The sequence below is a fragment of the Rhinolophus sinicus genome, chromosome 18 (genome assembly GCF_057876585.1).
Source record: "Rhinolophus sinicus isolate RSI-liver-muscle chromosome 18, RSI-T2T, whole genome shotgun sequence".
NCBI classification, from domain to species: Eukaryota; Metazoa; Chordata; class Mammalia; order Chiroptera; family Rhinolophidae; genus Rhinolophus; species Rhinolophus sinicus.
In genome coordinates, this window is record NC_142518.1 from 115,638,441 (window position 1) to 115,770,086 (window position 131,646).

General features: G+C 48.9%; 6 protein-coding genes across 20 annotated transcripts in view; 4 read left to right on the plus strand and 2 right to left on the minus strand.

Moving 5' to 3' along the window:
* Positions 1-3,172: 3,172 nt before the first annotated feature.
* Positions 3,173-27,661, minus strand: SNX12 (sorting nexin 12). 2 transcript variants are annotated; one of them, XM_074324269.2, is made up of 6 exons: positions 27,504-27,661; positions 26,029-26,170; positions 10,737-11,695; positions 5,912-6,007; positions 5,238-5,362; positions 3,173-4,856 (listed from the first exon to the last, which is right to left on the minus strand). In XM_074324269.2, exons 3-6 carry the CDS (start codon positions 10,887-10,889, stop codon positions 4,754-4,756), a joined length of 477 nt encoding a protein of 158 aa, XP_074180370.1. In that variant the 5' UTR covers positions 10,890-11,695; positions 26,029-26,170; positions 27,504-27,661; the 3' UTR covers positions 3,173-4,753. The 2 variants fall into 2 exon arrangements, with proteins under 2 accessions (XP_074180370.1, XP_019603560.1); XM_019748001.3 differs by having other exon boundaries at positions 10,725-11,695; positions 27,504-27,656.
* A 412-nt stretch (positions 27,662-28,073) lies between these two features.
* On the plus strand, positions 28,074-35,146 carry FOXO4 (forkhead box O4). The gene is made up of 3 exons (XM_019748002.3): positions 28,074-28,943; positions 32,355-33,414; positions 33,734-35,146. Exons 1-3 carry the CDS (start codon positions 28,491-28,493, stop codon positions 33,739-33,741), a joined length of 1,521 nt encoding a protein of 506 aa, XP_019603561.1. The 5' UTR covers positions 28,074-28,490; the 3' UTR covers positions 33,742-35,146.
* A 2,726-nt stretch (positions 35,147-37,872) lies between these two features.
* On the minus strand, positions 37,873-41,476 carry IL2RG (interleukin 2 receptor subunit gamma). Its single transcript, XM_019747917.3, has 8 exons — positions 41,299-41,476; positions 40,927-41,080; positions 40,515-40,699; positions 40,190-40,329; positions 39,635-39,797; positions 38,999-39,095; positions 38,676-38,745; positions 37,873-38,326 (listed from the first exon to the last, which is right to left on the minus strand). Exons 1-8 carry the CDS (start codon positions 41,411-41,413, stop codon positions 38,141-38,143), a joined length of 1,110 nt encoding a protein of 369 aa, XP_019603476.2. The 5' UTR covers positions 41,414-41,476; the 3' UTR covers positions 37,873-38,140.
* Positions 41,477-43,610: 2,134 nt separating this feature from the next.
* On the plus strand, positions 43,611-64,377 carry MED12 (mediator complex subunit 12). Of its 9 annotated transcripts, none has more exons than XM_019747985.3 (46): positions 43,611-43,856; positions 44,376-44,480; positions 44,659-44,850; positions 45,005-45,164; positions 46,212-46,393; positions 46,584-46,694; positions 46,804-47,058; positions 47,432-47,578; positions 47,748-47,847; positions 47,973-48,109; positions 48,498-48,629; positions 48,985-49,111; positions 49,576-49,805; positions 50,157-50,237; positions 50,358-50,528; positions 50,731-50,875; positions 51,042-51,092; positions 51,400-51,518; positions 51,686-51,829; positions 52,235-52,398; positions 52,624-52,755; positions 53,098-53,325; positions 53,479-53,623; positions 53,759-53,879; positions 54,174-54,275; positions 54,382-54,495; positions 54,744-54,919; positions 55,106-55,285; positions 56,266-56,337; positions 56,755-56,921; positions 57,045-57,206; positions 57,458-57,569; positions 57,694-57,783; positions 58,152-58,261; positions 58,448-58,583; positions 58,822-58,983; positions 59,992-60,366; positions 60,560-60,710; positions 60,806-61,011; positions 61,147-61,224; positions 61,317-61,371; positions 61,447-61,534; positions 63,005-63,191; positions 63,481-63,678; positions 63,837-63,918; positions 64,102-64,377. In XM_019747985.3, exons 1-46 carry the CDS (start codon positions 43,758-43,760, stop codon positions 64,143-64,145), a joined length of 6,525 nt encoding a protein of 2,174 aa, XP_019603544.1. In that variant the 5' UTR covers positions 43,611-43,757; the 3' UTR covers positions 64,146-64,377. The 9 variants fall into 9 exon arrangements, with proteins under 9 accessions (XP_019603544.1, XP_019603545.1, XP_019603537.1 ...); XM_019747986.3 differs by having other exon boundaries at positions 56,755-56,888; XM_019747978.3 differs by having other exon boundaries at positions 61,317-61,534.
* A 1,656-nt stretch (positions 64,378-66,033) lies between these two features.
* NLGN3 (neuroligin 3) lies at positions 66,034-86,483 on the plus strand. Of its 3 annotated transcripts, XM_019747932.3 has the most exons (8): positions 66,034-66,166; positions 68,605-69,243; positions 69,883-69,942; positions 73,488-73,547; positions 75,038-75,187; positions 81,010-81,195; positions 83,178-83,967; positions 84,588-86,483. In XM_019747932.3, the coding sequence occupies exons 2-8, from the start codon at positions 68,787-68,789 to the stop codon at positions 85,429-85,431; spliced, it is 2,547 nt and encodes an 848-aa protein (XP_019603491.3). In that variant the 5' UTR covers positions 66,034-66,166; positions 68,605-68,786; the 3' UTR covers positions 85,432-86,483. The 3 variants fall into 3 exon arrangements, with proteins under 3 accessions (XP_019603491.3, XP_019603492.3, XP_019603493.3); XM_019747933.3 differs by lacking the exon at positions 69,883-69,942; XM_019747934.3 differs by lacking the exons at positions 69,883-69,942; positions 73,488-73,547.
* Positions 86,484-125,325: 38,842 nt separating this feature from the next.
* The window catches only part of GJB1 (gap junction protein beta 1), a 6,720-nt gene continuing 399 nt past the window's right edge, over positions 125,326-131,646 (plus strand). Inside the window, exons 1-2 of one of the 4 annotated variants that reach the window (XM_019747943.2) lie at positions 125,326-125,350; positions 130,671-131,646. The exon at positions 130,671-131,646 is cut by the window's right edge and continues 399 nt beyond it. In XM_019747943.2, coding sequence (XP_019603502.1) covers positions 130,687-131,538 — 852 coding nt within the window. In that variant the 5' untranslated portion in view covers positions 125,326-125,350; positions 130,671-130,686 and the 3' untranslated portion in view covers positions 131,539-131,646. Of the gene's footprint in view, positions 125,351-125,690; positions 125,821-128,697; positions 130,039-130,199; positions 130,313-130,670 lie in introns of those variants that run through there. The other 3 variants (XM_019747940.3, XM_074323598.2, XM_019747941.2) reach the window with 3 other exon arrangements.

A 131,646-nucleotide genomic window follows, 5' to 3' on the forward strand; every position in this document is an offset into this window, starting at 1 on the left:
CTTAGTCAAATCTCTTCATTTTATAGTTGAGAAAATAGGCCTGGAGTGGTGAAGCAATTTGCCTGCCTAAGGAGCCCGATACCACAGAGAGCTCCAGAACCCAGCCGGCTATACCAGACCTATTATTCTTTCTACTTCTTTTCAGATCTTCCTGAGTCTTCATTCTGATGACATATTAGGAAATAAGTCTTATAAGTATCAGACACCTCTATATTTAAACTTTAGAAAAACGCACAACAAAATATATATATCCCTCCATGAGCACAGATGATCAAAAGTTGACTGTATTTGGACAAAACACATTGGTATGATAATAGCAGTATATTTTCTTGAAAATATACAAATTTCTGTGAATCTAACAATTTTATTGCTCACTTTAGAACTACTGTTTTATCCAATTTCTGATTGTTCTTCAATTGGCACTACCTCTCAATCCTTTACTTTCAGTTTCTCTATATCAAGTAGTTGGTTATCTACTGTATACAAACACTTAAAACCACCAGAGGAAGTACCTAAAGGAAGCCTGCCTTGATTTAAAGAATCCTTTTGTAATGTCAATAATTACCCCACTTGGTTTGTTTTGTAAGGAATGAGTTTTCTGTTCTCAAAAGCATAGATAGAAAGATAGAGCTAGATAGACAGATGATACAAGGAAGAAAATAAAATTAAAATAGGGAGCAATTTTGTACAAACAAGGCAAAGCAATAATAAGAATGAGGGGTGGGGGTGGTTGGGAAGGGAGTGGCAGAGAACCACAACCTAAATTAGTCACAAAGCGTTTATATTTTAAAAGTGAACTTGAATACTGCCAGGTATAAATGGACTAACAGCCACCTAACCTTCAGGCTATAATTAAAGTGGGGTCCAGTTTTAGATTCCATGACACGTCAGGACCTTGGAGAGATTTCAGAATAATAAAGGTAAATGGGTTCATAATGAGCCAAGTGAGAAAAATTAGAACTATTATTGTGTCTGAGACGACTAGGAGTGACTCAACAGTCCTCAAGGATATGAAGAAATAGCCGTTTCTGTGAGCAGCTGGTCTGGATTCCACAGCAGAAAGTGGTTTTACATAAATTATTACAATATATATTTGAAAATAGAAGTGTTTTGCTTAGGATAGCTCACCCAACAAAAACCCAGAAAGTCTGAATGCTGTCCATCTGTCCCACCCTTTACTTGCTCAAGTTCTTATCTCAAAGAATGGGTCAAAGTATAGATAAGGCATCTTTGGAATGTGAACATTTAGACTTCTGGGTCTGCTACTATGTTCAGAATTCGTTGCTAACCTGTTCCCTAGGTCCCAGTGTAAGGGTGTAAGGTTGAGCGCTTTCACGCTATGGGGAAAGGGAATTAATTAGCAGTAAACACCTAGATGCACGCATGAACTTGAATTCCTCATAAAACTATGTTTTCTCCTCAGTGTTGATGGGTAAAAAGACTTGGATTGAGCGTTCTTTTGGGACCCCATTACTGTGCTAATGGCCAATTTGACTCCAAAGAAAGGGAATTTACCTGATTTTTAAAAAAAAGACTGGACATATAGTTAGATGTGCCTGGATGTCATGCAGGGACTCGCCTCGTGCTCCCTGCACCAGAACGCAGGATGAGGCCTAAAAGGAACACCCACGGAGCCATGGGTAGGGGGTTCATACCACTATGTTCTCGCTGGCGGCTGGGTTGGAGCCACAGGAAGCAGGCTCCATAAGATGCGTGACGGGCCCGTCTGCTTCTCTGCCACCCAACCAACCCACCCACCCCCTAGCTCAGCCACGGGCAGTTATATCAGTGACTAATGGCTAACCGGTTACAGCTGATGGCCAACGAGTCACAGCTGATGGCCATCTACTACCTGAGCCAGCACCTTTCCACATGAGGCTGAGAGCCTGGAAACTGCTCTCTGGGACTCTGTCCCCGCACTGGACCTCTTATTTTGTGCCTAGCATTTTCTCGTCTTGTATAGACATCTCCTGAACTAAGGTGTAAGAAGTAGTAAGGTCATGAAAAAATAGAATGTAATCATGTTTTTATTTGTACCATGACCACCCACCCTGTCCCCAGCCCAGGTTTCAGTAGAAGGCTGGGCACATAGGAGGTTATTAATTAGTACTTGTTAAATGAGGATCATCTCTCCAACATTTTGTTGATATTTTCTTATAGCTGCTTTTCTAGTTATTCTCTCATTATCTAATACTGCTGCCTATGAAGTTTGCATTTCTCTCATGACTCCTCATATCTCACAGAAACATCTATTCTCCCTATCCCGTCAGACATCTTTAGTTATGTAATTCCCGAACTACCCAAACCTTTTTTTTTTTTAAAGAAGGCAAAGCTCACAGTGGCCCATGCGGGGATCGAACTGGCAACCTTGGTATTATCAGCAGCACACTCTAACTCTATGAACAACTGAGCTAACTGGCCACCCCTACCCAAACCTCTTAAAGTCCCCAATTCTACCCCACTCCTCTACTTAACCCAAGTATAGTTAAGTCACCTTAGTTCAGGTTTTGACCATGTCACTTTCCATCCCTTCTTCCCATGCTCAACGACATGATCAAAACTAGTTTTGACTTCCCACGCGACCAGACTCTTCCTTCATCTCATTCCAAACCTCTCCCCAAAACCCACCTTGTGTAGTGAGCCATTTCAGAACACATTGGGCAGGTGAAAATACCCACCCATCGAAAGTTCTGAGTTGACTCACTTTTCTGCCTGCATCAAAGCCATTCGAAAGAAACAGATTTTACCTCAATGGAGGTAAAAAGCCTAGTAAAGAAAGAGTGTTTGTAGGTGGTGTGTGGGTGTCTTGGTACAGGGACGCAAGTGCATACGTTGTTTATGTAACATACAGCACAGGTACACAGACACACACTAAATCCATTCTGCCCAAACTGGCACAAGCTCACAAGCTTACAAGCCAAATCTGCTAAATCCAACGCAAACTGCAGGTACTGAGCCCTACAGCTACTTGCTACAAGTGCATTATCTGTGTGACAAAGTCAACTGCCAGTTGCAAGGACAGGTAAAGAGCACTACAGGCAGCTAGGGTTCTGCTTTCTTTAGAAATTTAAGTGCAAAACTGACTTACCACCTCAGGACATTGACCATGTTGTATGATTTCTTCACAATACCCAGCATATCCTAGACCCTAAAAAGTACAGGACAACAGAGGCGTGCTTCACAGTGGTTTAATATGAACAGAGTTGTATATGACATTGTCTGACAGAAGAATGGTCTGCTGAATCAAAGCCCCGAGTCAGGATATATACACAGCAGAAATGGGGCCTCAGGCTCTCAGCACTTATGCACAATCAAAGAAGGAATCTCTAAAAAAAGTAACAGAGGAGAGAAATCCAAAAGGCAGCAACGACAGCAACGTTGGGGAGGTGGGAAAGGGAGCAGAGCCTCTCTCTAGGGGCTGCTCAGCCCCTGGCACAAGCCAGACTCAGCAGCGGGACCGCTGATCTGGGTCAGGGAACATCAACACTTACGTGGAGTCCAAACCCACATGCTAGTCTGTCCGGTCCTAGTCTGTCCCATGAGGATGTGGTCCTATCAGAATCGGTAATCCTTTGCCCCAAGACCCTGGGTAGAGAACTGCAATCCTTCCATGGGAGGGAGGCTAAGCAGAGCCCCACTTCTGACCTGCCTCCAGAGTTAGCTTGCTCCCATCCTACCACTTGGACCAGGTGACGGGCCCCAGCAAACCAACCACTACCTCCCGGACAAGGCCAGGAAAGTTGGCAGCCTCAAGAAGCTGCCTGAGACTGCAAGGCCTGGGAAATCCATAGCCAGCTGCTAGCCCTAGCTCAGCGCCGGGGACAATGCTGGAGTTCCATGGGAAACATGTGCGGTCAGTCCTGTAACCCCAGGGAGCCCTGCTGTGTGGTTTGCGCATGTGCTTCTGCCCTGTGGCAGCACTAAGTGAGAGGGCGGAAGGGAGAACGGAAGTACCTAGAAAGCAACCCAGTCCCACCTTCAGGGAGCTGCCCCCAGCCCTCAAGCCACCAACTGCAAAGCTAACCATAGGTAGCCAGGGCTTGGGGAGGGGGAACTGCAGGCTCAGACTGACTCACCTGCTGGGAGCCCTACTGCCTTGGGGCTTCCTTCTGACTCGGAGGCAGCCATGACGGGGAGCCCAGAAAACCCACACACCCTGCTCCACATGACAGACTGCTCAGACTCTAGGAGGGTTACTGCCATGAAAAGCATCAAGGGAGAGAGAAAGTAACAAAGGAAAACTCTTGACAAAACTGGGAGCAGGCCTAGAGAAACCAAGAAGAGATTTTGTGTCTCTACCACCCTCCCAAGAAGGAAAAAGTTCATGCAGGTAGGAAAGGCAGGGTTTTTCCCTGCTCATCGTTCCTGGTTAAACCTAAGAGTAAGAAAAATCCCCTGGACTCGCGGCATCGGTTCGTAGCCAAGTGCCTTGCCAGCACCAGGCCCGCCCCCCACCCCCAGCTTTGCCTCCTGGTACGGGTAAACCCCAAGAAACTGCCTTCCAGCACAGTCCTCCCACCCACCCCCCAACCCCAAGCAAAGGGCATCTGCCTGTGGTTTCCCGCCCCTCCTCAGAGAGAAGGACCCCAGCACAGAGCCCACGGTGTAGTCAGGTACCAAGGAATACAATGGTAGACAGCGTGTCAGACCAGGGGATGGGCAGCCGACTTCAGATCAAACAGAGAGAGAGGCTTAGTGTAAAAACCAATGTTATTTCAGCAGGAGAGCAGAGGGCAAGTGGGGAGAGGGGCTCCTACTGGCGCACCTTCCCGGGGACGTAGCTCCTGTCAATGGCCTCCTCCTGCAGGAACATGTGTAGGCAGCGTTCGTTCTGAGCGAGTGGGTGCCCAGCGATTCTGTAAAGAGGTCAACATGGTTAGCAGGAGCATTCGAGATCAAGGGGAACTCGCAGAGGGACGGGGCTATAGACAGAGGAGGAAGGGCAAGGTCAGCCCTGAGGTCCAAGCAAGCAGAGGACATGGGCAGGGCATCACGTCGACGGTGACAAGGCAGCAGAGAAGGCGGCTCAAGAGGCGAGGAGGGAGAGCCCTGGACACACCCAACCTGCAGCACCTTCCCAGCTTCTGCTCAAAGGAGTGGAGTCCGACTGTCCAGTCCACCCATCACACAATCGGCACCACGTCATGTCCCCCATTACGGAAGAGGTGACAGACGAAACACACAGGAGGCCCCTGCCGGGCAAAGGAGCAAGAGCAGCCCCCAGCACCCTGGCTTACTTGTTAATAAACTGTTCGAGGCCCTGCCTCCTTTCTTCGATGAACGACTCCTCAAAGATCCCTTCGTCGCCTCGAAAAGGGAGCTGCCGCTTCAAGGCCTTCCCAGGCAGTGGTGGTACTACAATCTGCAGGCAGACGCAAAATGGCAGCCACTCGGGAGAGCTGACAAGGGAGGTGGGGGTAAAGCCTTGTGCACCTCATTTCCTAAGGCACACGGGCCACAGTCCCACAGCCAGCAACTTGCAAGAACTAACCATAAGAACAGTCAGGACGGCCCCGGGCAAGGGTCAAACCGACTGTTTCTGTGGGAGGATAGGCTCACCATCTCAAAAGACAGGAAGAAACTGCAAACGCTCCTCACTCTCGTTAACACTCCACCACCACCCCAGACCCAAGCTGGGCCTCTCCTCACACTGTACCTCCCATGCTTAGCACCTCAACGAGTTAAGCTGTATGCCTGTACTAGCCACTAAGTCGAGTCATACTTTTTCTTGAACTTACCACCACTTTCAAGTTCCAAAGGTTCTCACCCACACACAATATACTGGGACTTGGTAGGCAGACTGTGCTCGGCCTCTCCGTCGCCTTACAGATTTTATAGATCTGCTCTTATGCCCTGTCAGCCCATGTAGCTGTCCTCCTCCAAGGGGGCCACACCGGGAGCGGAGCCGTACCTTACTATCTCGCTCCAGCTCATTTTTGAGCCATTCAAAGTCACTGTAGCGCCGCCGTACACAGGACTCCTTCAGCTTGAAGATAGGCAGGTTTGTCTACAGGGAAGGAACAAGGAGAGAAGAGACGTGGTAAGGAACGTTCAGCCTGTGGTGGCCGCCTGTCAGAACCACATGGACAGGTCCCAGTGAAGTAGCTCCTACAACCCTTCAAAACACCACCAGGTGAATACCAGTCCTTACCACATCCAGCCTTGTCGCAGTTCATTGAAAGTCACTTGCTGCTTAGAATGCTTCCTACAAATAGACTTGAAGTTGTATGTAAGTATGTATGTACAAGGGTTTTCACTGCATTTTATTATTTGTAGTAATAAATGTCCATCAACAGATAATTGCTTAAATAAATATGGGGCGCTTGTACAGTAGAATACTATTCAACTGTGAAAAGAATGTGAAAGATATATACGTGCCAGTTTAGAAATATATTAAGCATTAAAATCAGAACAGTACAGAATAGCTCGCCTCCATTTGTTTTTCAAAAGGGGTATGTTTATGTGTACATATTTATGAATATTTATGGAAAGGTACTGGTAACAGTGACTGACTTTGGAGAAAAAGATTAGAGAACTGGGAAGAGTGGGAGGGTCACATTTTTCATTGGACAATTTCAGTTTATCATGTGCCTGTATTACATTTTTAATTGAAAAGTGAATTTAAGTTCCCTGTAAAGGAGAGATAAGCGCCTCCAAGGTATGGCTCTCTCTGCTTTTCCTGTCCAAATCCCCTCCATTCTACAAATGCCAGCTCACGTCCCATTTCCTCCAGGAAATCTTTCCCAACAAACACCAGCTTAATTTATTGGTCTCCCTCTCCTCTGACCGCCTATGAGAGTTAGACTGTAGTATTGCCCTGACCACTATTGTTTTATGCATCCTGTTGAGTCTTGCTGCCTAACTAAACTATAATGTCACTGCCATCACTACTTCTGCATCACCCTAGATGCACACTATGCAAGCTACTCAATAAATACTCAGTTGATTCACAGAGGCCCTTTGTATCTGTTTACCCTCTCCTTATCCAGAAAGTGGAGCAGAAATAGCAATTAGGTTAGGTTGGCTTAGCGTAGCTCACTCCCTGATATAAACCAGCCGATTCCCACATCTTAATCACTGATCATTTTCCCAAGACTCTAATGGCAACATGAATCCCCAACAAACAAAAAGCCCTTATCCTCGCTCTTGTCTATGAGTTCTAAACAGAAATGGCTAACCACATGTATTACTGCTGACTGTACTTCCCACCAGCCAATTTGGGAACTAGTCCCTCTCCTTTCTCCACAGCAGGGCAGGAATGGAACCTCTAGGAGCTGTGCTAGAGCTTCACACAGTCCTCTCTACATCACACTTCGTAGTCCTAAAGTCTGGAAAGTGTCTTGTCAGGATCCAAGTCTAAGTCATCAGAAGCCCAATAACTGGTCAACTTACATTAGTTACAATTCTACCTGGGACTGAGGTCCAAGGAATGTCAGTGGGTTGAAGTGGAGTAAGCTACATGTAAAGTAATACTTTATTATCTAAACTGTTCCTTATAATAAGAAACTGAAAACAGTGGTTTCTTCCGAAAGAGGAACCTCTGGAGGGCACAGGGAGGGAGACTTAAATTTTTACAGTATGTCTTTTTTGTACCTTTTGAATTTTGTATACTTGTATGTATTAACTATTCAAGAAAAAGCATTACAGAAAACGTTCTCGGAATCCTGCAAGAAATACATATGTGTATCAAATCGTCACATTGCCCACCTTAAACTTACACAATGTTACATGTCAATTATCTCGCAATAAAGCTGGGGGAAATAATCCTACAAGAAAAAAAGCCCTTCAGTCTCATCTGATTCTAGATTTCCACCACAGTTCATTACAAATACTGTGATCCCCAAACAGTAGAACCTTAACTAGTTGGCTTTTACAGAAGCCAACAGAAGGATCAAGGAAAGAAAAAAATGCTGAGTGGTTTCTTCCAAGACACAAGAAAACCACCCACCGCCATTCTGTAAACTTCCTCCTTTGACTCAGATTATTTCCCTACCCCCACAGGATGCTGACAGTTAATGGCCTTTCATCTCAGCACCTACTGTGTTGCCCTGAAAATAAGACCTAGCTGGACAATCAGCTCCATCTAATGTGTCTTTTGGAGCAAACATTAATGTAAGACCCAGTCTCATTTTACTATAAGACCAGGTATAATACAATATAATACCCAGTCTTATTTTACTATAGGACCAAGTATAATACAATATAATATAATATAATATAATATAATATAATATAATATAATAATGGGTCTTACATTAATTTTTGCTCCAAAACATGCATTAGAGCTGACTGTCCGGCTTGGTCTTATTTTCGGGGAAACACGGTAGCCATCTAAGGAAGGGGGCTACTATGTATTAGGACAGTCTCCCAGCTCCAACCTACAGATCACCTGAGGAAGACAGGATTGTGTAGTACAAGATATAGAGTCCTTGGGCTCTGACTAACACAAAGTCAAGGAAAAGGAGAGAAGAAGCAAAGTTCAAGTCCAAAGGACAACTGACATTTGAAAATTTCCATACACATCATGTGAAGTCACCAGGACACCTCTCCAGACTCCTCATTTCTTGGGGGGGATGGGAGGGGGAGAATTCTTTCCTGAGCAAAATGAAAGAGAACAGCTTCAGAAATAGCTATTGCACAAAGAAAAAAAGTCAAGAGGCGTCTGCTTCTGCTATTCACAATGCCTGACGCCCAAAGCCCATTCTCTGAATCTCATGCTCCCTATAAGGCCTACTGTGACCACTTAAAGCAATTTAAAACTAAACGATTTTCACCAGTTTTTCCGAACATAGTTGAACAAAAGTGTTAAAAGCCTATATAGGTATATCCATGTATGAACATAAACAATACAAATGAACTCCAAACCCACAGAACCAGGAACTGCCACCAGCCCTGTCATCACTATGCAATTGGAAATTGTGGAAAGGACTGATGAAAAGCCTAGTGGGCAGAAAAATTCTGTACGCTTCAGTTTTGCAACTAAGCATAGCCAGAGAGGCTGAAGTGTAGTGGAAAGAGTATGATGGGCTTTGGAGTCAGACAGGCCTGGGTTCAAACCCCAGCCCCGCCACTCATTAGCTTCGTGTACTTGGGCAAGTTCGTGAAACTGGATTCCTCTTCAGTTTCCTACCTGTAAAATGGTATTTTTCTAAGGGTTTAAAAACTAAAACCTGGTTCAGTGCCTGGCACACAGCGGTCACTGTTATCAGAATGCCTGAAGTAGAGCGTGATCTCATTCATAATCCCTAAGGCCCTTGGGTAGTGTCCCCAAAGCCCCCACAGCGGAGTCCTTACACTGAACAAGTTATGGCCAGTCCTCCCCAGGTAATTACATTCTGTACCACTAACTGTTCCCAGCCTTTATGATATTTTGAGGGCTCTAACTTCCATTCTTCCCCAAAGAGATGATTTCAAGTAGTTCTTATCTATGTAGGTGAGTTTTTCTCATTTTTTCCTATTCGCTTTTCTTTCTTCAGTTTGGGCTTTGCCAAACATGGAATTTGGAGGCCATCATTTCGCAATTAGATTTCAATGCCCAGGGAGGAGCACATGCTCTCATTCATTCATTCAAAAATGAAAGCACATACAGTCTTTTAGGTCTTCAAATGCTGTTTGAGCAGCATGCTGTCCACAGAGAATATTCTGGCCCTCTAGTCTGAGAAGAAAACATAAGGAAAATTAGAAAATGGTTCTCAAACTTTTTTGCCCATAACCACTTCGACTGGGCAAGAGAACCTGCAAACCACGTACGCTGTCTGCACATTCCATCCTTGCATTGTGGACTAAGAACTAGAGAATAAAGTCCTCTGAAGTGTACACTGAAGAAGCCACTCCTGGGGCAGTCCTGAAATGTCATATACTAAAGTAACCAGAGACCAGGGTCTAAATCCAAATGGTTAATCTAGGACAGAAAGGGCCAGTGGTCATTCATATACAGCAAACCCAAATGAGAGCCAATAAATACTGAAATAAGCATTCTGGACACTTGGAATCTAAAGGAGAAGCACAGGATGAGAGAGCAGCGACTGACAATTCACCAATCACAGTGGAAGGCCTGGTTTCACAGTGAGACACAGCGTGTGGTACCCGAGAAAACCTAAGCAGAAAACACTTCTCTCCTTCAGATGCTAATTCCACATCAGTCTGGGAAGCACTCAGTCTCCAGGAGACTCCCTTTCTGATTTCGCTCCACCGAGCCCACTGTCTGCCTTTCCTGGAGTCTACCTTCCTTCCCTTTAATCAGGCTTTGCCTAACTCCATCATCCTAGGGAGGGAGACCCCCTCGGAAGAAGCCGGGCCGGGCCTTCCTGGCCTCTTCACAGTGACTTCCCACCACCCAGTTTAGTGAGGGGCCCCGGCGACATCTCGCCTCGGCTTTCCATGCCCCAGCCCTCTCCCCACTTTCCCTTCACTCCTTCTGGTGTGACCACTAGTTCCTTGAATTCCGTCCTCCGATCTTCTCCATCGTCCCCACCCTATCAGGCTTCACTTCTTGCTCACGGGGACTTGTTTGCTCTCACCCGGTCTGATGTCCCCCTCAGGAGTTTTCTGTACCCTCGGCCCACAACCCCGTCTGCAGACCTCTCCCCAAACCTATTCAGCCCCGAACCCCCAAAGGACCCCTTCAAGCGTCTCCACTGTTCGTCGCTCCTGTGGCAACCCCCCGCCCTTCCCGGCCCGTCGCCAGGTCCTCCCTCAGCTGTCTCCCTCACCCCGTGACTCACCCGCATGCGAACCTCATAGGTGGTGAAGCGCGCGCGGCCCACGCCCACCGTCTGTGGATTAAAGATGTCGATCTCCAGGAAGTTACTTGGCGGCCCGTAAGCGTCAGTCAGGTCCTGCGGCTTCGAGTTAAGGCGCCGAGTGTCAGCTACGGCCGTGTCCGACATCTTTCCGAAGGAGAGACCGAGGCCGGGACCGGGGAAGGGGGGGTGGGGGACAGAGGCCGGAGGCAGGAGCGCGCGCGACCCCTCCCGCTTGCAAAATAGCCAGCCAACCTACAGACTGCGGCGCCGCGCACGCGCGCCCACGCACGCACGCACGCGCACGCAGGCGCCCCGGCCTCGGGCCCGGCACCCTGTATAGCGGCCACGCTGACGGCTGGGAGTCCCGTACCACGAGGCCTCATGCAGGCTTCCGGGCGGTGCTTGTGGCTGCCCCGGAGCCTGCATCCCCGTACGTGCCCCCCGTATCCCGGGAAGCACTCCAGCGGGATCCGCCAATCGCTGCTCCTCAACCCAAGAGACTGTCTTACACCGTGTAGCAGTCAGCAGTGGGCACTGCCCTGCGCGCTGGTTCCTACAGCGATAGGCCGAAGCCCCGGGACCTGAATAAGTCAGGGTTTGCGCGAAAACAGAAGAGTGGCCTCCGGAGGGTGAGGTTCCAACAATGGCACTGAGAACCTAGAACGCAGCCCTGCCACTCGTGCCACTGATACTTTTAATTCATTCCATACGCAACTGAGCACTGAGTGAGCATTGTACGGTGCCACGAAAGCAGTGAGGATACCGTAACAAAGATGACTTCTCATTCTCACGTCTTGGGAAAATGTGGGCATATCTTCATCCACGTGTGGCCTCATAAAAGTGAAGCCAAGGTGTACTCAAATCCAGAAAACTGAGGGCATTTACTTCATACCTTCTATCTCGACTCTGCAGAGCTCCATACTTGGCACTACTCTGAGGTTACCTGCAGCCTGTAATGGAGATAGAATATATGTCTGCGTGAGAATGTCTATAGAAACATGAATATATGACTAATTTACACATGGCCCACATGAGAGGTAGTTTTAAGTCATCCTTTTTCCCTCCCCACACCAGCCTTCTGCTAAAAAAAAAAAAAAAGAAACATATATCCCATATCACTGATGGCTGAAATTCTTTCAACAGAGTACAAGGCTCTATAATTTCGGAATTAAGTTATTTAATTCCATATAACCAATATCTACCAAGCAACTACTTATGTGCCAGGCACCATACTAAATACTAAAGCCCTAGATTTGAATAAGAGAGTCACGACCCTCAAGGAGTTAACACTGTAGAAAGAGAGACAGGTACATAAAATGAATATAATGTGACAAATACAAAATAAACGAATGTTCAAAGCAGCACATAGGATATGAATAACTGGAAGAATTAGGGAAGGCTTCCTGGAGGAGAAAACATCTGAGTTTGACAGACGTGAAAACACGTAAAGGACAAATAGGAGAGGAAATGGGGAAATGTAATGTTTTGCAGAGGGAATAACATATGCAAAGTCATCCTGGTAAGATACAGCATGATATTTTTAAGCAATTATCAATTCTGACAGAATATGTAATAGAAGTGCTTAGAGAGACAGGCTGGCTGGAGATGGGCAGATGAAGGTGACCCTTCTATATTAAGCTCTGGCTTTATGATGTAGACCACTGAAGCATCTTCAACAGGAAGAAGCCATGATCAGATCTGTGATTTACAAGGATTATTTTGCAGGCAACGTGGAAGATACATTTGAGTCGAATGTAACTAACCATGACAGTATCGCCAATAACACTTGGAGCCAGGTGGTGTGGTGGGAATGGAGAAAAGGGAAGAGATGGGACTGAGATGGAAGAACTAAAGTAGATAGGACTTGAATCTGATTAGATACAGTGGCAGTATAGTATAGGGCTAAAGAGTGGGAGTGATGCACTTAGGCTGCCTGGGTTTAAAAGCCCTACTTCCTAGTTGTGTAACTGTGACCAAGTTACCCAAACAGTTTCCCTCATCTGTAAAATGGAAATGATAACACTAAAACCTACCTCTGGAGCTTTTGCGAGAATTCAGTGAAATAAAATATGTGCAAATAGTAAAGGTTCAGTAACTATTCGCTATTATTGTTACTTGAGGGGAGAAGGAGGACATTGAAAATGACTCCTAGTTTTTCGATTTTGGTAACTAGGTGGATGCTGGTACCACCAAGCAACATAGGAATTACAGAAAGAAGAGTGACTTTGGGAGGGAAGACAATGAGCTCAGTTTGGAGAAATCTGAGATGTCTGTAGGACATCCAGGTGGAGATGTCCAGCAGGCAGCTGGAAATACTGGCCCGGAGCTCTAGGGTGTGACCAGGGTTAGATAGAGATTTGAGAGTCATCAGCATGTGTGGAAGCAAGAATGTGAAGAGGCAAGCAGAGATTTCAAATTGTTGAAGGCAGGCAGGGTTGCTGAGAGTGTAGATCAGCTCAGTTGGTTGGAGCGTGGTGCTGATGGCACCAAAGTTGCCAGTTCGATCCCTGCGTGGGTCACTGTCAGCTGCACCCTCCTTAAAAAAAAAAAGCAAAACCCTGTGACCTCAAGAAACTTGTAATACTGGTTGTCTCTGGAGAGCAGAACCAGAGAACAGCAGTCAGGGACAGTAGGGAGAATTTGTTTTCATTTTCTTCTCATTTAAGTACTTTTATATTTTAAAAACAGTTTTACTGTTATTGATCAAAACTTTTGACTCAAAAATTTCACTTCCAATAATTTACCCTGAGAAAATAATCAGATACTCACATAAAGATACCTGAATATGGATCTTATCTTTACAAGTAAATAATTGTTCATTTTATACAATGGAATATTTTTGTAGCCACTTTTTTCTCATTTGTGAATTTGTTTATATGAGAAGTCTTACAGAGGAGTACTGGGTTCTCTACTTTACGGACGTTGTATCTCAGTCACTTCCATCATAAAATTCAGTCTCTTGTGTAAATGGCCAAATTCAGGATTCTCCTATGTGTCCATTTAAAATAATGTTCTATGCTCACTGATGTGGAATGATGCCCATACAAAAGTGAAAAAAGCTGGTAAAAATATAATATGATACCATTTGTATTATTGAACATGATATATCCACATACAATAATTTTTAAAGACTAGATGGATATAAATCAACATGTTAGCAGTGGTTACCTCTGTGGTGCGGTTTCAGTTGGATTTTATGTTTTTGTTTAGGATTTTTTAAATAATGAACGTATGTTTTTTTTTAATTAAAGAAATAAAACTATTTCCCTTTGAGAAAAGAAAATTAAAGGACAGGGCCAGGAAGAGAAGCCTGTGGAGGAGAGCAGGAAGGAGTGGTCAAGGAAGGAGAAAGAGAACCAGGAGACAAGAATGAGCTGAAGGGGAGGAATAAAAAATGTTTCCAAACGGAGCAAGTAGGTGGTTAACAGTGTTTTAATACAGTAGAACAGTCAAGTAAGATAAGGCCTGAGTGACGTCCACTAGATTTGACAATGACCTAAATGAGAACAGTTTCAGTAGAGCACTAGAGATAGAACCCAGATGGCAGGACACCGAGAACTAAATCGGGGCAGAAGTGGAAACATTTAGTAGAGACTGTTCTTTTGAGAAGCTTGCCTAAGACAGGAGTGTTGTAGCTAGTGGGCAATGCAGTGTCAAAGAAGGATTTGTTTGTTTGTTAGAGTGTTTACAGCTGGGGGCGGTGGGGGGATTTCATGGAAAGTGAGAAGTTGAATATACAGGTAAGTAAAGGGGTAAGGCTTAAAATCAAATAGCCCTGAGGGAATTGTGCAAGTTAAATTCACAATGAGGTGTGAAGGGTTTTTTTTAAAGAGAAAAATGTGACAGGGTGGAGAGAGGAGAGTAGAGGGTACTGGGCTAATTAAATCCTTTGCAGTAATAACAGTGACAGCTGTTACCAGCTGGTGTGTGCACACACACACACACACACACACACACACACACACACACCTTTTGCTCTTCACGAGAGGCAAAGAGCTTCACAGTTACCAAGTGATATTGGGCAAGGCAGAGTTATCCTTTGTAGCTCAATTATCACACCAAAAAAAAAAAAAAAGAATAGCTGACTCAAATCTCTTGGCAAACAAACAGGTAACATCAGAACTTGATGTGAGCAATGCCCATCTTCCTTGACCACGTTCATCTTTGTCCAAAGGCGTCCAGAGTGAGAAAAAAATCTAAGAGAGAGGTTTAGGATCCTAACATTGGAAGGAATCTCGTTAGTTCATCCTCCTGCCTGCAGGCAATACTGTACCTTAAACAGACAGCTATCCATCTTCCTGCCCTTACATTTTTCCAAAGGAGATTGCACAAGCTCCGACTCAACGACTCAACGTTATGCAACCACACTGACAAGAACTTCTTTCTAGTCTCCATGCCGACTATCCTGCGGAAACGGCAAATCAAAAGCCCCTATAATCTGGGGTGTTTTGTGTTCCTGGGAACAGGGGTCTGGAACTGCAGGGAGGGAGGAAGGGAGGGCGTGAGTGTCAAAGAGGTAATGCAGTGAGGAAAAGCAGAGAGCAGGCTATATTCCAGGGAATGTGGACCCAGACTTTAGCTGCCCTTCTACGGAGCACACTCTCTTTCCGTACCATCAGTGACCTCCCCTTCTTGAAGTTCATCTAAACCCCAATTTCATCTGGCACCTCCGTTGGGCTAGTCTCTACTTTACATCCCTTGTGAGCTGTCCTGTGGTACCCTCCCTATGTTGAGGAAGTGTCCTTTAAATACTCAACTTGTCTACTTCAGTTGGTCATTTGTCCTTATTTTCCTAAAGTGTCTCTGGATCACCTAGGGGTGAGGGGGATCTGGGAAAAAGTGGTGTGGCCTAAGTGTGTGTGTATGCATGTTTATTGGAGGTTGCCACAGACCTAACTCTTTAGCTGACAAGAGGCTGGCCTCCAACTTCCATACAGGTGCTAGTTAATTATATAGTGACTTATCCAGCAATAGTTAGACCTAGAAAGATAATGTTGCAATTAGCCAGCCTTCCTCCCTTAATAATGGCTAACATTCATTGAACAATGACTGGGTGCCAGACACTCTTTTAAGCAGTTTACATTTTTTTACCTCGGTTAATCCTCAAACCCATCTTATGACATCGGTGCTGTTTTTATATCTGCATTTTACTGATGAGGCACAGACAGATCAAGCAACTTGCCCCAAGTCACACAGCTAATAAGCGATAAGCCAGGATCTGAACACGGACAGTCTGGTTTTGGAGCCTAGGTTTTTAAGCTGCCTCTCAAAGAAGATTCTTTTAGCCCTGTATGCCACCATAAAGGGAGTAAGATGGGAAATATATATTAGAAAAGGAAATAGGAGAGAAAGACACCCCCTCAAGAGTGCGTATGGTAGAATTGGGTGGAAGATCACTAAGGACTGCTCAGTAACATTCTCGTGTAAGCCTCCTAGACGTTCTTCCTCTCCTTGGTCTGCAGCCTCAAACCTTTTGTGTTGAATTCTATCTTCTTAACAACTATGAGAACTTCAAGCCTATTTAATTTCAGCCCATCCTTGAAAGCCCAGTGCGGGTCCCACCTCCTCCATAAAAGCTCCATATCCATCCAGCCTACAGTAATCTGTACATTATGTTTGTTGACAGCTTTATTGTCTGCAGTGTTCATCTGGCTCTGACTCGCATTCTTAGGTAGCCTCGTGTGCATTTAAGTCTCATCTTACCAACCATACTGTAACCTCCTGATGGGAAGAGAGTAAGACTTCTATTCCTCTTTCATCTTGCATTGCCCATAATGCCTAGCGTGGTGTATTGCAAATACCAGGCTCTCAGTAAATATTTGTTGGTTGACTGATGGATTGAAAAAGGTCAGAGACTACATCAAATCTTGGTTAACCCCCACATTATGTAGTGAAGAACTATGCACTCAATGTGTACTCAATAAACATTAATAATGATGACAAAATCATTCAAAACGTCTTTATGGGGTTTCTACAGTGTATAGAGAATGGTGCTGTGGGGGCACACGTGAAACAGAAGGCACAGCTTTTCCCTTTGAAGAGCTTCTCTTAGTCTTACTGTTTCAGCGTACACTCTTTTCTCGGAGTTCCTGCTGCCTTTGAAATCAGAACTAGTCATCACGCAATTGTTTTCTCCCCCATTTTGTGAGCTCCTTGAAGGAAATGGCTAGCACTGTGCTGGGAACATAAGAATCACAGAATTGAAAGGGACTTAGCGTTTTCCCTATTGTCAGGCTTCCCACCAATGCAAGGATCCCTTTTGCAACAGCTCTGACCCTGCTCTTGTTTCATTATATGCTCCCAGTACCACAAATAAACTGAAATAGGAATCACAGGATGAAGGGTAGATTCAGGGGCTAGATGATGAGTTGAATTTTGAGTACATGCAGTTTAACACGATTGTTAGGCCAACAGGTATAGACAAACAGCTGAAATTCAAGTCTCAATCTCAGGAGAGAGGTCAGGGCTGAAGATAAAGACTTGGAAGTCTTGGGCGTGGAAGTGGTAGTTGAAACACTAAGATTGAGTAAGACTGCCAAGGACAAGAGAAAAAAGGAGCCAAGGACAAAGTCTCTGAGAATTCCTCTACTTGGAAAATGAGAGATAAAATCAATGAGGTGAAAGAACGGGAAGACAAAGGAATTTTAAGGAGAGGTTGGTCAGAGACAGAGGAGGATGGAGCAAGGAAGTCGAGAGGATAAGAATGAGAAAAAGTTACTTGGTCTGGTGATTGATTAAGAAGTCACACCTCTGATGATCTTGGAGAGAACAGTCTCAGTGAAGAAGAGTCTGTTTTTCCTTACTCCCGTTCCCCCTAATGCCTAGCACAATGCCTGGCTCAATACATATTTATTTGCTGAATAAGTGAATGAATGGATGGACGAATTGTAGTTCCTGCCCCAAAACAAGGAGGTAATGGGGAAAAAGGGGGAAATAAACAAAGTAGCCTTCTTTTTCCTCTGAAGCAAGAAGGGAATATGGGTGATAATACAGAGAAATATTCAGGTGAAAAAGAAAGATGTAGAGGGTTATGATTTGCCCCCAAAATATGAAGTAAGCTCATCTGAGACTCTATCACGGGTTCCATAATATCACAGGTTCCATTCTCGGTTTGATGGAATAAACTCTCAATAGATAACAACTAACAACTATAAACACTGGACAAAATGCGCACACGCACGCACACACACACACACACACACACACACACACCTACGTGAAAGCTCCAGAGAGTGAATAAAAGCAGGAGGGTATTAGAGGGAGGTTGGGACTTGGAATTCAGGATCATCACGGGGTAAGTTTCCCATTTTTATGGCTTTAGCCTGCGGGCAGGCTGCCGTCACTAGCCACACCACTAAAACTGTATTAGGAAACCCTAATCTTTTTAGCCTGAAGAACTAGAGGACAGGGCCTGGAGCAACCACAGTCTCTAGAAAGTGAGGGGATATCTCAGAAAGAGATCCTGAGAAAAGGAGCCCTAAATTATTTCTATAAATTCTTCCCAAGCCTTCTCCTGAACCACGCATGCATTGGGCACAGGCAAATCAGCTTCCATCTAAGACTGAAAGAATGGAACTGAGATTTGAACTGCCACCCATCACAGACAAGGCAGAGTTTTCAGTTTTAATCTAACCAAGTTAATTGCCCACTGAAACAAATACCTCCACACTCTTCAGAGCAATGTAATAGGATCCAAAGTTTCCACAACAATGTCCAGGAAACCCTCTAAAATTATTCAGTATGTGAAGAGTCAGGAAAATGTGACCCACTCTCAAGGGGAAAGACGATGAAGGGAGGCCAACCCTGAGATGATGATGATGCTCAGTGAGGAGAGAAAAACACCCCAGGGATGAATGAAATGATAGGAAACCTCAGCAGAGAAATGGAAAATATAACAAAGAACTAAACGGAAATTCTAGAACTGAAAAACACAATATCTGAAATTTTTAAATAACTGAGAAAAGAGTCAATGAACTCGAATATATAGCAATAAAAAGTACCCAATCTGAAAAAGAGGGAGAAAGGATTGCACAAAATGAACAGAGCCTCACAGACTTGTGGGACAATGTTAGAGGTCTAAAATATGTGTAAATTGAGTCCCTGAAGGGGGAGGAGAATGGGGTCGGAAACATCATTGGAAGAAATAATGGCTGAACACTTCCCGAATGTGGTGAAAGGTATACATTTACAGATTCAAGCTCAGCAAAGCCCAAACAGGATAAATATGAAGAAAACTGCACCTATGTGTAGTACAGTCAAATTGCTGAGAACCAAAGATCAACAGAAAATCCTGAAAGCCGCAAGAACAAAGCAACACATTACAAATAATGATTCAAATAGCAATGGACTTTTCCCAGAAACGATGCTAGAAGACAGCAGAAAAACATCTCCAAATTGCTGGGGAAATAATCACTGTCAACCCAGAATCCTACATTCAATAAAAATATTCTTTAAGAATGAAGGCAAAATAAAGATGTTTTCAGATAAAAGAGGGTCTCTCTCTCATGCTCATAACCTTTATTCATGCTGTTCCCTCTGTCTGGAACAGTCTGGCCTCCAGTCTTCAGCTTGCTAACTCCTATTCATCCTGGTCTAAGTTAGATGCCCCTTTTTGATTGCCTATTGCCCCCCTCCCCGATTTGAGGGCGGCAATTGCCCCACCTATTGCCCCCTCCCTGATTTCCCCAACCTTAGGATTTACCGTGCTGTATGAAATTGCTTGTTTGATTGCTTGTGAAATTCACAAGAGTACAGGCTCCATGAAGGCAAGCATTTCGTTTTTCTTATTGGTGTATTTACAGTGCCTGGCATATAATGGGCACTCAATTAATATTTACTGAATGGAGGAAAGAATTCTGACTCCAACGTGTTTTCTTCTCTCTACTACACCAGGCTGTCATCAGGGAGATGGACATCTTGACACTGCTGTAAGATTCACTACTACTGTACTCTCTTAAACTGTTTGGAGAAATCTATTGTTTTCTGAAAAACTGCAGCTTTCATTGAACTATCATTTTCCTGTGATTACATGGCTAATTACTGTTTGGGGACAATCTACTTAACAGAGATCCTTGGCAATTAATGCTGCGAAAATCCTCATTTTAATACTTCAAGGTAAATGGCTAGCAATATGGAAATGATTAAACTATGGTACAGCAAACTGATAGAATATTAGGTAGGCACTAAAATTATATTTATGAACCTGTGTGACCATTTAAAAACATCCTTACATGTTAAGTGGGGAAAAAATATAAAATTAAACACATAGTGTGATTACAACAATTTTTTTTTGTTTTTAAATCTATGTAGAAGGAAAAAATAATACTGGAAAGAAATGGAGCAAGTTATTAACCGTAGTTTTCACTGGGTGATGGAACTAGGAGTACTTTTAATTTTCTTCTGTATTTTACAATTTTTCTTTAATAAGCATGCATCATTCCTATAGTGGGCAGTGGAGACTTTATTTTTTAAAGGTTTAAAATAGAAGGTCTCAGCATAGGTAGGAGTCCCCTGGTACACCAGAACCATAATCACAAGTAGCACCGGACTGTATTTAAGTCTCTTTTCTCTTTAACTTATATCTTAATGGCCTGATACCGTTTATGGATTAACTGAGTACATGGCTTTGTTGAAGGATGCTGTAAGAATGACCTCAGGAAAATAAGGGGATCAGCAGTGGAAACTGCCAGAGGCGGAGGGAGAAAGAGACTAAGCAGAGAGATCAGACAAAGTAAACATTAAAGAACAGGAAATGGGAGGGGGAGGGAAAGACAAGAGGATAGGTGGTATACTTTCACACAGAGGCGCCCATATGTAAAAGAGGAGCTAGTCATGGATTTTAAGAATGGGCATAGCTAGCATATTTTTCATGTGATTTTATTATTGTCTGTATTAAGTGTGCCTTTGTGCCTCGTGCCTATTTCTCCTAGGGGGCGGGTTGTGTATTTCTTCAGCTCTTATGTGCTGTCATATCTGCCTGATGCTGCCAGAGAAGATCAACTGGACACTAGATCTGGACATTGTGGAGCCTACTCGGGGAGCCAGTTGCATAACCACGTGCCTATCTATGTGAGTTATAGATTTAGCAGGCTATGTGGGACAATGAGGAACCTTCGGAGTGATAAAGGGGATTTGGATGGGGATTCAAGAGTCCCAGAGGCATTAATGGTAAACAAGAAAGCAGATAAGTTTTCTTTGGGTTTAAACCCCATTTATGACACACAACTGGACTAACTGAACAATGCTGGCTCGTAGCCAAGACCGTTTTCATTAGATGCGTATACTATTCTGTTCACTTTGTGTACTACCTCTGTCTCCTTGAAGCTTTTACTGGGCCAGTGGGATGACTGAGAGGGGATTTTAGTTTCTTAAATGTCAAGTGAGGGTGTTGGGATTAGAAACGAATTTCGACACGGTCTGGTTTGAGTACAGTCATTTCCCAGAAAGACAGGCTTTCCAGCAACCTTGTTTTTTCCGTATGACAATCCATCTTTTAACCCTTCGGGAATCCAGGAACAAGGAGACTTAACCTTTAAAAGAAGGACATGTAAAAGGACCAATACAAGATCTTAGCGTCATCTATTGTCTTTAGAGGGTGGGGACAATTGTCTTAGAGCTCCTGATGTCATTTGTAGTATAAAAGACTGTGGCTTCCATTACCCTATGCTAGAGTCTTGCACCATCCAACACAGGAGCCACTAGCCACACGTGACCAAATTTTAATTCATTTAATTGAAATGAAATGAAAACTTCAGCTCCTCAGTTGCCTGGACACATTTCAAATACTCAACAGGCACGTGTGGTTAGTGACTACCGAACTGGACAGTGCAGATAAGGAACGTTTAAATCAGCACAGAAAGTTCTATTGGATAGCACTGTAAATTTAGGATAGTTACCTGGGACAGGCATCTCTGCATCTGCCTGTAAAGTGACTTATTGTTTCTTACTTCAGGTTGTCTCTTTGCATTAATGTGCTCAGAGTGATACGGAGAAGTTGAAGCAGTTAAGCAGACATATTAGCCCGCTGGCCTCCCCTCCCCCGCATACACAGATAAGAATTCTCCTTTAGGGAAAGGCTAAATAAAATGTGCTGTATTCATTAAATGGAATGGAATGCAGCAGTTAAAGGGGATGAACTAGATATATCAATAAGGATAGATCTCAACAACATTTTTGTGTGAAAAAAAGGCCAGTTGCTGCATGTAATCATTTACTGCACACAAAACAACTCTACATTTTTCCTATGTAAGAGTATTTTTTTAAAAAGGTCTGGAAGAACACATACCAAACTCATGACCATGGTAACTTCAGGGACGGGGCGGGGGGCGGGGGGGGGGGAAGGTAAGTGGGAGAAGGGACCAATGGGACTTTCAGCTTTTTTGGCCATGTTCTCAATTTGTAAAGGAAAATATAGTCACATGTTACGTGTGTAATTACAATTATTAAAACAGGACTCAAGTTTACATACACAATATGACTATAAATATGAAAAATTATGGTGGTGGAAAAATACGAGAAGGCCACAAAAACCCTGACGATAGTTGTGTTAGGGGATTGTGGATAACTATTTTGTTCTATTTCTCTGGTTTTGAAAGCGTTTTTGTTTTGTGGCTATAATGTTAATACAATAAAAATTTTTAAATAACAAATGAATCACCTTTATGCCGCTGACATAGTATTATCAGTATGAGGTGTAGTTAAGAGGCAGTTGGCTCTGGTATATAATTAGCGCCAGAAGTAACGGCTTAACATCATTTCTGTAAAAATGTTTAATGGTCCTTGGTGACAGTCTCCAAAATTCAATTTTTCAGTATAAAACCCCGTTCTGCAGCTAATTCCTACTGGCAAGCACCCTGGGACCCTACAGTTCCTAAAACCAGACGTTCCATTGGAATATTTACAAGACTTCTCTGCCTATGCCCAGGCCACGTGACTGCTTATGGGCTTTGAAAGTTGTTCAGATCAAAAATCCCTCCTCTGTGGTGCGGAACTCAGATCCAAAGGCCGTTTGCTTCCTAGGGGAAATGTGGCTTCACCTGCACCCTACCTCCACGGGGATATGAGGTGAACTTCCACGCAGGCAACCATGCTGGTCAGGCTTCTCAACTTTCAAGCCAGAATATTAACCCTGTCACCCAAACACCTGTTCGTCTGGCTTCCAAAACATATGGCTCCTGCCTCAGTCAACAACAGAGCTTACCGACACTTCTGGCCTTCATGAGACAGTAAGTGCAGTCAGTCTCTGAGGTCCTGTCAAAAGCCTGGCTGTGAGAAGACATATTTATGCAATATATTGTAAGGGACGTTCTATCCACCCACTCCTTTAGGTGGCATTTTAAGTTGTGTCTTCAGATCAAGTCAGAACACCAGAAGGTTACGTGCCTGCGCCATATTAGCTCTGCCCCTGCAGAATGCTTTACTGTTACACCCTTGGCTTTCGGCCAGGGTAGTTACAAGAAAGTAATATGAAAATCTCTTCTGTGTGCGTTAGGAGGCTGTTACTGAGGACACTGTCCCTCATGTTAATCCCACAGAGAGACTTCTTATGGAATTTGGTGCCAGCAATGGACCATTAGGTAGCTGTTAAAAATTATAATTCTGGAAGACTAAATATGAAAATGTGTTTATGATATGTTCGTTGAAAAAAACAGAACACAAAATGGCATATAGACTCTAATTGCAGCCATGGAAAATTATTTGTGTCTGTGGACGAGGACTGAAAGCTGATACGGAAAGATGAAAAGTGTATGAGGGCAACAGGATTCGAAATGTTTTGTTTTTTTCCAGACAATTTTGTTTGCTAGAGCCTAGTCTTTTCAATTGGGGGAAAAAGGAATTTCGTGACAGGAAAAATCTGTCTCTCTTGAGGAATTGCTGTGTATTTTTCTTTCTGTTAACAAGAATTGTGGATTTTACTGTGCTCCCCCTTTCCTCTGCCTGCCCCAAAAGGTGAATTTAATTCCCTCTTCCTTGCCATGCTTCTGATGTTCTATTTCTATAATCTTATGAGATTTGTACTCTTTTTTTTTTTGGTAAAGTGCCTCTAATCCCTTCTAGAAAGAGGCAAAACGTAAAGCATTTCCCCCCGTTTAAAAGTTATACACAGTCATAGTAAGTTGGAAAACTATAAGAAAGTTAAAAGAACAAAAGATAACCACTGTTAACACTTTTTGGCATTTCTCCCTATCTTTTCTCAGTGTGTTTTAAACAAGATTATGAGCATTTGCTCTTTTTATGTAATTTTCAGATATGTTTTTATGTATTCGAAACTTTCTGGTAAATATCACGCCAGGAGGACTTGCACACCAGCATCCAATTTATGTGGGTGTGAAGTGAAAGCTCCAGGCTGCCTAAGGACTAAAGGGCAATCTGGGGTCTTGTGTCCCACATGGAAGACCACAGGAGATAGGGTTTTAGAGCTAGCACAGACTTAGAGACCATCTACCACTACATTCTCACTTTACAACCGAAGGCACCAAAGCCGGAGGAGGTGACCTGACTTGTGTAGGCTCTGGAGTCACACTGCCTGGATTTGTCACTCTGCCCCTAACACTTAGTAACTCTGGATCTTAGGCAGGTCCCTTCACAACCTCTCTAAGCTGCATGTTCCTATGTGAAAGGAAAACAGTAACAGCATTTAGCTTGCATACTTATTGTGTGGATTCGTGTAAAGCACTTAGCACAATGCCTAACAAAAAAAAAACTCAAGAAATGTTACTTATTAATACTAGTGTAATTTTATCTTTATGCAACCAGTCAGTGACAGCTAGGGCAAGGACTCAGATCTCCTGACTCAATCTAATGCCTTTTTCACTGCATCGGACTGACTTCCAGGGTCCGGGAAGGACTGAATGTTGCACTGAACTTCACAGTGGTGCCAGCTCAGATATACTTGAGGCTAAGCCTGCCGACTTCAGTCTGGGCTGCACTTGACGTGAAAGCACCTAGCCCGGGGTCTGGAAAATTGTAAGCTTATAAGGAATGTTTACTAACTGAAAAGATGTTTTAAAACAACAACTGAGTTGGGAGGGTGCTACTGGCTTCGAAGAGAAGGACTAGAAATCTTTCACAGAAACACAGAAGGAAGGACTTAGGGAAGAAGGCGACTAAAAATACGTATGTTTAGACACGTCTGTGAAGATCCGGGACAAGTAGAGCGGGTGCTTTCTGAGACTCCTTGAACTTTTTCATTGCTCTGTTTGTTAACCTTCACATCTTTCCATGTAGTTATTAGCAAAAATCCTATGCAAACCCTAGGTGGGGGGGGGGGGAGTGTGTGTTTTTCAGAGCTGGGCAGGGAAGGAAAGAAGTGGGGAAATGTCTATCTTGATTCAAATTAATAAAGCCGGTTTGGCAGCAGGCTTGGGGGGGTGGCACCCAGGTAGAAGAGTGGGTGGTGGCAGCGAAAGAGGCCAGAAGAACCAAAGCCCTTCAGGAGGAAAAAACAAGTGGTGAGTGGGGAGCCAGTTGAGACCATCAACTCTGGGATCGCAACTGGGAAAAAGGCCTGTGCCCCCCATATCCTGCCGTATCTGTTCATAATTTATGACTACAGTGGGTTTCCAGGGGCTCCCTGCTAGACCTCTTCTATTTTCAAAAGCGACCCTGCGAACTCTCTCTCTTGACTAATGTATATTCTAACACTCCGACGGTAATAAGATGAATAACCCTGACCTCTCTAGGTGCATGCTTTAAAGATGTGCTGTTTTCACCCCTCCACCGCTCCTTTAGCTCACCCTCCTAAATCATCTGGTCCTGTGGTTCCTGGGCATTTTTCTCTGTCCGGGTTACAAGGTATACTCTCATCTTAACAGTAAAAGCTCAATAAGCGTTTGTTGATTGCAGAGTTTATCATCTACTTAGGGAGACCAAAATGCCCTCATGCAATGAAAAGCTATGTAACCACAAGCACAAAATTAAAGAATACAAACTGAGTTCACACAGGTTCAGGAGATGCCGAGTAGATAAGTGATCTCTCAGGTCGGACTAGTCGGGGAAAGTTTCCAAGAGCATGTAAGTTTTGAGCACTGAATTGGAAATTTAAGGAGGTGATGGACGTGAGTTGGTGGAAAGGTGGACCTTTCCAAACAAATGCACAAAGGGAGACAATGCAAGATATGATTCAAGCCAGGACAGGTGCCTGCCCCACCCACCCTGCCCTTTCCCTGTCTCAGAGGCTCTGTGTGAACTGCCACCACACCTGTTCAGTTAGCAGAGAGCCCCCTGTGACCTTGTACCCACCAGGTCTCTTCTCTATCAAAGTCACCATTCACGCAGCACTTACCAGGTACTCCAGGCTGTGCTGCGGGAGGAAGAGGCGCTCGCAGGAAATGGCTGCCAGGCATTGTGAACAACTGCGTCCCGTCTCTCTAGTCTGGACCTCAGATAGGAGGAGTACATGGTCCACGACAGATGGAGGACCAATCCTGTTGGAGTAGAAGGAGACAGGAATATGAAGAAGCAACGTGGTCATGTTACCGTGAGCAGACTAGTATCACTTTGAAGGCCCGATGTGCTGCCGCCTCTGAAAAATCCTGCGTTGTATGGAAAGCCTTCCTGACAGGAGGAAGACCTGCTCACCACAGAGCGACACTGCAAATGGTGTAGCACCAGGCGCTCTATAGACACGTTAAATTATAGACCCACCCCCAGGAGCTTGCCGTCTAACAGGAAAATTGGGGCTAGATAGGCAGAACATACACATCACACATTTCTTAAAAAGCTGTCAAATGTACAAGTGCAATGTCATTCAATTCCTGATCCCACTCATTCGACCAACGTTTACTGAATATCTTCCATGTGATCCCAAGTTGAGAAAGGCAGAAAAGGGGATGGTATTTCCAAGAAATCATGTGAAATTCTGACTTGTTGGAACTTAGTGTGCCCAGTGAAAGATGAAGCAAGAAAGGTGGGAAGTGGCCCGACTCTGACGATACCTGCGTACCTTGCTAGGGAGGTTGAACTTTAGCACATAGGCAATGGGGGACATCAAAGGAAGTTTTAAGGAGGGAAACTGTATGATCACATGGCCGTGAAAATGATCCCAGTTCTGCCTCCTAGCTGTGTGACTTTGGGCAAGTCACGACATCTCTTAGCATTAGTGTCTTCGTCTACAACGTGGGGTTAATGGTCGTACCCATCTCACAGGGTTGATTTGAGGAGTAAATGAGCTTGTGTGTAGGTAAGGCAATGGGCCCAGCGTCTGGCATATAATAGGCGCTCCGTACATTTTAGCTGTTATTATCAGGAAGGTTTCTCAGAAAGGTAACTTTCTTGGTAGCACCAAACATACAGTGCAGGGGGGGGGAGGTAAAGACTGATGGCAGGAGGTCTGATTAAGATGACACTGAAATTTAATCCGGTGACAAATCAGATCCTGAAAAGGGATTTGGATGTGGGAAGCTAGAGAGAAGAAAAGGTGAGGGGGGTCTAGCTAGGGAGACTGGGTAGATCAGGACACCCATTTAGCAAATTCAGACCTAAGGGTAGCCAGCGGATAGGGGTGTGGGTGCAGAAACACAGCGATGAGTTCAGTTTGGGACCTGTTGAATGAGAAAGGCAACGCAAAGATGGGAAACTGGAGGACATCAGTATTGAGGGAGAAACCAGAAGAGCCAGTGGAGAAAACTGATTGGTCAGCGGCCACACAGTCAGTTTGAACTGCGTCTGGAGGATGGAGAGAGGTGGGGGTACACTATCATCAGCTAACCTTTGGTTTATGTTAGGCAAGCCTGCCACCCAACTCCCCAACATGCTTACAGCTGTTTTCTCGTCAGTTCTTTGCTTCTTGCTTCTCGGTTTTCTCCCTTTTGTAGAGACCGCGTTGTTGTTTGTTGTTTATTTTCCTTTCGCCCTCTCTTAACTGAGAGGGAAAGTTCTAGCATCTCTCAACACGATCACCTAGGATACCCCGAATCGCAAGGAAGGGGGTGGGGAGGGGGTCAAGAGAGGGGTGGAGAGGGGATGGGAAAGACCATGAAGCAGGACGGGAAATGTAGTCCTCAAGCGTGAGCGATATGGCACGACTGAAAAGAACTCGGTTTCCCAACTGGCTCTCCAGGCGCGTGCGCAGATGGCTGCCCCGGCGAGTGGTAAACAGAGACGCCAGGCGGGGGCTGTAGCTCGGAGCAAAACAAAAGGGAAACCCGGGGGGGCGGGGGGAGGGGGGGTTGGTAGGGGAATTGGAGCGGGAATAGGAGAGGCTGGGGCCGCGGGGACGTGGACCTTCTTAAGAGTGGAGGGAAGGGAAGAGGCGGCGGAGGGGGAGTCAGGGGAGGGGCAAGTGACGCGGGGGAGCGGGGCGTGGGGGAGGGCAGCGATCGGGGTGGAGGAAATTTGGGAGGAGTGTCCGGGGGGCAGAAACTTAAAAGGGGGAGGGAACTGCGGCGAAGGAGACGTTCGGGGATGCGAGCGCAATGTATGAGGGGCTGTGGTGCCTCAGGTTTAAAAGAGCAGGAAGCTGAGTGAGAGAGGTCGGAGGAAAAGTGTCTTCGCTAGGCGGAGGTTACAGGTGGTGTCTCGGCAAGTGCTCTGAGGCTGGAGGCTGGAGGCGCGGAGAGGATCGGAGAGCTGTGTGGAGGGGACAGCTTAGGGGTTAGCGTCCTGGGGCGAGGACGAAGTTGGACTTTCTGAGGACTGGCAGGAATGTGCCTCCCGGCCCTGGGTGCTTCCCCCCTGGGGGGAGGCATCGTGAGGGTCTGTGGCAGGCTCCTCTGAGCGCTGAGCGGCCGAGGTCCACCTCCACGTATGGATCCAGGGCATGAGAATTCAGCCACACAGGCTGCCGTGATCGTACACCTCGATCCCGACTTCGCACCCCAGAGCCGTCCCCGCTCCTGCACCTGGCCCCTTCCGCGACCAGAGCTTGCTCCCCAGCCGTCCGAGCCGCCCGAGGTGGAGCCAGGTCTGGGAGAGAAGGTACACACGGAGGGGCGCTCAGAGCCAACCCTGTTGCCCTCCCGGCTCCCAGAGCCGGCAGGGGGCCCCCAGCCCGGGATCCTGGGGGCCGTAACAGGTCCTCGGAAGGGAGGCTCCCGCCGGAATGCCTGGGGCAATCAGTCATATGCAGAGCTCATCAGCCAGGCCATTGAAAGCGCCCCGGAGAAGCGACTGACACTCGCCCAGATCTACGAGTGGATGGTCCGCACTGTGCCCTACTTCAAGGACAAGGGTGACAGCAACAGCTCAGCAGGATGGAAGGTAACTCCGACCCCCTCCCCTCCCCACCAGTACCCTCTGCCCCGGGCCCCCGACCCTCATTACTGCCATTCGGGGGGCCCCTTTTACACCCACCCTCACCCCAGAGATCCACCTTCCATGGTCAATCAGGCAAACATTTACTTAGGACATAGTATATGCCACGCTCAGTGCTTGATGCTGGACGATCACAGATGAATAAGACACTGTCCTTGCCCTGGAGAAAATTGAATTCCCTGCTCACTGCTCAACACTCCAGGCACAAGTGTTGGCTTGGGCTGCCCCAAACACTTATTCCCACAGAGAAGTCTTTATCCTCTGTGCTGTGTGGATTCTCCAAAGAGTGCAGCCTTCTCTCCTCCCCCACCCTCCCACCCCAACACCTCTTCTCCCGTTCCTGTGGGATGACTTGGAGTCCCTGCTTGTCCCCCAATACCTCAAGGTAGAGGTTCTGTCCCAGAACTCCTCTACCCAAGAAGAGGGAGTGGAGTTGGCAAAAGGTAAGAAGAGTGATGATATTCAGGGGGTAACGTAGCTGATCTTACGCACTAAAAAAAGGGGGGCTGTGAGCTGCTACCTGCCTCAGTGTACCCTGTAATGCCAAGCAACTCCCCCTGGTAAGGGGCTCTCCAGTTTTGGGGGGAGAGCTGTCATTTACTGTTAAGGAATATTAATCATGGGAGAAAAAGGCAGAGGGTTCTGACTTCAGAGCACAGAGAACGTGAGGTAAGGAGCTCGCTAGGTGCTCTGAAAACTTGTCTTGCGAACTATGGGGCTCTAATCATGAAACTGCGGAGCTTCAACCCCTATTAATGTCTTGTATGACCATAGGTGGTGAGATCAGTGCGCCCTTAAGGAAGTACACAGGGTTGAATGAGCAGTCTCCCCCAGGTATAAGAGGTCGAGGGGTCCGTCCGATCTGCTGGGTGGCCAGGAAACAGGACAGCTGACGGAGACCCCTGGCACTATTTCTGGGTAGACTGCCACGCCACAGTCTCAGTTCATAAAGAGCTCCCCTCCTTGGTCCCAGCCTACACAGCTGTTTTTTCTTTTCCTTTAGGTTCATTTTCCAGGGTAGAAGGAATAACCATGAGTTGGTAGTCATGCTGTGGGAGTGTAGTTCCTCCTTATAGTTTACACTTATACGGAGCTTTTTAGTTTACAAAGTGGATTTTTAAATTTTTTTATTCTATTAGTCTTCACAGCAATTCTGAGATTCCACATTTTGCATATTAGGAAAGTAAGGTATAGAAAGGTTAGGAAACTTGCCTAATGTCATTAGAATGAGGACTTGAAGTCAGGCCTACCTATAAATCATATGCTATTGCTGCTCGTCCATGCTGCAACTTCTCTTCACTGGAGTGACGACAAAGCCAGTCAGACGGAGCCTGGGGCCTCGAAGGCCCCCCACGCCACTCCAAGGGGGAACCCTCACGTCTGAACTGGCTTACCTGAGGATGTACCAAGGTTACTACCACCCCACCAGGGGGCGGCACCCACTTAGAACAAGAAAGCTTAGTTCAGGTGGCTTGGGGAGCAATTAGCAGTCATCCCCTTGCAACGGGTAAGAATTATGGGCTCCTAGGGAGCTGACCTCTCCAGGTAGGTGGCTGTACCATGTACTAGTTCTAAGGCTTAAAGAAGACTGGACGAAGAGTTGGGCCTCATGTCTACTGAGTAGTAGGGAAAGGAATGGGCCTTCTCAGTAGACCCAGAGTTAGAGGATGAAAAGACTGCAGATCGTGGTGTAGAAAGTCAGTGTGGTTCTGTTACTAAGATCCCAGGCTGAATGGACAAGTGAAGGAACTAAGAATGTTAACGTAGCCGACTAGCTGAAGTGCCATTACTGCAGGGTCCCCAGGAGGTGGATTCTGGAGCTAGAGAGCCTTGGAATGAGAATCTACTTAACCATCTTTCTCCAGGCAAAGGGTGTCCTTATCTAGAGCACCAGTGGGAAGCACGTGAAGTGATTTGTGACTGTCCATAGCCTCAGCTTCCTGGTTGCTCCAAGCCCTTCTGGGCTCCTGAGTTTCTAAACACTAAAGAGCTCCATGTGGGAGGTCAAATGCCCCTAAGGTTGGAGATCCTGTGCACATATTCCTGAGGCAAGTGGGGAAAGGAGGTAGGGAAAGAGAAGGGAGGTGTTTTTGTGTGTGTTTTTTGGCGGCGGGGGGGGGGGGGGGGGACACAAAAGGGTGGCTTAACCAGCCTGGGGCAATCATTAGAAATAAGTTGCTCTGGGGGCTTAAGAATCTGCCAATCTCCATTCCCGGGGCCCCTGGGAAAAAAAACTTATCTCTAGCAAAATATCAGCAGCAAGGGAGGAAGAGAGAACACATAGCTTCTATTACCCAAGGCACTCGAGAGCCAGCAGTCTCCAGGGGAGCCTTGCCACCACCCGGAGCCACCCACCAATCAGGCAAGCGGGAGCCTGAGTATGTACTGGGAGCTTGGCACTCTGAGGGGGCACTGCTGGGGGGTGCCTGACTGGACGGCAGGATCCGTGTCCTGGGCGCATACACTTGATGCGACTAAATCTGTGAAACTAAACCACACCATGGACATGGGGGAAAATTGTGCGGAACAGATTAAAAATAGTGCACAAGAAATTTGACTGCAAAAGCCAAGCAGGCACTTTATAAAAGAGAGGAGACTTCAGCTCCGTCTGGATAAAGCAGTAGAATTTAGAGAGGGGAGCTTCTTCCCAGGACAAGAAGGGACGGAGGGAGGGAGGGAGAGATGGAAGAATGTGCCTTGTGTATCTGAGGGCCTGTGAGAAGCCTTTCCTGAATGTAGTTGAGGGTGTATGTCCTCGAATTGGGAGAAATCAGAAAACAAGGAATCCTCGAATCCTCTGGAGAGCTGGGGCCCAAATGCCCTGTGAGGAGTTGAGTGCCAGCTGTGCCCAGGTTCCAGCCCCTCAGCCTGTTCAGAGAACTGGCTTGGGACAGGGTGGTTCAGTCCTGGGCTGGTGTTGCGCCACTGTCCCCGAGCCTGCATTCTGAAACTATGGAAGGTTCTTTCCCATCTGAGCCTCGTTCTTGCTAAACCAGAAGCACATCTCCCTGACGCCCCCAGACAGCCCCTCAGACACTTGGGAGGAGCTCAGCGCAGTGAGCTCTTTGCAGGTGGGCGCCCTGCCTCCTCCAATGGGTTGTTATGCCAGTAGTCACTCCGTGCCCCTGGTGCCCCTGGTGCCCCTGTTCGGCAGAGGCGAAGGCCAAGGCGGGACCATGTGTGGTCTTCTCCCCCATCCACCCCTACCTTTGCCCGGTTTACCTTGCATGTGACTAGCTTTGACTCTCCAGGAACACCCCTGCTGTGTCACAGCTTCCTTTCCTACCAGACTGCGCCATGGAGCCCCTCCCCCACACACACCTAACGTCCCTCTCCTGCTGCCTTTGTCCTCTCCAGAACTCCATCCGCCATAACTTGTCCCTGCACAGCAAGTTCATCAAGGTCCACAACGAGGCTACCGGCAAGAGCTCTTGGTGGATGCTGAACCCCGAGGGAGGCAAGAGTGGCAAGGCGCCCCGCCGCCGGGCAGCCTCCATGGATAACAGCAGCAAGCTGCTCCGGGGCCGCAGCAGGGCTCCCAAGAAGAAGCCAGCTGTGCTGCCAGCTCCGCCTGAAGCTGCCACTTCGAAGAGCCCTGTTGGCCCCTTTGCCAAGTGGTCAGGCAGCCCTGGCTCTCGAAACCGCGAGGAAGCCGATGTGTGGACCACCTTCCGTCCACGAAGCAGTTCAAATGCTAGCACTGTCAGCACCCGGCTCTCCCCCATGAGGCCCGAGTCTGAGGTGCTGGCAGAGGAGGAAATGGCAGCCTCAGTCAGCAGCTATGCAGGGGGTGTCCCTCCCACCGTAAAGGAAGGTCTGGAGCTGTTAGATGGGCTCAACCTCGCATCTCCTCACTCCCTTCTATCTCAGAGCAGTCTCTCTGGCTTCTCTTTGCAGCATCCTGGGCTTCCGGGCCCCTTACACACCTACAGCACCTCCCTCTTCAGCCCAGCAGAGGGGCCCCTGTCAGCAGGCGAAGGGTGCTTCTCCAGCTCCCAATCTCTGGAGGCCCTGCTCACCTCTGATACACCACCACCCCCTGCTGATGTCCTCATGACCCAGGTAGACCCCATTCTGTCCCAGGCTCCCACGCTGCTGCTGCTGGGGGGCATGCCTTCCTCCAGTAAGCTCGCCACAGGAGTCGGCCTATATCCCAAGACCCCAGAGGCTCCAGGCCCCAGCAGTCTGGTTCCCTCCCTTTCTATGCTAGCACCACCTCCAGTCATGGCGGATGCTCCCCTCGCCAAGAGCCTAGGGGATCCTATGCTGACACCCCCTACTGATGCTACAAGCCAAGACAAAATGCCTCAGGATCTCGATCTTGACATGTATCTGGAGAACCTGGAGTGTGACATGGATAACATCATCAGTGACCTCATGGATGGGGGTGAGGGACTGGACTTCAACTTCGAGCCAGGTATGGCATCCCTAGTCGCAGGAGCATCTCAGAACCTCCACCCATTCCTGGGTGTCCAGCTAGTTGAGCAAGGGGGAGACTTAGAACAAGGGGTAGATAGAGCTCCTGGGGAATTGGCGGGGAGGGTGTCCCATTAGAGTGGCAGAGCTTCCAGACGGTCCCTCCAGGGCCCCTCAGCCGGGCCCATCCCTTCGAGATGGCACAGGAGAGTTGGGAGGAAGGGCTGTCTCTGTTTTCCTGCAGTGTTGACCATGATGGTGGAAAGTGGGCATGCCCCAGATGAGCCTTTTACCTTGTCCTCCATTTCTTTTTCCCACAGATCCCTGAGCCATGGCTGGAAGCTTTGTCCCCTGCTTCAGAGGTGGAGCCAGGCGTGCCCATATCCACTCTTTACCCTTGACCCCTCCCCGGGAATTTGGTACCCTGCTTTAGAGCTAGGGTGGGGTTTACTCACACGGGTGTTGAGGAAATTATAAAGATAAAGCTGCCCCGTATGGGAACTATGGGGGGAGGGAAAGGGGCTGGGAGAGGGAGGGAGTTTATTCTCACTGTGCCAATTAGGGGGTAAGGCCCCCTCTTGGGAGCCATCCTTGGCTCCCCTCATTCCCACCCCTAAGTTTTGTAGCAGGGGCGGGCAGTGCTGTTGGAAATGTGAAGTCACCAGTGGCCTTACCCTGCCTTTGGGGGCAGGATTTTTTGTAGCATCTTATCTGAGCTGGTCCAGGCTAGGTTGAGCCTGGGGGTTTTATGCAGTGGCCCCTAAGGCCAGTGGGGGGGAGTGGGGACCTGGAAGGGCCAAGGTCTGAGCCCTGGAGTGGCTCACCAGGCCAAATCACCCTTGGAAGTCTGCACATAACAGAAAGGCTTTTTATAAACTTTTAAAGAAATATAAACACAAATATAGAGATTTTTAACCGTGGCAAGGTGCTAGTGATGGGGACAACGCTTTTTTGTTTCTGAAGGCTTTTGTCATAGTCACATGATGGAAACACTACAGATATTACTTGGGGAAGCATGGGGGTACACGGGTGCTGAGCTAGAAAAGGCGTTCCCACGCGCACCGGGTCTAGAACAAGGCCCACGCGCAGAACTAGCTTCATTTCCCTCAGGAAAAAGCTAAGCCAGGCCTCCACATTCTGTCACCTTGTGCCTAGGAGTGTGTGGTGTTGGGGTGCAGCCACACTCTCACATCACTCCTTGTGGGTTGGTGCTATGGTGGGAGAGTGCATTGAACGCCAGGCATTACTTTGTGGCCTGGGAAGGGGGTGGGAGTGGGAAGAGAGGGAGGGAAGGATTTAGGGTGGTAAAGTCAGGCACAGAGACCTCCCTGTTCAAGGCCCCTGACAGCTGTCCCTGCCCTTCTTCCTCTTGCCAGACTCCAGGGGTTGTGTGGAAGTGTGTGTGGTGGCAGGCAGGGGGAGGGGTAGAATAGGGAAGGGGTACTGGGGAGCTTGGCTGATGGTCTGGGAAATGAGCAGGGATGAAGGGGAATGTGGATCAGGTTTACTAGCACCTGCCAGGGAGGCCATCTGGGGCTCCTCCACCCCAGCCCCCAAAGCAGCCCCTCCCTTTCCCCTTGCATTGTCTCCTCCCCCCTCACCCGCCCCTGCTGTGGGTTCCCATCATTTCCTGTGTGAGCGCCTGGCCTACCCTGATTGTATCATGTGCTAGATTGGAGTAGGGAAGTGTGTCAAATCAATAAATGAATAAATCCAATAAATGCCTATACCCAGCTCTGGTTTCTGCTGCCTTACTGCCCACCTCGGACAGGGGGAGGGAAGGGCAAAGGGAAAGAGTTGGCGGGAGGGACTCCCCAGAGGAAGAGATGTGGGGGGGTGGGGGAATTTCTGCTGGCTGAGGTGGCGGGGTGTGGGGGAAAAGGACCATGGGCCACCTAGCCCCAGCAGAATAGGCGGGCTGTCATAGCCCCCCCAAGGGGAGGTATTCTGGTTGGAAAAGCCGCCACCCCCCTACTCTGTCCAGCTGACCCTCAAAGGCTCATTGTACTAGACTTCCCAGTCTTCCTTCACCCAACCCATGTGCTGGCCCCAGCCCTCCCCTGCCCACCCTCGAAGTCTCCTCAGTGCCATGCTGGGAGAAGGAGGCTTTCTTGAAAAAGGAACCTCACATTAAATTCCAGGGATTTCATACCTAGTAGTGCTGCTTTCACTTGGTTACTTTTTATTTAGTCTTTGTCTGTCCCTCTTACCGAGAAAGTCCGCTCTGGTCTTGTAGAACGGACCCTTGCCAGTGGCCCTGTCTTCACCTGATTTGGACTGTAAAAGGAATGGGTCAGTAAGACGAACAGGTCTGTGCAAGGAAGCTTTGTACAAAGCAGGGCCAAAGGCAAGACCAAAGTGGGGAAGGTGAGTCTTGAGCATGGATGTTGGATTTGGAAAGGAAATTCGACCCTGAGGACCCGAGGGGAGGAGTCTCTGGTTGGCTGGTGGGGGAAGGGGGTGTTGGGGCAGACCAGATTTGGGGAGTCTTACTGAAAGTTTCATGGAGGATTCAGCTGAAGCTACTTTCTGGGCAGCTTCTTGCATTTTGAGCGTTTTCAGTCGACTCTTTTCCAGCATGTCACATTGTGTGCGCAAGGCATCTAGAAAGCAGGAAAAGGCACCCACACCTCTGAGGACTGGAGATCTTACCTACCCAGTGCCATACCTCCCATCACTCAAATGGTTACTTGGAGCAAGCGGGCCTAAAGTTAGGCTGAGGAGTGGTCTGAAGATGCCTAAGCTCCAAGAGAAAAGGGTGAAGGGGAAGATGGACATGATGGGGTGCTGAGAGGGAGCTCGACCTCGAAGATGGCTGAGAAGTGGGGGGAAGGTGAGTGACACGTGCACGCTCCACCTGGTTGGAGCTAAACTCCCTCCTAAAGTGGACCTAGACCCTATTCCCCTTTCCCTAGGACTCTATGATCCTACTGGTTGTATTGCAGCAGTCCCACTCTAAATACTCTATCACCAGCTACATACAGCAGTGTCCATGTTCTCCATCATGCTGCTTACCAATCAGCTCGGGTGTTGGAGTCTTCAGGAGTGGCACGAAAGCTAGGTAAGCATTCTGAAGTCGGGTTCCTGTGAACACAGCAGTGTGCTATCCCCAGCCCATCACCCAGTCTCCACCCTTCCAAAGCCCAAGATTTCAGGATCCCAACACTCAACACTACCTTGAGCTGGTGTACCTTATTTCTTCCCCACCGGGTCTGCCTCTAGGGTCAGGTGGGAGGCATGGTATATGTGAACCTAACCCATTGTCACTGAGGCAGTGCCCCTTCTTAGGCTGACTAGACATGGTCAGTGGGATCTGGTTGAGGGTGCCCTGTTTTAAGGACAAAGTCCATAATCCATCCTGAGGGCCTTGCTCTATCTCTGGGGAGTACTCCCAAGCCTCTACCTGGTGCTCCACGCTTCACCCTACAAACGTAGTAGGTGTTTCGAGCTGTAAGGAATTTGGTGGCATATTCTCCAGGGGGCTTCATCAGGAAAAACAACTTCATTGTCCCCGATTCATCACACAAATCGATGGTATCTGGAGGGAGGCCACAGGGTAATTAATTGGAACAGGTAAGGAAGGAGAGCAGGAGCGAAAGGGGCCAGTGATCCTATCCAGAAAGGGTTGGAGGAAGTTGTCGGGATTCAAGGAGCTCTCTTCTTGCCAGCAGAAGGGTTTGGGGGCTAGAGATGACCCTACTACTTCTGACCCTTGGCCATTATTCCCCTCCCCAAATTCCTCACCTGTTTTAGCCAACCCCACTTTACTGCGGGTGTAATGCAGCAACGGGAAGACACAGCAATTGATATTGACCAGAAACAGCTGATTATCTGAGGAGAGATGGGACGAGGCGTGTGGTCCTTCTCTAGTTATGCTGTCCCTGTGATCTCCACTGCCCTCAAACTTTCCCAGCTCCGTGATGCCCCTCACCTCCATGTTTGATGTAGGCGAACATGCTCTCAGATGTCACTCTCCAGACATGTTGAGGGGAGGAGGGGGGGAGGGAATGGGTCCAAGGGGTTGGGGGACTGAAGAAGCGGATGGATCACATTGCCTGAGGGGGTCCAGACTGAGCAGACAGGAGAGAGCTATTGGTAGTAGTGGACAGCCAACGCCCCTAGAGGTGGGGCCTGAGGCTGCAGTTGAGGGATTATGAGGTCAGAGGTGGTATGAGTGACAGAAGGTGGAGTAGAACCTGGGTGAGGTCTGTAAAGGATTTGCTGAGAATGGGGGCAACATGGTAAATCTAACTCTGAACTGGACCCCAGAAGGAGTGCAGGACACCTAGAGAGAAGTAAGTTTCTGGAACAGTAAGAACTCTTTTCTAGTTAATTTGTAGTATTACTACTTCCACAGCAGGAGTCTACTACTCCTTTTGCTACCCTGGGCACCATGCCCCCCACCATTACTGTACCCCACGTTCCCCTTGCTCCCCACCCCAACAACAGACATTCTTGATGATTATGAACAGAAACTTTATTTCTCATTGATTTGGCAACAATTGAAGGATGGATGGAAAGAGGGAGGGAGAAACATGTACAGGTCAAAGGGGCAATTCTCAAGGAGGAGATACTGAATGAGGGGGCGGTCATAGGGGGCACACAATTCAAAACCAGCTACAGGGGGCAAGGCAAACATTGGACCCAAGCTAGTGGGATGAGGGGGAGTTAGTACAGTTTAGGGTTTGGGGCTACAGGACCCTGGGGTTCTGTCAGGGTATCAGGGTTCAGGTCTCAGGTTTCAGGGTATAACATGGGGGAGCCCAGTAGGGGCTACGCTGGCTGCTGGGGGAACCCTCAGGCCCTTCCCCTGGAGCCCCTCCTTTGGGGGGAATCTCACTGACGTGGCAGAACCTTTCGCTGTAGTCTGACTGCAGACTCTCCGCCAATCCCTTAGACACACCACTCCAGGCCTAAAGACAGACATCTCCAGGTTAGGGGTCAATTAGGGCCAGGAAGTAAAAGACCCCGGCTCTGTGCCAAGCGACCTCTCATGACAACATCTGTACCACTGTGATCACAGGAGGAACACAGACTCGCGGGCCCCCGATACTACTGTTTCCATCTGCCTCACCCAATCTATAATCAGTTCTTCTGTGTGTCTCTCTCCGTCTAGCCCATCCCCCAGTTGGTCGGCCACATCCTGACAGTTAGGGCAGGTCCCCCTCTCCTCCCCTCCCCTCAGCCCCTATACTCTGTCCATCTTGCTGACAGGCAGTCAGCAGTTGACAGACTGCAGTGTACCTAGGACCGTGTTCTCACCGAAAAGTTCCCGTGGTATTCAGTAACCAGATCTTCTAGGTTCTTCAGGGTAGGAATTCGGGGCATTGTCCTAGGTGGGGGGACAAAGAGGGAGCAGCAGCACATTGGTGACGCTCTTTTATGACCCTTCTGCCCGCTCCCCCATATTGAAGAAAGAGGTTCCATGTGCTCTGTGCTTGCCTCTTCCTTCGACCACCACGCCCACCTGGGTGACCCCTCATTCCTTACTGTCCTGCCCTCTGCTTCTGGAGACCCTGCAATAACTGTCCTCTACTATTCGCAGCCACTCCCACCTCCTCTTCCTAGGCTTCTGGAAGCCTTACCGTTCCAGCCAGCAGTACACGCAGATGAGGCTAATGACGAGTCCCATGGAACCAAGGGGGATGAAGACGGCCTTCAGTGCAAACAACAGCAGGGTCTCTATGGCGAAGGGGCAAGAAAGAGGGCACCAACATTTGCCGCACCCCCATGACATGCCAACATTGGTGGAGCCCCAACTGGGTGCCAGGCACTGTGCTAAACACTTTCCGTATACTTAATTCTCCCAAATCCTGAGGGGGGGGACCAATTAGTATCTCCATTCAATAGATGAGGAAATACAGTCAAAGAAGTTAGTGATGCGCCCAAGATCAGAGACAGTAGGTGGCAGAGGCAGGTTTAAACCCAAGGTCTGGTTGGTTCCAAAGCCACCTGCAGGCTCCCAGGGAATGCTATAGGGGTAGCTTATACATTCTGTCTCACCTTCGAGCACTCCTTGGTCTCCTTCTCAATCCAGCCCCCTACTCCAACAACACAGCGACCCACCACACCCCTACACAGAAGAACCCTGCTTCCCAGGGGTTAGGGTTGACCAGCGAGGGGACATGGGCCACCAAGTTTGGGAGCTCAGGGGTAGGGAGGTAGAGCCAAAGACAGTGGTGCTAGAAAGGTTGGGGTGCTGGGCTCATGGGCCCCTTTACCGTTTGAAGTATGGTTGCCCCATTTGATCGGGCGGCTCCATTTACTCCAGAGCTGAGAGCTTCCACAGAGTGGGTTATAGCGGCTCCGAACACGGAACGTGTAGCACTTCTGCCCATCCACACTAGGCAGGGTGAAGCTCGGTCTGTGGTCTACTATTTGTTCCTTGGGGAGAAAGAGGGTGAGGAAAAGATGGGTGTCCATGAAAGAAGGGAGAATTAAAACTGCTGTCCCCACCCCGACACCTTCTGGTTCTTCCCACTCCCTCCTTCGTCTCTTGACTACTCAAGCCATACTGCTTCCTTCACTAACTAGAGTCTGATGCCTCTCTCCAGATCCCCTGGAAGGCTTCCTTTTGTTTTCTTGCCTGTCTGGCGTAGGGAAACCTTAATGAAAACTCACTGGTGACAACAGGGAAAGGACTTGGAGGAGGGCAGAGGGTGGGCAGGGAAACTGGAAGGTAGACAACAGGAGCTTGGGGTCAGGCCCTCCGGTTTGGCTGATTGAATCCTTGATCCCCCCTTGCTTGGCCTCAGCTGCTGTCCCCAGTCACTCACAGTCCAGCTGTGGTCCCGGTCACTCTGGTACTGCACCATGTACTCCAAACAGTGGTCCAAGTCTCTGTTGCTCCAGCTCAGCTCCAGCTGGGACTCACTGAGGTTGCGAATCGTTAGGTTCTCTGGAGCCCGGGGGATCACTGGAGACATGTGTGCATGTGTGCTCATTGCCCTGGAGGAAGTGCTCTGATCCCTCCTCCCTTCTCTACCCCGATCCCTCACCTCCTCCTTTCTGCCCAAGCAGCCTTCCGTAAAAGAACCCCTCTCTGTATATACTCCCCTGCCCCACAATATCCCTGGACCCTTGAGCTCCTTTCCAAATTACCCAGATCCTGAAGTTTCAGCTTCGTTGTGGCCTGCCTGCTAGGCTGCCATGGGTCCTGGAGCCGGACAACAAACGTTTCATAGAGATGGATCTCCTCTTTTTGCAACCAACAGCCAGAAGTGATGTCTGAAGAGAATAGATAGTGGCCACACTCCTGGACTTTGTCATAGTCAGAGTTCTTGTACCTAGAGAAGGGTCGGAAGGAAGAGGAATGGTGGGGTGAACTTGGGTACTGTACACATCCCCAGCCCAGCCTCGCATCCTCTGAACTGACGAGTTATAACTTACCCCACGAGGAAACAGTGGGGAGCCTGGGATGCTGGCTACCCTCTTTCTGGGCCCCCATGCAGTCTCTTACATCCAGCCCACCTCCTCTTTCTCCCCTGTGCTATCCCCTCTTCCCTTTTCATACCAATAGTGCAGAGTCAGGTTGGTGGGCTGAGGATCAGAGCTGCTGTTCCAAGTGCAATTCATGTACTCAATATTGAACACAAAACACTGAACCTCTGGGAGAGGCGGGGAGGAAACACTGAGGGTCCCAGGAGGTGTAGAGGTCAGGAAGAAATCTAGGTTGGCAAGAAAATGAAGTGGGGGAGGGGAAGAGAAGAAAGGATGGTCAGAAGAAGAAGCAGTGTGAGGCAGGGAGCCCTTCCCCAGCCTCCCCACAGTACTCTTAAACTCTGTCTGCATCCTTGTCATATCCAGTGGCAGGTTCCAGATTTCTGGAACGGCCCCTTCCCACAGCCTCCCTTCTCACCAACCCGTCCAGTCCCAGGTTTCCCACCAGCTGTGATGTCTTCATTCCCACTGGGTGTGAGGACCGTTGGGGTCAGCCCCACCCCCAGCAGAGGCAGTTGCAGGAATAAGAGGGATCCGAGAGGCAATGGTGGCTTCAACATGGTGCTCGCTCTTCGTTCCCTGGGTGTACTGTGTCAGGAACCTGGGCCCCTCACCCACTGCCCACACATTTCCTTCTGTCATAGCTTCCGGTGGAAAGAACCTTAGAAACCAGGGCTTTACAGTGGGTGTGGCAAATGTGTACTATGACACAGGTCAAGTCTTCTGGGAGATTAGGTATTAATCTAATCTGCGGGTATAACACCACCCCTCTGCGAAGTGTTGTTAAGTACATTGGGTACACAATATTGTCACAGACTCCAGAATCCTTAGGCTACCTATATCCTGGGAAGGATCTGCTCACCACCACCACCACCACTACCACCACCATTCCCAACCACCTTCTCATCAAAATCATTGTATCTCAGGTAGCGGAGCGTCTGAACCTCTTCCCCATCCTGTGCTATGCTCCTTCCTTGGCTCAGGCATCCTGAAACCTCTGTCAAAGCTCTACTGTCTTGGCTGGATGCAAAATACAGTCTTGACTCCTGTGGGCTCATGTCTTTCCTCTGACCTAATGCACACCAGAACATCCACTCTTAGCTCCTGCCTGTGCTGGGTCCCCGTTGAGACTGGTGGGTGAGGAGGTGTGACTTAGAAGTAGATTCTAGAAATGGAGGAACAACAATACTAGCTTCAAACTCCTCATCTTCCCCTAGATCTGCTCCCGGTCTCAGTTGATGGTATCATGACCCTCTCAGTCACCTAGACGGGAAATCTCAAAGTCATCTGCAATTCCTCACTCTCTCTCTCTACCCTGAGAATCCAATCAGCTCTGCTTCTTCTGTGGTGTTTCCCCCCAGCAGCGTCCTCTTTTCCATGACCACAGCCACTGCGCTAAATCAGCCTCTCATTCCCGCTAGTCCAGATTCTTACTAGAACCCACTAACTGGCCTCCCTTTCTAAAGGCCCCCTGCTCTCTCATCCATTCTCCATCCTGTTGCCAGGTTTATCTTCCCCAAAACACAGAGCTGTTTGGAGAGACTATTGACAAAAGTTGTTTATTCAGGAAACATTTGTTGAGCCTTTAATATGTGCCAGGCACCGTGCTTATGTTCATCACTACCACCCCCCCACCCCCCACCCGCTAATTTTCTGCGGCTTAAAATTCCTCAGGGTTAGCTCAAATGCTAATGCCTCCAAGCAGAATGTTTACTGTCCTAAATCAGAATTAATTTGTCTCCCCAATGTGATTCAATAGTATTTTGCTATTGTTATTTTTATTCATTATTTGCTAGTTTTATTATTTTTATTTATGGTTATTTGTTACTTTTATTATAGCACTGTGTCTTCTCTCTAAAAGGCAATACCATCATCCAAAGTATATTGACTCAAGGGTCAAGAAAAAATCCTAGTCTCAGCTCTCTTACTCAGTGGCTGTATAACACCGGTGAGTGAACTTCGACTCTGAAAATCAGCCTACTCATCCCGCAAATGAAAACAATAATCAATAATCCGTAACTCTTGGGGCTGTGTGGGGATTAAAGGAGAGAATGTCGGAAAAGCATCTGACACTTAGTAGGTGTGTCTTTCGCTAGAGCAAGGGTTCTTAGCCTGGAATTCTTGGACACTGAGGGGATGCATCAATGAGCTTCAGGAGTCTAAGGGTCTCCCTGGAAAGTATCTAACATTTTGTACGTCTCTAGGTGCATTTTTCTGGGAAAAGGGCCACAGCTTCCATCAATATCTCAAAGGGATTCTGAATCAAAAAGGGTTCCAAATCTCAGTGCTAGGCCATAAAGACACTGAAGGATTAGATCTGGCCTTTCGGGGGTTTCCACGGTGCTTTCTTATGCCTACATAGGTTCGAATCTTCACAACGTTTATTTGAAGGTAGTATCGGTACACCCACGTTTTCGATGAAGAAACGAGGAGACGAAGAGCGGTTTGTAAGGGGCAGAGTTCCTAACCAATGCAATTCTACGGAGCATCGATTCCAGGCCAAGGACCGATCCCGGCGCCGGGAAGCCAGAGCCAGTCAGCGCCCGGCAGTGAGGCTGCCTCCCGCCTGGCAGGTTCGCATCCCCGCCCAGCGCGCGGCTGGGCGACGTCGCAGAGCTGCTGGCCCCGTGAAATCGATCCCCGGCTTCCAGGGAGAAACGCTCCCGGACGCGGAGCCCCGCCCCACGCCGGCCTGACCCCGCCCCGCCGCGGTTGGTCCTGCCCGACGGTTCCCGGCGTCCCTCGGTCCCCCTCGGTAGTTTCCGGCAGTGATCGGGACTTTCTAACGTGCCCCCTGTTGTCTCTCGGCCGCCGTCCTCGCCCCCGCCGCCCCCCCTTGCGGCTCCCTCTCCCCCTCCCCCCAGCCGGCCGGGCTGGTGCCTCCGGCGCTACGGGCTGGGCAAGATGGCGGCCTTCGGGATCTTGAGCTACGAACACCGGCCCCTGAAGCGGCCGCGGCTGGGGCCTCCCGATGTGTACCCTCAAGATCCCAAACAGAAGGAGGTGCGTTCACAGACCGGGGCTGTGGCGGGGCCGGGGGCCAGTAGTCAGTACCAGAGGAAGCGCCGAGGGGTGGGGGGGCGGGGCGGTCTGGTGAGAGCGAAAGTCCTGAAAGGGGGAAGAGTAAAGTGGGTGCTAGGGAGTGGGACCTGGAGGGCAGGGGGGCGGTTCCTGGGCGTGAATAAGGGACGACGGAGGGGCCCGCTGGAGGCGCCCCCTACACACACTCCCCTCAGAAAGTTGTCTGAGGCAGCTTGGTGAGCCGAGGCTGCTGCCAGCCTGCGAAGGAAGAGTGATGAGAGGAGCGAGCCCTGGCTGATGGGGAATCCGAGTGACTCGGGGGTGGGGGGGTGAGGGTGGGGTCCAAATGGACATGGGGGGGGCCTAGCTCTAAATAACCTATGCTACTCACTGCCCTCCTGCCTCCTTCCCCCTTCGTCCCCTGCCCTCCTCTCCCACCACCATCCCCCCAAAGAAAAAAAGAAAAAAAAACAACGCTAAAATGTCGTTTTCCTGCCTTAGGATGAACTGACGGCCTTGAATGTAAAACAAGGTTTCAATAACCAGCCTGCTGTCTCTGGGGATGAACATGGCAGTGCCAAGAACGTCAACTTCAATCCTGCCAAGGTGAGAAAACCATGCCAGGCTGAAGGAAAAGGCTGGAAGAATCTGAGAAGGAGCGAAGGCCCTGGGTTGCGAAGACTTTATGGGCCGACCTAAGTGATTCTCCTTCATAACCTACTGCCACCACATTGGCGTTGGCCCGTCAGAGGCATGGCCACCTCTCTACTCTTTCTTCCCTCAGATCAGTTCCAACTTCAGCAGCATTATTGCAGAGAAGTTACGTTGTAACACCCTCCCTGACACTGGTCGAAGGAAGCCCCAAGTGAACCAGAAGGACAACTTCTGGCTGGTGACTGCACGATCCCAGAGTGCCATTAACACCTGGTTCACTGACCTGGCTGGCACCAAGCCACTCACACAACTAGCCAAGAAGGTGAGATACTGTTTCCTGTTTTCAGGCCAAGTGTGTGTATGTATGGGGAGGGGGAGCGTGGGTACCAAGTACCCTCCTGTTCTCAGATTAAGCTGCATGAGTGCCAGCTCATGGGGATGAAAGAGGTCTCACAATTTGCGATGCCCATATCCAGGTCCCCATTTTCAGTAAGAAGGAAGAAGTGTTTGGGTACTTAGCCAAATACACAGTACCTGTGATGCGTGCCGCCTGGCTCATTAAGATGACCTGTGCCTACTATGCAGCAATGTCTGAGACCAAGGTTAAGAAGAGACATGTCGTTGACCCCTTCACGGGTGAGTAACTCCTAATACCAGGGGTCCCTCCACTGATCGCCTCGAGGAGTGATAGACCCTTGGATTCATTTTCCTTCCTCATCTATATTCCTTGCTTCTGCTTGTGTGTTGCATTCTCTCAGTAAGCACCGGTATCTTGAGCATCTACCGTATGTGTGTACTGGGCCGTGACGATGGCTGATCCCTAATCCATGCCCTTAGGATGCTTATAGTCTAGTAGGGAATGCCCCGGCATGTGTACGAATCACATCGTGAAATATCAGAAGTAGTAAGTGTCAAAAGAGGAGGCAGAAGCTTCTTTGAGACTTCAGTGGACAGAAATATTGCTTTGTTTTGGGGACACCTGGGGAGGTTTTACGCAGGTGGCATTTGACTAAAGCCTAAGAGGATTGATAGGATTTAGAAGTATAGCAGTCCTCCCTTGTCCCGGGAGGATGTGTTCCAAGACCCTCAGTGGATGCCTAAAACCGTGAATACTACCAAACCCTATATGTACTATGTTTTTTTTCTATACATATGTACCTATGATAAAGTTTAATTTGTAAATTAGACACAGTAAGAGATTGACAATAGTAAGCAATAATAAAATAGAACAATTCCGACAACATACTATAATAAAAGTTTTCTGAATGTGGTATCGCTCTTTCAAAATACTGTACTGTACTCACCCTTCCTGTGATGATGTGACATGATACGATGCCTGCATGATGAAATGGAGTGAGGTGAATGATGTAGGCATTGTGATGTAGCATTAGGCTACAATTGACCTTCTGGTGATGCGTGAGAGGGAGGATCGTCTGCTTTGGGTGATCCTGGACCATAGAGCTATGACAATGTCGATGACTGGATGTCAGGAACAGACAATATCAATGGTTGTGGAAATTTAATACTTTAGGACCGCAGTTGACCACGGGTAACCGAAACCACAGAAAGCAAAACCATGGATACGGGGAACCACTGTATGGTGATTGGGAGTGGGATGGGCGACAGAAGGTGCTCTAAGCAGAGGGACAGTATAAAATAGCCCTTTCCCCATCTTTCCCTTAGAATGGACTCAGATTGTCACCAAGTACTTGTGGGAGCAACTGCAAAAGATGGCTGAGTACTACAGGCCAGGGCCTGTGGGCAGTGGGGGCTGTGGTTCTACTATCGGGCCCTTGCCCCATGATGTAGAGCTGGCAATCCGGCAGTGGGACTACAACGAGAAGCTGGCCATGTTCATGTTCCAGGTAGGAAGTAGGGCCTATCGTGGGGGGCATTGGATTGAGCCTGAGCTCACACTCTGCCAGTAGGGATCGGGGTCAGCCTGCCACTTTGCCCCTGTTGTACTTCTCTTCGTCCTGTCATTGACTCTATCTGCCTCATCACTAAGCATCCCTGGGCCAAACCAATCCTCTTCCCAACCCCTGGTACCCACAGGATGGGATGCTGGACAGGCACGAGTTCCTGACCTGGGTGCTTGAGTGTTTTGAGAAAATCCGACCTGGAGAGGATGAGTTACTTAAGCTGCTGCTGCCTCTGCTGCTTCGAGTAAGGCCTAGGACCTAGGGGAGGGTTGGGGGAGAGGTTCGAGGCTGGGTAAGATGTGAGAGCAGGGTGCCTGGGGTAGAACTGGGGGCTTTGCTTCTTTTCTTCACAGTACTCCGGGGAATTCGTTCAGTCTGCGTACCTCTCCCGCCGCCTTGCCTACTTCTGTACCCGGAGACTGGCCCTGCAACTGGATGGCATGAGCAGTCACTCATCTCATGTTATGTCTGCTCAGTCGACAAGCACACTGCCCACTACCCCTGCTCCTCAGCCCCCAACTAGCAGCGCACCCCCCACACCCTTTAGTGACCTGCTTATGTGCCCTCAGCACCGGCCCCTGGTGTTTGGCCTCAGCTGTATCCTTCAGGTAGGCACTGGGTGGATCCAACGGCACATTGACAGGTGTCCCGATGGGAGTTGGATGCCTGTCCTGGAGAATGGGGGTGATTCATAATTGGAGGGGGAAGTCGGCACCGAGTACTTCCTTGGGAATTGATCACTGCTTCTCATTTGCAGGGTGTTAGTTCCTTTTCTGTTCCTTAGTTCTCTTTCAGGGCTAAATAGTAGGCCCAAAGGCTTTTAGGAGAGTGGGGGCTGGGAGGGGCGCCGAGACAGTATGACGCCACCCCAGAGACAGCATAAGTTTGGATGGGAACTCTAAGGGTGGGGTATAATAGTGGATGGAATTCTGGAGAGATTGCACTGGTACCTGAGTCTGACTTCTGTTTCCTGTCTGGAAGACCATCCTCCTGTGTTGTCCTAGTGCCCTGGTTTGGCACTATTCGCTGACTGATAGCCGAATTAAGACTGGCTCACCACTTGACCACCTGCCTATTGCCCCCTCCAACCTGCCCATGCCAGAGGGCAACAGTGCCTTCACTCAGCAGGTAAGTCAGACTAATCGCATGCCACCCCCAGATTGGCAGGTGAGGCTCCATTAGACATTGTCAGGAATAGTGACTCGGAGTCGGGCAGTGTTCTTTTAGCCTGGGCCCCTGGCCTTTGGCCTGCCTTGGTATACGGACGTCCTTACAATCTTCCTTTCCCATCTCGTAGGTCCGTGCAAAGTTGCGGGAGATTGAGCAGCAGATCAAGGACCGAGGACAGGCAGTCGAGGTTCGCTGGTCTTTTGATAAGTGCCAGGAAGCTACCGCAGGTGGGTTCCAGGGGACGGGTAATAAGAAGGACATTTGCGGGAAGGATGGGTGGTGAGGACACAGGCCTCACCATCGGATGCAGTGGGCTTCTACTTCAGGCCCCTTTGCCACTTTTGCTCCTTAGGCTTCACCATTGGACGGGTGCTCCACACTCTGGAAGTGCTGGACAGCCATAGCTTTGAGCGCTCTGACTTCAGCAACTCTCTTGACTCCCTTTGTAACCGAATCTTTGGATTGGGGCCCAGCAAGGATGGGCATGAGGTAAGCAAGGAGGGGATCTGAAGGAGTGGCAAACACTATGAGAGTGATGATATGTGTGGGGGGCAGGTGTGGAAACCAGGGGTTGTCTCAAGACCATCTTACTGGGGTTGGGTTTTTGAAGACAGGTCCCAGTCTTTAAGAAATGGGAACTTGGTTCTTTGTCTGCAGCCCTTCCTTGCTCACCCCTGTCTTCTTGGGCCTCCAGATCTCGTCAGATGATGTGAGAGTGATGATATGTGTGGGGGGCAGGCGTGGAAACCAGGGGTTGTCTCAAGACCATCTTACTGGGGTTGGGTGTTTGAAGACAGGTCCCAGTCTTTAAGAAATGGGAACTCGGTTCTTTGTCTGCAGCCCTTCCTTGTTCACCCCTGTCTTCTTGGGCCTCCAGATCTCGTCAGATGATGATGCTGTGGTGTCACTGCTGTGTGAATGGGCTGTCAGCTGCAAGCGTTCTGGTCGGCACCGTGCTATGGTGGTAGCCAAGCTGCTGGAGAAGAGACAGGCAGAGATCGAGGCTGAGGTTAGGGGCAGAGAGCAAGCGAAGAGTGCGATTGGCCAGTGGGGCAGTGGCAGCTGGGCATGGAGCCGGACGGAGCTGGTGGTGGGACCAGAGTTGAAGTTGTGAGAATCAAGAAGTGGTAGAGAGCCAACAGGGGAAGTTGAGGACAAAAGGCAAATGTATAACAGAAAGGAGTGGATTGATGTCAGAGCTAGAGTCGCGATGAAGACTTCAGTGGGGAAGCGGTAAAGAACGTGGAGGTCCAAGGGAGGATGCGAGTGGAAAGCTTGGGGTGGTGGTTCCTGCGTTACACACGGAGAAAGGAGCGAAGAAACAGGTAGAAACCAATCCTGCAGTTTGTACTCTCATCTCACAGCGTTGCGGAGAATCAGAAGCCGCCGATGAGAAAGGCTCCATCGCCTCTGGCTCCCTCTCTGCTCCCAGTGCTCCCATTTTTCAGGACGTCCTCCTGCAGTTTCTGGATACACAGGCTCCCATGCTGAGTATGGACCCCTGCCACCCCCTGCTCACCTCGGCCTAGACTCAGTTACCCGTCACTGTCATCAGAGAGCATAATTAAGGGCCTTCTGGTATATATTTCCGTCTTGGGCTCTCTGCAGAATGACTTTTGTTGATAATTCTAGTCATCGGTCATCTTCTAGTTTAACAGAACAGAGAAATAAAGAGAAGACTAAAACCCAGAACGTGCCATCGAAGTACTGTCACATATACTTAGGAGCAGAGATGCTGCATTGTTTAATGAGATGGCGTGGGGGGCAAGAGGTGGGGACCAGCCACACTTCGTCCCCCAGCAGTTTTTGGCTTGGTTTCTTTGTTGTTGGTGGCTCCTCTTCCTGCCCCCCTCGGGTACTCTAGGAGGAGCATGCCTTAAGTGGGTCCCTCTCCCTTCTTGCCCATGTCTTTTGTGCTTTCCTAACTCAACTTTTCTCGTTCCCTCCCCTTCCAGCGGACCCCCGGAGTGAGAGCGAGCGGGTGGAGTTCTTTAACTTGGTCCTACTCTTCTGTGAGCTCATCCGACATGATGTTTTCTCCCACAACATGTACACTTGCACCCTCATCTCCCGAGGGGACCTTGCCTTTGGAGCCCCTGGTCCCCGGCCTCCCTCTCCCTTTGACGACCCTGCCGATGACCAGGAACGCAAGGAGGCCGAGGGCAGCAGCAGTAGCAAGCTGGAGGTGAGTGAGCTTTTCCTGGCCCTCAATAGTTTCCCACCATGCTGCCATCCTCCTCCTGCCAGTCCCCTCCTAATGAGGGTAGTGTGTGCTCAATGCTTCATGTTTACCAGGCACTGGCACGGCATTCCTTTCCATTTGATCCTCAACCGCCCTGTGACGTTCTCTTATCCCCACTTTAAAGCTGAAAGAAACTGAGGCCTGTGGTGGTAAAATGACGGGTCAAGGCTCGGATCCAGGTCCTGTGCTTTTCCCAGCATGGTCTCTCTCCATCTCCCCATCAGCATTTCTGGATGGTGGGTGGGGAGCAGCTGCCTGGGCTAAAGCAAGTCCACTTGTGTTCCGTGCCCTCAGGACCCAGGGCTCTCGGAGTCTATGGACATCGACCCAAGTTCCAGTGTACTCTTCGAGGACATGGAGAAGCCTGACTTCTCAGTAAGTTGGAGCCTGGTGTGGAAGAAGCTGGCTCCGGGCCTCCCCCCCCACCCGCGAAGTTTCTCTGCACCCTCATCCTGTCTGCTTCCTCTGAAGGTTCTGCCCTCTCGCCTTCCTTAGCTGTTCTCCCCGACTATGCCCTGTGAGGGGAAGGGCAGTCCATCCCCCGAGAAAGTAGACATCGACAAGGAGATGAAGCCGCCGCCCAAGGAGAAGCTGGAAGGGACTCTCGGGGTCCTTTACGACCAGCCGCGCCATGTGCAGTATGCCACACACTTTCCCATCCCCCAGGTACTCCCCCCCACCCCCCACCGGGCGACCCTGTGTTTTGAGGCCAGGTTTCTGGTCAAGGACCATGCGGAGGGTCGGAGCTGTTCTAGAGGGTTCGGCGCGCGGGGCAGGGCCGGAGCACTGGGCTGCTGAGGGGCATGGCGCATGCTTTGAAGAGGAGGAAAGAGGTCCTGCCCAGTCTGACGGTGCCGCTGGGGTGCAGGAGGAGTCGTGCAGCCATGAGTGCAACCAGCGCTTGGTCGTACTGTTTGGGGTGGGAAAGCAGCGAGATGATGCCCGTCATGCCATCAAGAAAATCACCAAGGATATCCTGAAGGTTCTCAACCGCAAGGGCACAGCGGAAACTGGTGGGTGTGAGGCTCCTTAAGCAGATCTCCCCCAAAGAGTGCCCTAGTCAGTCTTCCCTTCACCAGCATAGGGCACTCCCAGTCATGTCCCGATAGCCTGTCTCTTGGGGTCCCCTGAGAGCTCTAGTCCTTTTGAAACTTCCCCCCTCGTTCCCCCCCTCTGCAGACCAGCTTGCTCCTATTGTGCCTCTGAATCCTGGAGACCTGACATTCTTAGGTACCTCACAGTAAGCCCCGTGCTGCTCGCCCTCCCTCGCCCTTCCCTCCCTCCCTGTACGCATTCCTCCAAGGTCCACATCGCCTGTGGTCCTCGAAACCTTCGCTTCACTGTCCCTTTCCCTTCATCCCTCGCCCACCCCTTCCTCGGCCCTCCCTTCCCATCTTCCCTTTCCCTTCACTCCGTGCCTCCTGTCCCCCTTCCTTCCCCACCCACCCATAGCCTTCTCTCCATACACCCCTTCCCCACCCCCAGTCAACGAGTTATCTTCCCTGTCCTGACTGGCCCCTTTCAACTGTCCCCTCAGGTGGGGAGGATGGGCAGAAGCGGCGGCGCAACCGGCCTGAAGCCTTCCCCACTGCTGAAGATATCTTTGCTAAGTTCCAGCACCTTTCCCACTATGACCAACACCAGGTCACAGCTCAGGTGTGGCCCACGTCCCGCCCCTTCCCACTCTCGGACCTCCTGTCCTGTTTTCTTTTCCTCATCTTTTCCCTGCCCTAGGGCTCCTGGTCTCATCCCCTTCCACCACCATCCTTTCCTGCTCTTCCCACCTGTCTGCACTCCCATCTCACTCCCACTGCCCTTATCAGGTCTCCCGGAATGTTCTGGAGCAGATCACGAGCTTTGCCCTTGGCATGTCATACCACTTGCCTCTCGTGCAGCATGTGCAGTTCATCTTTGACCTCATGGAATATTCGCTCAGCATCAGTGGCCTCATCGACTTTGCCATTCAGGTGGGGAACTTGGGCTGCCCGGGGTGGGGGAGTTTTGCTGCATAGCGTCCAAAGGACAGGACCGAGGCTGAAGCCAGAGGCACAGACTCTTCAGAGGGGGTGGGGGAGACATCAACTAAGATGGCAGGAACAGAGGCTCCCGTGCCCCCTGGGGAAGCTCAAGAGCTCAAGACTGTCCTCCCACTGTGGAGGTCCTAGAATCGGATCCTGGAGACTGTGTGCGTTGCTGATGCGGCTACTGTCCTTGATAGAATGAATGACAGTAGCCTATGGCAGCATGGCCCTTCCAAACGGAGGCAGCACCAGCAGGCTGGGGCTGGGCCCGGTCGTGGCAGTTTCTTCGCAGGAAGGGGCTTCTACACCGCGTATGGGGCCTCTTCTCATTTCTCACCCCTGCTCTGCTAGCTCCTGAATGAATTGAGTGTCGTCGAAGCTGAGTTGCTTCTCAAATCCTCGGACCTGGTGGGCAGCTACACTACCAGCCTGTGCCTGTGTATCGTGGCTGTCCTGCGACACTATCATGCCTGCCTCATCCTCAACCAGGACCAGATGGCACAGGTCTTTGAGGGGTAAGCGGAGCTTCGAAGTCAGCAAACACACAGGGCTCTGGTGAATGCGGGCGGAAGTGGCCTGCGAAGAGCACACAGGGCTCTCAGCGTGGGGAAGTGTGTACCATTCGGGAGAGGAGGAGAGGGGCGGGTCCAGCCGAGGGACTTGGGTCTGTGTCCAGGCATCTTTGTTGCCCGGCCCCTGCACTCTGCCTCTGGACCCTCCTGACCCTGCCTCCTTGACAGGCTGTGTGGCGTGGTGAAGCATGGCATGAACCGGTCGGATGGGTCCTCTGCGGAACGCTGTATCCTTGCTTATCTCTATGATCTGTACACCTCCTGTAGCCATTTAAAGAGCAAATTTGGGGAGCTGTTCAGGTAAGAGAGGTGGGAGGTTGGGTAGAGAGTGGAACCTTGTCCTGTCTCTTTCCCATTGCCGCCCAACTCGGCAGCCTGCCGTGTCTGGGGCCGTGGGCTTGGTCCCTGAGAACGGGCCTTCTTCCTCGGCCTTGTCTCCAGCCCATCCTGGGGGGCCTACACTCCCCCTCCCTGCCTCCAGAGGCCCCTGTACCTTCTTCTCCCTGGCTTCCTTTCTTGCCCAGTCTACTTTGTCCCTTCTCCATTTCCCTTGTCCCAGGGTCCCACGTTGCTCCCCCTTCCTGAGTATCCCTCTATGTCACCAGCCCGTCCACACTACTGTCTCCTTTCCCCACCCTGCAGTGACTTCTGCTCCAAGGTGAAGAACACCATCTACTGCAACGTGGAGCCCTCAGAATCCAATATGCGCTGGGCGCCCGAGTTCATGATTGACACTCTGGAAAACCCTGCCGCTCACACATTCACGTACACGGGGCTAGGCAAGAGTCTTAGTGAGAACCCTGCTAACCGCTACAGCTTTGTCTGCAATGCCCTTATGCACGTCTGTGTGGGGCACCATGATCCCGATAGGTATGGGGCGTACTGAGTGAGGAGTGGGCACCGCGCTCCGGCCCATATTGGGAGGGATGAAATGCCCGGGAGGTACTGCAGCCTTGGTCATTAACGAGTCTGTGCTTTTGCGGAACAAGGGTTTTCCTGAGGGCGCTTGTACTTTTTCCCCAGGGTGAATGACATCGCAATCCTGTGTGCGGAGCTGACCGGCTACTGCAAGTCCCTGAGCGCAGAATGGCTGGGCGTCCTTAAGGCCTTGTGCTGCTCATCTAACAACGGCACCTGTGGCTTCAATGACCTCCTGTGCAATGTGGATGTGAGACGGGACGGGCTCCTGCTGGGACGCATGGGCCAGTTCCCAGGGCAGGCTGGGAAGGGGCAGACTTCTGGGGACTGGAGCAGGTGCCCTCTGTCCACACTCAGTCACCATGTCTGTCTGCTTTTCCTCCAGGTCAGTGACCTGTCTTTTCACGACTCGCTGGCTACCTTTGTTGCCATCCTTATCGCTCGGCAGTGTTTGCTCCTGGAGGATCTGATCCGCTGTGCTGCCATCCCTTCACTCCTTAATGCTGGTGACCTGGCAACCCAGAAGCCCTAGCATTCCCAGACCCCAAATTTCACTGCACATTCGATGGCCGCACTCCCGGTGTTCAGTGTGGGGCTCCCTGCCATCAGCTTGTGACGCTACAAGGAGCTGCCCTCATACAGCCAAACAGTTGGCGGTTCCACCCCTCCTCTGGCATTATCTTGCCTTTGCTCCTTTTGCCTGAGTTCGGCTCCCCTGTTAGCATCCGCCCCCCCAAACCCATATGCAGCCCGCCTTCATCCTTCATCCTGTCTGATCTGCTCTGTCTTCCTTTTTTCAGCTTGCAGCGAGCAGGACTCTGAGCCAGGAGCCCGGCTTACCTGCCGCATCCTCCTCCACCTTTTCAAGACACCTCAACTCAATCCTTGCCAGTCGGATGGAAGTAAGTGACCCCTTTGGAGCCAGCCAGCAGTAGAAAGAGTGGCTACCGGCCTGCCCCCCCCACCCCAGTTCCCTACTGCTTCCCCTGACTTCAGCTCCCTCCCCAGACAAGCCTACGGTAGGAATCCGCTCCTCCTGTGACCGCCACCTGCTGGCTGCGTCCCAGAACCGCATCGTGGATGGAGCCGTGTTTGCTGTTCTCAAGGCTGTGTTTGTACTTGGTATGGGGGTAGGAAGGGAGTGGGGCCAGAAGTGTGTCTAGGGTGGAGCGCCAGCGAAACTACAAAGGACAGTCTCTCTCTCCCGAAGGTGGTCTCCCTGACCTTTGGGGAGGAGAGCGGGGAGGGAAGTATATTTCTGTCCCATAGGGCAGGATTTGGGGAGCTGCTGCCCTGTGGGTCTGGGCTGGGTCTCCCCACAGTGTTCAGATCTCACTCTGCCCTCCCTATCTCCCGCCCGTGGGCCACAGGGGATGCGGAGCTCAAGGGCTCAGGCTTCACTGTGACAGGAGGGTCAGAAGAACTTCCAGAGGAGGAGGGAGGAGGTGGCAGTGGCGGTCGGAGGCAGGGTGGCCGCACCATCTCTGTGGAGACAGCCAGTCTGGATGTGTATGCCAAGTACGTGCTGCGCAGCATCTGCCAACAGGTCAGTGTCACCTTCCCCCACCCCTCCTGAATGCCTCTCTATAATATCGTCCTGTTTCCAGCCATGAGCACGCCACCTCCCTACCATACATCACGTCCCTCGGCAAGCCCTAGCCCATTGCCCTCGTTCCTGACCTGCCCCTGCCCCTGCTCGCTGCCCCAGTGCCCTGACGACTGGCTTCCTCAGGAATGGGTAGGAGAACGTTGCCTTAAATCGCTGTGTGAGGACAGCAATGACCTCCAAGACCCCGTGCTGAGTAGTGCCCAGGCCCAGCGCCTCATGCAGCTCATCTGCTACCCACATCGACTGCTGGACAGTGAGGATGGCGACAACCCCCAGCGGCAGCGCATTAAGCGGATTCTCCAGGTGGGCCAAGGTGACGGGGGCCATGGAGGGGGCTGTGGGACCTGAGCCTGGGGTGAAACCATGGAACCTTGAGGGAAACAGAGAGGGAGTTAGTAAGACGCTGAACAAGGATGTGGGCAAGAGGTGGTGAGAGAAACGGCTCCAGCAGTGGTTTGGAAGTCAAGGCCAAGCCGTCTGGACTCCAGGATAAACTGCCAGGTGACAGCACAGCCGTCTGGGTGGGGTAGAACTGTTGCTTATCAGTGGGAGGCCTCATTTCTGGCATTTGGGTCATGGCTCAGTAATGGGTACTGAGCATCTCCTGCATATGGAGCGTCTGCTTTGTGCTGGGTACTGTGCTCAGTACTCTGTACACACTCTCATTTAATCTTTCTGATCCTGAGAAGTAGCTATGAGGATCCCTGTTTGACCAGTGAGGAAACTGAGGCTATGACGTTAGATAACTTGCCCAGTCACGCTGCTAGGAAATTGCGTGTCCGTGTGTGAACCCAGATGGAGCCATGCCCTTTCTGCTCCACCTCGCTGCTGCAGACAGTTGGGTAAAGGGTGAGCAAAGAAAGCCATTGAAGGAGAAGCTAAAGGAATGAGGTCTCTTCAGCCCCGAGGAGACAATGCCAAAGAGAGATTAGCTACCAGTGGCCTTGGGGTCTGCAGAGGGCTTTCAGCAGCTGGTGTGAAGTAGGAGGTGCGGGCTTCAACTTGAACATCAACGATTTAGCTCAGGTGTTAAACGGCACTTCCTCACGCTGAGGAATGGGAGGCCCTGCAACCGTAGGCTGAGAACACGTGAAGTCTTTCCTGAACTGCTTTTAAAATAGGATCCATTTGTCAACCATTTGGGATTATTTAGGTATAGTCTTTCCTAAAGCTGGATCCAGAGGGGTACCTTTCAGTATGGGATTTGAGGCTCTGAGAGATCAGGAACTGGCCTCAGGGTGACACGATGATGACTAGCTTGGGGATGGGGGTCTCTGTCACAGAACTTGGACCAGTGGACCATGCGCCAGTCTTCCTTGGAGCTGCAGCTCATGATCAAGCAGACCCCCAACAATGTGAGTGGTGCCTGCTCCATGTGTCGGAGGTGGGCCACCATAGAAGAGCCTTGGTCCTACCTGGGCTTCTTGAGATAAGAGAGCATGGGAAGAGGGCAGATGTGTGGAGCCGATGATAAGGGAACTGGGTTGGGAGTGTTGGGGCTCTCAGCTGTGAGGAAGGTTGGCGGCGATAGTGGTGGTGGAGGCTGTTTCTATGGCCACAACCGCAAGGGGGTTTGTCAAGGAGAAGACAGTGGGGAATTGGAGAAATACGGAGGTGCTGGGGCGCACGACCCCTAACACAGTGGTGTCCCGACCCTCCCATCAACCTCCATGGGTGCCTTCCCATGCCCTCATCTCTCGTCTCCCCTACTATCTGTTTTCCGTCACTGCCAGCTACCCATTTAGCATCCCTGTGCCTTTCCTCCTTCCCAGGAGATGAATTCCCTCTTAGAGAACATTGCCAAAGCCACAATTGAGGTTTTCCAACAGTCAGCAGAGACAGGGTCCTCTTCTGGAAATACTGCAAGCAACATGGCCAGCAGCAGCAAGACCAAGCCCGTGCTCAGGTTGGGTAGACACGTGTTAGGACCCAGGCCCTTGTGAGTTTCTCTGCTGGCCGCCTGGAGATGGGTGTCGGGCATGGCCGTGAGGATCGGGGAGGATGGATTGTCCTAACCGTGCCTGGCTGCTCTGTAACCTGGTGGACTCCATCTGTCCCCCAGCTCTCTAGAGCGCTCTGGTGTCTGGCTGGTGGCCCCTCTCATTGCTAAACTGCCCACCTCAGTCCAGGGGCACGTGCTGAAGGCTGCTGGGGAAGAATTGGAGAAGGGCCAGCACCTGGGCTCTTCTTCCCGCAAAGAACGTGATCGACAGAAGCAGAAGAGGTAAAGCCCCTGTCGGGGGTGGGATTGAGGAGTGGAAAGGAGAGGAAGCGGGCCCAGCCTGGAACGCTTGAGGCACGGGGAGAGGATAAAACCCATGGAAAGGTGGAAAGTCGGAGGGTAAAAGTGAGCACAGTTGAGCAAGGGGCTGGATCTTACAGAGCAGACCCTGGGGCTTGGGCAGTGAGTTGGAAGCTGCCTGGTCTCCAACCCATGGTCCCGTTGTTGTGTTTTTCTGTCCCTCCTGTGTCCAGCATGTCCCTGTTGAGCCAGCAGCCTTTCTTGTCCCTGGTGCTGACGTGTCTGAAAGGGCAGGATGAGCAGCGTGAGGGACTCCTTACATCCCTCTACAGCCAGGTGCACCAGGTACAGGCCTCTGGGCTATGGAGCCGGGCAGGAGGGCAGACAGGATGCAGCCGGGCAGCCACGGGGCACCTTGGAATGGAAACGAGGCTGTCCCTGAGCTGCGCGATACTTGTTTCTGTCTTAGATTGTGAATAATTGGCGAGATGACCAGTACTTGGATGATTGCAAACCTAAGCAGCTCATGCATGAGGCCCTCAAACTGCGGCTCAACCTGGTGAGGAGGAGGAAGGGGTCGGGTGAGGATGGAGGTTCCAGCTTTCTGAGAGGACATGGGGCCCGAAAGTGGTTGAGGAGACTGGACCCTGGCAGGGTCTCTGCCCCCATCCTCCCACATTCTGGCTGGGCCCGAGAAGACCTAGAACCCTGTTTTGCAATGTTGAATGGAATTCAACTCCCATGATTTTATAAGTAAGGGACTGAGGCCCAGAGATGTCAGTTGTTCAGTCACTGGCCCAAGACTACGTAGTGAATCCCGGGTACACCTGGCGCATTGACCACGGGCATCCCAAGTGCACCCCAGCCACGCCCTTCAGCACTGGGCTTCGCCCTGAGCCGTCTGACGGAGCTGTGCTGGCCTGGCAGGTGGGGGGCATGTTTGACACGGTGCAGCGCAGCACACAGCAGACCACGGAGTGGGCGGTGCTTCTCCTGGAGATTATCATCAGCGGCACTGTGGACATGCAGTCCAACAAGTAAAGCATCCCCTCCCTCCGCCTCGGTGCCCATGCTAACCCCCTGCCCCCAGCAGGTGTCTGCAGAGGCCCTGGCTTCCCGACCCGGTCCCGATGCCCTCAGCAGTGCTCTCTGCTTGTGTCCAGCCCAAGGCCTGCGTCCTCACCTCTGCCTTACCCGGTTTTCTCCCTGGCTTCCTGTCATAGCGAGCTCTTCACTACTGTACTGGACATGCTGAGCGTGCTCATCAATGGCACCCTGGCCGCTGACATGTCCAGCATCTCCCAGGGCAGCATGGAGGAGAACAAACGTGCCTACATGAACCTGGTGAAGAAGCTGCGGGTGAGCGGATGAGGCAATGGCGATGCTGGGGAGATGGACTGTGCTTCGCACCACGTCCCCTGACCTTCCAGTGGCTGGCCTGCCTCAGGGCCTTTGCTCTGGCCACAGCCCCCAGCCTTGCCTTTTGCTTTGTTTTGCCTTCGTTGTTTGCACAGCCAGGTTCCGTGCTATCCCCAGACTTCCCGTGCCTCTGGTTCTGTAGCCCTGAACTCTTGTCCCCTTGTCCTTGTGCCTGCAGAAGGAGTTGGGGGAGCGCCAGTCAGACAGTCTGGAAAAGGTTCGCCAGCTGCTGCCGCTGCCCAAGCAGACCCGGGATGTCATCACCTGTGAGCCCCAGGGCTCCCTTATTGACACCAAGGGCAACAAAATTGCTGGCTTTGATTCCATCTTCAAGAAGGAGGCACGTTCCATTGTCTTTCCACCCCGGCCCTGCTTCCCACCCTGACCCCCATCCACAGCTGTCCCCCCTTTGGACAAGCGCCTTTCCTCCATCCAACTTGTAGCTACCATGTTTCCCCCAAAATAAGACTGGGTCTTACATTAATTTTTGCTCCAAAAGACACGTTAGGGCTTATGTTCAGGGGATGTCATCCTGAAAAATCATGCTAGGGCTTATTTTCTAGTTAGGTCTTCTTTTCGGGGAAACGCGGCATAATAGAAAGGATCGTCAGGCTAGGGCATCCATTGGGCTGTGCAGTGACAACTGCCTGTGAGGTGCTCAGCTCATCACTTAACTTTCCTTACATTCTTCCCCCGTCCCTATCTTGGGAGTCTAACCCTCTTTCCTTGGTCCGTCCCTTCACCCCTACCGGCCACTCAGCAATCCTGTCCACCTTTTAACATGCCGCCCATTTCTCAGCACCCCGCCGTCCTCTATCCTCTGCCCCGCCTGCCTCCTGTCCTGCACCCCCCCGCTTTCATGACCGCCCTCATCTCCGCCCCTGCATTTCTCTCCCACACCCCCCGCTCTGCACAGTTGTGTCCTCCCCTGTCTATCGGTGGCATTATTTGTTCAGTAACCGTGTTGTGTGCAGTGGAGGGAGAGGAAAAGAGGGTGCAGGATTTACAATCCAGTCAACCCATGCACGGTACACTGTTTTCATTTTCCTAGGCCTCCTGTGTCTGTCTATCCGCCTGTCTGTGTCTCCGTCTGCCTGCCTCTCACTCTACCTCTCAGTATCTCTCCACCCATCTATTTGCCTCTTTCTCTGCGTGTCTTTAGTCCCGTTTCTGTCTGTCTGCTCCCCCGCCCATCGCTCTGTCTCTGCTGTGTGCACATGTGTGTGTCCGTGTTCATCTATCTTCCCCTCGCCCTGTCCCCTGAACCTTCCCTTGACTTGCCTTGGTTGCCAGTGGGCCATTCCCCTTCCTCCATGTCCTCAAGGTCTGTCTTCTTCTCCCGGAGCAGGGTTTGCAAGTTTCCACCAAACAGAAGATCTCTCCCTGGGATCTTTTTGAGGGCTTGAAGCCATCGGCGCCTCTGTCCTGGGGCTGGTTTGGGACAGTACGGGTGGACCGGCGAGTGGCCCGGGGTGAGGAGCAGCAGCGCCTGCTGCTTTACCACACACACCTGAGGCCCCGGCCACGGGCCTATTATCTGGAGCCGCTGCCACTGCCACCGGAAGATGAGGAGCCCCCTGCTCCCACCCTGCTGGAGCCTGAAAAAAAGGCCCCAGAGCCCCCGAAAGCTGACAAAGCTGGGGCCGCCCCAGCCAGCACTGAGGAGCGCAAGAAGAAGTCCACCAAGGGCAAGAAACGCAGCCAGCCCACCGCCAAGACGGAGGTTTGTGCCGCCGCAGGCTGCTGCTTCCACAGCCTCTGTCTCTCGATGGTCCTGCCCAGGTTCTGGCTTGGGGGCAGGGGGCGCGTTGGGCAGGCTGCCCTTGGCATTATACACATTCAGCATCCAGGCCCTGTTGGGCCTGCCAGCCCGCCTCGGCCCAGCCTCCGCCTGTTCCCCCTCTGCCTTCACACAGGACTATGGAATGGGCCCGGGGCGGAGTGGTCCTTACGGTGTGACGGTACCTCCGGACCTCCTGCACCACGCGAACCCTGGCTCCATCCCACACATTAGCTACAGACCGGGCTCCATAGGCCTGTACACCCAGAATCAGCCACTACCTGCAGGTGAGTGCCCAGCCAGGAAGGAGGGACTTACCTGCACGCCCCTGCCGCCTGGAGGCCCGACGAGCCTGGAGAGCTCAGCCTGCTCCCCTTTCCAGGTGGCCCTCGCGTGGACCCATACCGCCCCGTGCGCTTACCGATGCAGAAGCTGCCGGCCCGGCCACCGTACCCTGGGGTGCTGCCCACAGCCGTGACAGGTGTCATGGGACTGGAACCGTCGCCGTACAAGGCCTCCGTGTACCGACAGCAGCAGCCTGCGGTGCCCCAAGGACAGCGCCTTCGCCAGCAGCTTCAGGCAAAGATAGTGAGAGGGGCCTCCGGGAGAGGGGCATTTGGGGGACACTCGGGATCTTCACAGGATGTGTAGAGTGGGAGACACAGGGAACAAGACGGCGGAAAGTGTTGCCTCAGTCTGAGTTGGTCTCCTTTCCCCCTTTAGCAGAATCAGGGGATGTTGGGCCAGCCATCTGTCCACCAGATGACTCCCACCTCTACCTATGGTTTGCAGACCTCCCAGGTAAGGGCCCGACATGGTGAGGATTGGGGAGCTCGGTGTGAGTTGCTCTACGCGCCCTTGGCCCTGACACCCTCTCTCGTCCTCCCGTCCAGGGCTATACTCCTTATGTTTCTCATGTGGGATTGCAGCAACACACAGGCCCCGCAGGTACCATGGTGCCCCCCAGCTACTCCAGCCAGCCTTACCAGAGCACCCACCCTCCTACCAATCCTACTCTTGTAGATCCCACTCGCCACCTGCAGCAGCGGCCCAGTGGCTATGTGCACCAGCAGGCCCCAAGCTACGGACACGGGCTGAGCTCCACTCAGAGGTACCCTCGGGAGTGGGGGGTCATGAAAACACTGACATACGAAGGAGCATGTGACTGGGGAAAGCCTGTCGGGAGGTGATGGGACGAGTCAGACCTTCTGGAGATGTCCAGAACACTTAGCTAGCCATGTCGCCTATTGCCACAAAAGGCCAGAGCCAGAAGGCATCCTGGTGACCAGTAGTCTCACACCTACTTCCCCAGCATTTCTTCGAGGCCTAGAGAGGGGGAGTCATTCGTATGACCATGATAAGGGGAAATCTGGGGTGCCTAGATGCACTGCACGATCAGGAGTCATCAGGCCGGCATTAGAGCAGCCCACCAGCGGACTGGGCTCAAGAACACACCCTCCTGCTGTGCTGAGCGGCAGGCAAACCTTAGCTGAGACCTTGTGATTGTGGTTTGAGGCTCCCCAGCTTAGGGTGTAGGACCCTGGGGGGTGGAGCTTTCCTTAGACAAAGTCCTTTCCTTAAAAGTGTGGCCAGCGTGATGCTGGGGTGACATGAGGAAAGACACTACAAAAACTCCCAAGTCCCTCAGCACAAAGAATGGTTAGCGGGGGAGATGAGACTTACACATGAGAACACTTAGAGAACGCGCTGAGGGCGGAGTAACCAGGTGTGCACTTGTGTGCTGTGAAGTCAGATGCGGATCCAGAAAAGGTAGGTGTGGCTGCTGTCCTGGTGGGCCTAGTCAGCAGAGAAAGTGTCGTGAAGGAGGTCAGACTGGTGCTGGCCCTGCAGGGATCACTCCAGTTTGGGTATTTGGACAGCAGGAGAAGGAAGGGGTTTGCAGGTAGAGGACATAGCATGAACAGACACGTGGGGACCCAAAGGAGCAGGCTGGCTGGGAGGACCAGTAGGAGAAGAGCTTGGATGGACATAAGACCTGTTGAGGGAGGTAGTGGGGGTAGGCCAGTGCTGGGCAGGGTGGAGAGGGCCGTGGGTGCTCAGTTCACAAGTGACACAGTCCGAGGAAGGGCTCTTCTGGTCTGGAAAGTGACATGGGGAGTTGGGCGTGTGGAGGGATTGGTGTGGAATGCGTGGAGAGCATGCATAGGGAAGGTGCGAGAGGACTTGAGATGGGGCCGGTGGTGTGCACACTGGGGTAAGGAAGGCGGAAGGAGCAGTAGGAATCCATTGTCTTGAAGCCCCTGAAATGTGATCAGGGTCACCACCACCAACAGAAACCTCAGTGAGTGTTTCCAAAATGCCTGTCTTGTACTGAGACTGGTTTGTGTTTTCATAAGAGAAAAATAACTGTACCAAATTGAATAATTCCTAACCGTGAAGGTTAGGAGACGCCAAGATGGGGTATTGTGTTCACCCCTCATCCGCCCAACTAGAAAGCTGTCAGAACCCCAAAGGGCACTCGCGGTTGGTGACAGGGCATGAGTGAAATGAAGTGCCGAAGTATCCTTCCGGGTAGAATCCTGGACATGCCTGCCTCTCCCGGGGCCTTGTGTCTTTGCAGGTTTTCGCAGCAGAGCCTGCAGCAAGCACCCATAATGGGCGCCCTTACCCCACTGGGGGCCCAGGGCGTGCAGGCTGCCGTGCGCTCGGCCTCCATCGTGCCTGAGCAGCAGCCGCAGCCGCAGCCGCAGCCGCAGTCACAACAACAGTACCACATCCGGCAGCAGCAGCAGCAGCAGCTCCTGCGGGTAAGGCCTGGGGAGCCCCGGAGCTGCCCCGCTTCCTCCACGCTGTCGTCCAGACTGACTGTGGCCTTGGTTGGCACGCACTGGCACGTGCTGAGGCTAGGAAGCCAGTCCACCTGGTTTCTGGGGGTCTTGCTGGGACAGAGTTGGGGCTTGTCTGGGGTCCCGGATATTGGGTTTCTGGGTATGCGCTTTTCTCCCTACTGCTGCTTCCCTGCCATCATGCCTCCACCTGGCCACCCCTGCACTCAGCTGCTTTGCTCTCCTTCAAGTATCTGGTGTTTTCTCGCAGCAGCAGCAACAGCAGCAGCAGCAGCAGCAACAGCAGCAGCAGCAACAACAACAACAACAACAGCAGCAGCAGCAGCAACAACAACAACACCAGCAGCAGCAACAACAGCAGCAGCAGCAGCAACAGCAGCCGCAGCAGCAGCAGGCGGCGGCCCCGCCCCAGCCGCAGCCCCAGCCCCAGCCCCAGTCCCAGCCCCAGGTACCTGCAGGCTCGGGGACAGCGTGCATGGGGTGGAGGGGGAGGCAAGGCACTGCACGCAGAAAAGGGGTCAGGACATGAGGATGCACCAGGAAGAGGAAGGTTCCAAGTAGAAGGAAGGTTCCAGTTCAGTATCCCACTTGCCATCTCCACCACAGTTCCAGCGCCAGGGACTTCAGCAGACACAGCAACAGCAACAGACAGCAGCTTTGGTCCGGCAGCTGCAACAACAGCTCTCCAGTAAGCCTGCCTCCCTGCCCAGCACAGCCCCACAGAATGAATGGGGGGGGGGTCAGTGGCCGAGGAGATGGCTTCCGGCCCAGGTTGTGGGGGGAAGCCTTGCACTCCATCCCTTCCCCTGGCACCAGAATGGCTCTCCACATGCTTGGCTTCCTACCCCTGATCCTCTCTGGTTTTTCACAGATACCCAGCCACAGCCCAGCACCAACATATTTGGACGCTACTGAGCCACCTGGAGAAGCGGCTTGTGCACTGGATTTGGCCCCACCCAGTCCTCCGAATCCCCAGTCCCCTTCCCGGGGTAGCACCAGGACTGGCTGGGGCTCTTTCTTCAGGCTCCATTTTGAATGAGTCTTTCGTATTTTTGTTAATGTCAGACATGGAGCTGTTGGGTTTTGTATATTATTTATATAGAGACCCCGGAGCTGTTGCACCCAATACACAGAGCTTCTTTGCAAAGGGCGCCTGTGACTTCTGCATGTGTGGGAAGGGCGGGCCGGTGGGAGCTGAGAGCCTTCATCCTGATCACGTCTCCCTACTTCCCTTGCACCCCCTAAACTTCTCAGTTCGATTTGGATTGCTGTCCTCTCTTCCCTTGTCCAAATGGGCACCGTATTACAGTTTGAGCCCTTAGTCTCTTCTCGAGGCAGCTGACCTCGAGCTAGATCACACAGCTTCTGGGCAGCTTCTCTCCATGGCAGATAGACCATTGGAATGGGGGAGGGGCCGCCACACCAGAGGAAGAATCCATGAACCTCATTCTCCTCCTCCCACCCATCCCACAGGCGTGCGGGGTTTGGAACAAGCTTCAGGGTGGATGGGGTGACACTGCCTACCCTTTTTGCCATGGTGTGTGGCCCTCATCATGCACAGAGCCGTATCCTAGGCTGAGACCTTCCCTGAGAGTCACGTTTCTGGGATGAAAACTGCCCTCCATTAGGAAGTGTCACCATCAAACAGGTGGTGAAACGCTGGTACGGTTCCAGGAAGAGGAGAAAGTAAAAGGAAGCATCCTTTTCTCTCTACTCTGCTGCTGGAACTGCTTGTTTTCACACGACCCACCTTGGCAGTTACCCAGGGTAACTGTTGCTCACTCCCACTTTACAGTAGAGAGAACGCAAAACTGTTGCTCCAGAGCCACTGGGAACTGCACAGGGCCATTCTGAGCCCTCTTGCTTCAGGCTGGGGGCCCGAGACCTGAGGCTCCAGGAGAGCCAGCTGGTTCACTGCAGTGGAGTCTTCTTCCGCTGTGCCAGCTGGGGCTGGAAGAAGGCCAGCCCCAGCCCATGGGTGGGGGGCACAGGTTGACTTTGACAACTTCAGGATAACATCCACGCCGTCGTTACACTAGATGACTGGGAAGGGTCAAGTGTGCCGGTCAACCCAGGAGTGGCAATCCATACCCAACTTACCAAAAATGAAAATAAACTCCCTCTTGGAGGCCCACCAAGTGTGGGACTTAGCAAGTATAAGAGTCGTGCGCTCAAGGAACAGAATTCTCCCTCAGGGCAAAGGCAAACATGACTGCAGCTTTCTCCTGCCCTCTTCTATCCTGACCAACGTTCCAAGGAGTTACAGGGGGAGAGGCATGGCTGCATAAGACACTCAGAGGGGCTTGAGGTGGGGGTGGGGCTCCACAGGTGCACCACACAGAGAACACGGCATTGACAGCCGGATCTGGAGGTCGGGACAGACAAGTGGGACAAACGGTATGCTGGCAGTCTGATGCTCACGCCCCCCCCCCCCCCCAGAAAGGAACGGCATTGACCTTTGGGACAGTGTCACGATGAGGGCAGAGTGCCCACACTGGTGCTGGTGCTAAGGACAGGTGAGGGGTGCTGAATGAGGTGGAGGCCGGTCTTTGTGAATTATGATGGGGCTCCTGCAGGCTGTGCCTCAGTTTCTCCCTTTGTCTCAAGGTCTCGAGCTCCGCAGGTAAAATTTGGACCAGCTGCCCTGGAAGGTCACCTGTTTGTGATTTGAGGGTGTGTGTGTGTGTGTGTGAGACAGCATGGAAGGAATTGGGCCATGCCCCAGGACTTGAGCCATCTCTGGCACAAAAGGAGTTAATGGCAGGGACCGCGCCCCCCGTGTCCGGGCACGCGCAGCGCGCCCCCTCGGTGCGCGGGCACAGCAGCCAGGCTGCCGGAGAGCAGATCTCGGGAATTCGGGTGCGGAGCCCTTGGCCTGGAGGCGATATGGGTGGTCCGCTGCCCGGTTCAGTCGCTCGCAACAGCCCGGGGAACAGGTGAGGCCGCCTGCCCCGGTCTCTCATCCTTTAGCTGCCCGTGCCTTGCCCTGAACCGATCCCCTCCCAATGTCGGGCTCCTCGACTCTCCAGCCAGCGCTTGCCATCCTCCTCAACCCCCTGTTCCCCATCGGCACCCCTGACCCCCGGTCCTCCCCTGCTCCCCTTGCCCCCTCCACGTCCTCGCTGAAGCCCGCATCCTTATCGTGCTCCCGCCCATGGTCCCTCTACTTCCACAGCCCGGCCCGCATGCTCATCAAAATACCCCTAACGAGGGCCCCCCTCCCCCGCAGTGCAGCCCCGTCCCTCTTCCATCACAGCATCTCACAGCCAGGCTCCCTCCCCCACTCTCTGCAGCCCCCCCAACGGAGGCCTTTATCCTATCCTCCCCCATTCCAATGCAGCTCAGTCCCCCAGTTCCATTCCGAGCCCACGTAGCCCCTAATACTGCAGTTCCCAATACCCGTGCATGCCTGCACAATGCCCCTCGCCCAGTACTGCTCCAGCCTAAAAAGTACCCTTAGTTGCCATTCTAATCCCCGGCATTGCCGCCCCCCGCACCCCGTCCTCTCCCAAATTGCAAGCTGGACCAGGATGGAGATCTTGGCCTTGGGGACTCACAGTGGGTCCTAGGGTACAGAGGGCATTTGGGGGTCGGTGGATTTGCCTAGCTCTTCACGGTGGAGGGGCTGCAGGGAATTGACTCAAAGGGGACCAGCATTTGGCGCCGATGGGGTACTGGAGAGGGAGGCATCCAGAAAGGGTTAATGGAATTAGTGGGGAGGGGCAGCACTGAGAGGGTTAATGGTGGGGGGGTTGCTGGCGGGGAAGCCGTGTGAATGAGCGGTCTGTGCCCCAGAGTTGCCATGGAGACGGTGAATGGGGGGATTGTGTGAACTCAGCTGCGGACTATCCCCCCCATACACACACACCCACTCCCTCCTGCCCCACCTCCCTACTCCTACCCCTTCTTTCCCCTGCCCCTCCTCCCCCTATCCGGGTGCATTCTGGGCAGTGTCTGGGATCTAACCTCCCCATACTTTGCTCCCCATTTCCTCTGAGCCCCCACCTCTTTAGTTGCTTTGCCTGCCCTCCCTCCTCTCCCTTCTTCTGCGCTCGCGCGCACGCAGGCGCGCACGCGTGCTCTATCTCTCTGTCTCTCTGTGTGTCTCTCTCTGAGTCTCTCTCTGTCTCTGTCTCTGTCTTTCTCTCTCTGTCTCTCTGTCTCTCTCTGTCTCTCTCTCTCTCACACACACACACACACACACACACACACACACACACACACACACACATTCTCATTCCCCTCTCGTGGTGGCCGATTGCCGGGCGTTCCCAATCTCCCTCCCCCACCCCTTCAGGCAGTTCTTAAAGGAGCAGGCCTGCAATCTTGGAAGGCGGGAGAAATGGAGGAAACTAAATTGTGTGTGTGTGTGTGTGTCCATGCAAGAGCGTCTGTGTGTGCCTGTGGATATATGTTGACTGTATAACTGTGTGTCAGAAGGCTTGTGTGTCTTGATTGTTTTTTCCGTTTCTGCCTCTACCTATGTGTCACCATCATGCTGCATGTATCTGGATATTTAGCTATTTTCTGGGGCAGAATGTGGGACTAGATAAGGGGATCTCTTGGGGTTTCGGACATAGGTCTCTGAGTGAATATCACAGTGCTGTAATCGTGACTTGCTCTCTCTCACTCTTTGAGCCTTTGTGAGTTTATTCCTGTGAGTTTCTGAGTGTGGGTTACTCTGCTGTTTACTTTACACTGGCTGAGCATCAACAATACCTGGGGTGCCAGGCAGAGGGCTTTCTGCCTCAGTTCTGGCACTCCGTGTGAATCAGAGCTAGCCGACAAAAAGGACCAAGGCTGAAGGACCTGGGAGCCGTTAGGGCTGAGGAGAGATGTACAGGAGGGCACGGGAGGGTGTGGGGACTCTGGCAAATGGCAGTCCTGCCCCTGGCCCTCCTGCAGGTGAGGGAGTCTCTCTGGGGGACACTTTGCCTATCTGCTGCTTTCTCTTCTTAGGCCTTAGAGTCCCCGACTGAGGGTCTCCTGCTATGGAGCTCCCTGTGTGCGGTCTCCCGTCTGGGGCTTCATACAGCATGCCCAGAGATGTGAGCTCCATTTGCCGTTCCCCCGCCCCTGCTACCACATGCCACTCTGGCTCCAGCTGGCCCACGTGGGCTCCATTGGCTGAGGAGTTGAAGTTGGGGACTGGAAACTTGCAGTGGCAAGCACTGTCACTGTGTTAGTCCTCTTGGCTTTTCCGACCATGCCCCGGCACACAGAATGGTTCTGACGAGCAGCGGAGATCATCTGTGGGTCTCTGGACCCCAGGACGGGCATGTAGGAGAATAGCCCAGTCCCAGCAAGGCCCCAAAGAGCCACTCCATAGCTGTCCCGACCACCTTGGATGACTTCCACTTCTGTCTTTCCACAGGCCTGCCTGGCCCTGAAGCTGTGGAGCTTGGACGACCTGCCCTCTATGTGCTGGGCACCTGGAGGTGTCCCTTGAGAGCTCAGTTGTGAGGTTCAAGTCGGAGTGGCCATGAAGGGGCTGCCTACTGGGCTGATGCTGTGACCCTGGAGTCTGCCTTTCCTGCCAGTCCCCCTGCCCGGAACATGTGGCTGCGGCTTGGCCCGCCCTCGCTGTCCCCGAGCCCTCAGCCCAGAGTTGGCCGGAGCCTGTGCCTCACCCTGTGGTTCCTCGGCTTGGTGCTGAGGGCCAGTACTCAGGCCCCAGCACCCACAGTCAATACTCACTTTGGGAAGCTAAGGGGTGCCCGGGTACCATTGCCCAGTGAGATCCTGGGGCCTGTGGACCAATACCTGGGGGTGCCCTACGCAGCTCCTCCGATCGGCGAGAAACGCTTCCTGCCCCCTGAACCACCCCCGTCCTGGTCTGGCATCCGGAACGCCACACACTTCCCCCCAGTGTGCCCCCAGAACATCCACACAGCTGTACCTGAAGTCATGCTGCCTGTCTGGTTCACTGCCAACTTGGATATCGTTGCCACGTACATCCAGGAGCCCAATGAAGACTGCCTCTACCTGAATGTCTATGTGCCCACGGAGGATGGTGAGTGCTGTGGCCGGGCACTGTGCCCTCCCTGCCTCCCACCTGCCCTCTTGTGTTCGTGGCTTGCACGTGCTTGTGTGCCCTGCAGCATGCCTCTGTCTGTCTGTGAAAAAGCTTCTAACCATCACTCTGCTTGGCCTTCCCCTTCCTCCTCCCTGTTCTTCCCTCTCCCAGCATTGTCTGAGCTCCCATGTGTGAGCGACACTGTTACCAGGAGGGGCCTGGCAAGGCCTGAGAGCTTTGACAAGTCTAGGGCCAGAGTGCTGGATGGGGGTTCCCTGGGGGAGTATGGGTCACTGCTGGCAGCTGCCCGCGGGAGGATGCTGGCTGCACCAGAGCCCCCTGTTGCCGTGCCACCTGCTCTGAAAGGTGGTCGTTGTGTGTAGCCAAGGGAGCTGGATGTGGGGGACGGGCGGGGGGCGAGCCTGGAGGGCCCTGCTTAGGTGCCTTCTCTTTCACTAGCTGATGCCTCCTCCCGCGGGGGTCACACTAAGGTAAGTGACAGAAACAGGGAGATGGTGGGACAGGCTCTCTGCCATGTGCCACCTGCAGAGCAGCTCTTGGGGCCTGGGGGTTGGGGGGTGCATGCCCCTGGGCAGAGGCCTCCTGTTATTTTTTAGTTTTTTATTCATTTTACAGTAAAGCGGATTTCCAAGGAATGCGCCCGAAAGCCCAACAAGAAAATTTGTAGGAAAGGAGGTAGGTAGCGAGCCGGCGGGGAGGGAGAGAGAGAGAGAGGGAGGTCTGCCTGCCCACCTGCCCTTGTCCCTGAGCACCCAGCCTTCCTTCAAGTAGCCCAGGCTCAGGGGGCGGTCGGTGAGCTCTACCTCATCCAAAGGCAGGACTTGGTGGCCGAAGGCAGTTTCAGAGCAGAAGCAGCAAAGCCATTTCCTCCAGTCTTCCCAGCCCCAAGTTCCACCCTGAAGCGTGTGCCAAAGACAGAGCGGGCGGCCAAGATGGAGCCAGTGGCTCATAGTTCCGTGCTCTTTCCTGGGTTGAAAGTTGTGGACTCAATTGTCCAGCCCTGAAGCTGAGACCAAACTCCTACAAAGGCTTAGTAAGCCCGCCAGTGCATAACTGAGAGAGTCGGGCTAGTCTGCTGGCAGACCTTGGGGGTCTCCAGGGACTCTGGACTAAAGGAGCCACGAAATCCTGCATTTTCAATTGACCCCCTTGCTGGGAGGAATTTGTTCCCCCGGTATAATCATTCTTCCTGTTCGAATAAGACTTGTTGTTTTCTGTAAAGTGCTTTCATTCTTACCTCAGAAAATCCTCCCCACATCTCTGGAAGCTTCTAAGGTGGGCATCGGTGTCCCAATGTTACGGATGAGGAAACGGGCCCAGGGGAATGACTTGCTGCTGCTCAAGGCCCTGTCGCTGGCCTGTGGCAGGGCTGGGACCAAAACCTGGGTCTCTTGACCCTCAGTGCAGAGTTCTTTCCACTGTAGCACGTGAGGCAACTCCCGTCTGCTCATTCCCACCTCCCCAACTCTGAAAGAAATGCTGAAATGTGGATGAGCGAGGCTGAACTGGAAAGAGTAACAGCCTAAGGAACAGGTGGACAGTCATAGCCTGATCCCGGCCACCCTTTGGCAAGCTGGAGCTTTGCTTTCCTTTAAAATCCTAGAGCAGGGTTCCCCCAAGTGGGGCCATCAGGATTCCTGGCAGTGGATGCAGAACCCAGGATCTCTATGTGTGGCATGCGCACTGAGTGTTCCACCACATCCCGCACCCAGGCCAGGACCCCCCACACCGTAGGCGATCAGTAAACACTTGGGTGCGCGAATGAAGAAGCCAGTCTGGGAGCCACAAAGCTTGACTGACTCCCAGCTCCTGATGCTAACTCAGTGAGGCCTTAGGCAAGCCTCCCTCTAAGAACCTGTTTCTGCATCTGCTGCTGGTAGTGGACAGTCTGTCCTTAACACTCCATTAGCCTATCAATGAATTCAGTGAGAAGGTCTCTTAAAGCTGCCGCTAGGGAAGAGGACCTGACCTTAACATTAACCATTTCCTAGGTGGGGTGATCTCCCCAGGGCACCAGTAAGAGCCTAGGGCAGCTGGGTCCAGTCCCCGGAGCTTGGCTGGAGAGCTGACTGTAAGGTCCGTGCTAATACAAACACTTACCAATCGTGATTGTTGACTATGGGCAAGGCCAAGTGCTAGATGCCGTTGGGATGTGGAGGGATATGAATGAGGTAGAGGAAAGACTGAGAAATAACTGAAGGCCTGACCGCTGCTCTGAAGAAGTGCCTAACCTAGTGTTTAGACTCAGCTGGTTTAGCTAGGCCCCATGGGCCAAGCTGGGAAGTGGGTTTCAGACAGTGCAGGGGAGGTCATTTGGCCATTTAGCTGTGCAAATTAGTTCCCTATCCAAGGACCGTTGGCCATTTGGGCCTGAGTTACAAGCCCTGTCTCTTGGAGGAAATTCGTCCCCAGAGGTCGTGAGGGTTGTGTGCGAAGCCTAGGCAGCACTGGCCTGGCTGGGACCCTGTATCACCAGTGTCCGGATGGGGGATGGTGGTCTAGCTGGCCTGGGTGACAGGCACAGCGGCAAGGACATCTGTGTGAGGAAGCTGGGACAATGCACAGCCCAGGGACACTCCTGGGGGGGGCGCTAAACGGACAAATCTTCTAAGTCAGGGCCCCTGGGAAATGAAGGATTTCCTGGGGAAGACATGCCCATCCCCCACCCTCCATCAAGTTGGAGGGAATTCGTGTTTAGAGATGAGTGATTCTTTTCCATCTGTGGGGTCGGGGTGGAGAGGCTGTCCCATGTGTGGATGATGACACCCAATGTCCCACAGGGTCTCTGAGGGCAGTACTGGCAGGTGTGTAGATGGTTGATGCCACTGGAAGTTCAGGAAGCTGGAGGCGTTTTCTGCGCCTTGGGCTGGGCTCTTGCCTTAGTTGAAAAGGCATTTTGAAATATGAGGGCGGTTCCTGTTTTGATTAATAGCTGTAAGGGAATTCATTCATTGGAGCCCAGACCAGCTGAGAAAGAGGGCTGTTTGCTGCCTCCAGGCTGAGAGTATCTGGTGTCCTAGACAGGAGGGTTAAGCCCTGGGTTGCCAGCAGAATAACCTCTGTTTCCACATAGTGCATGGTATCCAGGCTGTAGGTCCCCTTTCTCGTCTCCTTAGAACAGCTTACCCCCGGGTCCTGAATGTCTCTCTTCTCTCCTCTATTCTCTCCTTCCCTTCCCTCCCTTCCCCTTCATGCTCCACCTCTTTTCTCATTTCTTTTTTCCCTTCCCTCTCCCCCATCCCAGAAAGGTGGCATGGTGCAGTGGAAAGACCATGGGCTTTGGAGTCAAGCAGACCTGGGGTTGAATCTCACCTTTAGCACTTTCTAGCTGTGTGATCTTGGGCAAGTTACTTCACCTCTCTGAACCTCAGTTTCCCCATCAGTGAAACAGGAATAAAGATAGTACCTACCTCACTGGGGAGTAAGGATGAAACAGTAAAGCAGAAGTAGAGTCTGGCACCTGGTAAATATTCAGTACATAGTACACGGTAGGAGCTATCACCATTATTCCTCTCTCTCTCTCTCTCTCTCTCTCTCTCTCTCTCTCTCTCTCTCTCTCTCTCCACTCCCCTTTCTCCATTTCCCCTTCCTTCTTTCCCTCCCTCCCTCTCTGGCTCTCTCTAGATCTCAGAACAATGCTTGCTGCTCTCAGGCCTGGTTCCTGTGGGCAGGAACCCCATTTGCCATTAACCAGAGCAAGGAGCCCCAACAAGGAAGACCAGAGGGACAGCTTCATCTCCCATTTTCTCCTGTGGGAATCAGGGTCAGCTGAGGCCCAGGAGCTCAGGGCTCGTCCCCTAATAGCTCACATTCATATGCACATGTGCGGCCAGTGCCACCTGTCACCGTCAGTGCCTGTCCCCACTCTCCAGCTCAGCCTGCCTGTGTACACACGCACAGCCCCTTCCATATGGAAGAAATCCTTTCCCTGAGTGGGCGTCTGGCTCTGTGCCGTGGCACACCTGCCGCTACCTCCTTCCTGCATGGGAAGATAGTTGGCTGAGATGGGCTGTTGGGGACAGGGAGGCGGGACAGAGCGACCAGCACAGCCGGGGCCTCAGCCCACCCATTCCCTCAGTTCTTGCCATCCCTCCTGCCTGTCCTGGGCCCAGACCCAGAGCTGGCTTGCTGGGCCACACTGCAGTCATGCTGTTTTTGAATTCTCTCTCTGTTTTGTTCTCTGTTCTGTGCTGTTGTGTCTCCCCGTGTCTGGTCCCCAGGATCCGGCGCTAAGAAACAGGGCGAGGACTTAGCGGATAATGACGGGGATGAAGATGAAGGTATTTGGGGGCTGCAGGGCGCGGCGGCTGGTGCATGGCACAGAGCCCCTCCCCCTCTCGATGGGGAGAAGCCCCGTCTGTCTGTCTGTCCGTCCGTTGGTGTGTTTCTGTTCCTGTACAAGGCCGTTGGGCTGTTCATCCATCTTTGGCCTGGTTGGCCACTGGGAGTTCCAGGGTGATGGACACGGCTGGCGGGAGCAGGGGACCACAAGCAGAGCCACGGGAGGGCATCCTCCTCGCCCCGGTGCCCACCCCCATTCTCAGTCCTCCAGTAGCAGCGGCACTGCCTGCCGGGGACAGCTTCCTCTAGCATCTTCTGTGGTTCACGAGCACCTGTCCCTACTGAGCAGCAGGGAGCGTGGAGAGAAAGCAGCACTGAGGGAGGGCGAGGAGACTGGCTCCTGAGGAGCGAGACACTGACAGCCAAAGGCGCTGGAGAACAGCGCCCCCTACAACCTCCCCAGCCTTCTCCCAGAAATAGAGAGATGGCCTCAGGGCCAGGGGCGGCCGTAGCTTATAGGTTGAGGACTGGGCCACAGGACCGCGGGCTGAAACTTAAGGCTGAGGCCAGGACACCAAAGTCAGTAGATCCGTGGGTGATGGTTGAAGTTGTCTTCCTTCGTCCTTGGGAAAACAGGTCGTGTTTGCTGGGCAGCAGAGAGCATTCCCTTCTATCTCTCCCCCTCCCCCGCCGCCCCTGGAGGGGCCACACAGCTCAGGGGCCCAGTGGTGGCTGCCTGGGCTGGGGAGCAGCCACTTTCAGGTCCCTCGTTGAATGGCCTTTGGGAGGCTCCGTCTTCATCTTAATGCTGCCTGGGGGCAGGCTCTCTCATTCTTAGTTCTGCCCCTTTCCTCTTTTCCACATCCCTAGTGGCTCCAGTTAAGTCTGCCTGATGCCCGAGGACAATGGGGTAAATGAGGACATGGCTGAGGAACCTCATCACTAAGGCGCCCCCCCCCATCTGTGCCATTCACTCCCCTTTCCCCACATTCTCCCTTGTTCTCTCCCTGTGCTACTCCTTACTCCCGCCCCTCTTGTCTCTGTCTGCACTGGGGGGCCAGCTGCTGCCAATGGCCGTATTTCTATGTAACTGGTGTAGTCTTGGGGGTTCCAGGGCTCCCCAGCCCCTGCTCTCTAAAGCCATAACAGGTCCCAGGACTCCTGGGCGCCCAGGGCAGGGACTCACTTGATCCAGCTAAGGGACCAGCCCTTCCTCTTCCTCCTGCCCCTGCCCCTGCCCCCAGGGCCCAGCCATGGCCTCCCCAGACCTAGCTGTCTCAGGTACACCTGGCTGCTGGGAGGCACTGGAAGCCAGTCTTTAAAGACACCACTGAAGTCTCTGGCTGATGCCCCATGAGTCCTGCCCTCACAGATGGCGGTGGTGTCCTGGCACCTGGAATAGCTTTGCTGCCCACACCCCCAAAGGCTGGCGGGGGTGGGGGAGGAAGGGCATCCTACCCAGCATGTGTCTCACCCCTTTTCCTTACAGACATCCGGGACAGTGGCGCTAAGCCCGTCATGGTCTACATCCATGGAGGCTCTTACATGGAAGGGACAGGCAACATGATTGATGGCAGCGTCCTCGCCAGTTATGGCAACGTCATCGTCATCACCCTCAACTATCGGGTTGGGGTGTTAGGTATGGTTCCCTGCTATGCCCCTACACGGACCCTGCTGCTCAAGGAGGGAGTTAAGAAGCAGTGGCCTTTTGTCTGTAGCTGTTGCTAAGGACCATAGTCAAATGTTGTTATCCCATGGCCCCTACCCAAGTGAGGGGAGCTCCCTGAGTCCCCAGGCCCTTTCCTGGAACGTTTAGACGCCACTGGAAATTCCATTTAAACTTCACACCTTCTCTTAGATCTCTACTTCCAGGCCTTTGCTTGGCTGAGCCTTGTAGGCGCCTGTCCTCAGCCCTACCCACCCACCCGCACATCCACAGGTATTCATTCCTTCCAGCCAGTCACACGTGCACACATCCACGCTGCCCGCATCCACCCGTAGGTACCATTATGTCTCACTCACCGCCCACAAGCACACACACATCTGCACACACGTGTAGACCACACTACATACACACATCCCCCCAGCCCTCCATATACACTCCACACAGGTAGCATCCCCCACACACATCCACGTGCCCATACACCTCTCTATACTTCATATCTCCCCCCATCTACACAGATTTCCCCCCCTTCCCCCCCACACTCATTCCCATATACCTCTCCGTCCATATTGCTATATACACACTGCACCATATATGTGTGTGCTTATTATATACCCCATATATGTGCTCTACATAGACACACGCCCTGCACACCCACAAGCACACACAAACCCCACACGTATACACCTTAAATGTATATCAGTATTTCTTCTACGTGTCCCCATATCCCCTGCACACCCCCTTCCTCATCTAACGCCCACACACACACGTATGTCCCTCACCTTCCCTGCATAAACACAAGCCAACATTCCCCCTTCACATACACAAATACTACACACACACCGTATCCCTGCTTCCATATCTACATACACACATCCCCTCACTTATACACACACCCATACCCCCTACACATACACCCACACGCACACGTACACACACAACTCTGCATCCATGTATCCAACACACGCGTATGTCCACGTCCCCCACCCTACCCCACATATCCCCACATGCTCATCCATGCACATACACCTCTACTCACCCCACTCTCATGCACACCCCACACTTACACATCCATGTACACACACACACGACTTCTGTTCTCTCCATGTGTGCATCTTCATACACGCACACATACTCTCACACTACACACTCATTTCCCAAACACCTCTTCATACACACACACGTGCCCTTCCCCAACATACTCGTCCACACGCTTATTTCAGCAACTTAGGCTGCCACTCTACCCTGCACCTTCCTTGGTGACTGCAAATGCCTACGAGTGGTCAAGGGCTTGAGTTAAACAAGTGCCTCCGAGACGGTGACTAAGCACCCTTTCAGGTGCTCACCCAGACTTCGGGGCTCACATGCAGTGGCAGGAAGAAACCACTTCTTGCCAGTGGGGGTCCAGTGGGGGTCAAGGCAATTTGTCAGGTCTGTGGGCCTGGGTGCTGAACAAGGAAGTAGGCATGGCTTCCTCCAGGCCAGTCACCTGAGAGGACCTTACTCTAATTGGCTTTTAAGTACATTGCTTTGCCAGTTCTAACCCCGAGGCCCTGGTGCTGCGTTTCACTCGTGGTGCGGTTACGTACGCAGAAAGGCAAACAAAACCTCTTGACTCACCCCTAACACTGTGTGCGACAGCAAGACACCTTTGTCGGGTCCAGACTGGAGAAGTGATAGTCCCTGAGAAAAGTGGAGCCTGTGCCCCCTTCACTGCCATCTGGCTATCGGCTATGAAGCATATAGGCCATCTCCCCGGTCCCTCAACAGTCTGGGGGGGTGGCTTTCACGGTTCTCCTGCTGCTCCTCTGTCTTTCTGAGCTGCCCCACACATACTGCAAGGCTCTCCTAAGCTGCTCTGTCCTGTTGAGAAAGGGGATCTGAGTCTCTGACAGTAAAAATGGTACCATGCAGGTGGCTGTAAACTCACACAGTAGGGCTGCACAGTTTCTGAAGAGTAATGAATATACAAATGTAATCACACACCGATATACAGGCACATGTATATGGTGGTCAAAGACCAAAAGTAATTTTGCTACTTTATTTTCTTAGAGAGAGTAATAGAAAACATTTAACTCAGCTGCTTTGGAAAATTAGAAACACAAAGCTTCATTTGAGAAGGTGTGTTGGAAAACACAGACAATACGAAGAATATGCTTCTATTCCATATTGTTGGACTGGCTAAGGATGAAGGAAAAGAGGGTGAGAGGAGCCAGGGAAGGAGGGGGGATGTAAGGAAGAGAAGAAAAGGGTGGGGGAGAGAGAAGAGGGCAGGAGTGACAGAGAAAGGAGGCAGAAAAGAGACCGAAGGAGACACTCATGGGATCTGAAGTGTCAGTTGGGGTTCTGGGCTGCACAGAGCTGTTGCTGGTGAGCATGCCCTCTCACATCCTGATTTGCTGACACTTCACAGCCCGTCAGCTGCTCTAAGCCTTAGGTTTCTACATCAGGAGGTCTTAACCTTTGGGGAGTCTTGGACGCCTTTGAGATTCTGATGAAAGCTATGGACTCTCCTCAGAAAACACACTCTCTCTGTGTCTCTCTCTCTCTCCCTCTCTCTAAAAATGATTTCGTGGATCCCACTGAAACTCATCCATGACACTCAGGTCAAGAACCCTCCCCCACTTCACAACCTCCTCCCCTGGGGGCAGAACTGTTATTCTTTGGGCTGAAGCTGTTAATGATCTAATAATATTAGCCAAACCTCAGAAGGTGTCATAAGCTGGGGTCTAGGTCAGAAGTTCGCTACCGCTTCCTGAGCATCCTTCGCTGCCGGCCCTGGAACCCAGATGTAATCAATAGGCCTCTGATTAGATTCTGGGTACATACAAGATGTTTTTGTCTCTTGGCTCCAGATATAGAACATGGGTGTGTCCTGACACTTGAGCTTTTCCTCATTGTAGCTGAGGCTTTTGTCATTTTGGACCTCAATTACAGAAGTCCTCACTTAACATCTTCGAGAGGTTCTGTGACTTGAAGTGAAACGACCGTATAAAGAAACCAACGTTAACCGTAGGCCAGAAACAAAAGTTCCTCCGGCATCTCATCAATGTTATAAGGAAACAACGTTGTTATGCGAGGACCTGCTGTATATGCATTTATTCACCCTCCCTCCCATCAGCTTCTCTGGAGCGCTGAACCCAGATACACAGTTCACTCTAACGTGCTTCTTTAGACATCTTCGGTGATTCATGTATTCGGAGAATAGCACAGGCTAATGCATGGATCCTGTCCAAGGCACAGGGGGAGTTATTACTCGGGAAGCCCCCACTGGGCCTGAGAGCAACAAAAAGAAAGGGATCCAGCAGGAGATAGGATGCGGTTATCCCTGGGGCTGAGGAAGTAGGGCTTTGCCAGCTTCGTTCTGGGTCCCAGATTTTCATCTTATGTTCCTGCTCAGGTACCCTTCAGGCCAACTGAAAATCTGGTAAATGTCGAGCCTTGAGAGACACAGATCTCTGTCTGATTCTGGTACAGTGTGCCAGATTCCCACGTCTTCTGTTGACAGGCAACTTACCATGTACTGCAGTGTAAACTTGGGCCCAGGGAGACTGGCTCAGATCGACTCTGCCAGTCTGTGGAACTTAGTATTTCAGTCCTCATTCTAACGCAGTTTGTGTGGATGGCTGAGGTACGGGGGAGCTAGCAGCGAGTGACTGCCAGGTTCTGTGTGCTTGTAGGGGGTCACGTTTTCTGTATCCCCTCCTGGCCCTGTTGTATGTAGCACTTCAAGCAGGACTCTTGTAGTAGGGGTGGTTGACATGGCATTACCCACGTGCTTCAGTGCCTCTTATCCCAGGCTTCGTGGGATCCGAGGGAGCCAAGAGTGATGGTCGAACCCTCCGCAAAACCCCGTCAGGCCTTTGTTGCTAACCCAGGAAAGTGGTACATGTTGGAGAAATGTACTTCACGACATCCAAGTGCAGGCTCTTCCTGCTGATTTGGACCGAGAACTTGACACATTTCACTGAACGATACCTTCCTTGGCAGAGGCTAAGGCCAAGTCTGCTATTACCTAAATAAGAGAAAAGGGAGAGGAGATGAGGAAGGGGCGGGGGGCCAGGCAGACTAAGAGAAGCACATAGTGACTTTTGCCAGAGGGTCCCAAGGCTTGGACAGCTGGGTTGCAGCTTCAGAGCATGAATGGACCAGGCCAGGGAGAAGCTGGTCCCCTTGTCTAGAGGAACAAGAGCTCCTCCGTTCCTTCTCATTCAGGCGTTCTCTAGTTCCTTCTCATTTCCTCATCAGGAGCCTGGGGCTAAAGAGGGCTTGTGACGAGGTCCTGAGAGGAATAACTAAGTATTTTACATACTTAACAAAGGTAAATTAATAACACACTTGAAGCAGGTGAAATGAACTCTCTTGCAGAAGCTAGAGACAGAAGACCTCGAGAAAGACAGTGAGGTGGTCTTGTGCCTGCCTGAGTCTATTTGAATTCAGCTTTTGCTATGGACTGCCAGAGAGCTCTCTGCGAGCTGAGGGACCCTCCTCAAACATGGCCTCACACAGAGTTGATGCCAGGTGCTGTGCATGAGCTTTTAACTGGGGGGTGAAAAACTAGTGATGCAGGAATGGGTATCCAGTGTGTAGGAACGCCACAACTAGCCACCTGCAAAGAACCCTTCTGAAAGCCTAGGGTGGGAGAAGCTAGAGCCTTCCAAGGAGCCTAAAGATCAGGGAAGAGGGATGAAATGAGGCAGAGCAGGAGCCATCTAAAATGGAAGCAGGGTGGTGGTGGTGGGGAATATAGGACATCTCTGTGGGATAGCCAGCAGGTGGGCAGGAAGGTAGTCTCCATGGCAACAAATCTCCACAGCAGCAAATCCCAGCAGGTGGGTGGGAAGGTAGTCTCCATGGTGACATGGCTCCTCTAGCAAATCCCACTGGGTAGGCGGGAAGACCTGTTTCTGTGGTAACTACTGCACTGACTTCCCCATTTCTCCACCAGACGAAAAAGATGGTCTCACCCAGTGGTTTTCCAACATTAGCAGGCATCAGAATCATATGGAGAGCATGTTAAAAACACTGATTGCTGCCCGCTCCCCCCACCACCAACCCCGCCAGAGTTTCTGATTCAGTAGGTCTTGGAGCAAGGGAAATCAAGACCTATCCTGAGAATGACGGGCAGGGGGCATCCGAGGCCCTGGAGAGAGGTGGAGATGCACTGACTGCTGGGGAAGGGCAAGGAGAGCCTAGGGGTTGTTGCCTCTTGGGATCTTCACTTCCTTCAGAGAGAGGAGGAAAGGGAAAGAGAAGTAGCCATACATTTCCAACGGGCTCAGCATATTACCTAGAGATGCTTATGTTCCTTTCATCCCTGTTACAACCTGTGGGAGTATTTTTATCCCCCTTTTACAGAAGAGGAAACTGTAGCCCAGAGATTTTAAGCAATTTGCCCAAGGCCACGTGGCTAGGAATTGGTGGAGACAGAACTCAAACCAGGGATGAAGCAGGGTCCCTGCTCTTTCCACTCTGTCTTGCCAGGTGCTAAGGTCATGACCTGGATCGGACATCCGGGCAGAGGATGCTGGGTCCTGACCATGTGCAGTTCCTGCTGGTTAAGTCTCCTGACTGGAGGCGTCCCCTTCAAATGTTCTGGAGATCCCTCCTTCCCAACTGGACAATGGGTGGGAGGCAGGGAGTCGATCCTTCTGTGTTGATGATGCTGCGCCTTGCTTTATTCTAGCCAGGTAGAAGGAGCTGTGCTCTGTCCTCACAGCCCCGACTCCTGCTGCCATCATAACCCAAATTGTCCAGCCCTCCGTTTTCGCTGTCCTCATGCCCTTTGTTGAATTCAGGTTTCCTGAGCACTGGCGATCAGGCTGCCAAAGGCAACTATGGACTCCTTGACCAAATTCAGGCCCTCCGTTGGGTGAGCGAGAATATCGCCTTCTTCGGTGGTGATCCCCGCCGTATTACCGTCTTTGGCTCGGGCATCGGCGCATCCTGTGTCAGCCTCCTCACGTTGTCACATCACTCTGAGGGTGAGTAGCTCTGGGGGCAAAATATGAACAAGCAAAGCACTGGCTTCTCAGCCACAGTGCCCAGGGGAGTCAGCCCGCCCTCTTCTACCAGCTCAGTATCCCTTCCGGGAGAAGTGGGAGGGCCATGTTTCTTTAGGGGAGGAGGAATGCCCTCAGTGGGACAGAGGAAAGGAGAGAATGCCATTTAAGTCTCCTTCTGATGTGGCAGTCTTATTTAGGAGAGTAGGAGAAGGACTCGCTCTGAAGGGAGAGTGCTTTTGGGGCAGGGGAATCTCTCGGTTTGGGAAGGACTTGTGACTTCAGGGTAGAGCTCCAGGGTGGAGATTCATTTTTAGGTGTAAGAAACACTCTTCCTCTGCCTTTCTCTCTGAAGTACAAGTCTGTACAAGAGAACTGTCCTTGAGCGAGAGATGGTTCCCAAGTGAGGACCACTAACCTGCGGGGCAGGCTCTCTCTCAGGGATGGCCCCCTATTATCAGCCTCCAAACCTCCTCCGGGATGAACCACACTCTAAGGGAAACTCTCATTTTTAGCCCAAAGGAAAATCTGTGTCCTTGCCATGGGTCCTTGTGTCAGTGATTCTTCCAATGGGCTGAGTAGGCCTTTTTTGGCTCACATGAAATATTCTCGTCACCTCTGGACTATAAAACACATTCCTTCTCTGAGAGGGAAAGGTGCCCTTCTCTGAAGTAAGGAAATCTGTGACAGAGGACATGCTTTTTCATTGAAATCAACCCCATGAGTTAGTGATATTCTCACAGGAAGACTTTCAGTCTCTCTTTGAAGAAGGCCCGTTTCTCTGAGAGAAAAATCACCTTCTCTGACCTAGAAATTCCATCTCTGTCCCTCCTGGGATGACCTTAGAGAGGGAAGACTAAGGTGGGACCTGCACCCCATCTTGGAATGTGTTTTTAGGCGACAGTAATGGGAGCAGGTATCCCTTTTTCCACAAAGGAGGGTGAAGTGACTGGCTACAAGGGTGTCTCTCTAAAAGGGAGTTCCTCTCCAGATTGAGGACTACTCCCCTGGGAGGAAAAGGCCTTTCTTGGAATGGTGCTATCCTCTGTCATAGGGGGCCTGTGTCCCTGGAGGCGTGGCTGCTTTAAAGATTTGTTCTCTCTGTCTTTCTGTAATTGACTCGTGGAGAATAATCTTTCAAAACACTGAGGCTGTCTCTTATGTCATCATCTGTATTTCTCTCCCTCTCTTTCCACCTTTCTCTTAGAGGAATGGAATTGTGTACCTGAGGACCAGATTACCCCTTGGAAATGTTGGGGCCAGGGAAGGAGTGATACCCTTTTTTTCCTAAGGGGAAGAATCATCCACTCTTTGATTTGGGGGACTGAGTCCCCCTCAGCTAGGGGAAAATCTGGATCTGAGGCGTCAGTAGCTTTAGGAAAAGGGAAGTGTCTGCGGGGACTGTGGACTGGGAAAGCACATTTCCTGGAGACTTTCAGACCCCAAGGCCTTTGCCCTCGGTAACCCTTCCCCAAACTCCCAGAATGTGAGGCTCTCTCCTGCCTGCACTTCTCATCTCTCATGAAAAAGACCCCTTTGTGGTGGAAGTGCCAGCTCCCTGGTGGTGTGCTGGCACAGAGCTGGGCCCAGCTGGGCAGGAAGAAGAGGGGAAGACAAGGAGCGATAAAGAGAGGGAGCATAAGGAAGCTGATGTCTGGGACCCAAAGGGTTAATCCTTCCTGGCATTTCCTTAACCCCCAAGTTACCAACCATTGCCCCTGGACAAGGAAGCAAGAAGCAGGCAGGGGACCAGTAGGGAACGGGCCCAGCAACCCCTCCTCTGGTCCTCACCCATCATCCTAGCCAAAAGGGTTGTTCCTCCTTCCCAGCCCATTCAACCCATAGCGCAGCCTCAGTCACAAAGGAATGAAGAGGTGTTTGCTTTGTCCCTCAGAGACAGGCAAGGGAGGCCTGGGCTGTGGGTGACAAGGCAGAGCTGACCTGATGCCGCCTGTCTTCTGTAGGGCTTTTTCAGAGGGCCATCATCCAAAGTGGTTCTGCTCTGTCCAGCTGGGCTGTGAACTACCAACCAGTGAAGTACACCAGCCTACTGGCTGACAAGGTGGGCTGTAATGTTCTAGACACAGTGGATATGGTGGACTGTCTTCGGCAAAAGAGTGCCAAGGAGCTGGTGGAGCAAGACATCCAGCCAGCCCGCTACCATGTGGCCTTTGGCCCTGTGATTGATGGTGATGTCATTCCTGATGACCCTGAGATCCTCATGGAACAGGGTGAGTTCCTCAACTACGACATCATGCTAGGTGTCAACCAGGGCGAGGGCCTCAAGTTCGTGGAAGGGGTGGTAGACCCCGAGGATGGCGTCTCTGGCACTGACTTTGACTACTCAGTCTCCAACTTTGTGGACAATCTGTATGGATATCCCGAGGGTAAGGATACCCTGCGGGAGACCATCAAGTTCATGTACACAGACTGGGCAGACCGTGACAACCCTGAGACCCGCCGTAAAACACTGGTGGCACTCTTCACTGACCACCAGTGGGTGGAGCCCTCGGTGGTGACAGCTGATCTGCACGCCCGCTATGGCTCACCGACTTACTTTTACGCCTTCTATCATCACTGCCAGAGCCTCATGAAGCCTGCTTGGTCTGATGCAGCTCATGGGGACGAAGTACCCTACGTTTTTGGTGTCCCAATGGTGGGCCCCACTGACCTCTTCCCCTGTAACTTCTCCAAGAATGACGTTATGCTCAGCGCTGTTGTCATGACTTACTGGACCAACTTTGCCAAGACCGGGTAAGGAGAAAGTGGGGGTTTTCCTTTAGGACCCCAGCATGTCCTCCCCTCTGCTCCTCTATCTAAACCTCTTCCGTCATCACCCCAAATCTTGCTTGGTAACCCTTTCACCCCCCTCCTTACTTCCTCCCTTCATGCTATTTTGAGTCTTTCATGCCATTTCCTTCCCTCAAAAATTTTGTTGAGGCTCAGAAGTCAGTTAACATTAGGATTGAGCAGGAGTGAGAGTCACTGGCTAGACTGTAAGATTCAAAGTTAGATAATCAGAGGCCATGGGAAGTGGGAAGGACATTCAGAAAGAGCCTTGAAAGCGCTCTTGGGAAAACAGGGCGGCTGAAAAGATTGATAGATGCTCAGTAGCATGTGAGAAAAAGTGTCTCCAGCATGACCTTGCAGGATGGGCACAGGGAAGGATGGGATGGTTACATGACACTGCAGGCAGTAGGTGTTCGAGGCTGGGGAAGAGGAGGAGTATGGACAAAGTGAGGGACCCTGAAAAAGATGGAAACTGGGAAGTTTTGGACTGGGGAGGAGGTTCAGGGGTGGGTGTGAGGGAGAATGCTAGGCCGTTTCCTCATCAAGGTAGAGTGGTGACCCCAGATTTCCATGTGGTATTTCAGGGATCCCAACAAGCCGGTCCCCCAGGACACCAAGTTCATTCACACCAAGGCCAACCGCTTTGAGGAAGTGGCCTGGTCCAAATACAATCCCCGAGACCAGCTCTACCTTCACATCGGGCTGAAACCAAGGGTCCGTGATCATTACCGGGCCACTAAGGTAGCCTTTTGGAAACACCTGGTGCCCCACCTGTACAACCTGCATGACATGTTCCACTATACGTCCACAACCACCAAAGTGCCGCCCCCGGATACCACCCACAGCTCCCATATCACCCGGAGGCCCAACGGCAAGACCTGGAGCACCAAGCGGCCGGCCATTTCCCCTGCCTATAGCAATGAGAATGCCCAAGGGTCCTGGAACGGGGACCAGGATGCAGGGCCGCTCTTGGTGGAGAACCCTCGTGACTACTCCACTGAATTAAGTGTCACCATCGCCGTGGGGGCCTCCCTCCTGTTCCTTAACGTTCTGGCCTTCGCTGCCCTCTACTACCGTAAGGACAAGCGACGTCAGGAGCCCCTGCGGCAGCCTAGCCCTCAGAGGGGAGCCGGGGCCCCCGAATTGGGAGCTGCTCCTGAGGAGGAGCTGGCAGCATTGCAGCTGGGCCCCACTCACCATGAGTGTGAGGCTGGTCCCCCCCATGACACGCTGCGCCTCACTGCACTGCCTGACTACACGCTGACCCTGCGACGCTCCCCTGATGACATCCCACTCATGACTCCCAACACCATCACTATGATCCCCAACTCCCTGGTAGGGCTGCAGACGTTGCACCCCTATAACACCTTTGCCGCGGGGTTCAACAGTACTGGGCTGCCCCACTCACACTCCACTACCAGGGTATAGCTCCAGCCAGAGCACAGCCTGTCTCCTGCTCCCTCCCTCCCAGATCCACAAACACGCGTACCACACACACACACACACACACACACACACATACACACACAGACATATATGTATACGCACGCAACCACACACAACAGACAGCAGACCCACCTGCACAAATATAGACAGATGTGGACACGCACCCGTATGTACAAAAACACAAATAAGGAAGTAAACCTGAACAAACCCTTCAAATGGGGACGCAAAGGAGTCCTGGGGAAACCGAGGACCCGTGGAACAGCCGCTGAAGCCAGCTCCCTGAGCCTGACCACAGACACTCCTGGGGGCCCGAAAGCACCAGCTGGACACCCCCTTGGTGCTCGCCCTCTGCCTCCCTGGGAACTGCACCACCGACCAATGCCAGACTTGGGAGCTTTAAAGAGCAGGGCAGCTCTTTCTCCCCCAGACTTGGTCTTTTTTCTGGGTTTTGTTTTTGTTGATTTTTTAAAAAAAACATTTTTGGAACAAATGCTTCTCCAATCTGTGAGTGCAAAGAGCTCTGGAAGGGAGGGCCCCAGGCCCAGGGCTCTCTGGCTCTGGAACCCCAGTACTCACACGATCTGACCAAGGAACAGGACCCCCAAGAAAGAGACAGATTTGAGCAAGACCGCTGCGTGGAAGGAGGAAGGCGTGACCTCTGGACAGGATTGGAGGGCCATAGGGGAGAACTCTCCAGCCACCTCTGTGTCCCTGTGGGGGGCTGCAGACACCACACAGTAGATTTGGTGAACGAGGTTCTGTGGAGGCCAAGTCATTAGCAGCCCCCGGGTATAATCTGGGTTCCACCTCTTCCCTTGGGGTAATAGAAATTCACCCCATTTTCTTTACGGAGTCTCTTTTGTGTCTGTCATCTCTCTTTCAAAAAGGCATTGTTTTTTGTTGTTGTTGGCTTTTTTTTTTTTTTAAAGAAAAGTTCTTAAAACACTAACGGAAACCCATGGAGTTTGTCCTTTGTAAAAATTTTAAACACAGTGTCTTGATATAAAAATAAAAAATCCAGTTAGCACTCCCAACTCGCCTCCCTTGCACAGGCCTTGCCCCAACAGACTTCTCAGCTGGGTGTGGGCTAGGAATCGCAGCCGGCGCCTGCCTCCTATGCCTTCAAGCTGGTACAAGTCTGGGCTGCGCTCTGCGGGACCCGCACTGAGGCCTCTCCAACCCTGTGCTGCCCTCACCCTGCCCCCCAAGGCTCTGGGTTCCTGAAGCTGAAGCCTTATCTCAACACCTCTGGCCTCCTAATGAAAGGGCAAAAATAACACTTCTGTCGCCACTGCATGCCATCACGGCTGCCCTCATCCTGGACTAGGGGCTGGAAGGAGGTCTGACCTCTAACATGCTGAAATTCTTACTGGCATCTGGATCCAGTGCGCCATCAGGTGTGTGCACTCCCTGGCCTTGGGCGACTCACAGAGCCGGACCCTCTCTCCCGCAGGGATGCTTCTGTCCTGTTCTGAGAAGTCACTGGGGTCCTGGGAGCGGTTTCTCTCTAGGACTGTGATCCGTGGCTCCCTATGAAACCTGGGGCTCCACGGGTTGGCATTGTGGCATGTCATATTCTCAGTGACTTCAAGGACTGAACCAGAAGCCTACTCACCAAGGATGGCGGTTGGGTGGGGCTGCTGACACCTCAGAAATCAGGAATAGAATTCTTCAGAGTGACTCTGACAAAATGAGGGAGATGAACCAATACAACAGGATGGCATGCGGAGGGCATCACGCCTGAGAACTAAACTCCTGGTGTGGTGCATGGCGGGGAGTGTCAGAGTGGGTCACAATTGAATGAGTCCATACTGTAGAACTGGTTTCTCCTCGCTCCCTCCCTTCCTGTCTGCTTTCCAAAACGAATGTGACTACTAGCATATAATAACAAACATAGCATGGAGTTGCTGGGAAGTAATCAGAGTCTGAGTTTTAGAATTAAAAGGAACCTCAAAGTCATCTAGTCCAACCCACTTATTTTACAGTTGGGGAAATGGGCCCAGCAAAGTCCAGTGTCACAGGCAGTGTTAGAAAGAGACCTAGAATGCAGTCCCAAAATATATGACCTTCCCCAGGGTCCTCAGCTTTCCCCACCCTACCTAGCATTGGTTAGGCCTTTTAGAGCATAAATGAGTGCCTTTGGTCAACACACATTTGGCGTATATGGGAAAGCTGGAGAGAAGCAACAATGTGCCAAAGGAGTAGGTGATTTGTTTTAATTTACAAAAGAGGGAGATGATGAGGTAATATTCAATAATTATCAAGCACCTGCTATGTGACAAGTGTGCTATATCATCTTCAAAATTTTAACTCCTAAATAAGGACAGAGCTGAGGGTCTTTTCTTCATTTCTTCTGAGAATAATAGAGGGAAAGATTAAGTTAGACGCAAAAAACAAAACAAAAAACTTCGCTGTGAATAGTAGGTAATCATGGCACTTAGTAAGTCCTCAGTAGCAGTGACCAAATTGAATGAATGAGGAAAACACTGGTGTTCCTCTACCTGAGAACAGAGGACTGGATTGCATGACCTTTGGAGGTCAATTCAGAGTCCTCATTATTATAATCCTGTGATTGCTCCATCTCAGATATTACCAAACAGGGCCTCCTCTTCTGGAGTGTGTGTGTGTGTGTGTGTGTGTGTGTGTGTGTACACCTCCAAATTAGGAGGCTCTCTATTTGGGGAGAATTTAGACATTGCCTCTCCTCGAAGAACTCAAGGTGCTATTACAAAGCCAGCTCCAATCCTAGTTGGGACCCAGCAGTGAGAGATTACAGGTGGTTTTCACAGCCTTGCCAGGGCTGGGTGGAAAAGGTGACCTCCAAGACAGTCAGAACTGGGTCCACATAGCTTGAGTGTTGTCAGCCCCATTGCTGATGACCAGCCCTGAGCCCAGCTACAAAGCCCAGCTCCTTGTCTGCAGAGGAGCTGAGGATATACTGGGGTTTTATTTCACATTGCAAAAATCATTAGTGTCTAGACTGGGTTCAGCCTGTGTTCCTACACTTATCTTGTTTCTATATTAGTCCTTTGGGGACCTGGACGCGGCGATCTGGGACTCTGAACTTGTGGTGCGTGTGAAGGGCCAAAGGTTGGTCACCGTGAAAACGTCCATAGGAAGTGGGTATGGTTTACCAGGACTGTAGGCTGGGCCCTATGCTAATTTATATACTGTGAGGGATAGAAGATACCCCCTTTGGGGTGCATACTATCAGGAAGACAAAAGTGAACTCTGATAAAATGAATGAAATGCATAATCTAGCACATCACTTCAATTGTATGGCCAAGGTTTAAAAGGGCTGGAGAAATTGCAAGAAAAGCTATGAGGGGATTTGGGTGAGTGGCACAGTGGACATTCCCAATTAGGAAAAAAGCCTCAGCCAGAGCAGGGAGCTAGGAAAGTCTAAGCATGCCTGAGGAGCAGTGAGGGACTAACTTGACTGAAGTACAGGGTTCAAGTTAAACGGTTGGGCATCAGATTGGAAAGACAAGTTGTGGAGGTCTTCATAACAGCAGAAGAGTTTGGGTGCTATTGGATGAGTGACAGGACGCTCTGACATCTCCTTTTGCTAATGGTTTTAGAAAGAGAAAACAGAACCTCCTTGGCTCCCCTTTCGTTCCTTCTCTTCTGCAAGGAGAAGGGTTTCCAGAGTAGAAAGGACAGACTGAGCCTCAGAGAGATGCTCCTAAAAGCAGTCTATTCCAGAAGAGCCTGTCGCTGCTCCGAGTAATTCCATGTCCTAGTGCGGGTCAGTGACAGCCCAGGGCACGGTGAGGACTTACAGCTCAAGTTGCAGGACACCTGGAGGTGGCTTTGAAAACCCCACGGAGAGGGTCTGGCCTGCACACTTCAGCTCAGGGACGGGCAAACGGGGCTCCACAGTTTTACAAAAGGGAAGAGATGAAGTCCAGGAATTATAGATCAATAAATTTAATATTGATTGAGGGCAAGAGTCTAGAACAAATGGTTAAAAGGATGGTTGGTAAGCACTTACAAAAGGAAGTGAAGATGGGTTCTGGAAAAACAAATCATTTCACACTCAGCTGGTTTCCTTTGGTGACTGGGTGGGTAGATACAGTGTATCTGGAGTTCAACAAAACACCTCATGATACTTTTGGGACAATATGTAGAAATGTGGGCTGGATAAAGATAAAGGTAGGCAGGTTCTCAACTGGTTGAATGACTACACACAAAAGGCCTCTGTTTTAATGTCACTAGATCAAATTTGAAAATTATACATAGCTGGGAGAGAAAGCCAAAATGACAGATTCAGAATTCACAGAGATGTCAAGAGGCTGGTGTAATGGACTCAGTATAGCAAAATGAAAGGGACAAATATAAAGTCACTTATTTGGATTCGAAAATGTAATAGTACAAGTGTAGGATGTGAGATACGTGGCTTAGAGGGTTTTAAGAGTAAATGTAAGCTCATCATGAACCATGAGTCAAAAGCGTGGTTTGGTTGCTACAGAAAATATTGTGACCTTGGGCTATATTAATAAGAGTATAATGTCCAAAATAAAGGAGGGGATCATCTTGTGCTGCTCTGCATTGGTCAGACCACACCTGAGGCCGTCTGTTCAGTTGCAGGCATCACGCTTCAAAGGAGATGTCAATAAAAGCATATTCGGAGAAAGAGTGGTGAGAATAGTGAAGGGACTGGCAAATCCCAGGAGAAATTTGTCCACTGTCAGCAATTCATTACTGGGCTCATGGGGTAAGAGGAAGCTGTAGATTTCTTCTGTGTATATCTCCAAGGGCTCCAAGATTTCATGGGTGGAAGTTATAGGAAAGCAGACTTTGGTTTGACATAAGGAAAATGCTTTCTTTCTCTCTTTTTTTTATAATGAAAAAAAAATGATAATAAACGTTTCAGCTCATGATTCTAGCCTCTTGAAGTCCTTTTAGAATTTATTACCAACAGTTTCAAAAACAGAGAAACAAATTCCTCCTCTCAACATGCCAATGTCCCCATTTTGCTGTGTTTAGGAAGCCCTTTCTAATGATTAGTGTGCTCCATGAAATTCGAATGGGCTGCCCGGAAAGGTCTCCATCACCACAGGTATTCAAGCAGTGACAACCATCCGTGCAGATGATGCAAAGGCAATAAAAGCATCTAATCAGGAAAATATTTCTGGAGCCTAGGTACAGGTAGGCTGGAGGAGGCAAGACTGGAAGCAGACGTCTTAACTGGTACCTCCAGCCCCCCCCCCCCCATGAATCCCAAAGTTACAGTGTCAAACCAACTTTGATGGTTGCCTCATTCCCCTCCCTTGTGATCTGATGCCTGATTTCCCTTTGCAACCTCCTTGCCAAATACTTATCTTGCCTCTGCTTAAATACCTCCAGTAATGGGAAAATCTTGTCCTTTCAAAGCAGACTATTGCGTAATATTTGGTCGTCTCAGACATTATAAAGTTCTTCCCTAGGTTGAGTCAAAATATGTTTTCCACAGCGCCTGCCCTTTGCTCCTGAGGGTCCCTCTTACAAAGTGAAATAAGGCGACTCCCTCTTCTATATCACAAACCTCCCAGCATTTGAAAACTGGATCCCCAACCACCACTAGCCCCCGTTGATCTGTTCTCCCAGATAAACGGCCCCAAGAGTTCATATTCAAGGAGTTTTAAGCCATCTCACACTCCTGGTCTCTCTCTTCTATCATGCTCCAGGATGCTGATGCCTGTGTTCATGTGTGACGTTCAAGGCGAAAGACAGTCCTCCACTGGGGTCTACTGAGTGGAGAAGAGAGCAGCACCGTCATCTCTCTCTCATTAGCATTTTGGGCAGCTGGCGCCAAAAATAATGAGCTTACAGGCACCCCAAACACCTGAAACCTTTTCATACAGATTGTTAAGTCGTAGCTCTCCTACCTCGCACTTAGACACTTGGTTTTGACAAACTCAACTATGAAACTTTACATTTCATTTTCCTGGTTCATTATGGCCTCTTGGGATCTTCCCGAAACCAGTTTCACGTCATTTTCAAATTTGATCAGGATGCCATCAATGTCCTGCTAATTAAATTATTGGAAGGACTGGGGACCTCCCTGCAGGCTGAAAAGATCCATTAGTCACAGGCTGTGAAGGAACCTTCCTGTCCTGTCTTCACCCCACATTTTCCCTTCTTATCCACAAGGACATCTCACACCAGGACGTCCTTAAACAACATAAGACTGCATGCTGGAATCCTCTTTGGAAATAAGGGGTTGGGGGAGAGAGTAGGGAAGAGAGGAGTGTGACCTTTAGATCTCCTCCCTTTCCCCTGTCCCCACAGTAAGTCCCATGGCTTGTTTCCATGAAGGAGTTTCCAGCCAACAGCTCAGGCATAGAAAGTCACAAGAGCTGAATTTAGGGTCAGAAAACCTGCATTCAGACACATCTCTGCTCTTCCTAGCTGTATGACCTTGGGCAAGATGTTGAACTTCTCTGACCCTGTTTCCTGAGCTGTACAATCTGGATGACAACACCTACCTCACAGGGTTGTTGTGAGGATTAAATGGGAAAATGGATCTGAATGTGCTTTGTAAACTGTAAGGACCCTACAAATGTAAGATATTATTTATTGGATGCCCACTGTGTATAAAAAGATAAATAAGATATGGTCCTTACCCTTGGGGATCTCACAGTTTTGTAGGAGAGATATGCTCACAAATGACTGTAATATAAAGCAGAAGAATAGGACAAATGGCACAAGTTGTTATGGTAATTTGGAAGAGTGGGAGGTCCCTTTAAACTGGGAGAAATCAAGTAAGGCTTCCTGGAGTTCTATCTGCACCTCCACAGGTGGGAGGAATCCGACAGATAGAAATGGCTGAGAGACCACAGCACTCTGAGTGGAGCCTTCGAATGGGAATTCACGGAGTGCGCTGAGGTGCTGCTGGAAGCAGTCCTGTGTGCAGGTAAGAGGCGATGAAGCCAGTCGGCCACACCACAACTTTCACACACATGTTCATCCTCAGCACGCCACGCTAGTGCATTCAGCCCTTCAGAAGGGGACTTGCATTTGAGCTGAGCTTACTAAGTCTCATGTCTGTTATTTTTCCACTGACCTCCTTGAAGTAAAACAGTTCTTCTGGAGGCTGGAGGTATCTGGAAAGATTGCAGGAAAGTCACCTTTTCCCTTATCTGCTGCTGAGAAATCAGTCTTCGGGAAGGGCAGAGGCTATGGCTGCATTTAAATCCTAGGAATCTTCAGCTGGAGATGGCTCTAGCTTAGGGATTCAAATGTTTGCATCGAAAGAGGCTTATCCACCATATCTGAAAGGCTTCTTGTTCTTCAGTTCCATGTGAGGAGCGGGGAGGGAGAGGAAAAGAGTTCAAGGGCTCTCAAGGTCCATTTCCTGCCGGTTTCTTTGAGGTTATGGTTGTAATTTGGCGCCACCTGGTGTCAGAGACAGGCTATGACACACTGGTGTAGCTGCCTCCTTCTTAAGTTTGGAGCACTGTACCTCCGCACAGCATCTGGGGATGGGCTAGCTTCCTGCCACGGTAGAGCAGCCCTTCAGAGGCATTCTGGGGTCTCGGTAACGAAAAAGAAGGGGGAGAAAGGAGAAGTGCTGCTCCAGGCCTCATGGCCATCCTTTCCTCGGTCGCCAAAGCTGTTTGCAGAGTACCCTGGGAGTGTGTGTTTTCCCCCAGGTACTACATGATAGGGTTTGCCATGTCCCCTCCCTTCACCCCCCTCACCCCACAACACTCTCTTACGAAGGCTTGAATATCTGTAGTAAATGATGCAAGATCTCCTTCAGATGTGACCAAGAGAAATTGCTGTGAGCCTCTAGAGTAGCCAAGGGAGTAGCATTAAATGGGTCTGGCTTCCCATGAGTTCAGGTTTAAAGAGATTCCTTCTGAGTGGGCTATAGTGTTCTAGAAGGACTGAGCCCAAACTCCTCAAGGAACCCGTTCCCTAAGGGTACACTTAGGCTTCCTACAGCCCTTCTAAAAGATTAGGGGAGGGAGAACCAGGGCCTCATAAAACAGATGGTGGCCCCTTTCTCTTCAAACCCCATTCCTGAATAGATTCAAAGTGACCGATAAAACTAAGACCAGAGTGGTCTGATGATGCCTCACAACGAGGTAATGTTGGAGGGTAGGTTGAGAGGATGGCTGGAATTGGCATGGCCACTGCTGAGTAAGGACAAGACTGAGCTAGGGAAAAAGCTAATCCCTCTGACACTGCCTCGGTTCTCAGGTCCCCTTGAAGTGCCTCACCCTCTCAGGCAGAGCTTTTTCAGGCTCTTCGGAGTGCTGGTGAATCCTGGGCCAGCTGTCAGTCTTGAGTACAGAAGGTGAGTGGGAGTGTGAAAATGGCTGCAGGGCAAAAGGAAAGCATCAGCCAGGATCCTGAAGTTTATATGCCCTGGCTCTTCCCAGGGGGTGTCAATGGAGGCCCCCTAAACGGATTGGCCAAGAAGTTAGCATATCCCTTCTTATCCTGTAGTTGAGCAACAGCAGGGTTGCACTTTTTAAAAAACTGACATTGGCTAGGAAACTAATGGATAAGAATGAACAAAAGAGCATACAAACAAAAGGATTTAACGGGTTAACTCACATTTCTTATACTATCCTGGATCAACTAAAGTCTAACTGTAGGTAAACTTGTCTGGTGCAATGTACAAGGGCACCCAACCAAGTCCTTTTCGGCCAGGGCAACCTTTCAAAACCGGTCAGAGGTTACACCAAGCTCTCTAGACTTTAGCCTGACAGTTTGGCAGTCCTGACAAAATCAGCTTCCTATGTTGCCTTCTGGCCTGGCACGTGCTGCCCTGTGGTTCTGTAGTCACCCTGGCCCCTGGGCTCCCCCACCCTCTCCTGCTCCCTGAGACAGAAGAGCCCCAGAGAAACTACCCCTTCACATATTGTTTTGATGATGTTTCTTAGGACAGGTGTTCTGACAAATCCAAGTGTGCTTATGAGTTTAATAGGGAAAAAAAATTGTATTCGAGACTGCTTCTGAAAATCTGGATTCTCCGGTGGCCATCTGTACTACTCTCACTAGTATTTCTGTTAGTCCCCGAGAGTGGCCACGTGACCTTGATAGCAAACGCCATCTTCCTAAGAAGCCTGCGTTCACTGCCTCAGACTCCTCTGACGCCTGCTCGCGCTCTGCCTTTTCCGATTTCAAAGCCTTTAGACCGCCCACCGAGACCCCTCTTCCGGTCTGCGAGGCCCTGGAGGCTCTCAGGTCATTTGTGGAACAGATGTGATTGACACCATCTGTGTCTAATGAATGCTTGTCTCCATCCAGATCAGATTACTAGTTCCGCTCTCGTTCCCAGCTTCTTTTTGATGACTCACCCCTCAAATTCTTCGCTCAGTCGCCTTCCTCATACCCGCCCCTCCCGTCCTTTCTCCCTTGGCTCCTAGTTGTCCCCCACCCTTGGGGGAATGGGTTTCGTGAATCCTGTCGCGTATAGTTTTTACAGTGTACTTTAAACATGCAGAAGCAAAAAACACAATTTCCGCACAGGAAAGAGGACGTTCGTTTCCTTATAAGGAGCTTAACCCATCGCTGTTCTTTGAGCTTTCTCTTTCACATGATGGGAGTGGGTGAAGGAGAAACGTCAGCAGGGCTTCTGCCTCTGTTTCCAGCTCCACTGCAAATCCCAGGCAGCTCTGAGTTCCTAGCAAAGGTCAAGCCCCGTTCCAACAGCCCGCCTCACTGAGGGCGGAGTCGACGGAGACGCAATTAGGGCTGAAAGTTTCCAAACATTTCTGTGGGTCTCTTGGGCGTCTGCATGAGGCGCAAATGACAATTTTGCTGGAGACTGCAATCCTGAAGAGGCAACAGACCTTGAGTCATTAAGACTGGGGGAGCAAAAACAAGTAGGGAGCTGAGACTGAACTAAGAAGCTGTCAGTGGCCCCAGTCCATTGAAACAGATGAATGAATGGACTTTCACGCGGGTAAGGGTCATAGCCATGCTGTGCTCAGGCACGACCTCACAGTAGAAGATATATAGTAGGAAGTTGGCAAGTTGACTAAATTTGTCCCCTTTGGGCGCTGGTAGGCTCCGTTGCTCTTGCATGCTCACACAATCAATGCTACTTCTCTGCTATGTCTCAGCTAAAGCCTGTGATTGAAAGTTTCCAGTTCTGCCTAGGTTTAACACTGCCTTCCTTGTATAGGGCTTGTGCACAGAGGACACACAACAGATTCACTGAGCCTGAGTATCATACCAAAGGCTAGAGACTCAGGAACCACCAATCTGCAGGTGCTCTCGGACTCAGGCATGTATTCAGAGGGAGCTTTTGCACTTTGGTATTGTGTCTTTGGGAGAAGAGAGTAGTTTGCAGCTTGGGAACAAAGAAGGTGCTGAGCAATGTAGGCACCTTCCTTTGCTATTCCCTCCGAGCCAGCTCCTCTGCCTCCCTTTGGAGGCCCCTTGGCCAAGTCCCATCCCCAGCTCATTTGCATTGTCCGGGCTTGCCCCTCTGGCCTCTGACAGGAATGTAGCCAATGAACAGGAAAGAGGCGGCATGCTTTCTGCCCCTGCTGGGGTGAAGAGTTAGTAAGTGGAGACACAAATCCTCTCTGGTCCCTGCTTCAACTTCCACCTCCTCTCCTTCACCTCCACCACAAACAATTCGGAAGCATTTCTCTGTCCCAGGCTCTGTCTGTCCTCATTAGTTTACACACAATCCTTGCCCTGAAAATCAGAAGCAACAGACTGAGTGAAACCAAAAATGCAGAAAGCACATAGACATGGGGGTCAGTGGGCTAATGTGTAAAATGTGTAAGCCAGAGATGCTCACATCAGTGACGCATCTGGGGGTCTGCAATTTGGGGTGAAGGCAGCAGGAAAAATGCATGTAATTGCGATGGAAAGTGGGGGTGGGCAATTGTGGGAGTTTTAGATCTAGGCCTATTGAGACAAGCAAAGCTATTGGCTCGCAACTGCAAAGGATTCCTGAAGGAGGTGGGATTTCAGAAATAGCTGAGTGACAGAACCAAATGGCCGTGAGATATTTGCATCTGAGGTGGGAGTGGAATTAGCAGATGGAGTAGACTTTGATCAGGAAAGCTTGAACAAGCAGTGACTGTTATTCCTTCTCCGCCTCCCCTCTCAACGTACATGTGTTGGGTGCCGACTCTGCCCTAGATACTGGCAATGTAAAAATAGTAATGAGACCAAATAGTTATTGTGTATTTACCATGTGCCAGGTACTATGTTAAGCCCATGGTCTTATTTAAATCTCACATTGACCTTATAATATAGGTATCATTATCATACCCATTTTGCAGATGAGCCAACTCTGGTTCAAAGAGATGAAGTGACTTGCCCTAAGATCACACAACTGGATATAAGTGGAAGAGGTGAGATTTGAACCTAGTCACTTAGAGTCTAGAGCCCATGAATTTAATCAATATGCTGTACCTAATCATCTAGTTGGGCAATGATAGAAATGGGATGCCTTTGGTGGCAGGGGAAGCTAGAACGGAGAGGGCCAGGGCTTTGAGAGTGGACCAGTGTAAAGCAGGAGATCCCAGAAGCAGCAGCAGAGCCCCCAGCCAGCTATGTAGACAGGCAGGTAGAACAAGCATCTGCCTAACCAGGATGCAGCAGACACTCGGAGGAAGTCCAGACAGGCAGGTGGTTGGCAGCTAGAGTATCTGGCAGCCAGCGACAGAGGCTCTGCCATGGGGCCTGGGCTTCCAGAGCAGAATGCCAAATGTCAAAAGGTCTGGAAGGAGCTAGATGAAGCACTGTTCTTGAGAAGACTGAAGTGCCAGACAGAGCCCCAAGGTAGGGACCCAAGATAGGGGTTTTTGTACAATAAACCAGGAAACAGTCCAGCTATTAGAGCTACGAATCCACTCCATTCATTTACTCTCCCATCTATTCTTTCCACAACATTTTTGAGCTCTCACTGTTGCAAGTGCTATGCTAGGCACTGGGGTAAAACGTAGTTTAGCAGGGAGCCAGACCTGTAAAACAGGTAGCTACAATACGGTGTGATTAGTTCAGAGGCACAAACAGACTATGTGTGTGGAGGGGGGAGGAGACTAACTTTTCTTGGGAGAATTAATAAAGAATATTAACTCTGAGCTGGGTCTTTAAAGAAGAGGAGAAATTTCCAGGCTTTGAATGGTACAGAGGATTTCACGCAGAGGGAATAACATGGGCCAAGGCATAAAGTTTTGAAAGAGTAGCCACATTTGAAGAACAATAAGCAATTCCTACTGGACCATGGGGTACGTTGTAGGAAGAGGTGGGAAGTATGAGTCTGAAGGCCAGATTCTGAAGGATTGTATGGGTGCTGCTATAGACCTTGGACATTCTCCCATAGGGCAAGGAGACAGCTGTTGTCTTTATGTTGGGAAGTGACTGGGTTGCACTGGGGTGTTCTAGAAAGACTACATGGGAAATAGTGCCCAGATGCGTTGCAGACAGGCAGATCACTCAGGAGGTTATTGCAATTGTGCAGGCAAAAAATGATGGGAGCTTGAGCTAAGATAGTGGCAGAGAGGATTACTGCAGGAAAACATTTCTGAGGGGGAGTTGATGAGACTTGGTGATTGATGTGGTGAGTGATGGGGAGAAAGTAGCCACGGACAACTCCAGAGGTTTCTTACTTGACAACTGGGTCTATAGTGACATCATTCACATAGACATTGGGAATCTAAGATGAGGAGTGGGTTTTACAGGAGGAGAAAGGGAGTTCACTTTGAGACATTGAGTTGGAGGTGTCCAGTGGTGTGCTGGTAAAGGTGTAACTACCAGCTCTGGGTGGTGGTGGGAGCCTTGATTTACTGATTTCTGTGGTGTAAATACACCCACTGTGGCCAGTTTAAAGCTACCAACATGATGTCAACCCACTCACAAAATTCTTGAAAATTTAACAGTCTCAGAGACACATGGAAAGGACTGTGCCATGTGGTCTGGGGCACAGGCTTCTTCTAATGGTATTGCTTAAATAATTTTGAGAGCACACCACTGGACTGAGTCAGGATTTTCAGAACTCCAGTGGAGAAGCTAACGGGTTTATAAAACTGCTAACCTAACATCAAGCAGAGCAAGAATTAACTACATGGGACTGAATGAGCACATGAAGGATGATTATGGCTTTTTTTTTTTTAAAAAGGCTGATGGATTTAAGGAACCCCTTTCTCTTTTCTCTTACATTATCTATACTCATAACAATTAGTAGATTATATTTTTGTAAACAGAAATGAAATTCATCTTTTCTCCCTAAATGAGCTCTCTGGAATTTGGAAACTTGTTGAGTATTCTTATTTCCATGGCAATATAATTATTTGCAAAAGTACAATACGAATCTGTCCTCAGTGTAACAGGACACGGTTGGAATCACTGGTTATGTAACTAAGGCCTTGTCTGGAATGTCATATTTGGGAATGATGCCCATTGAATCACATATGACCAGACACTTTTAAGGAACTAAGGGTGACTTTATGGAGCCAACGCTTATAAAACCCTCCTGGAAAAACTGGCCCGGCACCTGGCTTACAGGCACCCAGCCTTCCAGGTGAGGAAGGAAAGTGACTTCCTGGCAGGAAGGCTATTTTGGGGACCTTAAGAAGAGAGGAATTCCCCCAAATCTATAAGTATTGCAGTTGAAATCTGGTGGCAAGTTTTAGACTTGGCTTACTAGCCTCCAGAAGGCTTTCAAAAGTCTAATGTGAGATTCACTATGAAAACTTCCACCAAAGCAAACTTTAAAAGTCCTATGTGGCCAATTATCATTCTTGCTGCATTTATGTAAATAATCATGCCAAATCTAATGACACCAGACTTATTTTGTAAACAGATATCACAAAGATGGAGGTGACTGTAGAGAAAAATTTTATATTTCAGTACAAAACTATAGCACACCTTTGTGGGTTATTAGATTCTAGTCCTGTTCATGATCTACAAGCTGTTTTTCACCTCTTGGTAAACTACATCTTACTTCCTACTTTGCTATCTACCTGTAAATTGGACTGGATCCTGTCATCTTGCACATCTTGTCAGCCCTTACCAGTTTCTAGTTTCCCTCAATATCCGGCTACAACTCTCCAAATTGGCATTTCCAATTTTTCTTCTACCCACCTGACTTGGTGCCACTGAGAACTAAAACCTGACTGCCCAGATCCTGCTTAGGACTCTTGACTTGTGGTTGACCTTCCACACAAGAGCTAAAGAAGCCTCTAAGCTAAAACCAGACAACTTGAGATAAACTTCAAAGGAGTCATCACCACAGAAGATCACATATGGGCAACTTTGTGGGCCACTCAGGAAGTTCACTGGAACACCTACATCTTCCGTGCTCTACTTTAGGAAATAACCAAGCAAACTGCAAACCAGGAAATCCATTGGATTGCCACTGCTGTCCTCACTCCACCATCTAAAGATGCTTCGAGCCAAGCATATGGAAATCTTCTTGGCTAGCTGCCCTTGGACTCATAAACTGGTTTATAATCTGCTCCAACCATTAATCTTTGTTTTTCTTTTGTTTTCATAGAAATTCCCCTCAATAAATTCCTCATGGCTCACACCATCCAACAAATATTCTCTACTACCAAGTCTTAACATATGGTTCAACTGGTCCTTAATGAACCAAAGGTAATGAACCAACGATGAGAAATGGACTGAAATTGTTTAAAGGAAAGAAGAATGTTTCTTCTTTCCTTGAACAAGAGAAGGGACTGGCAAAGTTTCTCTCCATGACCAAACTTTAGTTAGGCTCCAATGAGTCTTCTTTTCAACTAAGTCTCAACGTTGGTCCTCATCCTGTCTTTGGCCTGTCCAGCTTAGCCCGAGCAGAGAATCCGGCTATCATCCTCCCACCCTTGATATCTGATCACCCAAGTTCTTCATCCGCCATCTTTGATGTCTAAGTCCTTGGCCTGCCTTTACCAAGAGTGTTAGGTCAGTTTAGCAAGAATCCTCCATTCTTGACATCCCTTGTCAGTAATTTTACATCTACTGACCCGCTCACTCTGCTCATTGGCTATAAATCTGTATTTGTCCTTGTTTTATTCAGAATTGAGCCCAATCTCTCCCCTATCTTGAAAAAGTCTTTCTTACCATTATATGAGGCAAAATCTGATAAAACTTCAAGAAATAGGCCAGAACAGCTAAAATAGTCAGAGAGATGAAAAACAAGGAATTACAACCAACTTTACTCTAATGAGCAAGGCTATCATTTAGAATTGAATGATAGATAAAGAGCTTCCCAGACAAGAAAAAGCTGAAGGAGTTCATCACCACAAAACCCGCATTACAAGAAACATTAAAGAAACTTCTTTAAGAAGAAGAAATTTTAAAATGTCAATAACTATATACCTATCAGTAATTACTTTAAATGTAAATAGATAAAACGCTTTCATCAAAAGACATAACATGGTTGAATGGATAAGAACACAAGACCCTAACTTATGCTGCCTAGAAGAGACTCATTTCAGATCAAAAGATACACACAGACTTAAAGTAAATTGATGGAAAAAAGTATTTCATACAATTGTAAATGAAAAAACAAAAGCTGGGATAGTAATACTTATACCAGACAAAATAGACTTTAAAACAAAGGCTATAACAAGAGACAAAGAAGGACCCAGTAATCCCACTTCTGGGTAATTATTCAAAGAAAATGAAAACACTAATTTATAAAGATATATGCACAATTATCTTCATTACAACATTATTTACAATAGCCAAGATATGGAAGCAACCTAGGTGTCAACAGATGAATGGATAAAGAAACTGTGATATATATATATATATATATATATATATATATATATATATATATATATATATATATCCAATGGAATATTACTTAGCCATAAATAAGAATGAAATCTTGCCTTTTGCAACAATGTGGATTGACCTACAGTGTATTATGCTAAGTGAAATAAGTCAGACAAAGACAAATACCATATGATTTCACTTATATGTGAAATCTAAAAACCAAAAATGAACAAACAAAGCAGGAGAAACTCATAGATACAGAGAACACACTATTGGTTGCCATATAGGAGAGCTATTGGGGGATATGTTCAAAATGGGAAGGGATTAAGATGAGCAAATTGCCCGTTATAAAAGCAGTCACAGGCATGTAAAGCACAGCATAGGGAATACAGTCAATAATATTGTACAATTATGTATGGTGTCAGGTTGGTACTAAACTTATCAGGGTGATAAGTTTGTAAGTTATATAAATTTCAATTGCCATGTTGTATAACCTGAAACTAATATAATATTGTATTTAAATTATAATTGAAAAAAATAAGAAATAGATGAATCTACTGTTACAGTTGGAGACTTTAACAGCCCTCTATCAGAAACAGATAGATCCAGTAGGCAGAAAATCAGTAAAGACATAGTTGAACTTAACAGCACCATTAATCAGCTGGACAAATTGACATCTACAGACTACAGACTACTTCATCCAAAAGGCAGAATATACATTCTTCTCAAGCTCATGTGGAACATTCACATAGACAACATTCTAGGCTAAAATACGCCTTAACAAATTTAAAAGAATAGCTATTATACACTGTCTGCTTTCAGGCCACAGTGGAATTAAAATAGAAATCAATAACAGAAAGATAACTAAACTAAAAAATCTCTCAACATTTAAAAATATTTTTAGCTAAATGAAAATGAATCCACAACTTATGTAAATGTGTGGGATGAAGCAAAAGCAGTGCTTAGAGGAAATTTTATAGCATTGAATGCCTGTATTAGAAAAGAAAGAAGATCGAAAAATCAATAATTTAAGTTTCCACCTTAGAAAACTAGGGGAAAAAAAGAGCAAATTAAATCCAAAGCAGGCGGAGGAAAAGAAATAATAAGAATTAGAGCAGAAATCAGTGAAATTGGAAACAGAAAGTCAATAAAGAAAATCAATGAAAATAAAGGCAGAGTCTTTGAAAAGATCAATAAAATTGACAAGCCTCTAGACAGCCTAAGAAAAAAAGAGAGAGGACACAAATTACTAATATCAGAAATGAAAGAGGGATCATCAATACAGATCCATGAATATTAAAAGGATAATAAATGAACACCACAAACAACTCTAGGTCCACAAATTTGATAACCTAGATAAAATGGACCGATTTCTTGAGTGACTCAAGCAGTCAAAACTCACACAATAAGAAACAGACAATCTGAATAGGCCTATATCTACTAATGAAATTGAATCAATAACCTTCCAAAACAGAAAGCACCAGACCCAGATGTGTTCATTGGTGAATTCTAACAAACATTACAGGAATAAATTATACCAATTCTCTACAATCCCTTTCAGAAGCTAGAAGCAAAGGCAATACTTCTTAACTCATTCTATGAGGTCAGCATTACTCAAATACCAAAACCAGAAAAGACATTACAAAAAAAGAAAAATGCAGACCAATATGTCTCATGAACATAGATGCAAAAATCCTCAACAAACTATGAGCAATTCACCTCTAACCATGTATAAAAAGAATTTACACCATGCCCAAGTGGGGTTTTATCCCAAGTATGCAAGGCTGATACAATATTCGAAAATCAATTGATGTCATCAATCACATCAACAGTCTAAAAGAGAAAAAAAACGACATGATCGTATCAATAGGTGCAGAAAAAGCATTTGATAAAATCCTACACCCATTCATGACAAAAACTCTTAGTAAACTGGGAATAGAAGGAAACTTCCTCTACTTGATAAATAACATCTCCAAAAAACCTACAGTTAACATCACACTTAATGGTGAGAAACTTGAAGCTTTCCCACTAAGATCAGGAACAAGGCAAGGATTTTCCCTTACTACTCCTTTCCAACGTTGTACTAGAAGTTCTAGCTAATATGATAAGAAAAGGAAAGAAATGTTTTATAGATTAGGAAGGAAGAAATAAAACTCTTTGTTTGCAAATGACATGATCATCTATGTAGAAAATCAAAAAGAATTGATTAAAAAAAAAACACAAAACACCTCTTGGAACTAATAAGCTACTATAGCAAAGTTGCAGGATACAAGGTTAATATACAAAAGTCAATCACTTTCCTAAATACCAGTAATGAACAAATGGAATCTAAAATAAATAAATAAATAAATAAATAAATAAATAAATAAATAAATACCATTTACAGTAGCACACCCAAAAATGAAATACTTAGATGTAAATCTAACAAGATATGTACAAGATATATGTGAAGAAAATGACAAAACTCTGATGAACAAAAGCAAAGAACTAAATAAATGGAGAGATGCACCATGTGCATGGACTTGAAGACTCAATATTGTCAAGATGTCAATTCTTCCCAAATTGATCTACAGATTCAAAGCAACCCCAATCAAAATCTCAGGAAGTTATTTTGTGGGTATTGGCAAACTGGTTCTAAAGTTTATATGGAGAGGCTCAGAATGACCTACACAATACTAAGAGAGAACAAAATTGGAGACTGACATTACCCAACATCAAGACTTTCTCTAAAACTACAGTAATCAAGACAAAATAATAGACAAAGAGATCAATTTGAATAGAATAGAAAGCCCAGAAATAGACCCATATAAGTATGGTCAACTGATCTTTGACAAAGAAGCAAAGGCAACACAATGGGGCAAACAGTATTTTCAACAAATGGTGCTGGAACAACTGGACATCCACATGCAAAAAAAAAAAAAAAAAATGAATCTAGAAACAGACCTTACACCCTTCACAAAAAATTAACTCAAAACAGATCATAGATCTGCATGTAAAATGCAAAAACTATAAAACTCCTAGGAGATAACATAGGAGAAAACCTAAATGACCTTGGGTATGACAATTACTTTTTAGATACAACACCAAAGGCAAAATACATGAAAGAAAGAATTGATAAGTTTAAAATTAAAATGAGAAACTTCTGCTCTGTGAAAGACGATGTCAAGAGAATGAGACCACAAGCTACAGACCAGGAGGAAATATTTGCAGAATACACATCTGATAAAGGACTGTTACCCAAAATATAGAAAGAACTCTTAAATCTCAACAATAAGGTCATAAAAATGGCGGACTGAGGTGAGCCTCTGTAAAGCTCCCCTGGAATTTACAACAAATTGAACAACTATAACTCCACAAAGGACTCCCTGCGCAGCAGAAAGGCAAGATGAAGAGCGCACTACTGAAATCATCTAAAAGTGGGCAAATTGCAGGAGCAGGGGAGGAGGGATGGGAGAAGTGCAGAGACGGGGCCGTGGGGGCACAGGACGCAGACCTAACTCGGTGCTCTGAGCTCGCTGCATCCCAGAACTACCGCAGCTGCGGGAGAGGGAAGAACTCGGACTGCTAGGGCTCCGCCAGGGCTCCACAGGGCTGAGGGGACAGCATATAACACGGCTGAACCCAACGCTCACGGCAGAGACCTCGGAGAAAAGACTGAAGGAAGACGGCTGAAAACGGTGGTTTAAGCCCACACTGCTGAGCAGAGAACAGAAGCCTTACCCACTGAGACTAGCCGCCCCCTCTCAACCCTCCCAGAGCTCGCCCCACCACCACGTGCCCAGTGCTAGAAGCAGAACAGTAGCAGTGTCAGATCAAAAGAACAGAATATTTGCGGCCCCGAGAACTGTGATCCACAGACACAGATTCGCAGCCCAACTAGTTCCGGCAAAGGGGAGGGAGCTGTGGAAGCAGGACCGGCTGTGATGGTGTTCGCTGCCATTGCTCTGGGCCACCTCTCACAACCCACCCCACCCGTGTCCCCACCTATCTGGGCGTATCCCTGCAGGAGAAAACAGAGCTGCTGAATCACATGGGCTCTGAATCCGGTGCAGGAAGAGCTTTGGAACTTCAGAAGCTCTCCACATCCCCCCACAGAGGTGGCGCCCCATGACCCAGGTGATAAGTTCACAGAGGAGAAGCCCACCTTCCAGGGCATCCCCCCATTGTGTGAGAAGCCGGAATAATGCAGAGAAAATATAACACTACAGTGTGAGAGAGAATAAAAGGCTGCAGTCGGAGAGGAACTAAAACATTCTACCAACATGTACAGGAAAACAAAAGAAAGACTTCTTTCTATCAACCTGTTGCAGAACCCAGTCCTGTAGATATCTAGGAAGAGAAATAATAAATCATTAATTGCCATGAATAACCAAGGTAACAAGACAGCTCAGGAAGAAAATGAAAAGTCTCCAGGAAATGGACTTAAAGACATGGAAATATGTGACTTAAATGACAGAGGATTCAAGATTGCAGTTCTTAAAAATCTCAACGAGATGCAAGAAAACACAGAAAGGCAGTTTAATGAACTCAGAAACACAATCAAAGAACAAAATGAACATTTTACCAAAGAGATTGAAATTTCAAAAAAGAACTAAATAGAATTTCTGGAGGTTAAGAACTCAATAGAAGAAATTAAGAATGAAATAGCCAGCTTAGGTAGTAGAGTTGACAAGATGGAGAAAAGAATCAGTGACATCAAAGATAGAAATCTGGAAATGACATGGATGGAAGAAGAAAGAGACTTGGGACTTAAAAGAAATGAAAGAACTCTACAAGAACTTTCTGACTCCATCAGAAAGAGCAATATAAGAATAATGGGCATACCAGCAGGAGAAGAAAGAGAGAAGGGAACAGAGAATATATTAAAACAAATAGTCGATGAGAACTTCCCAAACTTGTGGACAGAACTGGATCCTCGAATCCAAGAAGCAAATAGAACATCTAATTACTTAAATCCCAACAGGCCTTCTCCAAGGCACATTGTATTGAAGCTGTCAAAAATTAACAACAAAGAAAGAATCCTCAAGGCAGCCAGCAAAAAGAAGACGGTAACCTACAAAGGAAAGCCCATTAGATTATCATTAGATTTTTCAGCAGAAACTCTACAAGCCAGGAGGGAGTGGAACCAAATATTCAAACTATTGAAAGAGAGAAACCATGAGCCAAGAATAATATATCCAGCAAAGATATCCTTTAGATATGAAGGAGGAATAAAACCTTTCCAGACATACAGAAGCTGAGGAAATTTTCTAACATACAACCTGCACTACAAAAAATACTGAAGGAGGCTATTCGACCAGCATAAATAAGGATAATTTGTGACAACGAAAACATAAAAGGGGGGAGAGAAAAGGCCTGAGCTGGAATATGGGAATGGAGAAAGTAAGCATGCTGAAGAAAATGGAATACTGTAAGTATGACACTTTCTTTTACATAAACTTAATGGTAACCACTAAAAGAAAAAATCCAGAACTGAAATATATAATGTAATAAAAGAAGAAACAGAGGGGGAAATCATAGAATACCACCACACAGAAATAATAGACAACAACAAAAAGGCAAAGAAACAATGGAGACACAGTGTTACCAGAAAACTAAAGATAGAATGATATGAAATCCTCACATATCAAGAATCACCCTAAATGTAAATGGACTGAACTCATCAATAAAAAGACCCAGAGTAGCAGATTGGATGAAAAAACTAAACCCAACCATATGCTGTCTCCAAGAGACACATCTCAGCTACAAGGACAAGCATAGACTCAAAGTGAAAGGGTGGAAATTGACACTCCAAGCAAATGGTACCCAGAGAAAATCAGGTGTATCCATAATGATATCAGATGAAACAGACTTCAAGGTGAAAAAGATAACAAGAGATAAAGATGGACATTTCATAATGGTGAAGGGGACTGTACAACAAGAAGACATAACAGTCAGCAATATTTATCCCCCAATCAGGGAGCACCAAAATATACCCAGCAACTACTAACAGAACTAAAGGGAGAAATTGACCAAAACACAATTATAGTAGGGGACCTAAATATATCATTGACAGCTATGGATAGATCATCCAAACAGAAAATAAATAATGAAATAGCAGCCCTAAATGACACATTAGATGAAATGGACATAATTGACATTTATAGAGCACTTCATCCTAGAACATCAGACTGCATTTTTGCTAGTGTACATGGAACATTCTCAAGGATAGACCATATATTGGGACATAAAATCAGTCTCAACAAATTTAAGAAGATTGAAATCATATCATGCATATTCTCTGATCACAAGGCTTTGAAATTGGATATCAACTGCAAAAAGAAAGCAGGAAAAACCACAAATATGTGGAGATTAAACAACATACTTTTAAAGAATGACTGAGTCAAAGGAAAAATAAGAGGAGAGATCAAAAGATACATAGAAACAAATGACAATGAAAATACATCCTACCAAAATTTTAGGGATGCAGCAAAAGCAGTTTTAAGAGGGAAATTTATATCATTACAGGCCTATCTCAAGAAATAAGAAAAATCCCAGATAAATAACCTCACATTACACCTAAAAAGAACTAAAAAAGAAGAACAAATGAAACCCAAGTTCAGCAGATGAAAGCAAATAATGAAAATCAGAGCAGAACTAAATGAAATAGAGAACAAAAACATAACAGAAAAATTAGTGTGACAAAGAGCTGGTTCTTTGAAAAGATTAATAAAATTGACAAACCCTTGGCTAGACTCACTAAGATAAAAAGAGAAAAGACACTAATAAACAAAATCAGAAATGAAAGAAGGAAAGTTATCACGGATGCCACAGAAATACAAAGGATCATCCAAGAATACTATGAAGGACTATATGCCACCAAATTCAATAACCTAGAAGAAATGGACAAGTTCTTAGAAACATATAGCCTTCCAAGGCTGAACCATGAAGAACTGGAAAATCTAAACAGACCGACCACCAGTAAGGAAATTGAATCAGTCATGCGAAACCTTCCCAAAAGCAAAAGTCCGGGACCAGATGGCTTCACTAGTGAATTCTACCAAGCCTTCAAAGAAGATCTAATACCTGTCCTACTCAAACTCTTCCAAAAAATTGAAGAAGAGAGAGTACTCCCTAACTCATTTTACAAGGCCAACATTACCCTGATACCAAAACCTGGTAAGGATAACACAAAAAAAGAAAACCACAGACCAATATCTCTGATGAATACAGATGCAAAAATCCTAAACAAAATTCTAGAACATCGAATGCAACAATGCATTAAAAAGATTATTCATCACGACCAAGTGGGGTTCATCTCAGGGGCACAAGGATGGTTCAGCATACACAAATCCATCAATGTGATACATCACATAAACAAAATAAAGGACAAAAATCATATGATTATATCAATTGACGCAGAAAAAGCGTTTGACAAGATACGACATCCATTTATGATTAAGACACTTAATAAAATAGGTATAGAAGGAAAATACCTTAGCATAATAAAGGCCATGTATGACAAACCCTCAGCTAATCTCATAATTAACAGTGAAAAACTGAAGCCCTTTGCTTAACATTCAGGAACACAACAGGGCTGTCCCCTATCACCTCTGCTTTTCAACATAGTGTTGGAAGTCCTCACCAGAGCACTCAGGCAAGAGAAAGAAATAAAAGGCATCCAAATTGGGAATGAAGAAGTTAAACTGTCACTCTTTGCAGACGACATGATGCTATATATAGAAAACCCTAAAGACTCCACCAAAAAGCGATTAGAAACAATCTATGAATACAGTAAAGTTACTGGCTACAAAATCAACATACATAAGTCCATTGCATTCCTATATACTAACAATGAAATCTCAGAAAAAGAAATTAAAAAAAAATTCCTGTTGCAATTGCAAGAAAAAGAATAAACTACCTAGGAATAAACTTAACCAAGGATGTGAAAGACCTGCATGCTGAAAACTTTAAGACATTTTTGAAAGAAATTGAAGACACAAAGAAATGGTAAGACATTCCATGTTCGTGGATTGGAAGAATCAACATAGTTAAAGTGGCCATATTACCCAAAGCAATATACAGATTTAATACAATCCCCACCAAAATCCCAATGGCATTTTTTAGAGAGACAGAACAAAAAATCATCAGATTTGTATGGAACCACAAAAGACCCCAAATAGCCAAAGCAATCTTAAGAAAAAATAACAATTCTGGAGGTATCACATTCCCTGACTTTGGCTTGTACTACAGGGCAACAATAATCAAAACAGCATGGTATTGGCAGAAAAAGAGACACACAGACCAATGGAATAGAATTGAGAACCCAGAAATAAACCCACATAAATATGGACAGATGATTTTTGACAAAGAAGCAAAAAACATACAATGGAGAAAAGACAGCCTCTTCAACAAATGGTGCTGGGAGAATTGGATAGCCACGTGCAAAAGAATGAAATTGGGCTGCTATCTGTCACCCTGTACCAAAATTAATTCAAAATTGATCAAAGTCCTAAGCATAAGACCTGAAACAATAAACTGCATAGAAGAAAACATAGGTACTAAACTTATGGATCTTGGGTTCAAAGAGCATTTTTGAATTTGACTCCAAAGGCAAGGGAAGTAAAAGCTAAAATAAATGAATGGGACTATATAAAACTTAAAATCTTCTGCACAGCAAAAGAAACCATCGACAAAATAAAGAGGCAACCAACTGAATGGGAGAAGATTTTTGCAAACAGTGCCTCCGATAAGGGACTAATATCCAAAATATACAAGGAGCTCATGAAACTCAACACCAAAAAAGCAAACAACCCAATTGAAAAATGGGCAGAGGATCTGAAGAGACATTTCTCCAAAGAGGACATACAAATGGCCAATAGACATATGAAAAAATGCTCAACATCACTAATCATCAGAGAAATGCAAATAAAAACCACAATGAGATATCACCTCACCCCAGTCAGAATGGCTATCATCAACAAGACAAATAGTAACAAGTGTTGGAGAGGCTGTGGAGAAAAAGGAGCCCTCATACACTGTTGGTGGGAATGCAGACTGGTGCAGCCGTTATGGAAGGCAGTGTGGAGGTTCCTCAAAGAATTACGAATAGAATTGCCATATGACCCAGCAATCCCTCTCCTGGGTATCTACCCAAAAAATCTGAAAACATTTAGAGATAAAGACACGTGTGCTCCAATGTTCATTGCACTTGATTATGGTGGCCAAGACATGGAAACAACCAAAATGTCCTTTGATAGATGAACGGACAAATAAGTTGTGGTATATATACACACTGGAATACTATTCGGCAGTAAGAAAAGATGAAATAGTACCATTGTGACAATATGGATGGATCTTGAGATTATTATGCTAAGTGAAATAAGTCAGACAGAAAAAGTCGAGAACCATACGATTTCACTGATATGTGGTATATAAAACTGAGAACAACAAAAGAACAAGACAAACAAATGAAGGAAGAAAAGCTCATAGACATAGACAATAGTTTAGTGGTTACCAGAGGGTAAGGGGGGTGGGGGGTGGGAGATGAGGGTAAGGGGGATCAAATATATGGTGATGGAAGGAGAACTGACTCTGGGTGGTGAACACACAATGGGATTTATAGATGATGTAATACAGAATTGTACACCTGAAATCTATGTAATTTTACTAACAACTGTCACCCCAATAAACTTAAAAACAACAACTCAATAATAAGAAAACAAACAACCTGGTTTAAAGATGAGCTAAAGAACTTAACAGACACCTCATGAAAGATCTACAAATGGCAAATAAGCATCTGAAAAGATGCTCCACATCATATGCCATCAGAGAAATGCAAATTAAAACAGCAACGAGTTACCACTGCAAACTTATTAGAATGCTCAATATCCGAACATTGACAACAACAAATGCTAGTGAGGATATGGAGCAACAGGAACTCTCATTTGTTGCTGATGGGCATACAAAATGGAAGACAGTCTGGTTGTTTCTTACAAAACTAAACATACTCTTACCATACGATCCAGAAATGTCACTCCTTGGTATTTACCCAAAGGAGTTGAAAACTTATGTCTACTCAAAAATGTGTACATAAGTATTTATAGCATCTTTATTCATAATTGCCAAAACTTGGAAGCAACCAAGATGTCCTTCAGTAGGTGAGTGGATAAAAAGAACTGTAGTAATTTCAAACAGTGGAATATTATTCATTGCTAAAAAGAAATGAGCTATCGAACCATAAAAAGACAAGGAGGCACCTTAAATGCATATGACTAAGTGAAAGGAGCCAATCTGAATAGGCTGCATACGGTATGATTCGAACTGTATAACATTCTGGAAAGAGTAAAACTATGTAGACAATAAAAAGATCAGTGTTGCCAGGGGGTGTGGGTTGGGGAAGGGATAAATAGGCAGAGCACAGAATATTTTTAAATTTGAATCAAGGAAATGTTTATTGAAGGATAATACGTAGGTTGTAGAATCACTTGCTTAAATTTTGGTAACTGAGACTTTAAATGAAATATAAAAATCACAAAATATTGTAGACCACCTTGCGGTTAATAAATGCAAATGCCTTCGAGGGCTTCAGTTGCATTTCAAAGGGCAATGTTTCGCTTTTGAAGTCTTCTTACCATTTTTAGGAATGAATGTATAATTTCTCAGTGGGACTGTTTATTTCTTTTAAAATTTTTATTTCATTTTTTAATGAAAAACACTTTCAATGACAGTGGACATACAATATTATATTAGTTTCAGGTGTGCAGCGTAGTGATTAGACATTTACATGACTTGTGAAGTGATCATCCCAATAAGTCTAGTGCCCCTAGTACAGAGGATTTTTAGCACAGTGTCATACAAAACCTATTTTGTATGATACTCTAATGGTGGCCATATGTCATTATACGTTTGTCCAAACCCATAGAAGGTACAACACCAAAAGTGAAGCCTCATGTAAACTAGGGACTTTGACTGATAATGATGTGTCAGTGTAGGTTCATTGATTGTAACAAATGTACCACTCTGGTAGGAGATGGTGATAACGAGGGAAGCTATGCATGTGTGGGGGCAGAGGTATGTGGGAAGAAATCTCTGTGCCTTCCTCTCCGTTTTGCTGTGATCCTAAAGCTGCTCTGAAAAAAAGTATGAAGTCTTTTACAAATGTTAACCATCGGCTGCCAGTATGAGCTGACTCCAGCATACCAACAGAGGTTTCTGAGGGACACCCAGGAGATTCTTAGTAGAAGGCCACTGGAAGCACAGGTCTCGAACTAGCAAAGTTGAGCTGCTCTGCTCTTGCCTCAGTCCTTGTCCTGACCCAGCTCTTCCTGCCCTTTCCTAGAGCCCAGCAAGTCAGGATCAGAAATCCACCCTCCACAAACCTGTTGGGTTGTACTATAATGTTTTCTGTAACTCAGTGCAAGAGTATCTTGCTAGACTCTCCCATGACACAGTTTAGTGCAGTTCTCACATGAGTACTCTGGTAACATTTCCCAAACTTTAATCATTCAAGAATCAGCTTCCCAGTGTTTACAATATCCATGTGACCACCTGTACTATTATTTACTTAACATTTTTCTTTAAATTGCCTTTAAATCAACTCCTCCTCCCTTTTGTACTTTTGCTTCTTCCCAAACAACAAGAGTTAAATTCACCCTAAAAGACAAACAGACAAAAAATATGAGGAAGACTTTACTCTGGAGACAAACATAAGTTTCTCTCAAGGAATTCAACATAGTCAGCTTGGAACGGGTTGCCATTTCTTGAATTGAGCCCCTGGTGAAGTGGTGGACATGCAGTTAGGAGCCCTCTTGTTGAAAAATTCGTAAATTTGAACCCCACTTGGTGTCATGAGATTCCTATCAGGCTGGAGATCAATTAAGAGAAAACATTGGGGGCGGACAGGTAGCTCAGTCGGTTAGAGCATGAGCTCTGGGCAACTGGGCTGCTGGTTCGATTTCTACATGGGCCAGTGAGCTGCGCCCTCCACAACTAGATTGAAGACAATGAGCTGCCACTGAGCACCTGGGCGGCCGGATGGCTCAGTTGGTTAGAGCTTGAGCTCTCAACCACAAGGTTGCTGGTTCGAGAAAAAAAAGAATCTACATTTGCCATGCCACCTCACTAAGGGCACATGTTCATTGCTTGGGAACAGTGGTGTGTGGGGAGGGGGAAGGCAAAATCTGGACTATTTAAACATTTTTCTCTATATATAGAGAAATATATAGATGAATTCATTATATATTGAGATGAATTCATTCATTTCAGTTTACTGTGCTTATGATGGACACCACAATATCCACAAATGGTCACTGTCTGATACACTCCTAGGGGTGCCCAGCAACTTGGCCCTTTACCATAATGTATAAATGGATGAAAATATTTTCCCAGATGGGAGGTGAAGACTATTGATATATTAATCTACTGACCTTACACAGATTCCAGGAGAGGCGTGGGGCAATCTGCAGATAAATAGATGTTCACAGTGAGATTAGCCAGAAGGGGCTGGAAGGGTGGAGGTGGGAAGGAACTATCAAAACCTGAAATAGAACCATAGGAGTCATCAACATAGATATGGTACTTGAAATCATGAGAGCCAAGTAAATCACTCAACAAGAGTCTTGGAGTTAGAAGACAACTGAGGCTAGAATTCTGGGGAATGTTGTGGAATGAGGACGAAAATCATGAGCGTGATATCATGGAAATTAAAGGTGGGCAAATTTTCTAGAAGTGAAATTTGTTCATGGTATGAAACACTACTGAGAAGTTCCCTCTGGCTTTTCCAATATGGAAGTCACTTATGAACATAATAGAAACATGTTTAGCAGATGGGTGGGGCAGAGGCCAGATTGCAGTGAATTATGACGGGAGATAAGGAAGTGGTGACAGTGAGTGAGAACTATTTTTTTTCCTGAAAACCAGAATCTGAGCATTTCCTTTAAAAGTAGCAAGACCAGGGGCCGGCCCGGTGGCTCAGGCAGTTAGAGCTCCGTGCTCCTAACTCCGAAGGCTGCCGGTTCGATTCCCACATGGGCCAGTGGGCTCTCAATCACAAGGTTGCCAGTTCAATTCCTCGAGTCCCGCAAGGGATGGTGGGCTCTGCCCCCTGCAACTAAGATTGAACACGGCACCTTGAGCTGAGCTGCCTCCCGGATGGCTCAGTTATTGGTTGGAGCGCGGGCTCTCAACCACAAGGTTGCCAGTTCAATTCCTCGACTCCCGCAAGTGATGGTGGGCAGCGCCCCCTGCAACTAAAAAATTGAACACGGCACCTTGAGCTGAGCTGCCGCTGAGCTCCCGGATGGCTCAGTTGGTTGGAGCCTGTCCTCTCAACCACAAGGTTGCCGGTTCGACTCCCGCAAGGGATGGTGGGCTGTGCCCCCTGCAACTAGCAACGGCAACTGGACCTGGAGCTGAGCTGTGCCCTCCACAACTAAGACTGCAAGAACAACAACTTGAAGCTGAACAGAACCCTCCACAACTAAGATTGAAAGGACAACAATTTGACCATTGTTCCCCAATAAAATCCTGTTCCCCTTCCCCAATAAAATCTTTAAAAAAAAAAAAAAAAAAAAAGTAGCAAGACCAGTTACCATATATTAAATAACAAATGTACAGAAGGTGAGTATTAAAATTTCTTTCAATTCCAGCAAACATTTTTTGGGCACCTCGGGTGATAGAAATTATGTCCCCTCCTCTGTGCTCTCAGACCTCCATGTCTGTCTCCTACGACATTGTCAGTATCACAGCTTCTTCTTCATGTCCCTAACACCCAAGGAGCCCAATAAATGTACCTTTATTGACAGAGGAAATGACATTAGAACTGGGATTGGAAAGATGAGTGGAAGTTCTCCCGGTGAAGGGTAGGGAAAGCATTCCAGGTAGAGGGACACATAAGCAAAGGCTTGCAAATGTAAATGTCTCTGTCATATTTAGGGATCACTAGTGGTTCCGTGCAGATGAAGTGCAGGATGAGACTGTGAAGGGGATCTTTTAGCCATGTTAACGAATTTGGACTTTAATGTAGGTAATCGGAAGCCTTTGGTGTTTTTGTTTTTCATATTTTGTGTTTTTCAATTATTTATTTATTTTTTTAAGCTAGAATGGTTACACATCCAGAATTAGAGGGGCAAGACTGCAAGGCAAGTGGGGAGACCAATTGAGAGACTTCCATCATTGTCCAAGTATGAGGGGATGAGAGGCTGTTCTAAGAGAGAGAAAGGTAAGCTGTTGGAAGAGAATGAAACAGAAATAGAGAAGTAAGGCAGTTGAGCTGATTTGGGAAATAAAGATGATGACTTGATTTTAGATTGATTATAGTGAAATTGTTAAGCTCTTGCGCTCTGGAATCAGGAAGAATCCTGGCTGTGCAACCTCCCAGTTGTGGGACCTTAGACACCTTAATTAACAGCTCAGCCTCACCTTTCTCATCAGCAAAATGGGGGTAATAAAATACCTATCCTAGTTATAGGACAGAACAGAATAAGTCCTCAATAAATGTTAGCTATTGTTTTTAATATTATTATTATTTTTACTGCAAGCTAAATTTCAGTGACTGATGGAAATGTCCAACATGCAGTTGGAAGCATGAATTAAAATGCAAAAGGAAGGTGTGAACTAGAGGTTTCTGATTCACCTTACAGATATCAGTTCATATTGGAGACTGGCTGAACCTCTGCAAAGGGCAGACAATGGAATTTTGCAGAATATTCACACCTACAAGTGATAGGAGAAAGGGTACACAAAATTAGTGCCATGAGAGGAAGGGAGAGGGCCTTACCTTGGAGAGGATTTTTAAATTAGTAAATGCAGTTGCTTCATCTAAGTCCTCAGTCCCTGACACCTCTGCAGTATTGGATGCAAGTGACCTCATAAAGCCTTCTTTTAGAAATGTTCTTCAGTTTCCATGGCATTCAATTCTCTTCTATCTTCTCTGATTATGCTTAGGATGTCTCAGCTGAAAGCTTTATAGTTTACTCACTCCAACCCCCTCATTTTACAAATGATGAGACTAAAGAGCCAGAAAGTGGAAGCTTGTTCAAGGTTCACAATCAGTTGTTCCTTCCTTGTCTTTTTTCCCTCCCTTTCTCACTTCCCACGGTTCTTTGCTCTTTGCTCTCCTATACACACGTCCTCTTTCTCTAAACTCATCTGTTTGCATAGCTCCTGGGCTTGCCTTTAGGTTTTTGATTGCCACATTGAACTCTCCCACCCATGCCTCTCTCCAAAGCTGCTGTCCCACCCTTCCCACAGTTAGCGAGGTGCTCCACTGACACCTCACACTCAGCGCGTGTGAAGCATCACTTTTCTCCACAAGGCGAGCATCCCTCTTTGACTCCACTAGCCTATTAACGGCTCCTCCGTTCTCCTAGTCAGCTCATCCCTTCCCAAATCTGGTCGATTCGTCCTATATAAATGTCCACATCATGCAGGAGTTACGCACACAGCCTCTAGGAACAAGACTGCCAGGGAACAAATCCTGGTTCTGTGATCTTGGGCAAGTGACTTAGTCTGAACCAGGGGCCACCAGAGCTGGAAGAGGTCTTACAGATACTTATGTCTCCAATTTCACCTTTTTTTAAGAAGAGAAAATTGTCACCTCCTACCTATCTTGCAGCCTCTGGTCTCGCTCCTCCCTAGTTCACCCCACCAAGTTAATCTCCCTAAAGCATCATTTCCATTAAAATTCCCCTCATTGAAAAGCTTTTAGTGGTTCCTCTGTTTTCCTTGAATAGTTCATGCACTTTCATGCCCTGTTGATTTTTTATATATTGTTCTCTCAACTTTGAGAGTCTTTACTTTGGTTTTCATCCTGTCGGATTCTTACTCATCTGTCAAGGCCCAAATCATACATATGTCCTAGTGCATGGAGACTTCTCAGATTCCCCTAGTCAGTATTAACCTCTATGATAATATATGCAGCGAGAGTTGCTATCATAGGTAAGTATTTCATGATGTTCCCACAACTTATTGCTTCTACCTCTGTTTAGCCCTTAATTTCACTGACTTTATGTTAGAGCTGTTTATTTAGACAACTGGTAAGACTTGTCTTGTTCGTCTTCGCATCTTCCATGACCCCTGACAGAGCTTTTGGCAAGCGATAGTACTTCCCCAAAATGTATTGAAATGAAATGAAAGCTCTGGAGCCAAGTCTTCAGACATTGCCTCGTTAGTAGTTCAGCAAGACCAAGTCCTGTTGCTGAACGTGGAGTAACACGTTGAGAGGAGAGAAATCTGGGAAACCTTACTGGCAAATCTTTGGAGCACACTCAGTCATCTTCAACCATACAGTTTGCTTGAGGGTGATAAGGTAGGAAAGGCAACACAACTCAGGAAAATTTCTTCTCCACACATTCTGTATAACAAGCTGAAGTCAGTGCAGACCTGTTGTCCCCAGCTAGTGGATTGCAAGTAGCTGGAGAGAGCAGGGCTAAAGAGATGGAAGCGGAAGCTCTTTGGAGCCATTTGTAAAAGGAGGCTACTGTGACCTAGGGATTCTTGACTGTATCATTTCCCTTGGAAGAGTAGTAACTGTGATGGGTGATGCGGACCAAGGAGGCCAACACGTGTAACACACATTTCTGGTCTCTCAGTAGTAGGGTCTGTTGCAGGCCATTTTGGACAAGCTTTCACCTAAGGCTGCTCTGCAGATCATTCCAATCCTGGAAGTGGTGCCTGGGGTATGGCCAAGTTAAAAGATGACTGCATTCTAATGTTGACAGCTTAAGGAGAGTTTGAAGGGCTCAAGTTCATTTATCTGTTGACCATGTTCATTCATTTATTGAATTGTCATGCATGCAACTTTTTCTCAACAACTACTATGTGCCAGGCACATAGGTACTCATGTAGAAATGAAGGGTCCCTGCCCTTCAAAAATATTATTTTAATAGAGGAGACACACAAGGAAGCAGATCATATGGTGAGCTCTGATGAGTGCTATCACAGACATACACAGTGCAGAAACCAAAGGAGAGAGAAAAAGCAAGGACTAAAACCCAAACTCTAAAACTTAGCACAAAGGGTCACTGGCTACCTCTCACCACTCCTTAGCCCTTGAATGTAAAGGGTAGACTATCTGATCTGAGTCTCAAAGAATGAAGATGACTTGGTAAAGAAATGTGAAAAAGGTGTTATAGGCATATTTAATCCCAAAGGCAGTGAGGAGCCAATGAAAGATTTTAAGCAAGGGAGTGACATGGTCAGATACACATTTTATTTTTATTTTTTTAATTGTGGAAGGGAAACAGGACTCTATTGGGGAACAGTGTGTACTTCTAGGACTTTTTCCAGGTCAAGTTGTTGTCCTTTCAATCTCAGTTGTAGAGGGCGCAGCTCAACTCCAGGTCCAGTTGCCATTGTTAGTTGCAGGGGGCGCTGCCCACCATCCCTTGTGGGAGTCAAACTGGCAACCTTGTGGTTGAGAGCCCACTGGCCCATGTGGGAATCGAACCAGCAGCCTTTGGCGTTAGGAGCACGGAGTTCCAACCACCTGACCCACTGGGCAAGCCCCAGATATACATTTTAGAAAGACCACTCTGAAGAAAGTTTGGAGAATGGGTTGGAAGAGGCCATGAATAGAGGTAGGATGACAGTGAGGAAATTGGTTTACTAATCCAATTGTAAACTTATTGGAGTCTGTACTAGGGCAGTGCAAATGGACAAGGAAGGAAGAGAGGAGTTGGAAGATATGGGGAAGTTAAGCCTACAGGGTTTAGTTATTTATTGAATACGGAGTGGTAGGAGGATGAGCAAGATGGAGAAGTTAATGACAACTCCCCAGATTCTTTGCTTGGGTAATTGGGGGGATATGCCATTCAATGGGATAAGAGAACACTGGGGAGTGGGTTTGGGAGCAGAAAAAATGAGAAGGGTGTGTGTGTGTGTGTGTGTGTGTGTGTGTGTGTGTGTGTGTGTGTGTTTGGAGACCAGGAGTGAAGTCTGGCTTCAAGATACAGATTTGGAACTAGCAGTGGTTGAAGCTGTGGGAGCGGAAGACACTGCTGTTGTAGAGTTTGAAAAGTGGTTAGGAGCAAATGGAATGGAACGCTGAGGAATATCAACATTTAAGGGGCAGAGTGAGAGGAAAGCATAAGAGAGAGAGCTAAGAGACCTGCAGAGAGATGAGACCTGTAGAGAAAAGTGTAACAGAAATTAAATGAGACTGGAAAAAAAATAAAGAAGACAATGTAGCCATTTAAAACCCTGTTTTAGACAAATATTTAATGACATTTTAAAATGGTCATGATCTGATGGCAAGTGAAAGAGGATATAAAATAAAATGTATTGCAGAGAACAGATTGGTGGTTGCCAGAGGTGGTGGGCAAAATAGGTGAAGGGGGTCGAAAGGTACAAACTTCCAGTTATCAAATAAGTCGTGGGATGTAATGTACAACATGGTAAGTACAGTTACTGATACTGTATTGCATATTTGAATGTTGCTAAGAGAGTAGATGTTAGAAGTTCTCATAGAAAAAAAATTCTGTAACTATGTATGGTGACAGGTGTTAACTAGACTTAGTGTGGTGATCATTTCACAGTATATACAAATATTGAATCGTGTTGTGCAGCTGGAAGTAATATAATGTTCAATAATGTAATAATGTTCATAACGTCATATATGTCAATTATGCCTCAATGAAAATAATATGTATCATATGATGACAATTTTATTTTAAATGTATATTTATATCTTTTCATTGAAAAACGACTGTAAGTTTTCACACCTGTTAGTAATGATTATCTCTGGGTGGTCGTGTTACAGACTATTTTTATTTTCATCCTTATGATTTTTTTTGGGTATTTTTGCTTGTCCATAAACAACATGCATTACCTGTGTAATCAGCAAGCATAAAAATTAATATTAAAAGGAAAAAATCAAAGGGGAAGAAAATTTTAGAAGGTGGGAGTGGTCAACTGGATCAAAACTTCAGAGTCAGTAAGACTCGTTCTGAGAGGTCCACTGGAATTAGCAATAAAGTGACCTTGGTGAAAATTATTTCAGTGTAGTCGGAAGTAGTGGCAGAAACCAGACTAGAGTGCAACTGAAGAGCGAATGGGAGATGAAAAAGTGCAGGCAGCAAGTGTACAAATGTCTTCCAAAATACTTGGTAAGAAGGAAAAGAGGTAGGGCAGAAGCCCAGTGTAAGATAGCATCCATCTTGAGAATCCCGCAGTATGTATGGTGGCTCTGAGCATCCTGATGAGAGGTAGGTTATGAAGGCCTCTGACATTCAGATTTTCAGTGTAAGGGGTACAGCCTAGGGTGGGATTGGAAGCAGCAGCCAACTCAGAGAATCAACATCAGAAATTGCTGTTCTGGGCTCAGAGACAAACTTATCATCATTAACACTGAGCAAAGCACTCTAATGCTACATAATACAGAGTGTGGGTTCATCCCCAAAAGCTTGTGATGAGGATGAAATAGTTGCAGACGTTCTTGTGACTCATGTGATAGCAACAGTCAGGGCTTCTTATCAAGGTGTGTAGCTCGGTTCCATAGACAATCTTGTTCTCTAGGAATAACGCCAAACCTCCGTGCATTCTCTGGCTTAACCCAACCCCGACTGTGACATGAAACCTCAGCAGCGAGAAAGAGCAGTTCATGTTTATTTTAAAGCACGAAGTCAGATTCAGAAATCAATAACTGTTTGACATTCTGAAAAGCACCCTCATGCTGGCAAATCTTATGCCACTGAACCCCCATTTCCTAGGAGAAAATGAGGTAGCTCCATTATCTTTGTCTTTTATAGGAGAAAAACAACCAAAATGGAGGCCTTTTCAGAGGAGCTGAAGCTCTTAGTTTATATCTGAAGCAGAGGCCCCATGGATTGCGGAATCCTTATCCTGGATGTGTCTGCTTCTGGGGCGAGCAGATGGAGGAGGATCCTAGGAGAGGGTTTCGCTTGAGGAGGCCCAGGGCAGCAAAGCCAGAGAGGAGAACAGTAATCTTTATTTTTATTTATTTATTTTTTTTCCTATTTTATTTTATTAAATTTATTGGAGAACAGTAATCTTTAAACAAAAGGCAAGGTGAGGATGGAAAGAGACAAAAGGACACAGCACGTTTGTCTAGGAGGCTTGGCAGCACAATTGTCCAGGTGTAAGGAATACATGAAGGAGAGTAGGTTAGTTAGAATGAAGGCTGCGAAGGATGACGATATATTAGAGCTCCCCTTTCTATATGGTAACAAGAGCCTGTTGCAGGAAGTGATTTGGCAGTTTAAAGAAGGTATATAGGGCTAGATCCTATCTTCCCCTACACACACACACACACACACACACACACACACACACACACACACACACTGCCGTATTGCCTGGGGCTGGAGCTGAGTCGGCTCTGTGGAAGGCACAGGAGTTAAGGTTGCACTCAAGCTCTTATGGGTGCCCCTTTGGCCCATAGTTGTCTCTCTGGACCAGGAGCTGGAGTCCGCATTGGTGTGTCTGTCCAGGAATCCGTGTAGCACATACTGTAGCTCCCTGTCTCCAATAGGATGGATAGATGTGTGTGGACAGGGAAGCGGGGGACTTCAGACAGAAGGCAGTGGCGTTGATGATTTCAGGGATCTGAATGGGCCTAGGAGTCGGTCCTCTAATTTGCAGTCAGGTTAGCTGGGCAGGTGCAGTGGGAGAAAAACTGCCTGGGTTTCCTACCTGGACAGCCCACCATCCGTCCTATGAGCAGTGCTTGTCCACAGAAGCCTTGGCTCGTCAGCACCCTGGCACTGCCCAAGGTATTGACGTGATGGTGGGTGCAAGGTGGTTCCGAGAAGGAGCAGGGGAAGTGCTTCTGGTTACTGAGGCCCGGGATTCTGCGTGAGGCATTCACGGTGTTGTTGCTGGCAAACCTGGCTGACAGAGGGAAGGGAGAGGAGTCCAAAGATGAGACAGAAAGGGTGAGCAGCAAGGCGTCTATTTAGGGCCTGGTTTACATGTTTCATTGGATACTCAGCTTGAGGGGTGGGTGATAGACCAGTAGATTTCTGTTTGGAGGACCTACAGAAAGAGCCTATGAAAAAATCTTCTGCATATACAATATGATTTCACTGATGGGTGTGCATATAAAGAAAGAAAACTGGAAGGAAAGTACTAAACTATTAGCAGCTTAATGGGCTTGTCAGTTTGGCTGCCCAAACTTGGACAGTTAGCAAAAAAAGCTAAATTCTTCTGTGTCCTTTTCACTTCACCCTTCAGTCTTAGCACTTGGCTCCATTTTTCTGGCTACAACCTGGCCTCCTCCGTGATTCCTCACCCCTACCATGCCTCTTCTGGTCCCCTTGGGTAAAAATCCAGGATTGGATTTAACCTGGGAACTCACTACCTCTGTGCCACTCCTGAGACGCTACAGTGCCCAAGGTGACATTAAAACGGTCACCCAAATTTCCAATTTCCCATTTTCCCCTTGGCTACCTGGTGTAGTGAAAGGATGTCGAACTTGCCAGAATCTTTTGCAAGCATACCCTCTGTTGGTGTAGTGATCAGACAGCGGTGAAATATAGTACCAGTCCTCAAACCCCAGGAAATCTATAAGTTCCAAGAAACACCACCTTTAGATTTTCCTCTTGGTAGGAGTACCATCCTGACTATGTGGGGTTGCTTTGGGAATATTTCATACAATTGTGTTTTGGGGGAGAGGGGTGCTGAAACAGCTTTGCTTTTGTTCCCCACCCCATACTGTCCTTTCCCTAGCAGCCTTTACTGGGAACAGTTTGCACAGCCTGAGCTGGGGTGGGGCCTTTTGAAATATTCTGCAGATTTTCAGCGTTTCCCATGTCCTTAATCCTATAGATCCATTTGAGAAGAGTTTTTGCCTGTGTGTCTTAAACAACATTTCTGTTGGAAGCTGTCCCCTTTGATTTCTAAGCCATACAGCAATGCTGTCTCATTGATCAAAGCCATACAAAATGCCACATTTTGTTTGGTAATGAAGCCCAGGGACAGGCTGGATGATGGAGTCCACATGCGACCCAGTGCCGTGAGGTCACGAGCAGAGCTCCCACCAGCTGATTGATTCTGTCGATGAAGTTCCTGGTGAGATGCTTCCTCCAGCAAGAGTCCTGGTCCTGGCTGGAGCAGGAATGGGGGAAGTCCTTGTTGCGGGTGATGTTTGAGCCATACCAGAGACAGCAGGCTTACGTCTGTGGCCTCTTATCTTGTATGTTTCAAGATCTAATGAAAATCTCCCTAAGTGAATCCAAGGAAATAAGCAGGCTGATGTAAAATTTTCAAATGTTCCCCCAGTACATCTGTTGTAGGAAGAAAGTTTGCTTAGAATTCAAGGCAGAAGTTGATTTTAGAGGCTTCCCAAGAGCAAATGGATTTCCAGTCCTAAGTGTAGTAGTTTTCCTTCTCCCCACTCCATTCTCCTCCCGTCTTTCCCCTGCTGTGTCCTCCCTTCTCTCTCCTGCCCCTTCCTCTCTCTCGCTTGTGGCGGTACCCCATCCAGAAGATGTGTTCAAGTAGCAGTAAAGAAGTGGACTCTGGCAACCGTTTTTTTACAGCTACAGACTGCTCACATAAACTTCCTGTAGCCTAGAACTACAAGCACTGTCAAGAAACTGTGCCAGAACTGCAAGGAACAATGAGTACATACTATGCTGACCTGCAGTTTCCCTTCCGAGGAGCTCTCTCTTCTGGTCAAACACAGCTCTCTCTTCTCGTCAAACAGGTCTGCCCACCATTCCCTAAACACATCTCACAGCTTCCTGTCACCTGGACGGCTTGGCCTTCCATCTCTGCCTGTTCCATTAAAACTACCCCCCTCTCCTCCGTCTGAATGTTTCCTGGCACCTCATACTTACAGATGGCATTTAGGATATACGCCTTGTTGCAGGTACTAAGGCACATGTCTCATTTCTCCCGCTAGTTTAGAACCATCTAGAGTCAGAAACCAGTTCTTACGCAGATTCTCAATGGGACCTGTAGAGCTCATCAGCTGTGATGTAGTGAGCCTGGGTTCAAATCTAGCTTTGTTACTTATTAGCTGGGTGACCTCAGTTATGTACCTTGACCTCTGTGTGTCTTAATTCCCCTGTAACGTGGAATATTTAAAATGCCTACTGCATAGGGTTATTTTGAGGCTAAAACAAAGTAATACTTGCAAAGTTACTTTGTATGTTGCCTTTCATGGATTAAGTACACAAGAAATTCTCCTCCTCTTTAGCCAGTCCGACCCGTACACTCAGCAGGAATTGCCAAATGCCAGGGAATGCCATTCAGCCTTTCCCCATGGTGTCTAGCTCAGGTTTGCCTTATACCAGATTTACCAGGCACTCACAAAAGGAATTCCTTACCTGACTTTAAATGCCCTTCTTACTCTGAGCGTCTTGCTGACTGACACTGTCTTCCACAGCCACCCAACACAGTCCTGCTTCCTTTCTGTCTCCCATACATGCTCTGCTCATTCCTACCTCTGTGCCTTTGCTCACACTATTCCTCCTCCCTGGAATGCTGGCCCTACCCTTCCACTTTCCTACCCCTGACATCACTTACTTCTCCATTCAAGCTTCACCTCCTCTAGGAAGCCTTCCCTGATTACTTCAGTTTACTCTCATCTTCCCCTTCTTCAAACTCCCTCCACAGTCAGAGTCATAACTACATAACTAAATATACACTGATATTTTTCATGGTAACTTCTTGAGTCTTGGTCTTGTCTCCTCAGGAAGTTGACAAATTCTTTAAGAATAGTTGGGATATTTTCCCCTCTTCTGCCACCTGTCCCCAGCATGTATCCAGTACTGAGTACCCAGCAGGTGTCCAGTAAAGACTTATCAATTGATGTATCCATATGGCCGGGTTTGGCCAAGGGAAGCCGAGTCTCTGGCTCTCTGGCAGTGAGCTTGGGCTGGGGTGGAGAGCAGAAGGCAAAGGAGCGGTTTCTGCTGACTTCACTTATTTCTTTGCTGCCAGTCAGGTCATAGAATTAGCAGGGTCTTCAGGTAGGCCTTCCTTCAAACTGGACTGACCTCACGGTTAATGGTTGACATTCTCTGTTTACCTTAATGATTGCCAAGATCTGTTCCTGCACATGATACACTTTGCAGTCCAATGGCCTTGGCCCCGAGACTAGAATGCAATTTTTGAAGAGGTTTTAGGGTTCTGGGATGGGATTGGAAATACTTTGGTCCATCTCCAGCCACTCAAGACGTGGACAGTAAGCAGAGAGGCAAAGAGCACCCTGGTGTCGCCATGTGGGGGAAGCAGTGTCTTCCCTCACCTCAACCTCAAGATGCCAGTAAGCACTGCCCATGGCTTTTTCCCTCCCCAGAGTCATATGGTTTTAGAGGCTGGGTGCTCTAAGTGATGGAAGGGAGCGCAGGTGCCCACACCTTGGCCAGGGGGTGGGGGAAGGCTAAGAGCTGTTGATGAGCCCAGGTCCAGTTCAGTCTCCCAGGTGAGATGGACTAAACATGGGCACATGGGTGACAGTGATGACCCTCTCCATCTAGAACAGTACAGTAACTCCAGGCTGTGCGACCTGTCTCTCCAAACCCATTGGGAGCTCAGGGGATCAATCTTCTTTACTAATTGTGTGTGGGAGGAGGTGGGGCTGGTTAATGTTTGTCTGGTTCCTCTTGGGCTGTGGGCCATATCTGGTTCTGGCCCTGGACTCTTTGTCCCTCCCCTGGGCTGGGCTGACAGTACCTACTGGCATAGTGCAGACATGCTTGCAGACATTCTCCAGGAAAGCGCAGCGCCAGTCAGGTGAGGCAGCTGGGGGTTGGGGGAGGTGGACCAGCAGAACGCTGGTGTGGCACAGGGGGGCAGAAATGGGGGCTGGGGAGACGCCCGGGTCCTGCTTTCCCTTGGCCTCAGCATTCAGCCACTTAGATCCCTTCTGTGCTTCCCTCTGAGCTGGGGTGAGGCCCATCCTGCCAGGTGCCAGGCTTCCTTAGCCTCTCTTTCTAGCCCCCAACTCTTATCATCTTTCCAGTCTCCAAGTTGCTTCTCCCCTCAGTCTTTTTTCCCCAGCCAAGGATTCCCCTCGTCCCCACAGGGCCCAATTCTCAGGAGGACTTGGGGGCCCCCTAGGCATAGGGAGTCCAAGTTTATCCCCTTAGGAAATTTCCTGCCATACAGGGTTAGAGTTCAGTGGGAGCATGGGGCACCAACATGGGGGCTGCGGGCGGATGAATACAGTGCCCTGAGTGGGCACAGAGGGCCGGCCAACAGGGCTGAGATTTGGGAGCATGCATGTTTGTTTTCATGAGGGAACTTGGAGTAAGTGATGATTTGGGGATCTACAGGAGGGGTGGACTTCCAGCTGTTTGAAAGTTGTTCCAGCTGTTAGGAATAGCATGGCCAGAGTACATGGACTTACAAAATGACATGAGGGAAGGAGAGTAGAGAGAAAAAAACAGAGGTTTGAAGGGATAGACTATGGATGAGGATGCAGCAGAGCAATGGGGAAGGGACCCAGGCTTTGGTGAGGGCTCCACATGAGCCCCAATCGGAACTCCAGCACTTGCTTACCAGCTGTGTGATGAGTTACACAGCTTCTTTGAGCCTCTCTTGCCTTAGCTGTGAACCGAACACAGTAATCCACAGCTTGAGGACTGTTGTGAGGATGACAGTTAATGAACCTAGAGCTGTAGCACACAGGAAGCATTCCATAAGTGGTGGCAACATGAAGTCACTGATGGAGGAGTAAGAAGGTGTAGGGCGAACAGTAAAGGAGCTAACATTAGTGGGAGTTGCAAGGAAAGACCATGGCCAAGCGAGAAAAGCAGAAAATGGGAATGAGCTTCACCAGCCCTGAGTCAAGCCTGGCCACAGAATATATATGGCAGGGTAGAGGGGACAAGTGTGATGACCATGGAAGGGGCTGTGGGACCACAGGATTGAGGCATGGAAGAGAAGCAGGGAAGAGGAAGAGGGCTGGAGGAGATGGGCCTTACCCATGCCAAACTGATGAAGGCAGCCCAAAACTCAGAAGGAAATATCAAAGAAAGCCCCTTGTCCGCTCCTGGCCACAGGCTGCTTGTGAGAGGGAGCATGCAGTCTGAGGCTGAGTGTAACCTCATCCATCCCAGCCAAGCCCCTCTTCCCCAAACCAAAAAACAGAAGAATTTCCTGTAGATGGAAGGCAGGACAGTACAGGTGGGGGGCCAGAAGGAAAGAGACGGATTTGATGAATATGTATGCGTGTGTGTGTGTGTGTGTGTGTGTGTGTGTGTGTGTGTGTATGCACGTGCGCAGGCACCTGCACATGCACACACATGTGGGAAGGAGTGTAAGTTTTGGAGTCCTGGGCCTGGTCTCAGAATGCAAAGTCCTTAAAGGAAGAGAGGCCGCCAAAGGCAGTGCAATGTACAAAAGCTTTGAGGTCAGAGGAAAATAAGTTTGAAACTTGACTCTGGCATTTAGCAGCACAGCAGCTGCCACTGAGGCAAGTTATTTAACTTCTCTGAGACTCAACTTCCTTGTCTGAAAAATGGGGATAATATTACAGGGCAGTTCTAAGGATGAAGGGCCATGTCTCGATTTTGAACTGTGATTGAGTGCTTGAGCAAATCTGAATCCAAGGACAAGGCCATAGACAGAGAAATCCTGTCTAATTAAACATGAGGGCAAAACATACCTGGAGCCGCACAGAGCATATCAATACCTGGACTTTAACCCAAAGTCACAAAAACGGTTTGGATTTCAAAATCAGGTCACGCCCCGGGATGTTTTTAAAATGAAACCCTTGCCGTATTCATGTTGACATAGGGATCAGCTCTCCTTCCAAACGTGAGAACCAAACTTAGGATCCCAGTGCCCACACAAGGGTCCTTAGGGGCCCCCAAGGGAGCTACTGGCTATGACTCAGAGGGCTATAAGAACCTAGAAACTGAGGGGTGACCAGGCTGTCTGGGGGGCCCCCCTGAGGGGCAGAGAGAAGAGAACAGCTGAAGCTTGCTTGAGTTTGAGGAACCAGTGTAAAAAAGCTAAGGAAGGGAAAACAGAGCCAATCAGGAGGCAGCAGAAAGCCCTGGGAAGAAAGGAGAGGAAAAGAGTTGTCACTTGATAGGAAAGGGGAGAAGGGACTACAGGAGAATAAAAGCCAGACCAGGTTTGAATTTCCCTATTTCTAAAAACACAGAAAGAAAAATTCTAATTCCAGCCCAGGCAGTAGAGCTTAGGGGAAAAAGTCTGGGTTGTGACGTCAACTTGGCCTGGCTCAAATCCCAAGCTCAGTCACGTACTGACTGCGTAAACTTTGTAACCCTTGTAGAAATCCCTTCACCTCTCCTTACCTCAGTTTCCCAATCTGTGACATGAGGATTAGAAAGAACACCTACCTCATGAGGTTCTGAGTTTTATGTGACGTAGTGCGTGTGCAAGGACCTGGTATGGAACAGGTGCTCAGTAAATGATTATTTGTAATACTGCTCTGTGAGCACGTGTCTTTGAATCTAACGTCTCACCAGATGAAGCATTTCTTTCCTGCTAAGAGTGGTGTCTCCTGTAGCAGCTCCGCCTTCAGAATCCCGGACTTGGGAGAAAGGACATTTGTGTCCTGGTTTAGGCCCACAGCATGAACTCACTAAGCCTTTTTTTTTTTTTTTTAAGTTAAATGGAGAAACCTTGTTCAGAGAAGTAATCTATGTGCCATGGACTGTCCCTTCATCCTCTAGTTTCTTTCACCCCATTCCCCAACTTTTCCGGTTGCTAATACGCCAGCCACCCCTTCCCCCCTGCAACAGGCAAGTCCTACCCGTCCAGGACTGTGTGTTCTCCTCACATCCAGTTCCCTGCTTCAAGCATGGTCTGCTCACAACTTCGTGGCAGAAGTGGTGGGTGGTAGGGGGAGGCCTTCTTGCCTGCCTAAGGGATAGAGGGGAATTTCTTCCCTAGAGCACTGGCAAGCTCAGAAACCATGAGGCTACAATGTACACTTGACATTGGGGGCAGGACAGCAAGGGGACGATCTGTTCTATCTCAGTGGGACACTATAGGTCAACAAAAGCATTGGGAAATAATGCTAGGGGACATTGGGTTTGGCAGCCCAGTCAGTCCCCCAAAGCAACATTGTTTTCCTCTTTCTGATAAGGCTCTGTGAGCGTCAGCTGTGATGGTAGAGATGGGCTAAGAACTTTTGCATTTGCTTCATTGAACCTCACAACCACCCTGGGTCTTCACAGTGGTTATAGATGAGCAAGCAGGCTCAGAGAAGTTCAGTCATTAGCCCAAGGGCGCATTGGGGGTAGCACCAGAATTCAAAGCCAAAGCTGTGTGACTCTTACCTATTCCATCTCCTAACTTTCTGTTTTCTTGCTTAACTCTTCCTTTCTCCTTTTGGCTTGTGTTTGCCATGTGCCCACCTGGCCACCCTCTGTATGGGTTCCCTTTGCTGAAGCTCAAGGTCGGGATTTGCTCCATGACACTGGAGTTGCGACGTAATCACAGGTCAATAGCGTCCATGTTGCTTGCGCTTTTATGGGGAACACGAGCCTTGGCTTTTGTTGGCAGCATCTGCAGAAGCACAAGGAATATACTGTGGAAAGGGCTTCGGCTGCTGCTTCAGATCTAACACTTCCGAGCTGTGTGACCTTGAGTGAGTGAACTTATCTGAGCTGCAGCTTCCTCATCTGCAAAGACCAGGGTGATAGTCCTTAGAGGCTGGCTAAGTGGGTCAAAAGAAAGAATGTATGAGAAAATGCCTAATGTGGTTCCTGGCTTGATAAATATGAGCTCTCTTTCCTCCCCTCTAGCTCACCCATACCCCGGAGTGGATCTAAGCCTAGGAAAAATCATGCGGACCATAAGTTTCTAGTAGGGGCATGGAGAAGGGCTTTGGCCCAGGCCTTCCTGGTCCCCTCAGACCCCCTCTTCTATGCACCTGTCTTTGTTCCATTTACCCCACCCCGCCCGCCGTGGCCATTCTTCTGGTGGGACTGTGGGGCGGGTGCGGCGATGGACCGGGCGGGCACAGAACAGGTGGGTGCAGGCTGGGTGTCCGGCGCTGGGACACAAGTGCTCTGTGTGTAGGGTGGGCGGAAGTCAGGGCGTTTGATCTGAATTCTAAAGGGCGTTGTTCAGAGCCCCACAAAGCTCCCATTGTGCAGACACTGGGTATAAAGCAGCATATGACTCCCCAGCACCGGGCGGCGATGAATTGGGACGCAGGCGCGGACCTAGGGACGACTCCCCCGGCAGACATGAGACCATAGGGGACCTGTCTGGGTGGCCTCAGGGATAGGCGCTCCCCAAGGTAACGGGCTTTGTTGGGTTTGCCCCAGGTCCGGCGTTAAGGAGCTGGGGGATGGGGAGCTCAAGAGGATGGCTGAAGGCAGAACAAGACGGGCCTGGCAAAAACGGGGCTGGCGAGGAAAGAATGTTGGATGAAAGCAAAGAAGGGAGATGATGGGGCTCCGGGAGGTCAAGTCAAGTGAGGGAGGAGGAAGAGGAGGAGGAGGAGGAGAGGCCAGCAAGGGAGACGGGGTGATGAGGAAAGCCATGAGTATCCTTCGTCCTTTCTTGTCACTGGCTCTTGGAAGGGCTGATTAGGCCGTCAGCCGGTGTCCCGGGGCCTGGCCTTGTGCCCCAGGTTTGTGGCTCATGTCTTGCAGGTGTGAATGAGGCAGGATGAACTGGACAGGCTTGTACACGTTGCTCAGTGGTGTGAACCGGCATTCTACTGCCATTGGCCGAGTATGGCTGTCGGTCATCTTCATTTTCCGAATCATGGTGCTGGTGGTGGCTGCAGAGAGCGTGTGGGGTGACGAGAAGTCCTCGTTCATCTGCAACACCCTGCAGCCTGGCTGCAACAGCGTGTGCTACGACCACTTTTTCCCCATTTCCCACGTGCGGCTGTGGTCTCTGCAGCTCATCTTGGTTTCCACCCCAGCGCTCCTCGTGGCCATGCACGTGGCTCACCAGCAGCACATAGAAAAGAAAATGCTGCGACTTGAGGGCCATGGGGACCCCCTCCACCTGGAGGAGGTGAAGAGGCACAAGGTGCACATCTCAGGGACGCTGTGGTGGACCTACGTCATCAGCGTAGTCTTCCGGCTGCTGTTCGAGGCCGCCTTCATGTACGTCTTTTACCTGCTCTACCCGGGCTATGCCATGGTGCGGCTGGTCAAGTGTGAGGCCTACCCCTGCCCCAACACGGTGGACTGTTTCGTGTCCCGCCCCACTGAGAAAACCGTCTTCACTGTCTTCATGCTGGCCGCCTCGGGTATCTGCATTATCCTCAACGTGGCCGAGGTGGTGTACCTCGTCATCCGGGCCTGTGCCCGCCGAGCCCGGCGCCGCTCCAATCCGCCCTCCCGAAAGGGCTCGGGCTTCGGCCACCGCCTCTCGCCTGAGTACAAGCAGAATGAAATCAACAAGCTGCTGAGCGAGCAGGACGGCTCTCTGAAAGACATCCTGCGACGCAGCCCCGGCTCTGGGGCCGGGCTGGCTGAGAAGAGTGACCGCTGCTCGGCCTGCTGATGCCACACGCCAGGCCACCTCTCATCCCAGCCCTCACCCACCTGGGCCTGCCAGGGAGTGCTCCTGCCAAACCATCCTCCCCTTCCTCCTGGGCCTTCTGTCTGGATG

What these genes read in the sequence shown, in the direction of transcription:
- SNX12 (XM_019748001.3), bottom strand. Translation starts at nt 10,889, where the DNA reads ATGTCGGACACGGCCGTAGCTGACACTCGGCGCCTTAACTCGAAGCCG. An exon ending in AGCTGGAGCGAGATAGTAAG is followed by an intron (nt 5,363 to 5,911) that starts GTACGGCTCCGC and finishes GTCTGCCTGCAG; the next exon opens with ATTGTAGTACCACCACTGCC. An exon ending in CTCGAACAGTTTATTAACAA is followed by an intron (nt 4,857 to 5,237) that starts GTAAGCCAGGGT and finishes ACCTCTTTACAG; the next exon opens with AATCGCTGGGCACCCACTCG.
- FOXO4 (XM_019748002.3), top strand. Translation starts at nt 28,491, where the DNA reads ATGGATCCAGGGCATGAGAATTCAGCCACACAGGCTGCCGTGATCGTA. An exon ending in ACAGCTCAGCAGGATGGAAG is followed by an intron (nt 28,944 to 32,354) that starts GTAACTCCGACC and finishes TGTCCTCTCCAG; the next exon opens with AACTCCATCCGCCATAACTT.
- IL2RG (XM_019747917.3), bottom strand. Translation starts at nt 41,413, where the DNA reads ATGTTGAAGCCACCATTGCCTCTCGGATCCCTCTTATTCCTGCAACTG. An exon ending in AACCTGACTCTGCACTATTG is followed by an intron (nt 40,700 to 40,926) that starts GTATGAAAAGGG and finishes ACCCTTCTCTAG; the next exon opens with GTACAAGAACTCTGACTATG. An exon ending in GTGTACTGCTGGCTGGAACG is followed by an intron (nt 38,746 to 38,998) that starts GTAAGGCTTCCA and finishes CCCCCCACCTAG; the next exon opens with GACAATGCCCCGAATTCCTA.
- MED12 (XM_019747978.3), top strand. Translation starts at nt 43,758, where the DNA reads ATGGCGGCCTTCGGGATCTTGAGCTACGAACACCGGCCCCTGAAGCGG. An exon ending in TGCTGCCTCTGCTGCTTCGA is followed by an intron (nt 46,695 to 46,803) that starts GTAAGGCCTAGG and finishes TTTTCTTCACAG; the next exon opens with TACTCCGGGGAATTCGTTCA. An exon ending in TCAAACTGCGGCTCAACCTG is followed by an intron (nt 57,784 to 58,151) that starts GTGAGGAGGAGG and finishes CTGGCCTGGCAG; the next exon opens with GTGGGGGGCATGTTTGACAC.
- NLGN3 (XM_019747932.3), top strand. Translation starts at nt 68,787, where the DNA reads ATGTGGCTGCGGCTTGGCCCGCCCTCGCTGTCCCCGAGCCCTCAGCCC. An exon ending in GAAAATTTGTAGGAAAGGAG is followed by an intron (nt 69,943 to 73,487) that starts GTAGGTAGCGAG and finishes TCTGGTCCCCAG; the next exon opens with GATCCGGCGCTAAGAAACAG. An exon ending in GTTGTCACATCACTCTGAGG is followed by an intron (nt 81,196 to 83,177) that starts GTGAGTAGCTCT and finishes TGTCTTCTGTAG; the next exon opens with GGCTTTTTCAGAGGGCCATC.